The sequence below is a fragment of the Arachis stenosperma genome, chromosome 2 (assembly GCF_014773155.1).
Source record: "Arachis stenosperma cultivar V10309 chromosome 2, arast.V10309.gnm1.PFL2, whole genome shotgun sequence".
NCBI classification, from domain to species: domain Eukaryota; kingdom Viridiplantae; phylum Streptophyta; class Magnoliopsida; order Fabales; family Fabaceae; genus Arachis; species Arachis stenosperma.
Window position 1 is genome coordinate 101,672,061 of NC_080378.1, and position 144,179 is coordinate 101,816,239.

Consider the following 144,179-nt stretch of genomic DNA (forward strand, 5'->3'; position numbering starts at 1 on the left):
TTTTGTCCAATATAATCATACTTCTTTTTTTCTTTTTTTGATGATAAAATGGGGTTTAAAGACTATAAAAAAAAGGAACAAAGATTACAAAATAGTTACTAAATGAGTAAGATGGCCCTTTTACCGGTAACATCTAATATACTTCTCAACTCAACTGGTGGATTATCTACAAATTGGTATCCAGAGTTCTTTTTTAAACTCTTTTTTGTCAACCAATCAAGTGCAATGTTACCTTCTCTGTATGAATATTTAAGTTTGATAACTCATTGTTTTTCAGCTGTTAAACGAATTTTTTGTAATTCAAATTTAGAGACAATTTTAAATAGAAATTTTTTGGGTTGGTTCGGTATCTAATATTCTTGAAGCGATACTTATTTTTTTTTAGTATCAGTTTTATCATGCATCAAAGTCTTTTATTTTTATCATAATTTTTTTTATGTTTCTTTTATATTTTTTTTAAATGATGAGCTAAAAGATTAAAATAAAATTAATCTTACAAATTGAAATACTTCAAAAGTAAATGAACTTGACTGAATCATAAAGTATATTACAAAATAAATAACAGAGAATAAAAAACAAACTTTGAATATAAAAGGACTAAATTTAAACTTGCTGAAAGCAATAAACTACAATGAAAAGAATAGAATTAGGGAAAAAAAGAATGGAAAAAATTTACAGAATCGGACATGAATCTCAAACAGTAATTGAGATATGAGAATTTGTGTGTGTTACCGGAAAGAATTTTCAACCTCTTTTACTCCATACTTGCTTCTCTGTCTATAGGCTTCTTCCATCAATCCAATGTTACCACTTGACAATATGTTTCTCAACTTAAAAATAATTGTTCTTGTCAAAACGTTTCGTAATAACTGGTCTCTTTTGGTCACATTTTTTTTAGACTTTGTTTGGATATAAGAAAGAAAATGAAAAGAAAGAAAATAAGAGAAAAAAAATGAGAAGAAAAAAATAGAAAAACAGTGAAATTATTTGTGTATTATTTCGATGAAGAGAAAATGGATAGAAAGAAAATAAAGAGAAAATTTTCTTTTGTTTGAATGAAAAGAAAAGTGAAAAGAAGGAAAATTATAATAATATAAAATTATATTAATATTCTTAAATATTTTGTTTTCTTTATTAATCAAAAGATAAATTTATAATTTGACTAACTTTTATCCATTTTCCTTCTATTTTCATTTCATCCATAGAGAAAATTTTTTATGGACCTACCTTATATTTTTTTTTCCATCCAATTTTTCTTTCCTATCCAAACAACAAAAAATTCACTTTTCCACTATTTTTTTTATTTTTATTTTCTTTCTCTTTATTTTCTATAAATTCAAACAACCTATTAGGAAAAGTATAAAAAACCAATAGAATATTTATACAATGTATACAATGAAGATTTAGGAAGTATTAAAAATATAACTATTTGTATTATTTTTTTGGAAAAACTACCAAAAGTACCCATGAAATTTACGAACGCTGACAAAAGTACCCATAAACTAAGGAAATTAACGCTGTACCCATAAAAGATGGATTTCGTCTGACAAAAGTATCCAAATCCTAAATTTTTATTGATTTTTTAATAAAATTCCTAAACTACCCTACACTCAACCTCAACTCACTTTTTCAACCTTTCATAACCCAATCTGCTCCAACCCTTACCATGGAGTCCGAAACTACTCCTACAACAAACCAGACCGAAATCAATGGTAGTGGTGGTGGTGGTGGAGGATCCGACCTCAACCGATTCACTCATAAGTTACAATCCATACCCAAACCAAATCAATCAAACACCAAAAAATACTCAACATATAAAAATTTTCAAATTCATTCATCTAATTTCAATTCACTTTAACAATACTAGAAGTAGAAACAGCCATCAACCATAAAAAACCAACAAATCCATTCATCAAATTTAAAATTTATTTCAGCAAAAATCAGAAGTAGAAGTAGCCATAAACCTTATTTTCTGTAAATCAATCTCAGTCTTCATACAAAATAGAAGCAGATTAAAAAAAATAGAACAATATCATTTTAGTAGTAACTAAATCAATTTCTGAAAAGAAGAAAAATGAAATAAAAATGTTTTAAAAAAAAAGAAATACCTTTTCTTCACCGGCTGTAACATCATCAATGGCAGAACCTCTATCCACAAGGCCACCTCCCTTTCTTCTTTGATTTCTCTTTACCGAACCCTCTTCCTGCATGCAAGAGCACCACGACCCCTCTCTCTTCTCAGGCGTGCGACGATGGTATTCTCCTCTGCTGGGTCATGCGCGCCACGATGAAGTTCTCCTCAACTGCAACAGGTGCGCCACGGCGATATTCTCCTCAGGTTTGGTCACAGGCGCGCGATGAAGGTGTTGTATTCACTTTAAGAGTGAAAGGGAGAAGACTCTGTGAGGGTTTTTGAGAGAGGGATAAGTGAGGAGAGAGGAAGAAGTGAGAAGAGAGGGAGTGACGGTAGAATAGGATAAGGGTGGGGTAGTTTGGAAATTTTATTAAAAAATCAATAAAAAATTAGGATTTGGATACTTTTGTCATACGGAATTCATCTTTCATGGGCACAGTGTTAATTTCCTTAGTTTATGGATACTTTTGTCAGCGTTCGTAAACTTTATGGGTACTTTTGGTAGTTTTTCCTATTTTTTTCTATCAACTAAAACTTTTAGAATGAGTGGTATCTGATTAACTTTATTTTAAAATAAATTCCTTAAACTTTCTTCAACTGAAATAATCGAATCCATTCATTGAAACTTAATAAAGCAAAATTCGATTTCTCGACTTTACGCATATCGATTGAGTAATACTAGGTCATATTTTTTTCTTTTTTGTGTGGGATAAATTGAACAACCTCTAATTTTAATTAATATATCACATACATTATATATTCACACGCACATTTAAAAATTTTATCTACTATTTAATCATCATCAAGATTTGAATCCTAGTACAACATATACTTATATAATGGTATTTAAATGTTCCTTAACGAGTCTTAACGAAACTTTATCTGAATAAGGCCTAGAAAAAATTTTTGGACTTATATGGAACAGTATTGAGGAGCTTCTTCGCGATCACCTTGCTGTAAAATTAGTTATTTCCTTTTCCATGACAAAAAAAATTATTTCCTTTTCTATTTTATTAGTTAAATTTTTTTTCATTTCATAATAATTGTACAAAAAAGACACTACCTTGATTGTATTGTAAAACTATGTGAATGAATAGAATTAAAAATAATTTTCAATTTATACCGTTAATACTGTACCTGTTTTCTTTATTAGAACTACATCATTATTAGAGATAAAATATTCTAAAATTAAAAAAAATGTAAATAGAATAATTATTATGAAAGAGTATATCTTTTTCTATTTTTTTTTTATTTTGCACAATGAGTATATCTTTTGTAGTTTTTTCTCTATTTTTTTTTATCATAAATAGGAGTGACAATATAAAGGATAAGGTAGGATTTGAAGCCAACTCTAATTCTACTCACAAGTTGAAATTTTTAAATAAACTCAACCCTTTTCTATATGTGGGTTGAAAGTGGGTTGAAAATATTCCAATTCTAACTTTATCCGTTCTTAATCTACGGGTACCCAACCTTATTCGCAGGTTGTAAAAAAGATGCAATATTATTATATAATTTGATGATAATTTAAAATGAAACCGACTTTTATGTAAATAAAAAATATTAAATTATCAATTAATGATATTTTTTTAGTGGCTAAGGATCTTTTACATTTAGTGAGAGGTATTTGGTTCAACATTTACTTGAAACATATTTTTATATAAACATGGACGGACATAACGGGGGGAGGGGGGAGTGGAGACCTCGGCTCCCAGCTTTTTTTAGAAAAATTAATAGTAATAAGTTATTAAGTATAATTTAATTTTTTAAAAAAATATTTAATATTTAGTCTATTATAAATAAAAGTCTAGTCCAACCTAAATATTAATGATTTCTAATATCTAAAAAATAAGTAACAATATTAAAAAAATCTGAAAAAGATATTATTACTAATATTTTTTAATTAAATAAAATTTTTCAAATTCCATCAAATAGATTTTTTTTTTCTTGTGACCGTCTTTCTTGATTCATTTGGTATTAATTCTCTCTGTTTCAACTTTCAACTGCTACAACTGAAAGATTTTTTTCAACTATAAATATTATGAAGAATGACTCAGAAATAAAATGAATGATGAATTTCTTGTTAATTGTCTTTTAATTATATTGAAAAGAAAATTGCTGAAAATTTTGACACAGATTCTATTATCGATAAATTTTAAGATACGAAAAATCGACCGCTTCGTTAATAAAAAGTATACACATACATTGGCCCCATAATAATATTTCTAGATCCGTTCCTGTATATAAGTAATTAAGTATATAACATATACATATATAGAGTACAGGTTGATTGGATAGAGTTGAGACTCAATCTATACCTTATTCTGACTTGTACGAAAATTTTATCCACACTCTATTTTATCTATTATAGATCGAATTGACAATCCTACTCGATAAGATCAAATTAGATATCCGTAAATAAAGTGCATGTTGCTACCTAATCAAAAACTTGATCCTAATTCTTTTTTATGCTTCGGGTCTAAGATTCTCATGCTTGTAATGGGTTTGCAAAAGATAAGCACAACGATGGGTTTATGCCCATAAGAACATAGACAGAAAAAAAAAAACCAACCCGGTCCGTATCAAAATTCTTTTAAAGTTATTTATGATTAATGATTCTGAGTATTAATTTATTTTCTAATATTTAAATAAATAAAAATTTAAACATATATGTTATTTTTTTAAAATAAAAAGATAACAAATTTACAATTTTTATTTAAAAATTAAAAAAATTATTAGAAAAATAAATTAAAATTTCTCATTATTTTCGTTATTTATGTACTATATGGTATTGATCACAGACGTACTTATTTATTTTTCACGTTTTGGAAAATTTTATTATTTTTTATAATTTTTTTAACAGAATATCAACGATAAATTCTTCTACATTCGAAATAAATCAATAAAAGAAATGGTACCAATCGTAAATGTGTAGGCGAATGAGGGTGAATCATATATATTGTTAGAGTCTAAGTCGATTTGTTGGTTAATTTCTCACATAGGCATTTATATGAGAAAATTCTACTATTTTTTTTAGAAATGTTAAAATGATTTTTTTAATATATATTTTTTATAATTAAAAAAAAAACCACCTTTCTAACTCATTTTTAAATTTTTTATTAACTCTAATTAGTTAACAATAACTTTGCCGTTTTTATAATAAAAAATAAATAATATTTTACAAAGATATCTTTTTGTAAAAATTTTATTTTGTTAAGGACTATTACGATAAAATCACAATTTAATAAATAAAAAATTATTGATAGATATTTTAGTAGAAAAATAATTTATTTACTAAAAGTTTTTTGAAAGTTATTTTAGTAAAAGTACAATTTAATCACACAAAAAATTGTTATAGGAGATTTTGGTAAAAACAATTAAAAAAAAACTATTTTACTATAAGAAAAGTGTTGAGTACCATCAAATTTAGCGCTGTGTGTTTCCATCGGATTTACAAGCTGAAATGGAAACTATTTTGTCGTGTCAAATTTTTACCATCGAATTCGTTATTCTGATAGTAAAGTCACTGGTTATAATTGGAGGGAAAATAGGAATTTTGGTGCGGATTAGTAACCATCGGATTTACTAACGGATAAATCTGACAGTAACTTAATTTAGTGTGACGCAGCGTTTTGGTCACCCACAAAACGTTATCATCGAATTTATCCACCGGTAAATATGACGGTAACAAGCCCTAAAATTCAAAGTGCGAACCCTCTCCCTCTTCATTTCGAATCCCCCTCTCTCTACCCTCTCTTCTCCCACTCTCTCTCTCTAACCCTCTTCCTGCCGCTCCGTCGGCCCCGTCGCCGGTGGCAGCCCCTCTGCAACCCCCTTTCGCCGCCTCTTCTCCCCTCACTGAAACCAACCCCTTCTTTCATCTCTCCCTTTCGCAACCCAGCGTCAGCCGCGAAACCTTCTCCCCCTCTATGTTCGTCTCGCCGTTAGCAACCTCAACACCGATGGTGACTACTTGTGCAACAGCGCTCTTCCTATAGCTCGCTCCTGCCACTCTTCCACACTGAACCTTCAGCGCAGCAGAATAGAGTGTTTTCCCAATTTTTCGGTGACTTTTGACGACTCTCAGTGTCGTTAGATCCTCCTCCAGCACTGCCGCGGCACTCCACCAGCAATGGCTGTCACTGCCATTGCATCTCCCTCCCCTGAGTTCTTCTTGCTCTGTTCGAAGTTCAGGTTCCATGATCACTCTTTTATTCTGTTTTAGTTAATTTAGGATTTAGTTATATGTTGATTTCTAGTTAGTAAGTGAAATTGGTTATCATATTTTCTGCGGGTTAGATGATTTAGATTAGGATTAGGATTTTTCTTATTAGAATTGCTGTTAGTTTATACATAGTTCAACATGTTGTTATATTTCTTGAATTTGAATTTGTTTTGGACTGGATTGATTGATTTTCTGCTAAATTTTTGCAATGTGCTGCTGATTGTTGTGTCATTGATGCTGATTTATGTGAATTAATGTTGAAGGAATATCTGGTTGTGCTATTTCTTGTTGTTTGATGCTTTTGCACGCCAAGTGCTCGATTATATGCCTCTCTGTCTAATTTGTGTTTTAGTTAATAATTAGTATTATACTTGAGTTAGATTTAATTTTTAGTTTTAGCTAAAAGATTTAAGTTGTTAAGATAGGTAAAGTATTAGGTTGTACATATTTACTATGTCAATGTAAGTGCATTATTTTTAGGATTATTCTAATTCATATGTATAGTTATTGAAGACATCATTTATTTTAAGGCAATAACTAACACTCATTTTTTAAATCTTGGTTAAATTTAACTTAATTCCCTGTATTTTCAAATAAATTTATAATGATCAACGTTACATATAATAACATTCTTTAACATTTAAATATTAATATATTTTAGAGGAGGTTATGTCAAAATTTGTTTGAAATAATATAAATGTTGAAGGATTTATGTTATATATATGCTTATTAGTGTTAATTGATATTCTCTTTGTAGACATGATGACAGGTAGAAGAGGTGTCACGAGTCGGTCTCACGGTCGTGGTAGAGGTAGATGTGTCCAGCGACAGAGACCGCAGTGGGTGATTCTTCTAATGCGTCTCAATCAGATGTCCTTCCACCACAACCCATCATACGGATGAGGATTTGGCCTGATGGCATGCAAGTATGAGTACTATTTTAATGTCTTTTATCCACAATCTATTTTGAATTTGTTAAGTTTTATGTGTTTTTATGTATTTGCTAATCTTAAGTTTTTTAATTGATAGGTTTGCACCAAATAACAATGTATGTACACAGAAAATCTTCAATGTGATTAAGTCTATGTACAACAACCCATGGCCGAGCTACACGAAGATCCCTGCTGAGACCAGAGAACAATGGTTTCAAAAGTGGGTGGTAATTAAGAACCTAATGTTGAATTAACTGTATGTTAACTGTATTTTATTTCGACTTACTAATGTTGTTGGATTACTTTGTGCAAGAGAAATTTATATTGATAGAGAATATAATATCTTGATCAAGAAGATCTATGACCACTGGATAGCTAGGCAACTTCAGCAGATGATGCAAGACGTTCATGAGGGGCGCAACCACCTCACGACTTGGCTCCATCCAGATATTAAGAAGGAACTGAACTTCCATTTTAATACTGATGAGAGGTTCAAGCATCACCGTCTAACGTAAAAAACTAATAGGGCATCGCCGAGGTCATCAAAGTATACTGGTGGGTTGGTAATTTTCATAAAGACGAAGAGCAGGCTGACATGTAGTTTGCTAATCTTTGTTAATTATTACTTGAATTAATTATTATTTGCTTTATTTTATTAGTTGGTTTTAATATGTGTAGTCTAAGTTATTGGAGGGTGAGCCAACATTGGCAGAGACCTTCAAGTATATCAATACGTTAAAGGCCAACAAAGAGAGATTTGCTGATGAGAGGTCTGTGGTTCATTATATGAGTTTCAATTAATTTTAGGTTTGAAATGTATTCGGTTTAAAGTCAATTAACTGTCATCCTAATCACAACGTATGTTACACATACAGGAGGACTACACACATAGATTGGAGACCGCGACTCAGCAATCTCAGCCTAGTGGGGACGACCTCGACTCCGATGTCTCAAGTCGTACAAGAATAGCGTCTACGGGTTGGGATTGTTTTTCGCCAATGGCCTCCGCACCTCCACATTGTCGATTTGAGGGAAGAGGTGCAGAAGCTCACACAGGAGCTTCACCAACAAGCTCAACAGTCTGAGGAGAGGTACAACGAGCTTCTTACACGCGTGGGAGACAGTGTTGTAATCAGGGCGAAACTAACGGAGAAGTTGGAGCAGCTAGAGCGTTTGTGAGACCAGATGGCAATGTACAACAAGCAGATGTGTGCTGGAGGTAGTAGCGCTGCTAGTATCAGCGGCAGCGTTGTTGGTGGGGCACCAACATCAGCACTTAGTCCACCGCCCCAACAAGGGGATGACGACGACGACGATTATTGGGATCCGTAGGATTTAAGAATTTAATTTATTTTGTCTATTTCATTGTATTTTAGTTCTTTGACTTTTTATTATATTTAGACCCTTAATATTTAATAAAATCGTTAGTTAATTTCTGGTTTTAAAAATTGTGCACTAATTTTGTAAAAAAAAATTAATTTGATTACTAATTGTGTAAAAAAATTTGTATACAAAAAAAATAATCCAATGATAATTGGGAGCCACAAAATATAATATGGGTGCTAGAATTACTGTCGAAAAATTTTGACGGTAACCAACCGCTTATTTTCATCGTATTAATTACAAAATCTGCCAGTAATTAACATTGGACAAAATAATCCGCTGGTAAATATTTTTGGATGTCATTTATATCGTCAAATATATTCTAACGGTAAACAAATTACCAGTGAATTTATTTGATAAATCTATTAATAAATTCAACAGTATTCAATATTTTTTTGTAGTATTTTGCTAAAGAGTATCTTTATAAAACAATTTATTTTTCTTTAAAAAGGTAAGGTTAACATTAACTAATTAGAGTTAAAAAAATTAAATAAATTAAAGAAGATATGTTTTAAAAATTATAAAAATATATATATTTTATAAATAAAAAAATAATTATTTTAACATCTGCCAAAAGAAAAGCGTTAGAATTTTCTCATACTATATTATGCGCGTAAGCTTTCATTTTCATAACTTCGTTCGAAAGCAAAACCTTTTAACATAAAAAGTGTGATCTTTCAATGAACACGTTTTGTATAAGGGCACGTCATAATCCTAATACTAATATAAATTTTTGGTGTTAAATGTATTTTAAATGTTTAAGCATCAAGCGCATTTCGTAATGTAGAGAACCAGGTTGAGAGGCATGTGAGGATTGTTTTAAAAATAAAAGTATGTATTAAAATTATTTTAATTTTTATCGAGTCTCCTTACATTAAATTACTGTAGTTTTTTACATAAATAGCCCTAAATTCAAATAAAAAAAGATTATGTTCAAAATTATAGTTGTAAGGACCGGATCGTATTAACTGGTTCAATTGAAAAGTTGTTGAACCGAATTTTTAAGTGGTCCGATTTAATATTTAAACCGTTTAAGAAATAGAATTGGTTAAAATCGTTGAAAATTGTCTAACACTCTAAAATTGGTGAAAATCGGTTCAACTGAACCATTCAAAATTTTTTTTCAAAATTAATGAAGATGTAGTTCAAACCTAGATCTTCTTTATCCGTGCATACTCTTTTTACCATTAAACTATGTTGTTCTTTATTATTTTAAATACTAATTATTAATTATATAATAAAAATGTACAATAATTTTTTTAGATATTATTTTAATTTTATACTCATTTATATTTAAATTAATTATATTTTTTATTATTGATAATTATTAATATAAATGTAATTAAATATGTATAAAAAATATTAAATATTTTTATTAATTATAATATAATTATTTTTTTATGATTATCTAATATTTATTAATATTATGTTTTAATAAATATATAGTATATAACAATATAATAAATATAAATTAATTATTTAGTTATTAAAATAAATAAAATTAAAAAAATTTTATTATAAAAGAATACTAGAATTTTATATACTTATTTAATAATAACTGGATTATAACTTATTGATTATAATTTGTTGAAATTTAATTATTTTTAAAATATTAATGAAGATATATATATTTTAAATTTTAATTTTAGGTTTTAGATTATTTATATTTTTTATTTATGTAGGATCGGTTCTACCGGTTCAATCAATAACTTATCGGTTGAACTAATAAATAAATAAACTAAAAGTCTGATCGGTTTAATTACCGATTCGGTTCTAACAACTATGTTCGAAGTTTTACCATCAACGTGAAACTCGTCAAATCCTTTCCTTATATATTATTAGTTAGACCATTAAAATATATGTCACATAATATTTTTTATTATAATTAAAATATTTTTTTTTTCAAAAATAAAGAAGTTTCCTCCCTTTCTCAATCTCTCTCTCCATTTTTTTCATTTTTCCTTCGTAACTAAAACATAATATTTTCTTTCTTTTCTTTCGATTTTTCTCTAAAATATATTGCTAAATAAAAAAAACTTAATTTATTCTTCAAATATTAATACAAAAACAAATAAATCCTAATCTTTTAAAATCGTGACAAATAAATCTATCAAAAAAATAATTATAAATCCATAATTATAAACGCAGATGGCTGAGGTGGTACCCAGGTGTTTGTTATAGACCAACATGCCCGTTACAGCGCCAACGTGGCATATATCCAAAATCTTAGAAGACAAATAGGTCATTATGTTAGAAAAACAGTGTCGTTTTGTTGAGCTACTCTTACTCTTCCAATTGATGACAGTCTCCATTACAATGCCATTGTTAGAAATTTTTGGTGGTTAGGGTTGTGTTCCATAGCCTACGAAGGAGCTTTCTCAAACACGCAACGATTCTCATTGTCCTCTAACATTCGTTGTGTGCAAAGTGGAGACGAGAATAATGACATTGTTTCGATGTGCAAATGTGAAGTTTATGCTATATTGTATAAGTTTAGGACGTCAACCAATCCCAGTAGGTTGTTTCTCGGGTGCCCCTTTTTCAAAGTAAGATGGTTATTAATTTTAAAGCTAATTGATTGATGTAGTTCATTGGTTTTTTATTTTCTTTATAAACCTGCAGCTGAAAATTTCAGCCCACTACAAGTTCTTTGTTTGGCTTGATGAATATGTTGTAAAAGTTAGGGATACAGACAAGTCAATTTGTGATAATGAAGTTGATGATGTAGAGAAATACTTGTGCAAGAATAAAATAGAATAGAAATTAGTTAATTTGAAGGAAAAAATAGCCTATATAAAGAGGAAGAAAAAAAATTAATGTGTTGATTGTTCTTGTATGTTTATTTGTAACTTGTGTTGCTGTTGTTGTCATCAATTCTGGAAAAACAGATAATTAAAGAAGGTACATTGTTGTTGTAATGAATGATGCTATTTTGGTAATCTATTATATCATAGATTTAAATGGGCTATATATAATAAATCAATAATGTATTAAAGGTGAACTTCATTGAGTTTTTTGATGCACTAAACATCCAAACATATAGAATGATAACTTAAAAGGGATTACAATTCCAGTAAAATAAGCTAACATGACAAAGTTGGCCTTCCACATTAGTATCTTAGTTTGCCAAAAAAAAGTAATAGTGTATAGCATAAACAAGAAAAAGAAAAGTTTAATATCAAGTTTCACATCTAATACAATTAAGTTTTTAAAATAGTTTAATCAAGACTTTGAATTATTGATTCCTGGAATAGGGATGAATTTGAATATCCTTTTAGCGTCAGTGCTTACTGTAGCCAAAGTCTTTTGAAATGGTCCTCCATTAACCGCCACATTTGGTTGCTGCGATGGTGTTACAATTTATTGTTGTTTGCAAAGAGTCTTTTTTCTTATTGATTGCTTGGGTCTAAAGGGAGCTTAGGTTGGCCTTTTTAAAACTTGAGTTGGAGGTCTAAATGGCTCTTGATCTATTCTTGCAGGTACTGCAAATTGACACAGATGGGCTTGGTGCTACTGTAATGCCTGAGAGCTTATTAGAGGAAGTTGTTGTTGATTGATAGTAGAATTTGTGTTAGCCTGCAAAAAATTATGCACTTTCATAAGATTAACAATAATAAAAAAATTAGTCACAACATTTGAAATTTGTTCACTGCTTGATTTTGATTGGTTGCCTTAGGAGTATTTTGTTTGCCACCTTGAACAATGACAACAGAAGAATGTGTCACACTTGTTATCATAGGGTTCATAAGAAATTAACTTGACAACTATTATCTCACAAAAAATAAAATGTACAAGATAGTCCCTCAGAAAATTAAAAAAAAAAAAACAACTAAATCCTTCACTTTTTATGATTCATATCACAACTTACATATATCTTGTATTTTAAATTTGAATCTTTCGAATTTTATGATTCATATCACAACTTATTTTAAAACAGAATCAGTTAGGATCTCATTAAAACTTAGAATTTAAATTTAGAAATAGAATAACCATTTATTCTCAATTCTCGTTAGTATTCTCAATTATCATATTATTATTTTATTATTATATTCTTGATGTTAATAAAGAATATAATAATATTTTATTTGAATTAATATAATTATTTATTTGATCAAATTAAAATAATAATTAAATGATTCTTTAACAAAAATTAGAATACTCGTTATTGTGTGACCCTATAGGTTTAATACTAAGCAAATTGTAAATTAGTCATACTAAATTTACTAATCAATGTTGGCGTCTAGCTGCACTATTTAAAGACCTGATAGTATGAAATAATATATTTTTACTAAGAACTCGAGAAGAATAAAGTATAATTTCTTCTATCTTTCTAACTGTTAGTTAACTTTTAGAGTATGGTTTAATTGTTAAACTATAACTTATTACTATTATTATAATGAATTGTGAATGTCCTAAAAAACTTATTTGTTCCTTCATTCAATCTCCTTGGCCAAGGTTTTATTTACTCCAATCATTATAATCATAATGCTCAAATTCTTTATCGAGAATTGATAGATTTTTTATTAACTAATAATTAATTCTACAAATATTTAAATCATATCTAATAGCTATTCAACTAGCACCCTAACGTATTAGGTGTTCGAAATCAAAGTATAATAGATATATTGTTAATTATTATGATAGTCGCAGGTCAAATTAAAGGAAACTCTTTACCATATTCATCTTAAAAATGTCTTATTAACAAATATGCAAAAATTATAACTATTAGTAACTAGTCATATCTGTATATGCACTATCTATATATATAATTTAATGAATGAGATCTATTAATTTTCGTTCAATAAAAAAGACCATTATATATATATATATATATATATATATATATATATATATATATATATATATATATATATCCAGTTTATTAATGTCATTTTTAATAATTCTATAATTAAAATTAGTTTATATTAAATTATAAATAATTTATCTCTTAATATTATAATCACTAATATAAGAATAAATCTCTAATTTAATCATAGATTTTATTGTATTAACTCTTTAATTAAATAATATCTAATAACAATAATAAATTATTTAACACATGATAGATCACATTGTGATAACAATACTTATTTCTAACAATTAAGAATTAGAATTTAGGTTTTTTTTATCTCTTTTAAAAAAAATTTAATAAATCTTTATTTAGTAAATATTTTATATATAACATAAAAACATTAAAGATATTAATAAAAATTTAAACAAGTAATATATATATATATATATATATATATATATATATAAAGAGAATTCTTGGTTCATTTCTCTACCTTAACAACAGAAAAAAAGATTGATCAAATTCTATTGAGTCTGATTCACAGTGATCCTTTATCAAATAATAACAATGATTGTCCAAAATATTCACAGTTTTCAGTATCTTATCAATGACTTCTCTTGCATTGCCAGGCATGAGCGGTTTTGTTACAGAATTGATGATTTTTTTTAGAATAAAAAACCAATCAAAAATATCTTTTAATGACAAAAATACTAAATTTTTTAAAACACAATGAAATTATATTAACTCCTATTTATTCATATACTAAGATAAAAAAAAAGGGAAAAAAATTTTTCAGTATCGATATATCGGTTAAAATAGTGAATATATATATATATATATATATATATCAAATTTCTGCTCATCTAAAAATGGGATACAAGAGACAGAAATCCAACATTTTTATCTTGATGTATTTCTCATCTGTGTATACTTTTTAATGTTTGATAGCAATTGAGAAAAAAATTGGTACAATTAAATTTGTTAAAGGTTAAGCAGTTAGAATTCTTACAAGTGCCTATTGATTCTATAAACATGCATTGACATTGGTGATCCACTAACTGTTGAACCCATTTAAATTTTTATCTAATAAAAAATAGCTACATTCCTTTAACAAATTAAAAAAAAAAGGAAGGAAAATCATGAATGATGGATTAGTTGTGTGTATAGTGGCTAACTATTGGCCTATTGGTATTGGAGATGATTAGATGAATGAGAGTATGATGATAGGGTTATGATATATGAATGGTGCAAAATGGCAAAGAGGCAACTAGTCCTTCTTGTGGGACCCATGGTCCCCATACAATTACAATACAATGCACATGTCTGGTTTGGGTCCACCATTTCTAAGCCTGTGATTCTGTGAAGTGTGAACCATACCCTAATGCTCTATATACCCTATTGTCCTTCTGTCGCTACCAACAATCAAAAAGTACCAGTAACTTGATAATGATATAACTTCAATGGAAAAGTCCCCACAGTATGAAAGATATACTTATAGTGACTAATTTCTTTTAAAAAATATATATATTTATACTCTAAAATTCACAGATTCTGAATATCCGTATAAAAATATAATTGTTATAATTAATTATTTATTTAAATTATTTTTTAATTAACAAAATAAAAATTTATGTATTTGATTATTAAAAATATTTATGTCAAAATAATATTTATTATAAAGAACACATATGTAACAAAAGATAAAAAATATATTTATTATAATTTGGATTGGTCGAATGGTCAACTCATTCGTCCGCTTAAATAAGTGTCGGAGGTTCGAATTCCGCCTTGTGCAAGCAGTAACCCATTGGCCAGCGACAAACCCTTAAATGGAGCCCAGATCCGCAACAGATTAGTTCTTGATCTGTCGGGTTGAGAGATACCGTAAAAAACCCAAAAATAAAACCTAAGAATTTTTTCAAAGTAAGATGAGATTTAAATGCTGATCACTTAATTAAGAAATTAGATAAAGATGGATGTTTATGCTGAAAATTATTGACAATAATTGAAGTGTAGTTTTTTTATAGGCAACAATTATTTGGTGTTGTAAAATAAATGATCTTGGTTGGGCCTACCACCCAAAAGGTAAGGAATTGGCACCACTATAATTTAATTTCTCAACCTTAATTGAAGGAACATGCAATATCTAAAGTACAACCTAGAGAGTGATATGATATCAATACATACATAACTTCAATTGTATTCATTTACTATAATAATTAAACTTTGGTGAAGATATATAATCACTTCTTCCATCAAGAATAGACAATTTACAGAATCAATGCTTTAATAATTGCATTAAGTTACAATCCATTCCCATTGAGGAACCAAAAACTCTTCTTAATTATGATTTAGGACTCAATTGAGAGCACAAATCTTTGGAGAAATTCTTCATTGTTAAGGAATTGTGTCATGTGCCTCATAATATGATGATATCAATATATATGTGGGGCCTCTCTTGTGTCTTCAAGAGGAAAAATAAATAAATATATTTTTGTAGCTTCTTAAATTGATGTAGAAGAGCCACCAAGTGTAGGGTCTGTTTGGTAATAAACAACATCACCAGTGTCACTAACATAATGATCTTTCTTCATGCTTCTCATCAAATCTCCAATAAGGTGAAATGGAAGAGGTAGAGATTTCTTTGGCTCTCGGTAATACTTTCCAAGAACTGGCTTTGCTGCTTCAGTCTACAATTACAACCAAAAACACAACAAAATTAAGCAATTCATTTGAAAAAAATTAGGGTTGGTCGGTTTGTGTTTGTATTTTCAGTGTTTTCTATTTTTAAATTTATATGAAAAAAAAAATTGAAAATAATAACACAAACCAAACATACACTTAGGGTGTATTTAGTTTGTATTTTATTTTTTATTTTTATTTTTAATATTTTTTGTTTTTAAAAATTTTAAAATGAAAAAATAAAAAATAGAAAGTAAAAATAAAAAATAATATTTTATTATTTTTACTTTTTTTTACAGAATATTAAAAATAAAAAACACTAAAAATAAAAACAGATAATAAAAAACAAACCAAATAAATCCTTAATTTCTTTGTCCTAAAATATTTTTTTTCAGACAAACCAATACATTAATTTTTTTTGTACTAATTTTTCTGAAAATATAGCTAGTTTGAAATAGAAAAATTACTATAATTTAGAATAATGAAGATTATAAGGGTTGTGTTGTACTAACTGCTTCTATTAAGTGATAATGGGGAATTTGAGGAAAGAGATGATGTATGACATGAGTTCCAATATCATGGTGAATATTATTAATCCAACCATAGTCACGATCGAGAGTTGTAAGCCCACCCCTAAGGTAGCTCCATTCCTGTCCAAACATAAATCAAACAAGCTAAGAGTGATTTTTTTTTAAAATATAAAATAAGAATTTAATTTTGATGTCGTGTACCATGTATTGCACAAATGTCTAATCACATCCGTTTTTAATTATGATCATTCATACAGTCAATATAAAAAGTAATTTTTTTTACTAATATGATGTTATAAAACTATTTTATACTAACTGCGTATCAAAATTAAGTATTTGTTTGGATGTCATTAAATTAATAGAATAAAAATATCTTTCTTTAACATATTTGATAAATTTTTTAATAATAAAAATAAAAACACTGAAAAAATAAATTTTTTTTTTGAAAAATTATAATTTATATATTTTTTTAAATTTTTTATTTAAAAATATATTTTTCACGTAATAAATAAAAAAATATTTTTATATTGTTATATCTAAACATAATTAATAAATAAAAAAAATTATTTTACATAAAATTCTAAACATAAAATTATTTTTACTTTTTTATAAGATGTTTTAAAAAATGATAAATCAAAAAAAATATTTTTTTAAAAATTTACCCGAACAACCTAAATTCATTTAGTGAAAACTCTATGTCCGAAAGTTTTTCATTCAAGTAAAAGTACAATAACCAATTTGAGCAAAAACATCTTACATCATAAGAAAGAAAGAAGAAATGAATACCTCTCCACGGTACCATGGTAATTTGTCTTCATGGCCATGGTGATGCAAATAAGTAACAAAGTCCAACCACATAACAAAAAGCTACAATTCAAAGCAAGTTGGCAAAATTAGTCAAATTAGGACTAAATCAAAATTAATTAAGTGTCTAATTAGAAGTTACAAGGTAGAATTGGAACATACCACGTAAGGAATGCCATAAAGCTTAAGCAATTGGATTGGACCCATCACAAACCCTAACCCAACTAGCAAAGAAGCCATGGCTGCCCAACAAATTGTTGAAGTGATAACATCTTTTCTCTCATTTGAGACAAACAAGTCACTATCTGGATGAAAGTGAGAACCTGTCTTCCCAGGACTTCTGCTCCACTGAATTAAAAGATAATCAAATAAAAAAAAATCAAAGTTTTCAATTTCTTGTAGAAAAGGGGAAAAAAAGCAATAAATGGTCAATTCGGGTAAAAATTGTCAACCCAGAGAAATAATTGCATGTTTTTAAACATATTTAATACGTACTTTAATTAATAGGGTTAAAAGAATAAATTTAATGAGTAACATTAAATTATGGTGTAGTATACTTGTATTTGATTGGTAATTGTTCATGTTGTTTAAAATGATCATTGTTCCCTGGCACTCCCCTTTTCATTTATATGACATTAAAAAGCTATATAAAAATAAAAAATGAGTAATTTATACGTTTCAAGACGCATTAAATATGTTTTAAGAATATGCGACTAAATCATTTTTTTTTTTGTTTTTAAATTGAGCATTATAACTTACAAGGTATATAGGATATGCAAGCATTGGAAAAGGTATTGTGAATCTTAAGGTACGTGTTACATTGTCCAAGCTCTTGAAGATTTTTTCAGGCAGCTGCAAAAAAATTGACATGAAACTTCTTAGTTTAGAAACTTTGATTGATATGTAAAATAAGAAAAAAAAAAGAGCAAAACAGATTCCTTAAAAAAAAACAGAACAGATATTTCTTAATCATGGTCTTACCGGGTGCCATGATTCATCATTTTCAACATGGCCATGGTTTTGATGATGAGTTCTATGACTAATTCTCCTGTTAGATTTCATGAAAATATCAGCATCAAAGATTACACTATAAATATTGCAAATTAAATTAGGAAGAAAACAGAGGAGTTAAGAAAAATTGCATGAACATTATTATTAGCATTAACATACCATCCATGATATGGTACTAGAATTGAAGAATGCAGCAAATGTCCAACAACACTGTTCAGTTTGGGATTGTTTGAGAAGCTTCCATGACCACTAAAAGAAGAAAAAAAAAGATGAAATTTGCAATAAGCATTGCAAGTTATATATTAGTAAACAAATGAGTTTCTTAAGTTTTGAATAGATTGAAAAACATAGCATTCATTAACAAAAGTGTAAAACAAAAAGCAAAAACAAGGGATTGAAGAGAATTACCAATCATGACCAAGAACAAAAAGTGCCCAAAACATGGTTCCTTGAGCAGCCCAATAGAGAGGCCAAACAATCCAATTGTTGAGGTGTGCAGCAGCAGCCGCCAAACCAAGAACAACAACAACATCTCTCACAACATAACTCATTGACCTCCATGGATCCTTCACCCAACAGTGCTTAGGTATTGCTGCTCTTATGTCACTCAATTTGAATGGTGGTGGTGCACCAGGGTCAAATTCACAAACTTCTCTTTTTTCAACAACACCATTGATGATTCCTTCTTCTTCTTCCTCAATGGTGCCAACCCTTAAAGGTACACTAACCTTAATCTCCCAGCTTCTTCTTCTCTCCCTAAAACTACAACATTGGAACCTTGTTTGTTGTTGGAAGCTCTTAAGATCTGAGGATAAGAATGTGGAGTTTATAGAAGAAGATTTGGTGCATGAAATGGATCCAGTTCTTGGTCTAGGGAATATTGGTGGAAGAGGCCTTAACCCACATTCTGATAAGACCCATGTTGCCATTGGAAAACACACACACACACACACCCAAATGGTGGAAGATTTAACCTAAAAGGGTTGGTTTTTTTTATTGGTTCTGTTCCTTCCTAGTCCCTTGGAGGGCACAAAGGTAAAGTTACAAAACTAAGAGAAAATATGAATAACGTTATATATGGTTGTGTGTGTGTGTGAGAGAGATAGAGGAGAGGGTGAATGAAACACGCACAAATATGTGAACCAAAATAAGAGGGTTACAAGTTATAACTTACAAGTTGCAAACTAAGCCAAAGAACAAAATATCTAAAGGACAAACAATAAAAAATTGAGAGGAGTTTAAGGTTGTAACGATGCACTTGTGTTTAAACAAGAGCCAAACGTTGTGTTTCTCTCTCCCCTCTTTCTCTTTATTTTTACTTTCTGACACAACGTGTTCTCTTCCTTCCTTCCTTCACCCCCCACTTGACGATTCTCAAATCTAACAGAAGACCTAAGTATTTATGACAAAAAGGGTATCCAAAAAGGGTTTCAAGATTCAATTTTGAAGAAGAAGAAAGGGTGCGGCTCCAAGAGGGTTATTCTTACCATCTTCTTATATAATAATAATAATAATATGTTGTATGTATTATTATTTTGGTGTGTGATGAGGACGGTGGAGGATGCAATTTGGTCATGTTGATAATGTGTTTGGATATATGAGTGTTAGGAACTGTGCAATGTTCCATACAAATGTTAGCGTTTAGTGGAATTATTATGAATCCACCCAAGTGGGGGGAGGAATGGGTGGAAAATTCTTCATTTTGTGTGTTGTCTTTGTTGTGTGGGTTTTTTTTTTTTTTTTTTTTTGACCCTATGGCGGTGGTGGTGATTCTTTGGAATTGGAAGTGGAGGCTCCTATTCTTTTTATCATTTTTCCTTTCTTGTTTTTGGCTATTAGTATTTGATGGCACTAAGTAAGTGGAACCCTAAATGTGATGATTGATGTATCACTACTAATAACGAACCTAATTTCGTTATGTTGCTTTTAGAAACGTTGATATACATGAGGATTATAGGAGGATATAATTATTAGTTTAAGCTTTTATTTTTTCTTTCAATTTTTAAGCTAGGGAAATTTTGAATTTATCTTTTAAATATTCTCTTGTTTCTAGATATAATAAGAGCATCTTAGGAATATCATTTCTCTTATTATATTAAGCTTTGACATAATGTACAAGGCTTGGTACTATTAATTAATTTAGTATAACTGATTTTAATTATATTATGTATACACATAAAATTAGCTACTGATATAAAATATATTAAAATATATAAATATGTAATGATTGATTTAGTAGTTAATTTTTAATATTTATATAATATTTTTTAATTCATTTTTATTATACATAAATTTTAATGGAAAATAACTTTTGGTTAACAGTTAATTAATGTATTAAGTTTTTCTTATATCTTCTTAAATTTTACACACATGAATATAAACATTTATTAGTATAACTTGTATTCACATTATACAAACTTTGTGCATATAAATTGAAAAAAAAAATAAATGAACAAAAGTACATGTAAAAGGGGTTATAATGAATAAAAATACACTCTAAAATTTATAAAAATTATACTCTAAAAATGGATTTTGATGGATAAAAGTGTCATGTTAGTAGTGAATATGTAAGATATGAGATGTATTTTTGTCCAACAAAATTAATCTTTAGAGTATATTTTGATATTTATAATTTTTGGTATATATTTTTGTTCATTTTAAATTCTTTTGTGTGTATTTTTGTCTATTTATTCAGAAAAAAAAAATCACATATATGAATCATTATTTTTTTTTATTGTTTGCCATGCATTGAACAAAAAGTTATTAATCATCCAATGACATTCTTTATTTTACATCTAATAGAACATAATAATAGTGTTACAATATTATAAAGTTTGATCTATTTCTTACTATAATAAGTACAGTATTCAACTATCATGTCAAAGAAAAAAACTTTATTATATGATATAATATTTTTTTTTGGTTTCCCTATATGATATAATATTTATTATATTAACTTTTATATTACCTAATTTCATATCAACATATAATATTCTCTCTATATATGTGTTTTTTTAAGTATTATAAGCCCAATGCAATTCTCTCTCTCTCTCTCTTATATATTTACTAGTCGTTTTGTATTTTCGTTTCCAAGTTTTTGCTGAATTGCATATGTTTTTAGAGCATTATAATTTTTGTTCAGCGTATTTGTGGACCATTAGTTTTATCAATAATTGCAAAAATTCTATTTTTGGAATAAGGTCATAACGTTTCCCACACATGGCATAAAGCCCTAAATCCATCGTTGAAATACATGTTGAAAGTATCATTTATAGGCCCACAAGGCCTTAATCTAGTAGTAATGATATTTGCCTTGTAATATCTAATATGTGTACCTCAGATCTAGACTTAGTTGAAATTAATAGTAGATAAAAATTCTTAGTGTTGAATGTGAAAGTGTGTAGGGTGCGTCATTATTATTATATGAATAATACACTGAGACGAATTGTAAAAAATAATTCACCCAAACAAATTGTTAGTATATGATATATAGATAAATCACAAAATTACACTTACAATTCACCCACTCTAGCACACCATATGCGAATTAATTTACGCAGGTGGGACCATTCGATTTTGGAAAAGAAAAAGAAAAAAAAAGGATAGAAACTCAGACTTTTTGAGATGTTTTTTAGAAATAAAATAAAAAAAATTCATATTTTTTCAAACGCTGTTTTTAAACTTTAATTCTCCAAATACGATTTTTTTAGAGCAGTTCACCGTGCCCTAACGAACTCTATTATAGAATTCACTTTATCCCCGCAAATTCCTTTCAAATATTTAAAAAACACGTTTTTAATCCATTTTAATTCATTATCATCATCTTCAAATAGTATATAGATCTACAAACAGTATATAGGAGTACACAAAAATACACAGACAACAAACATGATTTTTTCAAAGACGATGATAATGGTGTTCCTATATATTTCTGAAGACGATGATAATAGTTGCTATTGTTAAATATGGCTTATTTCTTTTAATTTATAATTAAAAAAATCTTTGAAAAAATTATATTTGTTGTCTGTGTATTTTTGTGTATTCCTATATACTGTTTGTAGATGTATATACTATTTAGAGATGATGATAATAAATTAAAATGGATTAAAAACATATTTTTAAAATATTTAAAGGGAATTCACCGGGGTAAGGTGAACTCTATAATTTTTATAGAGTTCAACAGGATGCGGCAAACTTGTTCTATAGTCTAAAAAAAATCGTATTTAAAAAATTAAAATTTAAAAATAGTATTTGAAGAAATATAAATTTATTTTATTTTATTTTTGAAAAAAATTCCTTTTTTTAACGTAAAATTAACAATTGAAAATTGAACTATTTTTTAAAGATGAAAAAATATTATGTATAATATCTTGTGAAGATAATTTGAGGTGTTTTTTTAAATATTAATAAATTTGAAGACCAAATTTAAAGAATAGTACAATTATTAGAGAAATTTGATCCTTGGATTTTATGAAAGTTGAAATTTTAAAATTTAATAAACACAAATCGATAGATGGAACGTGTTCATACCCTGACCCAATGCTAAGGGCCCAGGTCCAACCAAAAGGCCTGACCCAATAGATCAAGCCTAGCTAAGCACCGATCTCCACCTAAAGAAGTTGGTGTCAACCACGACTTAGCATAAAGAAGTCGGATATGAGATTAGCTGGCAAATAAACACTCATTTAAATGAGTAACCGCCCCCAAAATCTCTCAAACCGTTTCATAAAGCCATATCTTAACCTCCCCAAGATAATGGGACGGTTAACACCCTAAAAATATGGCACTACTCCAACGGTGGTTATTGGCTCACCACTATAAATACACTGACACCCCTCAGGTATCTCTAAGCCCAATACTCTCTAGACCTGCTCACACTCTTGCTAACTTAGGCATCGGAGTGTCTTTGCAGGTACCACCCCCCATTCCTGCACGCGAGCAAGTCGGACGGAGCCTCCCGAGTTGCAGACACACCCGGAGTTCTCCTCCTTCATACACTTGGGCCATCCAACGTCGTCCATCTTATTAATCTCCGGTTACCCACCGTAACATTGGCGCCATTGCCGGGGACCCGAGAGATCACCCATCGATGGCGGATAGATCCCACGAGGAAGTCCATGCGAAAACGGATTCCGAAGAAGAGAATCTGAACGCAGGCAACGACAATGTGGATTTAACCTTCCACCAGGAAGTTAATGATCAACATAGAGAAGGCACCTCCGGGGTAAAAAACCCGAAGGCAAACCCCTCAGACGAGCGAGAATCGGGAAAAGGTGGACCATCCCACATAACCGAATTAATGGGATTAGTCCACAGTCGCTTAGAACAATTGGAGCAAGAGCGGGAGAAGCAGAAAGAAACTGAAAGGTACCTCAAAGAGGAGATGGAACAGCGAAAGGAGTTAGAGAGAAAACTCTTACAGCTGGAATCCTCCCTCAAGGGTCACAACCCCCGCGACGACCAAGAAGATCAATTCCCGGGTGGAGAGGATCCTTTCAGCGAGGACATAATGAGGGCAAAAGTACCAAGAAACTTTAAAAGCCCCGATATGGACCTCTATGATGGAACCACAGACCCAAAGCATCATCTAAGCAATTTCAAAAGTCGGATGTATCTAGCTGACGCCTCCGACGCTACGAGATGCAAAGCTTTTCCGACCACTTTATCGAAAGCGGCAATGAAGTGGTTCGATAGCCTCCCACCAAGATCAATCACCAGCTTTGAAGACCTCTCAAGGAAGTTTTTGATGAGGTTTTCAATTCAGAAAGATAAGGTAAAACATGCACCGAGCCTCCTGGGGGTAAAACAGGAGGCCGGAGAAACTTTGCGAGCCTATATGGAAAGGTTCAATAAGGCATGTTTAGAGATCCAAGACCTGCCCACAGAGGCAGTCATAATGGGGTTAGTCAATGGGCTCAGAGAAGGTCCCTTCTCACAGTCCATATCTAAAAGGCACCCCGTTTCTCTAAGTGATGTACAAGAAAGGGCCGAAAAGTACATCAACATGGAAGAAAATGCAAAATTAAGAGACCTGAGTTGGCGACCCGGACCCCCTCCCTCATCTAAGGAGAGGGAAAGGGAAGTCAAGAAGAAGGAAGAACTCGGTCTCGAGAGGCCCAGGAAATATCACTCTTATACTCCTCTAAAAACTTCTATAGTGGATGTATACAGAGAGATTTGCCACACTGAAAGGCTGCCACCCCCAAGACCTATTAAAAATAAAAAAGGGGGAAGCCGCAGCGATTACTGCGAGTACCATAAAATATATGGTCACTCCACCAACGACTGTTACGACCTTAAAAATGTGATAGAAAAGCTGGCTAGAGAAGGTCGGCTTGATAGATATCTCATGGAGAGGTCGGACACCCACGGAAAAAGAAAGCGAGATGATATGGATAGAAGAGATCCACCACCGCAGACTCCAGAGAGACATATTCATATGATCTCAGGAGGATTTGCGGGAGGGGGCCTCACTAAATCCTCTCGCAAAAGACATCTCAAAAGAGTCTACCAAGTCGAGGAAGAGACACCCGACTTCCCCACTATCTCATTCACAAAAGAAGATGGGCAAGGGATAATCCCCGGGCATGATGATCCCGTGGTGATAACTATGATCCTAGCCAATGCCCATCTCCACAGAACCCTAGTAGACCAAGGAAGCTCGGCGGACATCCTTTTCAAGCCCGCCTTCAACAAGCTAGGGTTAGATGAAAAAGAATTGAGAGCCTACCCCGACACCCTATACGGATTAGGGGATACGCCAATAAAACCGCTGGGATTCTTACCCCTTCACACCACTTTTGGAAAGGGGGAAAAATCAAGGACTCTGAGCATAGACTTTATAGTCATCGATGAAGGGTCAGCCTACAATGCCTTAATAGGCAGGACTACCCTTAATCGCCTTGGAGCAGTGGTATCTACTCCCCACCTTTGCATGAAATTCCCAACCCCAGGAGGAATAGCAACGGTGAGAGGAGATCAAAAATTGGCAAGAAAGTGCTACAATGAAAGCCTAAACTTAAGAGGAAAGGGTAAAGAAGTCCACACCATAGAGCTCGGCGGCACAAGGGCCAGAGAAGAATTGCGACCGCAACCGGGAGGAAAAACCGAGGAGATACAAGTCGGAGAGGAGGAAGGAAAAAACACTTACATAGGAGCCAACCTAGGGGAAACCCTAAAACAAAGGTTGGGGGAACTCCTAAGAACTAATTCTGACCTCTTCGCATGGAAAGCCTCCGACATGCCCGGGATTGATCCCGAGCTCATGTCCCACAAGCTCTCGGTTTACCCAGGATCCCGACCTGTACAACAAAGAAGGCGCAAGCTCGGCCCAGAACGAGCCCTAATAGTGGAGGAATAAGTGCAGGCCCTCTTGGAAGCCGGCTTTATTAGAGAGGTCAAATACCCAACATGGCTAGCCAATGTAGTACTAGTCAAAAAACAGAATGGTAAATGGAGAATGTGCGTCGACTATACCGACTTGAATAAGGCATGTCCTAAGGACCCTTATCCCCTACCAAGTATTGACACCCTGGTGGACTCCAGCTCGGGGTATCAATACCTATCATTCATGGATGCATACTCGGGATATAACCAAATCCCGATGTATGAACCAGACCAGGAGAAAACATCTTTCATCACGCCAAGAGCCAATTATTGCTACGTGGTCATGCCATTCGGACTAAAGAATGCAGGAGCTACGTATCAAAGGCTGATGAATAAAGTGTTTTCCCCCCATCTAGGGAGCTTAATGGAAGTATACGTCGACGACATGTTAGTAAAAACCAAACAAGAAGTCGACCTCTTATCCGACCTCTCACAAGTCTTCAACACTATAAGGTCGCATGGGATGAGACTAAATCCCGCAAAATGCGCCTTCGCGGTGGAAGCAGGAAAGTTTCTAGGGTTTATGCTAACACAAAGAGGGATTGAGGCCAATCCCGACAAATGCAGAGCCATCCTAGAAATGAGAAGCCCGACTTGTTTGAGAGAGGTTCAACAGCTCAATGGCCGACTTGCAGCCCTCTCCAGATTTTTGGCAGGCTCGGCACTAAAATCCCTTCCGCTATTTTCCTTATTAAGGAAGGGATGCCAGTTCAAATGGACTCCGGAATGTGAGGAGGCGTTCCAAGAGTTTAAAAGGTTCTTAAGCCAACCTCCTATCTTAACCCGACCAATACCGGGAAAAGACCTCGTCCTATACCTATCCGTAGCAAACAGGGCTGTCTCGTCAGCCCTGATAAGAGAAGATGAGGTCAGACAACACCCGGTCTACTTCATCAGTAAGGTCCTACAAGGCCCTGAACTAAGGTACCACAAACTAGAGAAGTTTGCCTACTCCTTAGTGATAGCCTCACGAAGGCTACAACCTTACTTTCAAGCTCACACAATAAAAGTCCGCACAAACCAACCCATGAAGCAAATCCTCCAAAAGACGGATGTTGCAGGAAGAATGGTTCAGTGGGCGATAGAGCTCTCCGAGTTCGATCTGAGATATGAAACTTGGACAGCAATTAAAGCTCAATGCCTCGCCGACTTCGTCGCAGAATACGCAGGAGACCAAGAGGAAAAGCCGACTACATGGGAACTCTATGTAGACGGATCCTCCAACAAAACAGGGAGCGGCACAGGCATAATATTGGTAGATGAAAAAGGAACTCAGATAGAGGTCTCCTTAAAATTTGAATTTCCAGCTTCAAACAATCAGGCAGAATATGAAGCCTTGATTGCCGGATTGAAGTTAGCAGAGAAAATTGGTGCTACAAAGGTGACGATCTACAGCGACTCACAGGTGGTGACCTCCCAAATAAGCGGAGAATATCAGGCAAAAGACCCTAATATGAAAAGGTACTTGGAAAAAACCCTGGAGCATCTTGGACGCTTTGCAGAAACCGAGGTCAAACACATAACTCGGGATCTAAATAGCAGAGCGGATGCCCTATCCAAGTTAGCAAGTACCAAACCAGGAGGAAACAACAGAAGCCTGATTCAAGAAACTCTCCAAGAGCCCTCAGTTACAAAGACAGAAGACAAACAGGAGGTACTTGAGGTAGTCGGTTTAAACCTCGGATGGATGACTCCCTTAGTCGAATACTTGAAATTCGACATCCTCCCTAAAGAGGAAAAAGAAGCTAAGAAGATCCGAAGGGAAGCACAACATTATACTTTGGTGAGAAATGTCCTTTACAGAAGAGGGATATCAACGCCATTATTAAAGTGCGTACCGACCTCAAGGACCACCGAGGTGTTGGAGGAGGTACATAGTGGGATCTGCGGAAACCATCTAGGAGCAAGGTCACTCGCCAGGAAAGTAATCCGAGCAGGATTCTATTGGCCGACCTTGTAAAAAGATGCCACAGACTTTGTGAAAAAGTGCCAGCCATGTCAGATGCATGCAAATTTCCACGTAGCTCCACCAGAAGAGCTCATCAGTATCACTTCTCCCTGGCCCTTCGCAAAATGGGGAATGGATTTGCTAGGCCCTTTTCCCCAAGCACCAGGACAAGTTAAATACTTGATCGTGGGAATAGATTACTTCACGAAGTGGATAGAAGCTGAACCACTAGCCACCATCACCGCTCAAAGAAGTCGCAGGTTCTTCTACAAAAACATCATCACAAGGTATGGAATACCTTATTCCATCACTACAGACAATGGAACTCAATTTACCGATGCCACCTTCAGAAGTCTAGTAGCCAGTCTAAAAATCAAGCACCAATTCACCTCAGTGGAGCACCCACAAGCCAATGGGCAAGCCGAGGCAGCTAACAAGGTCATACTGGCAGGACTCAAGAAGAGACTACAGGAAGCAAAGGGAGCTTGGGCTGAAGAGCTCCCTCAAGTGTTATGGGCTTATAGGACAACTCCTCAATCCGCCACAGGAGAAACACCCTTCCGACTAGTCTATGGTGTGGAAGCTATGATTCCAATAGAAATCAATGAGCAAAGCCCAAGGGTAATTCTCCATGACGAGGTCGGAAACATACAGGGGCACAAAGAGGAGCTCGATCTGCTCCCCGAAGTCCGAGAAAGGGCCCAAATAAAAGAAGCGGCGTTAAAACAAAGGATGACTGCCAGGTACAACAAGAAAGTCATTCGAAGAACATTTGCCCTAGATGACTTGGTCCTAATCAGGAACGACATCGGAGTCAACAAATCAGGAGAAGGAAAGCTCGCCGCAAATTGGAAGGGGCCATACAAAATCAAAGAAGTGTTAGGGAAAGGTTATTATAAAGTAACCGACCTGAATGGCACTGAGCTACCAAGGTCGTGGCATGCTTGTAATTTAAAAAGGTACTATAGTTAAAAGCGAACTCTACTCCCTGATGTACTCTTTTCCCAACTTCACGATTTTTTCCCAAAAGGGTTTTTTTTCTGGAGAAGGGTTTTTAACGAGGCATCATAGTAGAGACTAAGGGAATAAGTTATCAAGACCCTTAGTAGCGAAAGAAGGTACCTCCCCAATTAATAAAGATCTTTTTCATTTATAATATCTCTTACAATATCCTCCTTTATTTTTCTAAGTCTTTCTACGAAACGCGCCGACTTAAGCTCGACAAAACGTGAAAATCCCATGAATCGACCTAGATGGTCGTCAGGATAAAACGACGAGGTACAAGTCGGTGTAAAGAGGTTATATGAGTCGATCGTATAAACTCGGGAAACAACCCGACTCATAAGTCGGAGCGAGATCCCGAGTAGGAAAACTTGGAAACACTTCGATCCACAGATCGGAATGTAAAACCGAGTAGAAGAAAAACGCATCACAAAAATAACCTAAGTCATGAGAACTCGCTAAAACAAAAGTTGAGTATGAAGGAATAACAAAAAAGAGATAGGAAAACCTAAGGAGAAGTTTTCAAGGACGCCTCGAAAGTCCTCAACGAAAAACAAACAATCCAAAAAGAAAAGGTTTTCAAGAAAAAGCTAAGGGGAACTCAGGAAAAGCATCCACTTTTGTTTAAAAGCCCTTATCCAAAAAAGGGCACAGAGCGGAACATTTTGTTTACGGCCTTAAAAGGCCAAAAATTGTTCGCACAAACCAACAACAATAAATGAGTTTAAAAAAGGGGGGACCCACAGGCCGGGCCCCCATATAGCCATAAAAATAAAAAGTCACTTCTTCAAAGGAGTAGAGGAACCACCACCACCAGGACCAGGAGGAGGAGCTGAAGAGGAAGTCGGAGGAACGGAGGACGAACTCGGAGGATCTCGAGGAGGAGACTCAATAATCCTCTGCCCCCGAGTCTTCAAATCTGACTCGGAAACAACCTCGGGGACAAGAGGATAAACGATGGCGCCATCAATAACTACCTTGTCAGGATGTAGAGGAGAAAGATCCAAGTCGGGAGCGATAACTCTGACTTGTTCCAAGAAAATTCTCCAAGACTCCTCGGCACCATCGGCAATAGAGTCCTCCAACTCGGCGTATGCGTTCCGAGAGTTCAGTAAGTCCTTCCTCACGGCCACAATATCCTGAAATAAACTGTGATAGCTGTCTTGTGCCGTTTTCCTCAAGTTCGCCTCCAAAGTACATTGAGCCCGCAGCTTACCCTCCTCCTCCTTAAGGTGATCCCTCTCCTTCTTCAACTTATCTCTCTCCTCCTTCAACTCCTTCTCATGTTTTTCATAAAGAAGAATCCTCCCCTCCAACTCCTCAACCTTCGAGGATGCCCCCAAAGAGCTGAGGGGAGTCTTCTCAAAAATGTCCAAAAGTTTGCCACAAACACCCGCCGTCCTAAAACTTTCCTCGGCCATGGTGGTAAGGTGGTTTCGAACAGAAACATCATCCATATTTATAAAAGGATAGATGTTCTTTCGGACGAATGCCAGGGCATCCGCCTTAACCCCACCATCAAAAGAAGAAGAGCCAGACTCTGAAGTCTTGCGCTTCTTCTTCTCTGGCTCGGAGAGAATTTGGGAAGAAGGGGGTGGTCGAGACAAACTTGAGGAAGAAATAACAATAGGTTGAGAGGGAGTCCCAGTATTTGTAGGAGGAGGAGGAAGAGGAGGAGGAGAGGTGATCGCCCTGGCACCCCCCGACCTAGCCCGGGACTTCGCCTTAGCCTCCTGGACCCTTTGGTAAGCCTCCTGAGCATTCTTTTTTGCCATATCTACAAGAAAAACAACCAACAGTCATAAGTCGGTAATGTTCAAGTCGGTAATGTTCAAAGTCGGTAGAAACAACTCGGAAATCAAGGATGCATGCACTACCTAATTGGGTTTGAACAAAAGTCGGCGTTCCCTGAAGGATTTTCCTGGTATCCAAGTATGGGGACCTCCCCCACGCTTCTCGGAAAAACCCCACAATGGCCGCCTCCACCTCGTCCAGATCATCTGGACCATATTTCTCACAAGGGGAGGCCGGCAACCAATAAAGGGGAAAGCGAGGGGAGGAGTGCTCATCAAGGAAAAAGGGGTGGTGACCCTCTACGGCTTGAACTTTGAAAAAGAAGTTTTTGAAATCATGGAAAGATTCGTCGAAAAGGGTAAAAATCCTCCGACCTTGTATGGCTCGGAAGGATACCCACTGCTGTTTGTTGTTTAGCCCGCTAAAGGGCTTAGTCATATGAAAAAGAAAGAAGAAAATCCTCAGAGAGGTCGGAAAGTCCAGAGCGTGGCTAATAAACTGGTAGATCTTCAAAAAACCCCAAGAATTGGGGTGAAGTTGAGTAGGGGCAACTTTACAGTGGTGCAAAACAGATATCTCGAAATCCGAGAAAGGAAGAAAAACACCCAAGCGGGTGATCATACACTCATACATGAAGAAAAAATGAGGGGCCGCCTCATTAACTCTCCCAAAACAGACCCGGTCTTCAGGACCCGGGGTTATCAGTTCATATTTTGGCTCGTCCTCCTCCGAAGTACAGAGCCGGTGATGAGTACGAAGGTGAGTGATAAACTCAGCATCGACCAACGGCTCCTCCCCAAGGACCGTAACATCAACCCACTGAGAAAGAATGTCTACGGAAGCCATTTTTTATATAAAGAAAAGTGGCAGAAACCTACAAAAAGAAAAAGAAAAAGAAAAATCAAAAAACACGGCCCCTAAAGAGGAGAGACGCGAAGCTAGAATCTACAGGCCAACCTATCCACTCACAAAACAAAACATGCAAATGTAAAGCATGGCATAGAAGAAACAAAACTAACCTTTATCCAAAGAAATGAAGGTTGGAAAGAACGGAAATCTTCGAACACAAGAATGCGGCACGAGCAGGGAAAGGAGAAGTTTGAAAGATTGCAGAAACGGAAAAACGAAAGAGAGGGAAAGAATTTATAAATAGGCTAAGGGGCATAATGGTAAAAACAAAGCAGTCATTAATGAGATTGCACCGTTACCAAAGCCCTCAATCCCTAAATGATCCATCAACGGACACGACGCTTGAATTGACGTAACTGTCAGAAACAAAAGGTCGCGAAAATCACGTCGGTTTCAAAACCCGTGAAAATCGGCTACGAACCCGAGTTGAATACTTGATCCCAAACCTTAGCAGGATCTTGGGCTCAAGTAGGGGCACTGTTCATACCCTGGCCCAATGCTAAGGGCCCAGGTCCAACCAAAAGGCCTGACCCAATAGATCAAGCCTAGCTAAGCACCGATCTCCACCTAAAGAAGTCGGTGTCAACCACGACTTAGCATAAAGAAGTCGGATATGAGATTAGCTGGCAGATAAACACTCATTTAAATGTGTAACCGCCCCCAAAATCTCTCAAACCGTTTCATAAAGCCATATCTTAACCTCCCCAAAATAATGGGACGGTTAACACCCTAAAAATATGGCACTACTCCAACGGTGGTTATTGGCTCACCACTATAAATACACTGACACCCCTCAGGTATCTCTAAGCCCAATACTCTCTAGACCTGCTCACACTCTTGCTAACTTAGGCATCGGAGTGTCTTTGCAGGTACCACCCCCCATTCCTGCACGCGAGCAAGTCGGACGGAGCCTCCCGAGTTGCAGACACACTCGGAGTTCTCCTCCTTCATACACTTGGGCCATCCAACGTCGTCCATCTTATTAATCTCTGGTTACCCACCGTAACAGAACGTAAATCTAAGGGCCAGATTTGCGTATTTAAAATAAATAAATAAAAACTACAAATATGAAGATCAGATTTATGTATTTTAAAATTTGAACATCTAATTTGTTGATATTTAACTTCGCATCATGCTGAAATACATTAAATTTTAGGGTGTATTTAGTTGAATTTTAAAAAAATTATTTTTTTTAAATTATCTTTTTTTAAAAGATTTTATAAAATATTTAATTATTTTTTTTAAATTATCTTTTTTTAATAGTACATTAAATTTTTTAATAATTTTTTTTAAAATTTTTATTTTTTTTACTAGAAATTTACTATAAATAAACACACTAATTTAATGGGACTCAAACATGAGTTTTCAAGAAAAAAGAAAATTAGCCGGCGGTTAAAATCCGCTTCAACAGTGGCAACGTATAAAACTCCGAAAGACAATTTACCTCGTTTGGGCTGCGAGGGTGTTAGCTAACACAATTTCACTTCACTCACAATCTCCCCCAAAAACACCACTTGTTAGATCATCACATTCTGTTTCTCTCTTTCTCTCTCTTCCTCTGTTTGCAATCATGGATCGAACCCAAATTCTCCTTGTTGGGTTACCAATCTTCTTGTTCTTCTCAGATGTTTTCAACCTCTTCTCTCCTCCACCACCTTCTAAACCAACACCACATCACCACCACCACCACCATCCCCCTTCAACTCAACCTAATAACCCTCAAACTACCACCCATATTCAGGAACCCCTCCTCGAATTCCCTACCCAGGTTCTCTTTTTTCATTTTTTATTTTCTTCATTTGCACCCCTCAATTTTCCAGTTCTAAATTTACTATTTTGTTTATATGGGTCATGCAAAGTTTTGTTCTTTTTTGTTTTTATTCTGTAAAAGATTTTTCTGATATGCTGTTTTTTTTTTCGTTTCTTATTCAAAATGCAGAAACAGAGCGGTATTGGCCCAATTGGTGTTGGCAACACTGTAAACATTGACTTCTGCACTTCCTGTTCCTACAAGTTTGTCCAATTTCTAGTAGCTCTTTATTTTATTTGATCTTACTTTTTTAATTTAGTTGATGAATGATGAGTTCTACTTTAATAAAATTGTGTTTTTGGAATAAAATTGTGTGTAGATATCGCTGTTTTTGGCAGCTAAATTAAGGAAAGTCTTGATGAGGTTTAGTGTTAATTATTTATTTATTAGAATCACAACATCTATTGGAAATTACTTGTCCCTAAGTTAGATTTATTTGTTTAGTGGTTATTTGAAAAATTAGACGGAAAACCCTGTTCTCATTTTGACATCTTTGAAGTGTATTAAAATTCTTATTTCTTTTTTTTGTGGCATTAGAATCTCCATGAGAATGTGAAAATCTAACAAATGTTGTAAATTATCACAAAACGGACTAAACTTTGGATGTTGGAACTGATGTTCTTAACCAAGTTTGTTAGGATCTGCATTCATTGATAATTAGTTTAATTTGTGGAATCCACATTTTTTAAAGCATAACAAGTCCTAAACCTTAACCTTTTGGTGTGTAATATTCATGACCTTTTCCCTAGGGGAAATGCAGTAACGGTTAAGAACATGTTGGAGGCAGAATTCCCTGGGATCAATGTTGTTTTGGCTAACTATCCCGCTCCACTTCCGAAGCGACTTCTCAGCAAAGTAGTACCGGTGGTGCAACTCGGACTTATTATAACAATATCTGCAGGAGAGCAGATATTCCCGAGGTTGGGAATAACTCCTCCGGCATGGTACTATTCTTTGCGTGCCAACAGGTTTGGAAGCATGGCAAGCATTTGGCTTCTCGGGAACTTCCTTCAGTCTTTCTTACAGAGTTCTGGTGCTTTTGAAGTATATTGCAATGGTGACTTGGTAAGTCCTTGGTCATGGACTTATGCTTAGTGCTTCAAATTAATTAGTATTAATTTAGTGTAAAAGTCCGCGGTTGGTACCGGAACAAAGCATCACTAGAATGAATTTGTCCACGAGGACTGAAGACCTCCGGCATAGTTCCTTAAAGTAAAAATTGTGGGTCAAATCGGTTCTTTGCTGGAATAGATTAGTCTCTTACAAATACTTCTTATCAGAAAGGACTAATTTGACCCGACATTTTTAGTTCTCAAGGACTATGCTGAAGTTCAAGCGAATCAAACTCGATAACTCATCTAAACTCATAAAACTTAGCAAACTTGATTCGTGAACTCAATTTGGAGACTTATGAGTTAACTAACCAGTTTGATAACCTTGCTAGAGGTTTTCATTTCCCATGGACGAATTTTAAACTGATGATAGTTTTGTTAGGAATCAATAGGGGGATAAAGCGATTGTTAACGATGGTTGCGTGTAATCTGTAGCTGCTAATGCCAACAGGAAACACATCAAGTAATATAGAACTATGAAAGCAGTTAGGCTCATAGCATATTAAACATCTCATACTTTCCATGATGATCTTGTTTCTTTGAACATTTTAGATTTTCTCCAAGCTGCAGCAGAAGAGGTTCCCTGGTGAAATTGAGTTGAGGGACCTTGTTAGCAGAAGAATAGCGAATCCACTATACGTCAACGGTATTTAAGGTTCTGTCCGGCCGTAAGACCGTCAGGTAGCGGATTGCCGGAGGTACCAGAAAAGATGTTAGGTTCAACAAAGTTTCCAGACACGAATTAGAGCATACAAACTGGATGCTAACTGAATGCTACCGAGATCATAATTTTTTTAGTCTTTTTGTAATTTGTGTTATGTACACTGTAAGTCTCTAAGGCAAATAATTGATTCAGAAATCATTGGTTTTAGTTTTTCACGTAGTTTTCAACTTTTTATAATATGTTCTCAGTTTTGAACCCTCCCCGTTACAAAACTTGTTAGTATATGCAGTCAGATATGCACTCTTTGGTGATTGCAACTTCAATTGTTATTTCAGTTAACTTTATAAAAAGCTGTTTTGAACATGAAAGTTTTAACCATAACAAAATTAAGAATTTGTTTGAGTTAGTTTTTTAAAAAAAAAATTAAGTGAATTTTTTAAAAGATTTTATGAAAAAATAAAAGTTATTTGATGTTTGGATATTTTATGTAAAAATATTTTTTTTATTTATTAATTATGTTTGAATACAATATAAAAATACATTTTTATCTTAAGATATTTTTTTAAGTAAAATAATATTTAAAAAAAAACGTAAATGATAATTTTTTTAAAAAATATATTTTTTATTTTTCTAATATTTTTTTTACTATTAAAAATTTTTCAGACACACTAAAAATAAAAAAAAAGATACTTTTCAAACAAGTGCCAAAAAGTTATTTGGAATGAGTTTCTTTAGTTGATATTGAATCACTTGAACGTTTTAAATCTTTCCTAATCTTAAAAATACTATGTGCTCACATGGAATTGATATACACATCCTAATTGAGTTAACAGTTAAAATAGTGTCTCAAATTTAAAATCGGATTCAAATTAGCCCCTAAGATAATACTTTTGAATGGTGTGTAAATTTTACACAATAGTGTATTATCTTACTATACAATACAAGAATGAATACACATTATATTTTTCTTTGCCTAATTATCTTCTTGAACATCTATTGCACAAATAAGACTATTATCTGTAGAAAAAGTTTAGAAAATCAACTATAACATAAGCCAACTCATACCAACTTCTTTTATTTTGAATTTCACTCATACCAACTCCTTTTATTTTTAATTTTGAAATTTAAAAAACTAAGATAATGGATTTTTTTTGTTTATAACAAGCCCGTTTTTCAATTAGTTGGCTCTAATTGACTACACTTTTAGTTGGTTCCTAGCAGAACCATATAAGAGCATCATAGAAAACGTGTAGCAATTTTTCTCATCTAAAGACAAGCCTCTCAGCATTTAGCAACAGGTAAAACTGGAAGCCATAGGCAGAGTTCAATCAACACAAAAAAATTAGAAAGAGTCCTAACTCCTTTAATCTAACAATCCAATAACATATTAAATATTACTGACTAACTGTGAATCAAAAACAATAAATTATGCTAGCACTCTAATATTCTTCAAGAGAATCTGAAACCAGAAGGGAACAAAGTAAATGCTTATTTTAACTTCTCAATTTTAAATATCAATTTTAATAAGTGGCAAAGAAAGTACCAAGACGGGGATGTAGCTCAGATGGTAGAGCGCTCGCTTAGCATGCGAGAGGTACGGGGATCGATACCCCGCATCTCCACTTCTCAATATTTTCTGCTGCTTTTGTTGACACGTTTCTTTTCATGTTTATCCAATCCAATTTGGCCCAAAACTTGATGTGGATTGGACTACCAATTTTTAGTTTTTTACCTTAATCTTGCACTTTCTCTCTTCACTTAAATTGTTCTGAGGTTAAATATTTCTTTTAAAATTTATGTTAACTTATTATTTTGAATGATACATACAAAAATTTATTGACAATAAATATAGAAATTTTACGACGATCAATACAAAATCTTTTAAAGGTAAACAAATAACTTTTTGAAGGGAAATATAAGAAGAAAATACATAAATCTTTTTACGATAAAGCACAAAAGTTTTATGACATGTGCTATTTAAGTTACATTTTTTATGTTATTCAACTAAAATTTTTATATTTTTCAATTGAAATTTTTATGTTCTTTTTTTGTGTTATTCAACTAAAAAATTCGCACCATTTAAAACAACTTATATGTTATTCAGCCAAGTTTTTTTTTTATTAAAATTTATGTATTATTCTTCTATATTATTTAATTAAAAAATTTTTATGGTTTAATATAATTGTATTTTTAACTAAATTTTTTTCATTTTTTCTATGCTATTTTTTATAATGTTATATAATTCAACTTAAAATCTAATTTTTTTGAATAAAATATTTTATTAATGACATATTTAAACAAAACAAATAAAATAAAAAAAATTTTTTGGTATTCAAATAAATGAACAGTTGAAAAGAAAAGAATTTAGAAATAAGAAATAGAAAATAAAATCATCATGAAAAGAAGAAGAGAGAGAGAAAAAAGAAAAGATGAAAAGAGAAGAGAAAAGAAAGGAAAAAAATAATATGAAGAGAATAGAAAGAATAAAAAAAAGAAATAATGTATGAGAAGAGAAAGAAAGGAAAAGGAGAATGAGTCCCTGTCTTCAGAGAAATTTGAGAAAAGTGAGGTCTTAACACGATAAGATTTGAAGTTGCGGATATAAAAGATGATTTGGATCGTATTTATTATTTGGACGGGGTTGTTCATATTGTTGGTAGTATCAATGAAGATAGTAAATAATTTTTTTTCTTTAAGATAGATTAGAAATGTTAGCAATATTAAGTCTTTCAGAGTATTTAATTATAATCGTTAATTAGAATTCTTAAACTTAGGTATAAATGTTAGTTACAATAGTGAATTAGAATTTTGTTAGAATTTTGAAACTACAAATATTAGTTAGAGTAATAATTAAAAAGTTTGTTAGAATTTTAAAACTATAAATATTAGAATGACTAGTAACTACAAGTTTTTTTAAAAGTTACTTTAAGTTAAAAATATCAGCAACAATTGTTTTATATTTTATATTAATTTTTTTCAGTATTGCTTGTGTTTGGTAAATTTAGATTTAGTGAGAATTTAATTTTTATGAATACGATTAATGTATTCTAAGATGATAATTTTGGCTATTGGTATTTATTCCAATAGAACATGCGTAATTTAAAATTCGTTTAACGTATTGTATTGTATTGTTAATTATTATGGTTTTTAAAATTTTTTTTTATCATTATGCAGCTCGTCTAATGTATTACTAGCATGAGAAGACAACATGGTATGTCCTTGGACAATAGGATCATATCGTATTTGTAAATGGTCAAATTATACCATCTTATAAGACTCAACAACCATTAGCTTAGGTTGGATGAGTCACTAGTTAGTGCATTCGTAGAGGATAGCATCCGAAGACGTATACTTTTTATATGTCGTTCGGAGAATGCACAATTACGCTATAGGATGTAGCATACCAGTTAGGCCTCCCGACTGACGGTGACTATGTTAGTGGATGTCGGACGGACTTTGAGAGGTACATTGAAGGTGGCCGACTTGCATGGACTTGGTTCGAGGAGCTACTGAGTGTCTTACCGCCTGGAAACTATATCGACAAGTTTACTATGAGTTGTACTTGGATGTAGGATATATTCAGTGAGCTTCCTCAGGACGCAGACGAGGAAACAGTGAGGAGATATGCAAGGGGCGTACATCATGATGTTATTATCAATTCATCTCGTTGGGAACAAATCTGGTACACATCTTCACATCTAGAGGCTACTGTACATAGCTAGGTTAGAGAACATGGGCAGATACAATTGGAGGCCTGCTGCTCTTGCGTGGTTATATTGATGCATGTGTCGTGTGGCCAACAGAAACATCGTAAAGTTGCTTAGTCCACTGTAGCTCCTTCAGTCATGGATTTTCTGGTGTTTCTTGGGTTTAAAGCCTCATGGGTTTGGCACATTTCATTGGCTGTTGGCATCGAGATACTTATGTGTAAATATGTTATGTTAATTAAATATGTTTTCCATATATTACCATTGTTGAACTAATGTATCGTATGGCAGGTGGTTAGGATATTAGCCAACATTGAGTGAAAGGGCCTAGAGTGGCGCATTGGAGGTTGATGATAGATTTACTGCAGGTCGAGAATGTGAGTATTACTGTAGTTTTATTAAACGTCGGTTAGTCTAGTTTGTAATGTCGAATTATGACCTTTATAAATAATTTCTCGTTAACATTTCACATGGATGCCTTATAGCGCACTAGAGGTTCAAAGTCAGATTCTACACCGGGGAACCCATGCCGTGTCATAGCCTCCAAATCTAAAGTCGAAAAGTATAGGGGGTATTACTGAGTTCCCGAGCTCGATGCTCCATCACTCCCAACTGAAATACTTCTCTCCAGATCATCATTGCTATCCTCATCAATAATGGCAGGCTCCACGTTATCGTCATCTTGCAGCACATCTTTCATGGCATCTGGTTCTCCAACCTCCCGAGAAACTAGATCATAACAAGAATATCTGCCATTACAATAATAATAAATTCATCGAAAGATTGATTATCACCTATTTCTACATTATCATCGCGGTTTAGATCAGATACGAAGGACGAAGATGCCACTAAAATTGCCGCAGGTGCAATTACAAGCACATATGAAGAGGTAATAACAGAGGTTGGACTAGAGGCTACTGTCATTGCTATTGATTGATTATTTCAATTCGATCCTACATTGCTACTGAACTAGAGACCACATCTCCAAACTTGCCCAATAGTTCATGGGTTCTCACCTCGAAAAACTGACGGTAACAGTGAAACAAAGTTTGCAAATCACCGTCATTGTCTATTACAAAAAAGTTGTACTTCACCCCATCTCAAATAACAGAAATCAAAATTCTATAAATAACTTCTCCACTTGTTTCATGTCATGCAATCCTAGTTTTTGAATTATAATATTTTGAAACTCAACAAAACTTGTAGAAGATTTGATAAAGAATTAAAGACACTCAACAGATCCTTATCAGTAAATTTTATTTACTCTTGCATTTTTTTTCTTAATTGTCCCTCTGGAGTGCACAAGAACTAAAAAACTATCTAAAACAGCCATTGTGAATTCCACTCTAATAAATACCTAACATTTTTATCGTATTTATATAGAATATATTCCTTTGTAAATCGAATTAATTTAATTCGATTTATACAATTGCAACCGTATATTAGTAAATTGAATCAATTAGATTCGATTTACTTTGGGTGCATCAAAGGAAGTAAATCAAAACTTGTTTCGAATTATGCTATGAACACTCCTTAATAAATCGAATAAAATGAATTCGATTTATATAAACTTGTTGTAACACTAGCTAAATCAAATAAAATGAATTCGATTTACATAAAATTCTTGTAAATCGAATTAAGTAGCTTCAATTTACATAGTTTTATTACCAAAACAAGACATACATATAAACTGTTTTATTTTAGAACATTAATATAATACTAGAACCCATTTGTTTTATTTATGTCATTTATCCTATTAATTATTTTTTTGTAATGTATTAATAGTGTAATAGCAATATAATAAAAATATGTATAAATCAATAAAATTTTATTGTTTTTGACTATTATTTTTAATTATTAATTTAATTTTTTTATTTAGTAATTCAACAATATATTTTTAATATATACTTTTAAACATTAAAAATTAATTAATGTAAAAAATAATAATTTTTACTGATACCATAACTAAGACAATTTACATAAATAAATTGTTTGTCCTTTAAATTTACGCAATCGCATTCTTTCAAACATGAAGACGCAAATACATTGTTTCATATATCTATAGAAACCGCTGCTGTTAGTAGCAGTTTACGGAAATACATAATTCGCTATAACCAGCCGCGGATTACATGCAAATGGGGGAACACAAAAACCGCTAGAGGCTGTTGCGATTTTTGTTTATTGATGCTTGGCCATAAACCGCTACTGCCAATAGCTGTTTATGTACACTTCCCCGCACACATAAGCTATGTTATGATTTTTCATATCTTGTCTTCATATACATGGGCATGCGGAGTAGTCTTAGCAAGATCGAATTTTGATAATAATCTTATATGGTGTTTTATTTGTATTTCTTGCTTATGAACTAGAGTTTTGGCTTTATTTTGTTTGGTGAGGGAGAATGCATGGCTTTGATTTAGTTTAGTGTGTATCGGAATGTGATTTTAGAAAATCTCTTATATGTTTAGATATTATTTTATTAGCTCAACTTATTTTGTTTTGTTGAGTTTTTTTAATTTTATTCTATGTCTGTGATTGAATTACTTAACTAAAAATTAAAAAAAAAATTTATAGACATTTTTGTCCAAAAATATGGATATGTCTAAAACGAGCTCAACAATTATGTGCTTATTGAATGAGCTATACTTATATAGGCCATTAGATTTTATTAGATGAAAAATAAATGCTAATATAAAAGAAAAGCATTGATGGACTCTAATAAATATAGAATATCCTAGTATATAAATAAATACTTTAAATGACAATACTTTAATACACAATACTTTAAACGGCAGCAGAATCTTTTATTCTTAAATAATTAAATATAAAATATATAAATAAAAAATATATGAGTATTTTTTATTTAATAAAATTAATTATTGTGCAAAACTTTGTTATAATATTAAAAAATTATATTAAAATAATATTTTAAACTATAATAAAAATATAAAATCATTAAAATTTTATTTTATATTACTTAATAAATAATTAGATTATTCTATTCAAAATTTATTAACTAACTAATTTTATTAAAGATATTATTATATAATATAATTTTTCATAAAAATATTTATAAAAATATTAAAGTTATATATAATACATGAAAATATTAATTTTTTATTTAGGTATATATTTAAAATTATATTATTTATTCTGTTTTTTAAAAAAATAAAAAAATAAAAAATTAATATTTTCATGTATTATATATAATATTTTAAATAAATTATATTTTTAAAATATTTTTATAAAAAATTATATTATATAATAATATCTTTAATAAACATAGTTAGTTAATAAATTTTAAATATAATAATTTAATTATTTGTCAAGTAATATACAATAAAATTTTAATTATTTTATATTTTTATGTTAGTTATAGTTTAAAATATTATTTTAATATAATTTTTTAATATTATAAAAAATATTTTCATAATAATTAATTTTAATAAATAAAAAATACTCATATATTTTATATTTAATTATTTAAAAATAAAAGATTCTATTACCGTTTAAAATATTGTGTATTAAATTATTGCCATTTAAAGCATTTATTTATGTACTAGGATATTTTATATTTATTAGAATTCATCAATACTGTTCTTTTATATTAGTCTTTGATTTTCATCTAATAAAATCTAATAGCCTATATAAGTGTGACTCATTCAATAAACACATAATGTTGAGCTCATTTTAGACATACCCAACAAATACTATCCTAAGTTTCTTGAAATTTTTACTTTACTTACAATTTTTTACTTCCTAACGTGAGTTTCTATTTTGTTCTTATATATATATATCCCAAAAAAGTACGTACTTCTTGTACTTTTGTATTTTGTATTGTGAAATTTGAGAATTTTTTATTTTTATTTTTTATATTTTGAATTTTAAGTTCTATATTTTTTTTAATGAAGGAAAATATTTTTTATATCTTTAAAGAAAATATCACAATAAATATGGAACACAAAATTTTAGAATTTTCTTTAAAGATAACAAAAATATTTTTTTTATTAAAAAAATATAGAACTTAGAATTTAAAATATAAAAAATAAAAATATAAAATTCTCAAATTTCACAATACAATATAAGGAGTACATACTTTTTTGGGATGCAAATATATATATAAAAGAATAAAATAGAAACTGATATTAAGAAGTAAAAATTATAAGTAAAGTAAAAATTTTTTGATTTTCACTAACGTGAGCTATTTTGTTAGAAACAAATTCATTGGATATTTTGTGAAAAAAAATCCGTGGATAGTATTTTTGGGCAAAAATGTCTATAATCTTTTTTTTTAGTTTTAGTTAAGTTATTCAATCACAAACACAAAATAAAATTAAAAAAACTCAACAAAACAAAATAAGTTGAGCTAATAAAACAACGCTGCGGAGGCTTGGATCAAGTGGCAATTATATTGCCTCTTAAACAAGCTGCACCAAGTTCGAACCCCAACTAAGACTAGGATGAGATTTGATAAAACCTCAAAAATGTGGGTGCATAATTTTTAGCGGTTTCTGTGTTTTCCAAATAAATCGCTACTGCCAATAATAATTTTTATAAATATATAAAATAATGTATATGCGTCTTCATATTTAAAAGAATATAATAACATAAATTCGAAGGACAAATAATTTATTTATGTAAATTGACTGATAACTAATTACAAGTCTAAACCATTATTAGCATAAAATTAGAGAGTCAAACTTTGGACAAAACCAGATGGCACTTTTTGGTTAACCGACAAAAATCCAAGGTAGGCACTCGGGTGGGTAAAAGATTGTAGAACTAGTAGCCTGATAATAATCCAGACCAGTATTAATGACGTGGAAGGTGGCTAACACATTGAGTTGCGTGCCGTTCCCTCCATTTTTCTCTATTTGTTAATAAACAAAAACAAGTAAACTAATTGCATTTTTATTTTTCTTCTTCCCATCACTCTTGTTCACTTCTTCTACTTCCATTTCCCTTTCACCTTCGCATCTCCACCATGGCAATCCACTCTTCTTCCAATCAAGGTTTGCTTCTTCCTTCAACGTTCCATTTTCTTAATTATATATGTTCCGTGCGCTATTTCACCGAGTTCGGACCACTCTGATTTTCAGCTTCATTCGTGATCTCGTTTTTCAGATCATAATATCTGGATTATTTACATGATTTGATTTTATTATTGTTCTAAGATATTTTTGCTGGTCTTTCTTCGTAATAAATAAAGCTCAGATTTTGATTCTATCAGTAAACATTTTGGGATAACATAATTAAGCTAACCTAAATTCACGTTTACGTTGGTAGAATTCAATTCGTGGTATGGAAAGGTGAATTAAATATTAACGAATAAAAACACTGTCTGGTTTTGGAAGGGATTACCTTGGTATGTATTTTGTCAAATTTTTTAATTTAATTTTCTTGTAGAAGAACAGTATGTTAGTGTGTTCCTTCGCAAGCAATTGAAAATGTATGAATTTTGATTTGATTGGTGTATTTGATATTTACTAAAAATTATGTATACTTTGCTTTGGTTTATGCTGATGACTTGCACCTTATCATATGATTATTCTGATTTTGTTAGATAGTCTGTTCGCTGGTTTACTGCAATTGAATGAACAGTTTTTTATTCTTTCAGATGATTCTAACAAAAGGGCGATGCCGTCCTATTTCAATTTACCGCCACTGGATGTTTCTAATGCATTTCCACAAGCAACACCAGCATCTGTATTTCCTCCCTGTGGTAAGAAATTTATCTGATAGGTTAGGTCATTGTATAAGGAATCAGGTTGCTTTTGAAGCTTTAGCTGGATTAGGTCATTGCATATAGTTTAGTTTTGTTCTGTAACTTAGTTATTCTTTCATATTTCACAACTTGGTAAGATTATATTTTTGTAATTATTTAATTATTGACTGAAATGAGATATGCTTCAGGAACTCACTTCCATTTTTATCTGTCATGTTGTTTGAAAATTACAGCTTCAGATTATTTTCAATTCGATGACTTATTGACACCAGAGGAGCAGGCAGTTAGGAAGAAAGTAAGAGAATGTATGGAAAAAGAAATTGCACCAGTAATGACTGAGGTATGTTTCTGTGATGCTTTTTCTCTTTAGATGGAAATGATTACCATGTGAATTTCTTCTTCTTCCCATTACGTTTTCTCTTTCCTTATCAAAACTCACTATTTTGATTCTGTTAATTTGATTTTTATTTGTTGTTTTGTCTCGTTTTTGTTTTTGTTTCTTCTAGTACTGGGAAAAGGCCAAGTTCCCATTTCAGTGTATACCAAAACTTGCTGCATTGCGTCTCGCTGGTGGAACAATCAAGGTTTTCTTTGTACTTCTCTGTATATGTTTTTGGATACTACACATGGTGAATGGAGTTCTTAGCAAGCTTTTATTCCCAGGGCTATGGTTGTCCTGGCCTTTCTATTCTTGGTAGTGCTGTAGGTACTGCTGAAGTTGCAAGAGTTGATGCAAGCTGTTCAACTTTTATTTTGGTTCATTCATCCTTAGCAATGCTTACTATTGGTAAAGCACTTATCTTTCTTTGACAAGTTTCTAATATTTATTGTTTAATTTATATTGGACTGTTTTCTGCCAATTGTTCCTGTGCTCATATTTTATAATTTTGATCAATTGTCATATTAGCATTGTGTGGATCAGAAGCCCAGAAGCAAAAGTATCTACCTTCTTTGGCACAGTTTCAAACTATAGGATGCTGGGTAAGTTGACTTCCTTGGTATTTCATCTGTTGAATTTGTAGAAAGGAGAAGAGCAAGCATGGCTGTATTGTTTTGGGTGCTTCTTGCACTCAACTTACTGATATATATATATATATATATATATATATATATATATATGGCGAAATAAGTAAGAGTTTTTTTAACAAGAAAAATAATAAAGTCTTTAGCTATTCCCCATGATTCCTATTGTTACAATGCCACGATTTGAATTATTTCCCTTGCTATGTAATTACTGTGGTAATTAAAACATTGTCATTGTGCTGAGTTTACACTTCTGAGATAAGTTATTTTCTTAACATTAGGGTTTGACTGAGCCCGACTATGGAAGTGATGCCAGTGCTTTGAAGACTACAGCAACAAAGGTGTGATACCTGTGTACAACTTGTTTACCAATTGCTTCTCAAGGAAGATGCATTAGCATCTCTTTGATTTTTAATCAATCATATTTCAATTATACTGTAGTTCAATAATGCTGATAGTATAGTGTTGGTTTGTTTTGAAATGATCAGGTTGAAGGAGGTTGGATCCTAGATGGCCAAAAGCGGTGGATAGGAAACAGTACATTTGCTGATATATTGGTTATCTTTGCTAGGAATACCTCTACAAATCAGATAAATGGGTATTTGATATTTATCCTTACCTTCATTGTTTGAAAAATGTGTACATTATATATTTAATATAAAGGCTGCAGAAGACCAAAGAAAAAAAAAAAACGAGAGGGAATCAGTGCAATGATTTAACTTAGAATGTTAACTGAATGCATGCTTGTTGCGACAAATAAAGTTCACACATACACAAAAGGACAATTGAAGAATGTGTCTAGGTCAAGACAGAAGTTTAATTCCTGACAATAACGTGTTCGTAGGCTTAAATGTCACTAATATAGCCTATGAAAGCATTATAGGGAGCATATCAAATGGGAGTAGTTAACCATATGAATGGAGTAAATATTGACTATCAGATTTGACATGAATGATCATACTTATCGAAACATAAAGTTAGTACCCTTTTTAAATTATCATCTTTCTTGTAAATAATGTTTCATCTTAATCATCAATATTATACATGAGCAGAGAAGGATGTCGGTGTCAAAATGAAATTTTAAATCAGTCTCCACTATATGTTAATATACCTGAAAGTCCTACTAATAAATATGCCCTCAGTTATTATTATTATTTTTTTTTAATTTATCCTCATGTATTCTGCGTCACATGACATCTTTTTACATGTTTGTACCTAAAAATTCAGATATATTGTAAAAAAGGATGCACCTGGTTTAACCGTCACCAAAATAGAGAATAAAATTGGACTCAGGATTGTTCAAAATGGAGACATTGTTATGAAGAAAGTTTTTATCCCTGATGAGGACAGATTAACAGGGGTCAACTCTTTTCAAGACACAAACAAGGTGTGATTATGTGGTGTTTCTGGATTGTTCTTTTTTCCATATATAGGTATTGCTGATGAAACTTATATTACTTGAGTGAAGCATTATATATATTTCATTCTTGGTTCCTGTTATCTTTTCAGGCAGCTGCTATACTGTTGTAGTTCTATGCAATTTCATTAGGTGTTACTCCCTCAGTTCTCAAATAAATGTCCACTTAGCAAATTAGTATAATATTACTGTTTTCTTCCCATTCATATCCCCAAATTAATGAATGAGAGAATAAATTAGTAATGTAGTTAAAGAGAGTAATTATTTCTGTCGAGGGAAGTTTGTAACTTGTTAACTTCCATAGCTACAATACATTTATATCATTATCTTAATTCAAGCGAAAATTTAAAAGTTGACACTTATTCATTAATTGAGTCAAAATAATATTTTTAATTTTCTGTTATCCTCCATTAATACTGGATTTATGAAACCAGAAAATTTAAATGGCATAATTATGAGATTGTAGACTGATCAGACATTGGAATTAATTCCATTGTTAATCACAAATAGTTTATTTTTCTTATGCAAGCAAGTTACTTCCCCATGCGTCAGATGAAATCATATATTTGTTTCTTGATGAATACTTTTATCTTGTTGCTTTACATGTACTGGAAATAACAAAGTAAAAGTGATATATAGAGTATCTTTCTCTATGCATACTGAACTATGTGCAGTTGCAACCCCATGAGTTAGACGTTGCTCATTTGTTTTGGCTCCCTTAAAACAGGTACTTGCTGTCTCACGTGTAATGGTTGCTTGGCAACCTATTGGCATATCCATGGGAATCTATGATATATGTCATAGGTATCTAAAGGAGAGGAAACAGTTTGGAGCACCATTAGCAGCTTTCCAGATCAACCAACAGAAACTTGTTCAGATGCTTAGCAATGTTCAAGCCATGTTTCTCGTTGGTTGGCGCCTTTGCAAATTGTACGAGAGTGGTAAAATGACTCCTGGACATGCAAGCTTGGCCAAGGTAATTTCTTATGATTCATTTTGTAACTTCTTTCTGCTCTCCCTAAATTTCAAACCAAGTAAGCATACCACAAAAGTTCGCTATTGTGATTGGAGATACCAAAGCCTGATAAACCCCTACAAGAATCCCGTACTCAAGTTTGGGAGTTGATCTGTATACCTTGCAATCGGATTGATTGAAGCATGTTAATGAATATTGGCATATCTTTTCAGTCATGGATCACCTTGAGAGCAAGAGAAACAGCCGCTCTGGGACGAGAATTACTTGGTGGCAATGGAATATTGGCTGATTTTCTTGTCGCCAAGGTATGCATAGTTCTTGATTCAAGATTTCTTATGTTGAAACTACATTCTAATGTAATGAATGAATTAAAGATGGGAACTTTATAATGATCAAAATGCTCTTTGCTCCATTCTGTAGTGGAAGCTTTATTAAGTTATGTAATTGAGTTAGAATGAATATAGTTGAATTAAAAAAGAGAATAAATAGTATTGTCTAGTAGCACTCTAAGTTCCAACTAAATATTTGACTTGTTTTCATTTTATTGCAGGCATTCTGCGATATAGAACCTATTTATACGTATGAAGGTACATATGACATCAACACTTTGGTTACTGGCAGGGAAGTTACTGGTTTTGCTAGCTTTAAGCCTGTTATTGCCCAAAAGAGAAGCCGATTGTGAAAAATATAAAAGTTGTTGCTTGTTAAACTTTGTCAATGTGTTTGTTCAATGCTTTGTATTTGACAAAACAAGGTTTCAATAATTATGAAAAATGTTCGTATAAGCCACGGCACAGTGAAAAAAAGAAATCCTAGACACTTATTATTGATGTCATTGGATCGTAGATGTGCTCTCTATTGTGGAATTCCGGGTCCGGGGCACTGCCTTACAATATAGGGGAACTGGTTTGGTATTGGCAAATTGTCACATTCATTGACTAATCTCGTAGTTGAAGGCCCTTTCGGCCTCTCCCACACCTTGATTTCTTCATGGTTTTAAGACAAACTAGTGAATGGACCACAAAGGATGTTTACCATGATGTGAACCTAACTGAAGGAAGGGTCCTAAAATTGAAAAAATAAATATTTTGCTGCGGCAACCATCCACCGAGGAGTGGCAATTGGTAGGGTTTAGACCAAATTTTATCTAGGGTTTATAAGTTATAACATACCAGTCCTAACCATATCCGTCTTTAACTCGTGGGTCACGAAAAATACATTATTCAATAATCTAATGAGATTTTGGAATTGTAATTTGGTATTTATGTATCAGTAAATAGATTTGGTTTTTATATAAATAAAAGTGTTGCACTTTCAATTGAAGAGTTTGACTTAGTAATTAAAAGTTTTTTTTTTTTAATGAAGAGTTCTTAGTTCGACACTTACTCTGCCGCTCCTACATCAACCATGTAAAAAAGCACAAAATTGTTACACACCATCCTCTAATATTGAAATTAGCAGAGAAAAGAAAGTAAGATAAATGGATATCGCATTTGGTTTCTGTATTAGAATAAAATATTGGAGATAAGCGAACTTTGAAAGTGTAGAAATTAGTCTAAAAATTGTTCTGTATCCCGTTATTCTATGGATATTTCTTATTTTCCATTTAAATATGTCTTTCTTCTCAATATTTTTGTTTCCTCTCTCATATTATATTAACCAAACACTATTTTATGATGAATTCCAAATTGGCAATAGTCCGTCAAAAAATAAATATAAAGTCATATCTCTAAGACGAAAATGGCAAGAAGCTGTAAAGTACCCTTCCTAGTCCCTACTTCCTAGCTATGAAAGTTGTTTTCTTCCTCAACTCAATGTCAAAGTCTTCTTCCCTAATAAGTCTATGTATTAAAATCTATTGGCGCGAAGAGTGGATTAATGAGCCATGAAATGATTAATTAAGATCAATTTCTTATCTTGTGAAAACACTGATCTCCAACGGATTTTAAATATGACATTCTAATTTTTAACAAATTTTTATTTTCTTGAAATTCTTAAAATAGATTGGTCTTTCATTATTTTGAATCAAAATTTTAATATATTGATTGGACAAATGTCTCTAACAAATTTTATTATAAGACAACTAGAACCTAAAAAAAATTATTATTCTAAGACAAATTAATGTCCTTTTTGAATAAATGACCATTTGTACCGATGAAAGATATATAATCTGACAAATATAACTATAGAAAAAGAAAACTCACCTTGTAACCACGGAAGATGACCTCCGTGTGCCCGTCCTTAACATTTTTTTTTTTTTTTGGTCAGATGGATTAGACAGCCCCTAATCCTAGGCATTACTCATGTATTACACACCCACTCAACACACTCACACACACTACATGAGTTTACTTAAGGGTTCATATTACCTCTACTAGGATTTGAACCCGGATGCAGCTACTTGCGAGGCAACAGATCGTGCCACTAGCCCAAGCCTCGGCTGCCGTCCTTAACATTAATTACACAATTGGTCCGTTAATATCCGAACCTACGTGATAACAAAATCACTCTAAATCTATCTAGACTCTAGAGTGTAGCCCAATCTTTTTTGTTAAGAAATGGAAAAAAAAAACCCTTACACACCCCTCGGTGCCCTCAGAATTTCATTCCACCCAGCATACTGACACATTGTAGTAACCCACAGAAAAAGAAAGGGTTGTTCCATCATTCTTCCTTTCTGGCTGGCGGAGCTACCATAGCTGCCGGAAGATTGGAAGTCGAGAACTTTTGATTAAGATTTAGTTAAAGCATGTTTAGTTTACATCCAAAATTTATTTTGGATGCCAAAGATCAGTTACTTTTCCACCCTCCTTTATTTGTTGCTTTTAGTTTTGGTTCATTTGAAACTTTTTGTCTTATATTTAGGATATGGTGGTTCCTAACAAGTAGTTTTCTGTGGTTCAATGGATACGAGGTTGCTGTTTTGGCATTGCAAACATGATTTTGATGAGTTTCTCTATCCTGTGTAAATAAGACTTGGGTTTTGAAACATATTAAAAATGCAAATAGGCTAGATCATAATGAAATGAGTATAGTTATCAAATTAAGAGTTAAGACTATTGTACTTGAGCAGTGATCATTATGCAATTTGATAAACCTTTACTTCTAGATTTGTTCTGTTCTGCATATGCACGTGTGTGTTGAAACAATGATTTATGTGTTTACAAATATATGCTGGTTAATAGAATGAAAGAAACATTATACTATTCCCTTCTTCTTCAGGTTCTGCTGCAGCATTTAATAACCCCTCATTTATTTGTGTTTTCTCCTAGTGTATGATTTAACTAATTCTACAATACTCTTATTGCAGGATATATCATTTTTTACTCTGAAACAGTTGGTGATTTGATAGATTGTAAACAAGTGTCAAGAGTTGTTGAAAATGATCTTAATTTCATATTGTGCAATTTCTTCAGGGTGAATTAGTTGTGGAAGATCATCCCACATGTTAAAAGACTTAAATTAGTTTTCTCATTTTGTTAGGGACAGGTTTATTAATCTACTTGGTGATTTTGTCTTGGCCACTTAGTTTATGTACATTGATGATATGTACACTGAGGCAACATGTCTAAAAAAGAAGTGTATCTATTAAAACATAATGTTCATGAATGTCATGACTTGCTCTTGATTGATTTACACAATAGAGGCTAATTAATTTTCATTTTAGAGAAGATGTCAATCTGTAAAAGAGTAATATAGGTGCATGTAACGCTAAGAAATTAATTTTTATTAGTTAATATTAGTTCATTTTAAATATTAAATTTTAAATTATAAATCATAAATTTTTATTTTTAAATTTTAAATTTAAAAAAAATGAGAATTTTTATAATTAAAAAAATTGATTAATATTGAGTAACTAAAATTAGTTTCTTATATTTTCTTTGTACTAAATATAAGATTTGTTTGTGAATTGGTGTATAGAAATTAAATGATATCTTAGGATAAGAAGCGTGAATTGATTGTAAACTCATCATAATTCCTAAATGATTTTTTGAAAAGATAATACAAATTTTGGTAGATATTTTCTTATGTATTTATAAAATACTACGTAGAGAATTTTCAAAAGCTTTAAAATGTGAATTTGGTAGACTATTTTTAAGAGATAGGCATTAAGTTCTGCATGAAATTTAAAAGGTATATTAATTAAAAAATATTACTTTTTCGACATCTTTTGTATATTTTTATATGATTAATAGTATATTACGCAAAACTAATTTTTTTTTTAAGAGATTTTCGGCACCCAAAAGATAAAGATCTAATTTTTACAATTAAGTTTTGGAAAAATTTAAAGTATATTGAAGAACACCAATATTCTAATTATTTTAATCGTTAATTTTAATTAATATATATTATATATATTTTTAATAATTTAGATTAACAATTAAAACAACTAAAATATCAGTATTCTTGTTATATTTAAAACTCTTCGGTAAGGTTTTTTGTTAGAATCTAAGGTTAGCCCACACGGCTCAAGCCCATAAAAGCAAAAGCTCCTCACCCAATTATAAAATACTCCCAAACACCCAAACCCTAATCTGCTATCTCTGTCCGCCGAGCCCTACGTTCACTTCACATTCGATTGAAAATGACAACCCGCTTGAAGAAGAATCGCAAGAAGCGCGGTCACGTGAGCGCTGGGCATGGTCGTATCGGAAAGCACCGCAAGCATCCTGGAGGTCGTGGTAACGCCGGTGGCATGCACCACCACCGAATCCTATTTGACAAGTACCATCCCGGATACTTCGGTAAGGTAGGTATGCGCTACTTCAACAAGCATCGCAACAAGTTTTACTGTCCAACCGTTAACATTGACCAACTCTGGTCACTCGTCCCGCAAGAGGTGAAGGATAAGGCTTCCGCGGAGAAGAAGGCTCCGTTGATCGATGTCACGCAGAACGGTTACTTCAAGGTCTTGGGAAAAGGTGTGCTCCCTCAGAACCAGCCTGTTGTCGTCAAGGCTAAGCTTATTTCCAAGCTCGCTGAGAAGAAGATCAAGGACAATGGCGGCGCCGTCCTTCTCACCGCATAAGTTTCTTTTTAATCTTTTTTTCGTTTTCTTGTGATCTGTTCGATCTTTTTATCTGGGATCTGTTTTGAGACTGTTACACTGATTTCTTTGATTTAGATGTTAGTTTTAATTTTACTTACTGTTATGGATATTTTTTAGAATGCACACAGGAAAACCTGCTTGGTTCAATTCAATATAATTTTAGTTACCTTTTCGAAGGGGTTTCTCCTTAATTACACAATACATAAACACTTTGCATCTCTCATCAGTTTTTAGGGTTGGGAGAGCCAAGGACATTCAAGGGTGCTTGGCCAGCAGATCCCCTAGCATGTGCTGCCTCCGCTGCTACCATTGATTTCTTTATCTGTTGAACATATAACAAATAAACGAAATAATAATTGTAATAATAATAATAACAATTATTCATCTAACAGGTAAAAAATATAATTACTAGATTAAAGTGGAAGAAAAAAAAAACACTTACAGCCGGTAAAAAATATAAGAGTTAAATCTCAGAGTAATTTGAACTTACACTCGAGGTTAATCTCTCAAATTAATAATTACTCAAATTCATTTTTGAAATTGTCCTCGACACTAAAACTAGGTCATTTTATATTTATATAGAGAAAAAAAGGAATCCCAGGCTTTCCCTTTCCTTTCCTCTTTCCTTCCCTTCCAAATTGTATCCAATTCACAAAACATTGAAAATTCAAATACAATAATTGAATCAAATTGGCTAAGCTTTGTGATGATCATGAAAAAAAATAACATACAAAATTCAGATGAATAAAACAAAATTCACTTCATCAGAAAAATGGAGTCTGAAAATTAGAAACATTATAAAAGGCTGAAAAGGCAATAGAGCTTCACAAAAGGAAATCATAATTTGTATCTGAAAAGAAGATAGACCATGACTGTAACCTTTCTCTCTTCGGTTATTTCCTCTTAAAAAAGAGTGACAATTCTTTTCATCTTTTATTATTTTTCTGTGATTAACAAATTATTGTTTTGTTTCATTTGAGTTACTCACAAAATCCTGCTTTTTATTGGCACGGATTGCCGAAAAGGAAAGAAAAAGAATAAGAGAAATTGGGAATGGGCCGAAAAGGAAAGAAAAAGGACAGGAGAAATTGGGAATGGGTTGGAGAAGAAAAATGGGAGCGTGAAAGGGAAATTGGGCAACGGTTGAGGAAGGAAAAAAGGACCGGAAAAGAAAAGGAAAATTGGGTTGAGGAAGGAAAAAAGGACCGTGGGAAAATTGGAAATGGAGAAAGGGAAAGAGAAAAAGAAAAAGAGAAATTGGGAATGGGTTGGAGAAGAAAAAGGGGAGCGTGAATGGGAAAAAAAAAGGGAAATTGGGTAAGGGTAGAGGAAGGGAAAAAGGACCGTAGGAAAATTGGAAATGGAGAAAGGGAAGGAGAAGGGAAAGAAGAACTGAGAAAGAATAAAACAACGTTGTTTTGAGTGGTTTCCAATAAATTATTTTAAGGACTATTGTGAGTTTTGGAGAACAATTTTACAGACAAATTTAAATAATTATTAATTTTAAGGATTATTTTAAAATTTGAGTGCTAATTCAAGGATTATTTTGAAATTTAACTCAAAATATAATTACTTACAACTTGCTAAAACATGATAAATACAAGTCTAGAATATGACATTCAAAAGAATATATATATATATATATCTCGGTCTTATGTAGCTTTTAATTTTATCACCACCAAATCTAGAAAGTGTCATATTCCAAGTTTTTTTTACAAAGATGAAGACACAGAGTTAAATGTGAAATGTGCTGAAACCAAACTCGAGCAAGAAGAAATTTTCTAATCATTAACATAGATGTAAAAGTATGTCTTTTGCTTTCAAAGTTGTTGATTTTTGATGCTTAACTAGGGAGTGTACACCTTAACTTTTAGTATTTCATTATCGTACTAAAAGTTTAGGCGTTATTTATCTCTGAACCTTTTTATTTTATACCATCTTTATTTAATATTGATCTTTCGTGAATACGAACCAAAACCTTAATTAAGAAGACGAGAGAAAACTTTATTTTCAATCACTTAATCACAAAAGTATTTATATATTTACATAGTATTAAATACATAGACTTATTTAAATATTCTCAAAACAAATCCTACCCCTCTAAAAACGAAAAACAATAAACGATGAGAGGAAAATAAATTCTAACAACTCAACTCGTGAACAGAATCTTCTGTATTCCTGTAACTCCGCACTAAACCTTCGCACCTGTAGCTGAAAAGGGAGAAAATAGGGGGTAAGAATTGGGGAGTTCTTAGTAGGGTCAGTGTTAGAAGTTAAGTTCGTTTCATTATGTTTCCAGTCAATAACAACAGTCAACAAAGTATAATCCAACTTAGCAATTAGGTTGCGTTTGTTTTTGAGAACAGGATAAGACAAGACACTGAAAATAGAACAGGACAAGACATTGAAGGACAGAGATACAAAATTTTGTGTTATTGTATTCTATTTGGTGATAAATTAGAACAAATATGAAAATACAATTTATTCTCATTTTTTTTAAAAAAAATTGAGATAAAAAATATAATCATGAAAAATTAATAAGAATAATAAAAGAAAAAATAAAGAATAAATTGTGTCCCTTGTTAGTGTCTTCGTGTCTTTCCTGTCAAGATGGACACAAAATACACTAATTCAGTGTTTCTGGACACATTGTCTCTGTCTATGTCTCCTCTACCAAACATGATTCTGTGCTTCTGTGTCACTGTCTCAGTGTCCTATCTTTGTAAACAAACGTAGCCTTACAGAACATAGAATTCAATCACAAGCACACACAATCATAGAAAACACAATCACAAACAAATATGCCTAAAGAAGTATGATGCATGTCTAGTCCTATACAGGCCATGAGCTCATGTGTTGGTTTGTTGTCCGATTTTCGACACTAGTCCTAATATAAGCATTTCGTATCGCCGTCCCTATCTTAGCCAACGTTCCATCCATGAGCGTTACGCATTGCCGTCATCATCGGGGAACCTTCCTTTCGGTCTTTCCAGTGAGCGTTACGCATCGCTATCCCCACTGAGCTGTCCATATAGTATCAAGTGAGCGTTACGCATCGCCGTCCCCACTAGACACTTGGCCCTAAGGCCCAAACAACACTCAACTCTGTTTTAATCTTTGCTCTCTGCTCTACTATGATAGAGATCCCTTTAATTAATACCTTCTTTTCTATCTGCTCACCTGTGGTAGACGTTCATCAAATTCTTTTAATCTTTGTTCTCTACTCTCCTGTGGCAGATATTTCTTTTAGTTTCTTTTATTCTTTAATTCTTTTATTCTCTGTTATTTATTGAATTATATTTCGATTTAACTTAGCAAGCTTTGTTTGAGTTTGGCTTCCAGTGCTATAATCTCTGTAAACAACCTCTGTCTTACAGGTGCGACTCTCTTGAGCCGATGTATACAAACATAACTTCTGTAAGCAACCTCTGTCTTACAGGTGCAACCATCTCCTAGAGTGGCAGATATATCTCTGAAAAGTAAATCTCGGTGGACTCACCACCATATCTCTCCTTATCTCATTTTTTTGTTCTTTCTTTCTTTCTTTTCTATGCTTTGCCCTCCTTTGGCAGGATTCTTTTAAATTCTTTTAATATTTATTCTCTGCTCTCCTGTGGCAGAGGTTCTTTAATATTTTTCTTTTCTTTCTTTTCTTATCATTCTATAATATAATTTATCTCTGCATTATTCCCTCACCTTTTCCTAAGTGTCTTATGAAAAAGAATTATATATTACTTTAATTAAGTCTGCATTCTCTAAAACTTTTAGGACCACTCTGTTTGTTCTTCTCTGACTTATAATAATATTAATAATATCTCTATTAATTAATTTTATAATAAAATATTAACAATAATATAAATAGAGTAATTTAAATGATAAATAAATAATATATATACATATTTTTTTTAAAACTTAGTTTATAAAATCTTATTTTTAAACTTTTATTAATTATTTTTAAATCACAAACTTTTTAATATTCTATTTTTTTAACCTTAATATTTTATAAAATTATATTCGAACCCTCACTTATTTTCATATTTATAAAAATAACCTGAACTTTTATAAAATACCCATTTTTACCCGTGCACTTTATTTATTATCCAAAATGCCCAAAAACTTATATAATTACAAATTGTATCTCGATTTTTATATACAAATACAGTGTTACTTTTCAAAAAAAATTTAAATATTAATCTTTCTCTTATACCAAAACCAAAACCCTTAACCCTTCCCTTTCAAAATATTACTTGTATTTTTAATCCATTTTTGAGTCTTTCGGTTACCGATTTTTTACAACTTTAATTTAATCTCTCTGTCATCACACCGCGCCAATTTATACTTTATCCTTAATAATATTCCAATCTAAAAATCATCAAACACTCCAGCTGGCCGTTCATTCATAGTCGACCCAAAATCTCAAGCAAACAACAATAATTCAACATAAACTCATTTAAATTCAAACGATAATCAATCAAACTAACATTCATTCATCCAATTCACTTTAAATAGTTATAAAATTACCAAACCCTACCTTCGTGTAGAAATCACAACAACGGAAACTCCATAGAAACTTTCTGAGCAAGTTGTTGAAGAGAAAAACGTCAGAAATTATCAGTGCCTCCTAGAACTCCAATTGACCAAACTCAAGGGAAAGGAGAGCTACGTCACCATCAGCTTCCACCAAACAAAAGTAATGCCAACGTGTAGATAAGAAAGATATAAACACTTTTATCGGATTATATTTTTTATTGGAGTTTGACAATCAGATTTTCTATCGGTAAAGAATTTCACAAATATGATCGCATTATAAGTATAGTTTCTAAACCAACAGAGAATCCTTTCGTACAAAAGTTTTGGTTGTCACAAGTAACAAACCCTTGATAAAATTGATAATCGAAGTATTTAAACCTCGAGTCGTCTTCTCAAGGAATTGCAGGGATGTGTTTTTATTATTGGTTATACAAAGGTATATTTTGGAGTTTTTAAAAGGGTTGAACAAGTAATTTAATTGACAAGAAAAATAAATTAATAATTAATAAAACTCTTGGCAAGGTATGAGAGTAAGAAGTGCTATCCTAGTTATCCTTATCAATGGTGATGAGAATTGGGTTTTAATCCAACTTAGTTAACCTTTACTAAACAAAGGAAGGTCAAGTGGACTAATCAATTTGGTCCTTCACGTCCTAGTCAATTCCTAAGAAAAGACTAGAGTCATTGGAATTCAAATCAATTAGCAAAAATAACAATTATCAATCACGATGAGTTTGATAACTCATGAGTCTCCAATTGATCAACCAAAGATAAGAATGTAAAAAGCTGAATAAAAATCACAGATCTGAAATACCTCAAATTGCATTAATAAAAGGAAATCAATCTAAACATAAAGAGTTCATAAACTAAATTGAGAAAATAAATAAAAGGAACATTGAACCTGTGATTTGAAGAAGATGAATTCCTAATTCTAATAGAAATCCTGATCCTAATCCTAATCTTAAGAGAGAGGAGAGAACCTCTCTCTCTAAAAACTACATCTAAAAACCTAAAATTATGAATTATCCGCTTCTGCTCAATATCCATTAAGTCTCTGCATGTTCCCTGGCTTTATTCTGTGTTTTTGGGACGAAAATTGAGTCAAAACGCGGCCTAAAATCGTCCCCAGTGTTTCCTGAATTTCCTCTCCACGCGTGCGCGTCAGGCACGCGCTCGCATCGTTTGCGCGAACTCTAATCCACGCGTACGTGTCAAGCACACATACGCGTCGATGTGATTTTGTCCAATTCGCGTGGTCGCATGAGCCATGCGTCCGCGTCGGTATTCGTTGGTCATCTCTTTGGTTTCTTGTGTTCCATCCATTTTTGCAAGTTTTCTCTCCATTCTCTAAGCCATTCCTCCCTTATGAAACCCGAAACACTTAACATACGGATCACGGAATCGAATGGTATAAAGGAGAATTAAAATACATAATTAAAAGATATCTAGGAAGCAAGTTTTCAATCAGAGAACTAAACTAAGAAAGAATTGTAAAATCATGCAAATCATATGAATAAGTGGGCAAAAATTTGATAAAAATTACTCAATTAAACATAATATAAACTATAAAATAGTGGTTAATCAGAGTTACAGATCTCAAAAAATCAAGCTCAGAAATATTGGTGAGGGTCACGTGTCTATGGAGGTTTCCAATATGGTTTCACGCTCTCCCTCTCTATTTGTTCTTTTTTGGCTTCGGTGGTTTTTAATTGATCATGAAAGAAGTTTGATAATTATCTAACTTAATGATAATGATGTGTCATGCTTTATAATAATAATAATATTTATAAAAATTAATTTAAATTTTGTCTATTAAAATAGTTTTTAATCACAAATCATATTTATTGAATGTACACTTCAACAAATTTTATGGTAGGGACATGTATCAAAAAAATAAAAATATGTGTAGCCTGTTTAACTGTTGAAACCCTTTGAATAAGCATTGAGCTAAGAGTGAGAAATCGAAGAAAGAGTGTAATCAATGTACAACACTTGCCCATCTTTTTGGCGAGGATAAAGAAATTAGAATGAGAAAGTTAAAAGTTGAAAAGGTTCTGAAAATCGGACCGGATCGACTGGTTTGATTGGTTTAATTGCAAACCAACGATACAAGCGGTCTGATTCTCTTCTATTAACCGCTGGAAAAAAATCGTAAAAAAATCGATAAATCGGCTGAAAATCGACCGGTTAGATCGGACCGGTGACTGGCTGGTTCTTCTAAAACAGTAAAATGGCACCATTTTTAATTGTTAAAAAAAAAACCCGACCCGATTACCACTCGTGAATCCCCCTTCTTCCCCATTTATTCATCTCAGTCTCACACTCTCACTAATCATAGCCCTTTGGAAGCATTCCCAAATCCCAGCCCAGTAGCCACTGCCGTCGCCGGGGTTCTCAGGTCGTCAGTGCCACCGTCGTTGCCTGGTCTCTTCCCCCATTCATTCATCTCAGTCTCATACTCTCACTAACCCTAGCCCTCTAAGCATTCTCAAATCCCAGCCAAGTAGCCACCGCTGTCGCCGGGGTTCTCAGGTCGTCAGCGCCACCGCAGTCGCCTGGTCTCTTCCCCCATTCATTCATCTCAGTCTCACACTCTCACTAACCCTAGCCCTCCGAAGCATTCCCAGCCCAGTAGCCCGCGGTCCTCAGGTCTTTAGCGCCACCGCCGTCGCCTGGTCCTCAGCATCGCCGCTTCGTCTTCGCTGGCCACTCACTTCGTCTTCGCTGGTCTTCGCTTCGTCAGCACCCAGGTGAGTGACTCCTCTGTTTCATCTTCTATGTTAGAAATTAGAATGTATGATTCTGATTCCAAAACGCTTAATGTTGATGTTTTTGTGTTTTGCTGTTTTGTAATTGTTAATTTGTTACTCTGTTTTGGTGTTTTGTTAAGGCTGGAAAGTGGAAACTGACTCTTTTGTAATATTGTTGAATGGCTGAATGCTATAGGCAAAATTGTGTTTTGTTGAATGGCTGAATGCTGTAGGCAGAATTGTATTGTGTTGAATGGCTGAATGCTGTAAGCAGATATGGTCTTGTGTTGTAGTTAAGAATATGTTGTTAATTTTCATTGTGTTTGGCTCCTGCTTTAGGTTAAGAACATGGTTAATTTTTATGCTGTTAATTTTCATTGTGTTGTGGCTGTTTTTAATTTCATTGTGTTGTGGCTGTTATTGATTTCAGTTATGGAAAATAGTATTAATCAAAAAGCAACTGCTGATAACAATGTTTCTGTGAATAATAACATGTTTGTCGATCCTCCTATTTCGAATGATGATGCTGCTAATCCTAATTCCTGTAGTGCTAACGATAGTCAGTCACAATGTTCTTCTAATCTACGGGGAAAAACAGATTTAGCTGGAAAATATGTTGCTCTATAAACGGTGAATGAAAAACCACAATATCAATGTTTATTTTGTTTACAAGTTTTCAATGGAGGTGGAATTCACAGGATGAAGAAACATCTAGTAAAGATTACTGGAGACGTGAAAAAATGTCCTAAAGTTCCATATGATGTAAAATAACAGATGGAAAGTTTGTTGAAAGAAATTCAAACCAACAGAAAGAAAAGAAAAGTAAGTTTTGGTGAAGAGGGTGGTGATGAGGTAGAGGATGCAATTGATGAGGCAATAGCTCAAGAAGAACAGAAGCAACAACGTACTTCGAGTCAGTAAGGAGTTGGAGGCGCTCCAAAGAAAAAAGCTAAAGTCATTCCTCCTATGTTTGCACCAAGAACAACTCCAGGAGCTCAATCAAGTATTAAAAGTGTTTTGCAAAACAAAGAGGCGATACACGAGGTTGATAAACGGTTTGCTCGGTGGCTTTTGGATTGTAAAATTTCGTTTAATGTTGTGATGACGCCATTTTTCCAGATATTATCAACTCAAGATGGGACAAGCATTTGAAGAAAGATCTTCATGCGGCAGCTTACTTCTTGAATCCTAAATTCTTTTTTAATGAAAATTATAAAGAAGCACCTGATGTCATGCGAAGTTTGTTTGATCTTGTTACCTTGTATCGCAAGTGTAACAATTTGGATTCAGTTCAGGCAATGAAAGAAATACATTTATATAGAGTTCGGAAGGAAAGTTTTGATAGACAAGAAGCTATTCGAGCTGCATCTGAACTTATGCCTGGTAAGAATATGGCTGAATATTTGTTTAATTAATAATAACTTCTTTTAGGCTCCTATGTTCTTAATTGATATCTTCTAATATGTTATAGTTTTATAATTGGTAGATGAATGATGGAGGTTATTCGGAGGCTTTGCTCAATGTTTACAAAAAATAGCTGTTCGCATTCTTAGCCAAGCATCTGCTTCTTTTGGGTGTGAGAGAAATTGGAGTCTTTTTGACCAAATTCATACAAAAAAAAAGAAATAGATTGGAGCATGATAGTCTGAATGACATTGTTTATGTTACCTATAATTTGCGTCTTAAATCCAGGTAATATATGTTTCATGAAATATCATATTGTTTCATTTGTAATCTTTATCATAACAAATTTGTAAATTATTAAATCTTCATATATTGTATTTAACTTTTTAGGAAGGAAAAAGAAAAAAGAAAGCAAAAGACACAATATGATCCAATTGATTATGAAAGCATCAGTCAAGTTGACTTTTGGGTGACTGAAGAGGTTGTAAAAAAAGTGAATGTCCTAAAGTTCCATATGATGTAAAATAACAGATGGAAAGTTTGTTGAAAGAAATTCAAACCAACAGAAAGAAAAGAAAAGTAAGTTTTGGTGAAGAGGGTGGTGATGAGGTAGAGGATGCAATTGATGAGGCAATAGCTCAAGAAGAACAGAAGCAACAACGTACTTCGAGTCAGTAAGGAGTTGGAGGCGCTCCAAAGAAAAAAGCTAAAGTCATTCCTCCTATGTTTGCACCAAGAACAACTCCAGGAGCTCAATCAAGTATTAAAAGTGTTTTGCAAAACAAAGAGGCGATACACGAGGTTGATAAACGGTTTGCTCGGTGGCTTTTGGATTGTAAAATTTCGTTTAATGTTGTGATGACGCCATTTTTCCAGATATTATCAACTCAAGATGGGACAAGCATTTGAAGAAAGATCTTCATGCGGCAGCTTACTTCTTGAATCCTAAATTCTTTTTTAATGAAAATTATAAAGAAGCACCTGATGTCATGCGAAGTTTGTTTGATCTTGTTACCTTGTATCGCAAGTGTAACAATTTGGATTCAGTTCAGGCAATGAAAGAAATACATTTATATAGAGTTCGGAAGGAAAGTTTTGATAGACAAGAAGCTATTCGAGCTGCATCTGAACTTATGCCTGGTAAGAATATGGCTGAATATTTGTTTAATTAATAATAACTTCTTTTAGGCTCCTATGTTCTTAATTGATATCTTCTAATATGTTATAGTTTTATAATTGGTAGATGAATGATGGAGGTTATTCGGAGGCTTTGCTCAATGTTTACAAAAAATAGCTGTTCGCATTCTTAGCCAAGCATCTGCTTCTTTTGGGTGTGAGAGAAATTGGAGTCTTTTTGACCAAATTCATACAAAAAAAAAGAAATAGATTGGAGCATGATAGTCTGAATGACATTGTTTATGTTACCTATAATTTGCGTCTTAAATCCAGGTAATATATGTTTCATGAAATATCATATTGTTTCATTTGTAATCTTTATCATAACAAATTTGTAAATTATTAAATCTTCATATATTGTATTTAACTTTTTAGGAAGGAAAAAGAAAAAAGAAAGCAAAAGACACAATATGATCCAATTGATTATGAAAGCATCAGTCAAGTTGACTTTTGGGTGACTGAAGAGGTTGTAAAAAAAGTGACTGATCTTCCTAGTAATGTGGATGACTTATTGCGTGAGTATAGTATATTTAATTTCTAATGATTTATTAGAATGTTATTAGTTTACAATATAATGATAACATGTATATTTTATTAGGTGAAATTGATGCTGATTTATATCAAAGTGGCAGTGGTAGTAGTGGTCTTTGTGCTGCATCTCTTGATTCTTCTGCTCAACAAAGTGGGAATGAAGGTGAAGATCATCCCACCTTACGGATTTTGATGATTGATAAACCATGATGTTAGGATTTATATTTAGATATGCTTTTATTACTATTTAACTTGAATTTGGATTTTGATAAGATCATATGTATTTGGTTGATGATATTTTATGTAGTGTTTTAAATTTTGAAGATATTTTAAGATTTATATTAGACTATAATTATATTTTAAAATGTTTATTTATAATTTATTTATTATTCTATTCTAAAACAGTTTATCCAGTTAAACCACCAATTGAATGAGTTAGACTAATAAACCAATAAGCTAATACCCAGAATAGTAACCACCAATTGAATGAGTTAGACTAATAAACCAATAAGCTAATACCCAGAATAGTTTGATGACCGATTCGATTTTCTGAACCTTGGTTGAAAGACATTTTTTATCATTTATTTATTTAAAAAAATAAAAGGGGAGAATTTTCTCTTTTATGTAGATGGGGAATTGGGGATTGAAAGATCTGAAAAATGGATGGAGGAGAAAGGAAAAGAGGAAAATGTCAGAAGTAAAAATGAAAGAGCATATTAAAGACTAGGGTTTCATAATTGAACAAAGTAATTAATGTATTTTTTATTTATACATTTATTTTAAAATTAAATTAAGATAACTCTATTATAATTTAGAATTAAATACTAATGAATAAATATAATGATAATAGAATGAAAATATTAGAACATTTAAAACTTATAATTTTAAATAAATCAAATTATATAGATAATATCAATTAAATTAAATTAAACAGTCTTGCCCTATTTATCAACTATACTACCAATTAATATATTAATATTAAATAATTAATATTATATTAAATTGTCCGAAGGAGTTTCTCCTTAATTGTGTAATTCATAAACACTCTGCATCTCTCGTCAGTTTTTAGGGTTGGGAGAGCCAAGGACATTCAAGGGTGCCTTTGCCTGGCTACCCTTTGCGCCACCGGATGTTTGGCCAGCAGAGCCCCTAGCATGTGCTGACTCCGCTGCTACCATTGATTTCTTTATCTGTTGAACATATAACAAATAAACAAAATATAATTATAATAATAATAATCACAACTATTCATCTAACAGGTAAAAAATATAATTACTAGATTAAAGTGAAAGAAAGAAAAAAACACTTACAGCCGCTAGTCGCTCCTTGTGAATATCACTTGCAACCTGCAAAAGCACGATAAGTACAAGTCTAGAATATGACATTCAAAAGAATATGAATATTATATATATATATATAAGAGAGACTGACAAACTACCGGTCTTTTGTAGCTTTTAATTTCATCACCACCAAATCCAGGAAGTGTCATATTCCAAGTTTTCTCTACAAAGACGAAGATGTGGAGTTAAATGTGAAATGTGCTGAAACCAAACTCCGAGCAAGAAGAAATTTTCTAATCACTAACCTAGATGTAAAAGTATGTCTTTTGCTTCCAAAGTTGTTGATTTCCGATGCTTGGCTAGGGAGCAACCAGATTTTGTTATCTATTGAAAGGATAGAAAATCATTAGTCCAAACCATATAACTAGTATTAAGAAGAGGGAAATGAATCAAGATAAAAGAAACACGAATAAATCAAAGAACAATAAATAAATAAACAAATAAATCAACAATAACAGATAGACTTAACTATTGAAGTTCACTGGACACAATTAAGTTAAAGGTAATTTACTCACAGACTCTAGAAAATTTTCTGCAATATCAACAAGAATGTCTGCGACATCAGGATCCAACTTCTCAGCTGGATCAACCTGCCAATAAAGTAGAAGTGTAAATAGAGGAAACAAAAGTAACACGTTCATGAAACTAGGGATTGAACAGCCAAACAGATTTATAGTAAAATTGTCAAAATTGAAGTGCCTTGTGCCATATTGCATTCCGTAATTCAAATTTTGACTTATCCACTGAACAAAATAGAGAAACATTGCAGACCTGACTGACTAGCTCATGGATGCTTCTTTTGCTGAGAACACTATTACAAGGTTCATCAGTATCCACAGTAGCTAATCTACTTTGAATTCCTGGTTGAGCAGCAGCGAATTGAGCAGACACAAGAGTTGGTTTCTGATTTCCCGGGACTTGTAGCCTTGTAACCTGCTGCTGCTGAGGGACATGTGGAGCCCTTGATGGGGGAACTTGTTGCCCAAAATGCTCCTGTGATTGATTAGATGGCAAAGATGGCTGCGGCTGTGATGCTGTTGGTGTAGACTGCTGCTGCTGAGGAATGTGGGCCCTTTGCTGCAAGGACGCTGGTGGGTTCACTTGCTGCGGGTGCTGCCTATAAGAGGTTGGCAAAGGAGGCTTCCCCTGTGGTCCAGATGACAACCACGGCTGATTAAGTGACTGCATATTTTGAGGTACACTTGGAGATGGTGTTGCAGGTGTTCCCACTGATGAGGTTCTTATAAGTCCATGCCCTTGGAAGCTCTAAAGAAAACAAGACAAATTGCAAAATGACTGACCAACATTATTTTTCTGTATGTTTACATACAAAACTCAAGCATTGCAACAGAAGACATATGAAGTGAGGAATCCTCGTAAATAACATGAGTTGAAACAGCTAAAAGAGATATTCTTATTCTTAATATATAGCTATACGCACACTCACAAATCACGGTAGTACAATATCAATCAGTTGCTTATATTTTGAAACATAGCACACTCCTCAAAACCCATTGCCACTGTCTCTCCAACTAGAAAAAGCAAAAACTACCAAAACAAATAAGCGAAAATCATACAAGCATGCTCAAAGTCATAAAATTCACTTCTACAAAGCTGCAGAGGAATGTAGCGACAAAGCAAAGACTAACTTGCGAAGCAGTAGTTGGACTATTCTGTGCAGGGGGTGGTGGTCTGAGAGATGATTGAACAGGTCTCTGTTGATGTGCAGGTATCCCACCTGGCCGCATTTGTGATCCGGATCCAAGCGAACCCAACATTCCCATTCCTTGCATTGGTGGTCTCACCTAAACATTTCAAACAACTAGTGAAACAAAGAATAGGGCACATTTAGATCAACTTCTGAAATACGGACGGGAAAAAAAATCTTTTAATACAAGTAAAATGCAGGAGCACAAACTCAAGCAACTCTATATGCTCCCAGAAAAGCAAGAGCTCATTGTTTCCTAATTCTACTTTTGTGAAATTTATCCAACTAAACTCCCCAATCTATATCCAGTGACTATTTCCCATTCTAAGTTTGATTGTTTTTCTACAATGAGGTTGAATCAGTCCTTTTGAGCGTTTAACAACCAAATACATTAAACAGGGTTAATATGATACTATCTCTAATTATTGAGGACTATACTTAAGAGTTTTGATCTTGCTGGTGACTAGTGTACTCAAAGTTGTTTTATTCAACTACCAATCAATACTAACTACTAACTACTCAACCAATCCTTTAACTATTCGCTTAATAACTAACAAGCTAACTATAACTAGCTATGTGCCTATAAAATCAATAGACCAACATTCATTTCACAAAGCTTCTACACCAAAATTTCAGTCGGGGGGCGAAATTGGGGCCTATACCTGAGAAGATGCGTTATTGGAGGCAGATTCTCCGACACTAACTCCGGTTCGGCCCAAACCACCGAAATGCTGACCAAAGGAAGAGGAGAATGGCGGAGGGGAAGGGCTCTGGTGGTGTGCGGGTACACCGATCGCCATGCCGCCACGCGGAGCGGCAGAAACGGATGGAGAGGCGGAGGATGGCGAAGGAGGAGGAGCAGCGGCAGAGGAAGGAGGGAGTGACGAGAAGTGAGAGTGAGGCTGATGCTGCTGCGGTGGTTGCGGTTGCGGTGGCGGGTTGCGGCTGAAGGAAGGAGGAGGGTGGCGAGGTTGAAGAGGGGCTGGGGATGGTGCGAGGGGTTTGGAGGTTGTTGTTGGGATTTGTACGGAGGTAGGGTTTGGATTTGGGGGAGCTGAAGAAGAAGATGGAGGGAGAGACGAAGAAGAAGAAGAAGGAGAAGGTGAAGGTTGTGATTGTGGTGGTGGTGGTGATGGTTGAGGAGGTTGTGGTGGCGAGGGTTCGGCAGCGGTGGGGGCGGTGGTTGTTGGTGCTGCAGTGGCCGGAGGTTGAGGATCCATGGCGGTTGATGCAGCTGCAGTTACTCGAAACTGAATTTAAGAAGAGAGACGATTGATACACGACGAAATATGAATTATTAATTAATATTATTAATAAATGATCAAATAAACTAATTTAATTCTATTAATATTTATAAATTAAATTATTTTATTTATAGATATTAATATCTAAACCATAGTTGTCAGAACCGAACCGGTGATCGAACTAGTCAGGTTACTGGATCACTGGGTCACTGGTTCAATCGGTGGGTTACTGGTTGAACCGTTTGACTCGGTCCTATGTAAATAAAAAATAAAAAAAGTCAAAAGTTCAAAATTAAAATTTAAAATACATATTTTTACTAACATTTTAAAAATATAAAGTTATTTTAAAACAATATGGAACATGAATAATAAATATTTTGTTATTTTTACTCTATCACAAATATTTTAATTTTGTTTTTATATTAAAATAACTATTATTTTTAAATTTTAATCATTTATTAATTAGTTTATATCTATTATACTATTATATACTACAAATATTTATTAAAAAATAATATTAATAGATATTATGTAGTTATAAAAAAATAAATGAGTTTATAATTATTGTTAAATAAAAATATAATTAATTTAAAAATGAGTGAGTTTATAATTAAAATTAAAATAAATTAAATAAAAGTAAACTATTTGATAAAAGATATCTATATGTAATATAATTTGCACCTATTTTAATGGAAAGCACGCTAGCCTGGTGGTTGTGAAGTCTTTTAGTTCTCTTGAGGGTAGGGGTTCGAACCCCACCTCAAACATTTTAAAAAATTTTCACTCCCAAACGGTTCGGTCGGACCGGTTTCACCGAGTTTGACCGGTTCGCACCGGTTCTTTCCGAATTTGATCGGTTCACACCGGTTCAACTCCTTGTACGGTCCAAATATCGGACCAAATCGGTATAGGGTCCAGTTCACCGCCGGTTCTGCTAACAATGATCTAAACTATGTTTGACATTATAGCAAGGTTCTAAAAACTGGACCCATTATCGAACCATTTTAATTACTAATTTATTAGTTTATTGATTCAATCGGTTCAATTGTAGTTCAACCGGAAAAATCACCTTATAATAAACACCTGATTCTATAAAAATTCAATGAATAAAGCAACTAGTTTTAAACACTCTCCTACTGCATTTTTTTACTTCAAAAGGGGATGATAAACAACTAATTCTATGAATAAACAAACTACAATGATATGCAATGCCAAAAATAGGCCAATGATAAAATAACGAAGGAAAATTCTTATATACCTCAGAATTTTCTACAAAATAAAAATTGAACACAATACACAGCTTTAAAACAAAAACAAAACAACACTCAAAAATTAATCACCTCTTCCAAACACAGCCTTAAAACAAAACAGAACAACATTCAGAGTATGAGCATTGACCAACAAAAATTGATTTCTGAAACAAAACAAAAACAGCAGAACAACATTCAGAGTTTGAACATTAATCACAAAATATTGATTTATGAAACAAAACAAAAACAGATGAACAACATTCAGAGTTTGAGCATTGATAACAAAAAATTAATTTCTGAAACAAAACAAACACAGCAAAACCAGCAGAACAACATTTAGAGTTTGAGCATTGATCACAACAAATTAATTTCTGAAACAAAACAAACAATCAACAAAACAATGAAAACAGAAAAAAATTTTCCTTCAGAAGAAGAAAGAAATGAAAACATGAAGCATATAATAAATCAATGATCACCAATATCCAGCAAGAATCTCAAAGACAACAATAAATACACAACAACAATTTAGCAAATAAACAAGAACAAGACCTAAATAGAAAATCCAACAAATTAAATCACAGAAACCTAACAATTTAGCAAATTAAAACAACAGCAACCCAAAAATTTATCAGAAGAACACTAATGCAAGTGGAATCATCATCCTAATATGTTTTCTACAAAGATGCTATTTGTGCAGCTAAAATTTCCTAATTACTAAGATCCAATTATTCTAATTTCACATGCAATCAACCTACTAAGTTTCTAAAAGCTAGAAATGATAAAAACCAACCCGAAATATAGTTAAAGCATTTCATCAAACATATTGAGTGCGGTAAACTTAAAATGAAATAAGAGAATTCAAAGCTTAATATCAATGTGATAGATAAGAGAACATAACTATTGTATACTTTAATTCAGTTTATAAAAAAAAAAATCCAACCCACTACCAAATCAAGTAGTTACTTATTGTAATAGAAATAAGAAGTTGCAGAGTTTGAAGCAGAGTATTGGTGTTGTATGAGTGTATTGTCTGGTGGCGGGTTTAGGGAACTCACGGCGGCGACAAAAGAGAGCAGTTCGACGGCTAGGAGGAGCGCGCGGGTTGGTCGCAGAGTTTGAAGCAGAGCAACGTGGCTTCCAGACGAACGCGAATGCGAACCCGAACAGCGAACGGCGAGTGAACGCGAACGGTGAACGCCGAGCAAACTTGAACAGCGAAGAACGCGAACGAAGACGACGGCTGAACGAAGACGCGAACGTGAACGGCAAATAAACGGCGGCGGAAGCGCGGCTGAACAGACAAAGACGACGTACGCCGAACTCGAGGAAGCAGCTGCGATCGGTGACAGCGAACAGGGGTTGAAGACTTGGAGCACGAGGGAAGCTAGATAGACGGACGGACGGCGGTGGTGTAGCCTTACAGTGCTAGGGTTTTTTGGCTGAGTTTCTGTGAATGAAAGAAAGGGAGGGAGAAAGGGCGAAAGAAACGAAGGAGCTTCAGAACCAAGAGTGAAAGTTAACCAAATTTGGCAAAAACGACGCCGTTTCTTTTAAACCGGTCGGTTCGAATAAAACGACGACGTTTTATTGATTAAAAAAAAAATAAAAAACAAAACAGAAGCAGGTTCAGAACTCTCGAGCAAAGGAAAAAGTGGAAAATCCTAGCCCTTCATCGCCGCCGCCGTCCCCAGGTCCTCAGCGCCGCCGCTTCTTCCTCTTCCCCGTGTCCGGAACCCAGTAGCTCGGCACGTCGTCTTCACCTTCGCCTGCTTCTCGGTAAGGAACCCAGGTTAGTGGCTTCTCGTCTTCATCTTCACTGAATGTTCGGTCTTCTTCTTGGTTTGAAGTTCTGAAATTGTTGTTCTATGGTCTGCTTCTTCGGTCTTCTTTTTCAATTTTTGTTCCATTTTTCTTCAATTCTTCTTCGTCGGTCTTGGTTTGAAGTTTGGTTCTGAATGTTTTAATTGTAATTGCCTGTAGCTGATGGATCTGTTGCTGATGGCTGTAAGTTTTTTTTTTTCAAATTTACTGATGGCTTGATGGCTCTGTTAGTTTGTTACTTTGTTTTAGTGTGACTGTTTTCTAATTGCTCAATGGCTCTGATAGTGTTTTACTGGTTTACTAGTTGCTGATGGCTCCTAATTGTTTTGTTCAAATTTGCTAATGGCTTTGTTTTGTAGTTTTTGGTTTTGCTGGGTGAAGATTTAGTGTTATTGCTGGCTTTGTTTGTAATTGCTGGGTGAAGGTTCAGGGTTTTGTGATTATTGGTTAATGTTTTGGTTTGTTTGTTTTGTGATTATTGCTAGGTCTAGTGTGATTACTGATTAGGGATTACTTGCTGCTGTTGCAATTTCAGGTTTAGTGTGATTACTGATTAGGGATTACTTGTTGCTGTTTTGTAATGTAATAATGTTTGTTGCTGAATGATAATGCTAATTTCCCTGCTGGTTGGAGCAAAATTTGTCTGTTGGTGATAATGCTAATTTTTCTGCTGGTTGGAGCAAAATTTGTGAATCGATTAATGGAAAGGAAATCATTATTCAAATGCTGCTACTCATTGATTTTGTGCTGCTGCTGTGTTTTAATTTCTGAAAGTTTTGTTGAAATTTGGTTGTTGCTGCTAAGCATGGAAATCAAATAATGAAAATTTTGTGCTTCTGCTCATTGATTTTGTGCTACTGCTGTTTTTTCAATTTTTAAAATCTTTGTTGAAATTTTCTTGCTGTTGCAAAAAATAGAAATAAAATCATTATTGAAATTTTTTATTCTTCTTGTTCACATAGAAATTAACCCATTTACCTGTTTCCATAGCTCCAATAACCCCACAAGAGTAAAGCACACTAACCATAGTAACCCCATTGGGTTCCACATTAGCGTTTTGCATCTCACTGAACAGAGCAAGCGCATTGCTGCATCGTTTCGCTTGACTATATCCTGAAATCATAGCACTACATGCAACGACATCTCTACATTTCAATTGATCAAACAAGGTTCTTGCCTTGTCAACATGGCCACACTTTGCATACGTGTCAATGAGTGAGTCATCAAAATGCTCTGTTTAGTCTCTTGTTAATGGTGGTTTTGATTGGGTTTATCCTTTGAGAGCTGCTGTTAGGTGGTATGCAATAAGTTCTTGCAGATTTTGATGATTGATAAATCTTTATTTTAGCATTTAATATTTGATATTTCTTTTTACTATTTAATTTGAGTTTGTATTTTGATAAAAACATATGGATTTGACTGAGAACATTTTATGTAGTGTTTTAAAGTTGGAAAATATTTTAATATTTATATTAGACTATAATTATATTTTAGAATGTTTATTTATAATTTATAATTTATTTATTATTATATTCTAAAATTATATTCTAAAATAGTTCTTCCGGTTGAACCATCGGTTAGACCGGTTAGACTAGTAAACCAGTAAACCAGTAACTAGAGCGGTTTGATAATCGGTCCGGTTTTCAGAACCGAATTTCTACCAGTTCAAAAATGAAAATCCATTATTCTACGACCAAAAAACAAAGTTGCATTATGCTCAACGGATTCTGCATCACTTCGCACTTCTCTATTATCTGTTCGCTGCCACCGCCTGAGCCTCTCCGCTTGTAGCTGCCAGCTGCCAATTTAGAGTGCTTCTGTCGGTTTTTTATTGTGTGTGTGGAGTTTTCTCTCCGCCGATGTCTCATTGTCTCCGTCGCAGCCGCCGCTGCCTGATGCTTGTGTTTCTTCAATCTTCAACTTCTGCTCTGGTGCTGTGAGTCTGCGACGACGCCACTCTGCTTCGGCGTCAGCTCTCCTGCTTCCGCTCTCGCCAGTCGCCACCGCTGCTTTCGCCGTTCTGCTTCTGCTGCTTTTTCGGTGCGAATTTGTGAGTATACTCTGTTCTTCTGTGTGAATCTGTGGGCTTGATCTGGTGAAGCTTTAAAGGATGTTGGTAGATTTTGGTAGCTTGCAGCTTTTTATTGTTAATATGTTCTTGCATATTCAGTTAGAAGAAGCTTTAATGCTGTTACCTTGAATGGAGCTGGTTCTGTTGTTTTTCTTTTGTTTCTGGACCTATGAGTCCTGTTATTGTTCCTTGTTCTTGCTTGCTATGCTCCCTTTGCTTTTGATCATAACTTTATATCTATAGGGGGAAACAATGCGGCTTTGTGATTTTTGTGCTAATTCATGTGATGTTCAGCTTGATTGGACTGTTAACATTGCTGAGAAATACAAAAGGAAGAAGTGTGGGATTTTGGAATCTGAAAATCATTTTGGAACTTCATTAGATAATGAATTGTTAATTTTACTCAATATTATGATTGTGAGTCTGGTGTGATTTCATGGACTGGGGCTTCTAACTTCATTTAGATTCTTCTGTTGGCTTATTCCAATGTTCTAGTTATGAAAACAGAAACAAAATCTGAGTAGAGTAATTCTGATGTATATATTTTATAAATGAAAGGGTTCATAACAATATGATTCTGCAATACTTTGTGACTTGCTACCCTTTTTTTCCTAAAAGAAAAAAGTTATCTCTTAAATTTCTTGGACCAGAAAATTGGTTTTAATTTGATTATGATTCGATTTTATTTAATCCAATCCATGCATAGCCTTTTATTGATCATTGCGTTGGTGATCTTGCTGCCTCTGCTATAAATTGAATTTTGCAAATTGTTATTGTGTTTTGGCTGCTAATTTTTGTTGATGCTCAATTCCTATAAACCTGTACTTGCTCTAAACTATTTTTAGTTGAACTGTCGTTGTTCTTCTGCATCACTTTTTATTTGTTTTCTCTTCCTGTTAAATTCTTATTTTCCTTACAGGCTACTATTGTTGGACCTGAAATGAACTGGGGAACCTGTGGAAGATTATTTTGAAGAAGAATTTCAATGATTCGTCACCGCAAATTGCTCTCTTCCACTACAAATCTTTGCAAACTCACCCACAATCTCTTTGTCCCTCGCTCCTCCATTTCCCCGGTACCTTTTAAGCAAAAGTTAATATCTTTTACCTCTATAACCGCATTTACTTCGGTTCGGAGAATCGCAGGTTTCTGCAAAGATTTGAACTTTGTTGAGCAGCTTAGTTCAATCAGATGCTACTGCCATAATGGTGGTGGGCATAAGGAATGGACTGAGGAAATTGAGTACTTGGATGAATCGGGTAGTATTCTTTACAAGGGTAAGGGTATAAGGTCCGTGGAGCCTGGGATCGATGATCATGTGATGGTGGGTGAGGTCAAGAAGCCCTTTGTAAATGCTGCGGCTGTGGCGAAAATAGTTGAAGTTGTGAAGAGGTGGAAATGGGGGCCAGAGTTGGAGACACAATTGGACAAGCTCCAGTTTGTGCCTAACATGACTCACATTGTTCAATCCTTGAAGATCATTAGTGATAGTGATGCATGTTTGAGTTTGTTTAGGTGGGCGAAGCGGGAACCTTGGTATTCATTTAGTGATGAGTGTTATGTTATCTTGTTTGATTCTCTTAACCAGCGTAGGGACTTTGATGGAATACAATCATTGTTTGATGAGATGGTTGGTGATTCTACCAATAATGGAGCTTCCTTGTCTGTTTCATGTAATCGGGTGATTCAATATTTGGCCAATGCTGAGAAGTTGGAGGTCTCATTTTGCTGCTTTAAGAAGATACAGGAGGCTGGTGGTGAGATTGATACCGAAACATACAATTCCCTTATTACTTTGTTTTTGGGTAAAGGTTTGCCTTATAAGGCATTTGAGATATATGAGAGCATGGAAAAGGCCAGTTGTTCGTTGAATAGTTCAACTTATGAATTGATGATCCCAAATTTGGCAAAGTCAGGCCGTCTTGATGCTGCTTTCAAACTCTTCCAAGAAATGAAAGGAAGAGGTTTCCGGCCAGGCCTAAGCATCTTTTTGTCCCTTGTTGATTCAATGGGGAAGGCTGGGAGATTAGACAGTGCAATGAAGGTTTACACAGAGATGCGAGGTTATGGGTACAAGCCACCACCTACTATATTTGTTTCTCTAATTGAATCTTATGTGAAGTCTGGAAAGTTAGAAACTGCTCTTAAGCTTTGGGATGAGATGAAGAAAACAGGGTACAGGCCTAACTTTGGGTTATACACTTTGATCATTGAATCCCATGCGAAATCAGGGAAGCTTGACATTGCTCTGTCTGCATTTTCTGACATGGAGAAAGCGGGCTTTCTGCCGACTCCATCTACATATACTTGTCTATTGGAAATGCATGCTGCGTCTGGACAAATAGATCAGGCCATGAGGCTGTACAACTCAATGACAAATGCTGGTTTGAGGCCTCCTCTGAGCACTTACACTGTTCTTTTGACTCTACTTGCTAATAAGAAGCTGGTGGATGTGGCTGCCAAAATCCTACTTGAAATGAAGGCCATGGGATATTCAGTGGATGTCACAGCTAGTGATGTTTTGATGGTTTATATCAGGGAAGGTTCAGTTGATCTTGCTTTGAGGTGGCTGCGTTTCATGGGCTCATCCGGGATTAGAACCAATAATTTTATAATCAGGCAGTTGTTCGAGTCGTGCATGAAGAATGGATTATATGAATCAGCCAAGCCTCTTCTTGAAACGTATGTAAACTCGGCTGCAAAAGTTGACTTGATACTTTACACTTCCATTCTAGCTTATCTAGTTAGGTGTCAGGAAGAGCAGAATGAGAGACGCTTGATGTCTATCCTTAGTGCTACGAAGCATAAGGCGCACGTTTTTATGTGCGGACTTTTCTGTGGCCCAGACCAGAGGGGACAACCGGTGTTATCTTTTGTCAGGGAATTCTTTCAAAATATTGATTATGAATTGGAGGAAGGCGCAGCAAGGTACTTTGTGAATGTTCTTCTCAATTACCTAGTTCTAATGGGGCAGATAAACCGAGCTCGATGTGTTTGGAAGGTTGCATATGAGAACAAGCTTTTCCCAAAGGCTATAGTTTTCGATCAGCACATCGCCTGGTCCCTTGATGTTAGAAACTTGTCTGTTGGAGCAGCTCTTGTAGCAGTAGTGCACACTCTTCATAGATTTAGGAAGCGAATGCTCTATTACGGTATTGTACCAAGACGGATTAAGTTGGTGACAGGGCCCACTTTAAAGATCGTGATTGCGCAGATGTTGAGCTCTGTAGAGTCTCCATTTGAGGTCAGTAAGGTGGTTCTTAGGGCCACAGGAGATTCAGTCATGGAGTGGTTCAAGAAACCGATAGTTCAGCAGTTTCTTCTGAATGAAATTCCATCTAGGGCTGATATCCTGATGCACAGGCTCAACATACTTTTTCCCAGTTCAGCACCTGAAATTAGGTCTTTATCCCCACCTAAACCTCTCATTTCTGGCAGGGAGTATAAGCAATCTTCGTAGCCATTGGATGGTAACAGGTACTTCATTTTTAATTGTAAGTCAAAGGGTTACTGAGTTGTGCAAATGCTTCATGTGTTTAGAAAGCCAATGCCATGAACAGATAGGTAGGTAATATTAAAGAATTTCGAATAAAATTTTTCCCATGACATGCATATTAGATTATTTCGTTTCAAATTTTCAATTAGTTCCATTGTGATGAGTGGTGCTTGAAGTTAAATGGACAAAAGAGAATGATGACTGCATAGGACGAAAAAAGATTACATGTATTAAGTACATAGAGAAAGTAGGAAATAACGCCTTAAAAGCTAGTTGTTAAGTGGGAAGAACCACTCTTCTTAATACAACATCAAACATTTCATACTACCCGATGTAGGACTTTGGACACTGCATAATACCCAAGTTCCTAACATGTTTTTCCTCCAAAGAGTTGAGGACTTCAATGCAATTTACTACATGGATACAGATTTTGCTGGTGTTAACTGGAGGAGCTATTTTTTGGAAATGTTAAACTAACTATTAATAGCTCTTCTGCTATACATGCTGAACATGTTGTTTGTTATGGTGCTGCTTCACATGCAATGTAGATGAAAAGCTGTTTGTACTCTTAGAAAAGTAGATTTCATTGCAAAACCTCTGATAATTTACTGCTGGAATAGTTCTGCTACAATAGAAGGACTTCTTTTAAGCTTTTTCAAACATATTTAGGCGTCACTCTAGATTCATGGAGCTATTTAGTCATACTTATATATACTTTCTATGACAAATAGCTCCATAAATTTCTTTCTGCAAAATGAAAATCGGAAGAGAGACATATCCTTCATTCTTTCTTCCATTAAGAGACATGATCATAACTTTCTAGGTAACATATAATATATCATCTCATGTTGACTTATTAATTCCATTAATTTACACCATGAATTATGTCACTTTACTATTCTTTGGCAAAGTGCCAAGTTATTACCATAGCACAAATTCGTATCAATTAGATTTTTAACAAGTCCTTATTACATTATTAAATGGCATCATGTAATGAGGAATTCTTTTCAATTTGCATGGCTACCATTGGGTCCATCGTTCTGTTGTTGAGGAAGTTAGAGTACCATACAGAAGAGAGCTTAGGTTGTCTCCTCAAAGTGGGGTCCTTCAAATCAATGTAATAAAGGCCATAAGTGAATTCATATCCACTCAATAATTCGAACACATCCATGAATGACCATACAAAATAGCCTCTTATATCATGTCCATTCCTTTCAACAATCACCAAAAAAAAAAAAAATAGAAATTGAATTAGCAAAAGCTCAATAATTTTTTATGAAAAAACAGAAAATGCTAAAAAAGAAAATGAAAGTACTACCTTTGCATATGAAGTATACTTCCAATGTATTCTTGCAAGTATTTTATCCTTGGCCAGTCTTCCAATGATGAACTTCTGTGTGTTTGTTGGCCTGTGAAGTCCAAAGAATAATGACCATAATCATATCATTCTAGGATTGGTTTGTTTGACAAAAGAATTATTGGAAGCTTTTGAGACGTTAATGTCATCTACTTGACACAATAATCAATAGAAATTTAATCATAATCATATATGTATTGTGTAACTTATTTTCAATGTGTATTTTGTCTATTTTGTATTTCAATACATAATATATACCGATTGATTTGATGGCTGATTTTTTGTATATACGTAACATAGTTGAATTTCAAAAGAAGTCAATGTATTTTGTTATCAAATTATAGTGTTGGAGAGACAAGATAAAGAGAAGCAAACCATTTTCTTGAATGTAAATTGGAAATTTTCCATAAACACTCTTCAATGAGTCAAGCAACCCTTGTAAAGTCCATGGAATGATTGGAATCTAAACCGTACCAACCAACAAGTTAGTGTTAAACATCACCCATGCATAGATTAAATTATTAAAAAAATAAGATTTATTTAAGTTCCAACGTTACTATTACCTCATCAGATAATGTTTCATTTGTGGTATAAGCTACATCCAAAAATAACATAAAATTAGATTTTTTTTTTTACTCAATTAAGTAAATAGATGATACATTAAGTAAATAGAATATGCCATAAACCTACCTGTAAGTTCCACAGCCATATCTGTTACATAATCTCTTATACATAGGCTTTTTGGATTGTCCTTAACATAAAATGAAACATAAAAATTTATTCCTAGGAAGTCAATTGAGCCTTTCACCAAATTTGATTCACTTTTTGAGAATACTGGAAGCCTTGAACCAACCATCTTTTTCATGGTTTCAGGGTAATCCCCAAAAATAAAGGGATTCAAAAACCTACAACCATTAAAAAACACACACAAACCAATTGAATTATATTGTAAAGAGAATGATTATATTATAATTAATATCATACTTACCACCCATGATAGAAGTCTTGAGCCCTCTGAGTAGCAATTATATCTTCACTTGTATTTGTTAGAGGAACAAAACCAAAAGTAAGGAGATTAAACCCAATTAATCCATGTTGCTTGTCCTGCATTAATTATATCTGGTTTTACCGTAAATTACTTAAATTTATAAAGGGAAATACTCATATGATGACATCTTTATATAAAAATAATATTGTGAACTTTTAGATGATTAATTAAATATATTTGGTCAAATATATTAAATCATCTAATAATCTATAATTCTATCTTTACGTGAAGATGTTATTATGTAAGTATCTACTATTTATAAATGTCATCATCAAAGTATATAAATCTATCTTCACAATTAAGCCTAACCCGATCTTGTAATATACACAACCCAAATTTTTTTTTCTTTTTTTTTTTAAATTTGGATTGAAAATTTTAACCTCGTGCACTTTTTGGGTTGAAATAGGTTTTTTTTTTGTAGAATTTTACTAAACTTTATTTTATCTTTAATAATTCTTATTACAAGTAATACACTATCAATTTTAATTAATTTTAATCATATAATACTTAAATGCATGGGTAATTATTATATTTTCATAGATATTAATATGTTATACAAATCTAATATTTAAGTATTATAATGATAAAAAGAGATATCATTAATTTAAAATACTTTAAAAATAATACAAAGTTATCAATTAAAATTATTTTTTAATTTATACACTACTAGAAAAATACTTTTAACTACTATATATTTTATTTTTTGCGGTAATAAAAATAACTGCTAATATATTACCGACAATTAGACATTAATCATCTTATACTTTGTCACTAAAAGGTTTTAGCGACAGTAATACTTTTTTTGATAAAAACCTTTTTAATAGCCGCAAAAAATATATAATTGTCATTATAACAATAGTAATAACAAAAAATATATAATTATCACAAAATATAAATTAAATAAGACATATAGTAATTATTATTTTATTGCCATTAAAAGTAATTTTTGTTGTAATGATAATACTCACATTTTAGATTTTTTTTCATATTATATATTTTATTTATTATAAGAATATTATAATTACCTGTATAATTTGGACAGATAAAATATTCTAATTTAATTCATTTTTTTAAATTATTATTTTATAGAATAGTTAGTGATTATATATAAATGATAGGATTCCATAATTCATTTTTTACATATTTACATACTCTAATGTTATTATTTAATATGTATATGATTTGTTTATATATGTGTATTGTAATATACCTCTTCATTTTTATCTTATTAAATCTTATAATTTTATCACGTATAATATCTAATTTATTATGTGTTATCTAAAAGTCAAATTAACCCAATATATAATCCAATCTGCTAATCAAATTATTTTTGGATCAGGATAGTTTCTAACCATCGCCTTATGTAATATCTTTATAATTATGTTATCAAATTTAGAAAGAAGTCCAAGATAAATGTAATAAAAATGTTAGGTGTATATTAAAATCAGTACTATATATTTGTGTATATATATTGTTACGGTGGGTAATCGGAGATTAATAAAATGGATGGCGCTAGTTGGCCCAATCGTCTGCGGACGGTAGTCTCCGAGCTGGTTTGCACGCTGGAGCCTCCTTCCGACTTGTGTGCGTGAGTGAATGGGGGGTGGTACCTGCAAAGGCACTCCGATGCCTAAGTTAGCAAGAGTGTGAGCAGGTCTAGAGAGTATTGGGTTTAGAGATACCTGAGGGGAGTCAGTGTATTTATAGTGGTGAGCCAATAACCACCGTTGGAGTAGTGCCATATCTTTAGGGTGTTAACCGTCCCATTATCTTAGGGAGGTTAAGATATGGCTCGATGAAGTAGTTAGAGAGATTTTAGGGGCAGTTACTCATTTGAATGAGTGCTTATCTGCCAGCTATTCTCCGTTCCGACTTCTTTAGAGTAAGTCGGGGTTAACACCGACTTCTTAGTGCGAAGGTCGGTTCGAAGTAAGGCTCAATCCTCTGGACTAGGCCTTTTATTTGGACCTGGGCCTTTATTATTGGGCCAGGGTATGAACAGTGCCCCTACTTGAGCCCAAGATCTCTATAAGACTTGGGTTCGAGTATTTTACTCGGGGTCGTAGTCGACTTGTTGGAGGACCGACGTGATTTTCTGAAACTGACGTGACTTTTCCGTGTCTTTTTGGTTCTGACAGTTACGTCTAATCAAGCGCCGTGTCCGTTAGGGATGTGCGTAGACTTTGGTAACGGTGCATTCTCATTAATGACTGCCCCGCTTTTACCATTATGCCCCTTAGCATGTTTATAAATACTTTCCCTCTCTTTCATTTTTTCGTTTCTGCAATTTTTTCAAATTTCTTCTTTCTTTGTTCGTGCTTCGTTCTTGCATTTGGAGACCTCTGCTTCTTTCAACCTTCGCTTTTGGATAAAGGTTAGTGTTTTTCTTTTATGACATGCTTTGTGTTTGCATGCTTTTATTTTCTTTGGAGAGGGAGAAGTGACGTTGTAGGCTTTCGTATCCCCTTAGGGACTCTCGTTTTTTATTCTTTTTCCTTTTTCCTTTGTAGGTTTTCATCGTATTTTTAGAAAAATGTCTTCTGTAGAAGCTCTTTCTCAATGGGTTGATGTCACCGTCCTAGGGGAGGAACCCTTGGTCGATGCTGAGTTTATTACTCATCTTCGTACTCACCACAGGATTTGTGTTTCTGAGGATGACGAGCCAAAGTATGAGTTGGTAGTCCCGGGTCCAGAAGACCGGGTTTGTTTTGGGAGGGCCAATGAGGCGGCTTCTCATTTTTTCTTTATGTATGAATGTATGATCACCCGTTTGGGTGTTTTTCTTCCTTTTTCGGATTTTGAGATGTCTGTTTTGCACCACTGTCGAGTTGCCCCTACCCAACTTCACCCCAATTCTTGGGATTTTCTGAAAATTTATCAATTTATTAGTCACGCTTTGGACTTTCCGACCTCTTTGAGGATTTTCTTTTTTCTTTTCCACATGACTAAGCCCTATAGTGGGCTAAACAACAAGCAGCAATGGGTGTCTTTCCGAGCCATACAAGGTCGGAGAATTTTCACCCTTTTTGACGAATCCTTCCATGACTTCAAAAATTATTTTTTCAAAGTGCAAGTTGTAGAGGGTCACCACCCCTTTTTTCTGGATGATAACTCTTCTCCTCGCTTTCCCTTATACTGGCTGGAGGCCTCCCCTTGTGAGAAATATGGTCTGGATGACCTGGATGAAGTAGAGGCTGCCCTTGTGGGGTTCCTCCGAGAAGTGTGGGGGAGGGCCCCATACTTGGATACTAAAAAGTTTTTCCAAGGGTCTCCGACCTTTATCCAAGCACAGCTAGGTAGCTTTCTCTTGTTTGTTAGATTCCCGACTTGTTAACTGATCATTCCGACTTGTTTGATTCCTTAGCTATTGTTTTCTTTTTCAGAAATGGCAAAGGCGAATGCTCAGGAATCTTACCAGAGAGTCCAGGAGGCCAAAGCCAAGTCTCACGCCCGGACTGGTGGTGCCAGGGTTATCTCTCCTCCTCCTCCTCCTCGGAACGTTGGGACTCTTTCCAAGCCCATTGTGATTTCTTCTTCAGCTCCTTCTCAGCCGCCCCCTGTCGTCCGACCTTCCCCTGATCCAAAGAAGCGCAAGACCTTAGAGTATGGCTCTTCTGGTGAGGTTAAGGCGGATGCTCTTGCGTTCATCCGAAAGAATATCTATCCCCATGCTCGTATAAGCATGGATGATATGTCCGTTCGGAGCCACCTTACCACTATGATCGAGGAGAGTCTCAAAGCGGCAGGGGTCTGTGGCAAACTCTTGGATATTTTTGAGAAGGCTCCTCTCAGCTCTTTAGGGATGACCTCGAGGGTCGAGGAGCTGGAAGGAAGGCTTCGTTCATATCAAGTATTGAGGGAGAGTTGAAGAAGGAAATCGCCAAGCTGAGGGAGGAGAGAGATACCCTCCGGGAGAAAGGGAAGGTTTTGCAGGCCCAATGCAACATGGAGATGGATTTGAGGAAAACAGCGCAGGCCAGCTATCAAAGTTTATTCAATGATCTTGTGTCTGTGAAGAATGATCTGATGAATTCTCGGAAGGCATATGATGAGTTGGAGGACTCTATTGCTGATGGCGCCGAGGAGTCTTGGAGGATCTTTCTGGAGCAAGTCAGAGTTATTGCTCCCGACTTGGATCTTTCTCCTTTACATCCTGACAAGATTGTTATTGATGGTGCCATTGTGGATCCTCCTGCCCCCGTAATCGTTTTCGAGTCAGAATTGAAGACTCGGGGGCAGAGGATTATTGAGTCCCCTCCTCGTTCTAAAGACGCTCCGAGTTCTTCAGTAGATCCTCTTATCTCTTCCTCTCCCATGGATGCCTCTGGTGGCACTCCTCCTGACTCCGGTGGTGGTGATCCGTCTACTCTTCTTCCTAAAAAATGATTTGTGGCTATTTGGGGGTCCGGCCTGTGGGCCCCCGTTTTTAAATTCTTTATTTATTTTTGGTTGGTGGTGTTGGTTGAACAATTTCCCTTTGGCCTTCCCAGGCCGTAAACAAAATATTTAAAAAATACCCTTTTTGATAAGGGTTTTTAAGTTAACAAAATGAATACCCTTTTTTGGATAAGGGTTTAGATTACCTTATGCGTGTATGCTTTTTTGATTTTCCGAAGTCCCCTTGATCTTTTCTTGAAAACCTTTCCCTTTGGCTTGTTTATTTTTCTGAGCCTTTTGTTTAAGGACTTTTGGGACAGCCTTTAAACTTTTTCCTAGGTTTTCCAACCTCTTTTTATTATCCCCTATACTCAACTTTGTTTTAGTGAGTTCTTATGACTTAGGTTATTTTTGCGATGCGTTTTTCTTCTACTCGGTCCTTCACTCCGATTTACGGGTCGAAGTATTTATGAGCTTTTCTACTCGGGTTCTCGTTTCGACTTATGAGTCGGATTGTTCCCGAGTTTTTTACGATCAGCTCATATAACCTCTTTACACCGACTTGTACCTCGTCGTTTTATCCTGACGACCATCTAGATCGGTTCATGGGATTTTCACGTTTTGTCGAGCTTAAGTCGGCGCGTTTCGTAGAAAGACTTAGAAAATAAAAAGGATTTTATAAGAGATATTGTAGATGAAAAAGATCTTTATTAATTGGGGAGGTACCTTCTTGCTACTAAGGGTTTTAATAGCCTATTTTCCCTTAGCCTCTACTATGATGCCTCGTTAAAAACCCTTCTCCAGAAAAAACCCTTTAATTTTGGGAAAAAATCATGAAGTTGGGAAAATAGTACATCAGGGAGTAGAGTTCGCTTTTAACTGTAGTACCTTTTCATATTACAAGCATGCCACGACCTTGGGAACTCAGTGCCGTTCAGGTCGGTTATTTTATAATAACCTTTTCCTAAAACTTCATTGACTTTGTATGGTCCCTTCCAATTAGCGGCAAGTTTTCCTTCTCCTGATTTGTTGACTCCAATGTCGTTTCTGATTAGTACCAAGTCATCCGGGGCAAATGTTCTTCGAATGACTTTTTTGTTGTACCTTGTAGTCATCATTTGCTTCAATGCTGCTTCTCTTATCTGGGCATCTTCTCGGACTTCGGGGAGCAAGTCGAGCTCCTCTTTGTGCCCCCGTATGTTTCCGATCTCGTCATGGAGAATTACCCTTGGGCTTTGCTCATTAATTTCTATTGGTATCATTGCTTCCACGCCATAGACTAGTCGGAAGGGCGTTTCTCCAGTGGCGGATTGGGGCGTTGTCCTGTAAGCCCATAGCACTTGAGGGAGCTCTTCAGCCCAAGCTCCTTTTGCTTCTTGCAATCTTTTCTTGAGCCCTGCCAGTATGACTTTGTTGGCTGCCTTGGCTTGCCCATTGGCTTGTGGGTGCTCCACCGAGGTGAACTGATGTTTAATTTTCATACTGGCTACTAAGCTTCTGAAGGTAGCATCGGTGAATTGGGTTCCATTATCCGTAGTGATGGAATAAGGTATCCCATATCTTGTGATGATATTTTTGTAGAGTAATCTCCGACTTCTTTGAGCGGTGATGGTGACCAATGGTTCTGCTTCTATCCACTTTGTGAAATAATCTATTCCCACGATCAGGTATTTGACTTGTCCTGGCGCTTGGAGAAAAGGACCTAACAAATCCATTCCCCATTTTGCAAAAGGCCATGGAGAAGTGATACTGATAAGCTCTTCTGGTGGAGCCACGTGGAAATTTGCATGTATCTGACATGGTTGACATTTTTTCACAAATTCTGTGGCATCTTTCTGCAAGGTCGGCCAATAGAATCCAGCTCGAATTACTTTCCTGGCTAGTGACCTTGCTCCGAGATGGTTTCCGCAGATTCCACTATGTACTTCCTCCAACACCTCGGCAGTTCTTGAGGTCGGCACACACTTTAATAGTGGTGTTGATATCCCCCTTCTATAGAGAATATTTCTCACCAAGGTGTAGTGTTGTGCTTCCTTTCGGATCTTTTTAGCTTCTTTCTCCTCTTTAGGGAGGATGTCGAATTTCATGTATTCGACTAAGGGGTTCATCCATCCGAGGTTTGAACCGACTACTTCAAGTACTTCTTATTTGTCTTCTATTTTTACTACTGAGGGTTCCTGAAGGGTTTCTTGGATCAGGCTTCTGTTGTTCCCTCCTGGTTTGGTGCTTGCTAGCTTGGATAGGGTGTCCGCTCTGCTGTTTAGATCCCGAGTTATGTGTTTGACCTCGGTTTCTGCAAAGCGCCCAAGGTGCTCCAGAGTTTTCTCCAAGTACCTCTTCATATTTGGGTCTTTTGCCTGATACTCTCCACTTATTTGGGAGGTCACCACTTGTGAGTCGCTGTATATCATCACCTTTGTAGCACCGACTTCTTCTGCAAGCTTTAATCCAGCGATCAAGGCTTCATATTCTGCCTGATTATTTGAAGCTGGAAATTCAAATTTTAAGGAAACCTCTATCTGGGTTCCTCTTTCATCTACCAATATTATGCCTGCACCGCTTCCTGTTTTGTTGGAGGATCCATCTACATAGAGTTCCCATGTAGTTGGTTTTTCCTCCTGTTCCCCTGCGTATTCTGCAACGAAGTCGGCGAGGCATTGGGCTTTAATAGCCATCCGAGTTTCATATCTTAAGTCGAACTCGGAGAGCTCTATTGCCCATTGAACCATTCTCCCTGCAACATCCGTCTTTTGGAGGATTTGCTTCATGGGTTGATTCGTACGGACTCTTATTGTGTGAGCTTGAAAGTAAGGTCGTAGCCTTCGTGAGGCTATTACTAAGGAGTAAGCAAACTTCTCTAGTTTGTGGTACTTTAGCTCAGGGCCTTGTAGAACTTTACTGATGAAGTAGACTGGATGTTGTCCGACCTCGTCTTCTCTTATCAAGGCTGATGAGACAGCCTTGTCCGCTACGGATAAGTACAGGACGAGGTCTTTTCCAGAGACTGGTCAGGTTAGAATAGGAGGTTGGCTTAAAAACTTTTTGAACTCCTGGAATGCTTCCTCGCATTCAGGAGTCCATTCGAACTGGCATCCCTTTCTTAATAAGGAGAATAGTGGAAGGGATTTCAGTGCCGATCCTGCCAAAAATCTGGAGAGGGCTGCAAGTCGGCCATTCAGCTGCTGGACTTCTCTCAAACAAGTCAGACTTTTCATTTCTAGGATGGCTCTACACTTTTCGGGATTGGCTTCGATCCCTCTTTGTGTTAGCATAAATCCTAGAAACTTCCCTGCCTCCACCGCGAAGGCGCACTTTGCGGGATTTAGTCTCATCCCGTGCAGCCTTATGGTGTCAAAGACTTGAGAGAGATCTGACAAGAGGTCGACTTCTTTCTTGGTTTTTACCAGCATGTCGTCGACGTATACTTCCATTAGACTCCCCAGGTGAGGGGAAAACACTTTATTCATCAACCTTTGATATGTGGCTCCTGCATTCTTCAATCCGAATGGCATGACCACGTAGCAGAAATTAGCTCTGGGTGTGATGAATGATGTTTTCTCCTGGTCGGGCTCATACATCGGGATTTGATTATATCCCGAGTAGGCGTCCATAAATGACAAGTATTGGTACCCCGAGTTGGAGTCCACTAGGGTATCAATACTTGGTAGGGGATAAGGGTCCTTGGGACATGCCTTATTTAAGTCGGTATAGTCGACACACATTCTCCATTTGCCATTCTGTTTTTTTACTAGCACTACATTGGCTAGCCATGTTGGGTACTTGACTTCTCTGATGAAGCCAGCTTCCAGGAGTGCCTGCACTTGTTCTTCTACTATTAGGGCTCGTTCTGGGCCGAGCTTGCGTCTTCTTTGCTGTACAGGTCGGGATCCCGAATAAACCGAGAGTTTGTGGGACATGAGCTCGGGGTCTATCCCAAGCATGTCTAAGGCCTTCCAGGCAAAGAGGTCGGAGTTATCTCTTAGGAGCTTAGTCAATCCTTGTTTTAGGGTTTCCCCTAGGTTGGCTCCTATATGAGTATTTTTCCCTTCCTCTTTATCGACCTGTATCTCCTCGGTTTTTCCTCCCGGTTGTGGTCGCAGCTCTTCTCTGGCCCTTGTGCCACTGAGCTCTATCGTGTGAACTTCTCTGCCCTTTCCTCTCAGATTTAGGCTTTCATTGTAGCATTTTCTTGCCAACTTTTGATCTCCCCTTACCGTTGCTATTCCCGCTGAGGTCGGGAATTTCATGCAGAGGTGGGGAGTGGATACCACTGCTCCGAGTCGATTGAGGGTAGCTCTGCCGATTAAAGCATTATATGCTGACCCCACATCAATGACTATGAAGTCTATACTCAGAGTCTTTGATTTTTTCCCTTTTCCAAAAGTGGTGTGAAGGGGTAAAAATCCTAGTGGTTTTATTGGCGTGTCCCCTAATCCGTATAGGGTGTCGGGGTAGGCTCTTAATTCTTTCTCATCTAACCCTAGTTTGTCAAAAGCGGGCTTAAAAAGAATATCTGCCGAGCTTCCTTGGTCTACTAGGGTTCTGTGGAGATGGGCATTTGCTAGGATCATAGTTATTACTACTGGATCATCGTGTCCAGGGATTATTCCTTGCCCATCTTCTTTTGTAAACGAAATGGTAGGGAGGTCGGATGACTCTTCCCCGACCTGGTAGACTCTTTTGAGATGTCTTTTGCGAGAGGATTTGGTAAGTCCCCCTCCCGCGAACCCTCCTGAGATCATATGGATATGTCTCTCTGGTGTCTGCAGTGGTGGGTCTCTTCTATCCATATCGTCTCGCTTTCTCTTTCCATGACCGTCCGACCTTTCTATGAGATATCTATCAAGCCGACCTTCTCTAGCCAGCTTTTCTATCACATTTTTAAGGTCGTAACAGTCGTTTGTGGAGTGACCATATATTTTATGGTACTCGCAGTAATCGTTGCGGCTTCCTCCTTTTTTATTTTTAATGGGTCTAGGGGGTGGCAGTCTTTCAGTATTACAAATCTCTCTGTATACATCCACTATAGAGACTTTCAGGGGAGTATAAGAGTGATATTTTCTTGGCCTCTCGAGACCGAGTTCTTCTTTTTTCTTGGCTTCCCTTTCCCTTTCTTTTGTTGAGGGAGGGGGCCCAGGTCGCCAACTCAGGTCTCTTAATTTGGCGTTTTCCTCCATGTTGATGTACTTTTCAACTCTCTCCTGTACATCACCTAGAGAAACGGGGTGTCTTTTAGATATGGATTGTGAGAAGGGACCTTCTCTGAGTCCATTGACTAACCCCATTATGACTGCCTCTGTGGGCAGGTCCTGAATCTCCAAACATGCTTTGTTGAACCTTTCCATGTAGGCTCGTAAAGGTTCTCCGACCTCCTGTTTTATTCCCAAGAGGCTCGGTGCATGTTTCACTTTGTCTTTCTAGATTGAGAACCTCATCAAAAACTTTCGTGAGAGGTCTTCAAAACTAGTAACCAACCTAGGGGGAGGCTATCGAACCACTTCATCGCCGCCTTTGATAGAGTGGTTGGGAAGGCCTTGCATCGCGTAGCGTCGGAAGCATCAACTAGGTACATCCGACTTTTGAAGTTGCTCAGGTGATGCTTTGGATCCGTGGTTCCGTCATAGAGGTCCATATCAGAGCTTTTAAAGTTCCTCGGAACTTTTGTCCTCATTATGTCCTCGCTGAAAGGGTCCTCCCCTCCTAAGGGTGGCTCTTCTTGTTCGTCGCGGGAGTTGCGACCTTTAAGGGAGGATTCTAACTTTAAGAGTTTTCTTTCTAACTCTTTTCGTCGTTCCATCTCCTCTTTCAGGCTCTTTTCAGTTTTCTTTTGTTGCTCCCGCTCTTGCTCTAACTGTTCTAGGCGGCTGTGGACCAATCCTATGAGTTCAGTCACATGGGATGGTCCTTCTTTTTCTGACTCGCGCCCTTCTGAGGAATTTACCTTCGGGTTCTTTACTCCGGAGGTGCCTTCTCTGTGCTGATTATCAATTTCCTGGTGGAGGGTGAAGTCCACATCATTATTGCCTGTGTCCAGATTCTCTTGCTCAGAATCTGTCTCCACATGACCTTCTTCGTGGGATCTGTCTGCCATCGATGGATGATCTCTCGGGTCCCCGGCAACGGCGCCAATGTTACGGTGGGTAACCGGAGATTAATAGAATGGATGGCGCTAGTTGGCCCAATCGTCTGCGGACGGTAGTCTCCGAGCTGGTTTGCACGCTGGAGCCTCCTTCCGACTTGTGTGCGTGAGTGAATGGGGGGTGGTACCTGCAAAGGCACTCCGATGCCTAAGTTAGCAAGAGTGTGAGCAGGTCTAGAGAGTATTGGGCTTAGAGATACCTGAGGAGAGTCAGTGTATTTATAGTGGTGAGCCAATAACCACCGTTGGAGTAGTGCCATATCTTTAGGGTGTTAACCGTCCCATTATCTTAGAGAGGTTAAGATATGGCTCGATGAAGTAGTTAGAGAGATTTTATGGGCAGTTACTCATTTGAATGAGTGCTTATCTGCCAGCTATTCTCCGTTCCGACTTCTTTAGAGTAAGTCGGGGTTAACACCGTCTTCTTAGTGCGAAGGTCGGTTCGAAGTAAGGCTCAATCCTCTGGACTAGGCCTTTTATTTGGACCTGGGCCTTTATTATTGGGCCAGGGTATGAACATATATATTATTAATTAATTAATTTTTAATATGTAGTTGATATTCTAACACATGTATTTTATACTAGTAATTACTTTTGATAATTGATTGTAGTATATATCTAATATACACATAAATATAATTATCATAAAAATAATTTTAATAATAGTAAACGTTATTTACCTGGTACTTGTTCCTATACAATCTTGCAACTGATGCATGAGCTAACAACATATTATGTGTTGCTAAGTATGGTTCATTTGAAGAATCTCCCTTAGAGCAATTATATATAGAGGGAGGAGAACAATGTTGAGGTGGTAAGTATCCCAAATCATAGCCACCTTTTACAAAAGCATTTCCTTCATTCACCGTTGTCCAATGTTTGACTCTGTCTCCAAATTCTCTAAAACACACATTCGCATATGTTGTGAAGTCTCTTCTACAAAAATATGCACGCACAAAATTATATGTTAATAATATCATCTTTCTTTGTAGCAATATAATTATTTTCTTTAAAATTTGAATTTTAGTTCTTTCATAAATAAATTGTGGCAGTAACCTTTTTTTTCTGAATAATTTTAGTACTTTATTTTCTTATGAAATTTAGATATTTGAAGTATGGGAACAATACACAATTTTTTTGTTAATCCATCCTCCATATTCATCCTCAAGAGCTTGTGGTAGATCTCAGTGATATAATGTAACATGTGCTTGAATTCCTACAAGAGGAAGAGAAACAGACAAAAATAATTGAAATATTTGTTAACCAAAAAAATTTAGCCAAAATTAGGTAGAATTTATCTTATTTAATATTTATTAATTATTATAATAATTAATAAATATTAAATAAAATAAATTTTAATTTTTTTTGTCTTTCTAATATTACCGCAAAAATAAAAAATATATAATAGAAAGACTTCTCTTAGTTATTAATTAAAACATTAGCATAAATTAAAGATATGGTTTGCGCATAAACCTTGACTTATCAGTTCATTGATAAGATTGTTGTAATATTGTAATCCCTTTTGATTGATTGGGCCTCTTCCATCTGGTGGTAATTAAAATTCAGAACTCAGTAATATACCAATAAATAATAATGATTTAGGAAGAGTTTTAAGTGTATCGAAAATAATTAAAACTCTTATAAAAGTTGTTTTGGTCCAATAAGTGTTAATTTTTAGAAAATAGACAATATTAATTAATTTTGTTTACTAATAATCCTATTAAATAAGCGAGAGACAAAAAATAGAAAGAAAAAATGTAAGTGTAGAATAAGAAAAATTAAAGACGGTAATTTTATACAATCAATATAGTTTATTTAAAATCAAAATATTTCTAAATCATTTCTATATATTTTGTGCGTTATTAATTTCGGACTTATGTTAAACTGGAGGAAGTAACATTTTGTTATGAAGTACAAAGATCCATTGTTCATAGCACATCAAAATCAAATTAAGTGAATGTCTAGTACAAAAATCATATTTACTTGACATAAGTTTGAAAAAAATGTCACTACTTCTTCTCTCTAAGAGATATTTAATAATATTTTCATCTTTTCTATTTAAAAAATTTACAATTCCTGTTTCCGTAAAATTAAAATAAGATATTTTAAACTTATTTGACTAAAATATACATTCATAATAATTATATATAGGTACATTTAGTGATAATTGTTTTGTTATTATTAATGTAATAATTTTCATTTATGTTTTTGGTGATTCATTTTTTATTTATGCTTATTTTGATAGTATAGTATAAAATATTTTAACTTGTTAGCAAAATATTTAATTTCAACTTTTGTATTTTTTATTATTATAGATAAAAATTAAAAGTAAATAAAATTTATTACATTAATAAGAACTACATATTTATATTACTATTTTTATTTTAATTTATTTTTATATATAATTATTATTGAAAGGATACTTTGGTTGAACAAACTAAAGAATAATTTATTTTACTCTTGTAGAAGAGAGGAGGAGAAAATGCTTTTTGTACAATAAAAATCAACTTTTATTCAGCTTTTAAATTTAATATTTTATTATTTTAATTTTTTAATTAATCATATTTTTTATTTTTAAGAAACTACTTTTATTTTTAATATTTATCACCATAAAATTTATAACCATTTGCAATATATTAATTTTTTGCAAGCCAAACCATAAAAATAATAAAATTTGTAATAACTTTTCGTGTACTAATTTTAAAAAAATCAGTAAAGTTTTCAAAACCAATTAAACTCACCTCAATTTTTTTTATTCAAAACATTTAAAACTCATATCAAAACACATCTTAAATTAAATAAACAACATAAACACATTTAAAATTATATATTAACACATCTAAATTATTGTCATTGTAGTCCTAAATTACATATTGAACACAGAAAAAATTAAACTCAAATACGGTAAAAATTCAAGTAAAGTCGACTTCACGTGAAGTTGATACCTGAGAGTCGTTGGATGAAAATTTAGTTAAATCAGTCAAATCATCTAACGACTCTCAATTATCAATTTCACGTGAAGTCGATTTCATCTGAATTTTTACTCTTAAATACACATTCAAAATTATAAAAATACACTCTAAATATTTTATCAACACATCCAAAATTCGTGTAAAAAAATTTATATATATACAAAAGAATATAATGAACAACGTAAATATATCCAAAATTAAGTATAAACTTACATATGTATATAAGAACATAATAAACAATATAAATACATCTAAAATTATAAGAATGTATTCTAAAAATGATGAACAAAAAAATAGAACAATAACAGAATAAAGCCTAAAATGATAAAGAAAGAAAATGAAGAAAGAAAAAAATAGAATATAATACCTATGAGAGAAAGAAAAGTAGAAATCACAGTAAACGCAAAAAAAGAGAGGGGGGTTAATGAGAAGTGGAATGAATGAATTGAAACCAAGGGTGCATGCTTCTATTTATAGACCAAGCAACAGCAGTGCCAACACAAGTTTATGGGTATTTCACAACATAGAAAAATAAATTTTGAATTTTAACTAATTTGATTTTTGTATGTATATTTAAATCGTAATATATTAATAATTAAATATATTAAATTTAAAACAAAAATTTAAAATTAAAATTAAAATTTTAAATTTAAATTTTATTTAGTTTGTACTTTGAATGTGTATTTAATTTTAAAAAGATATTAAATTTATTTATAATTTTTAGATGTGCTTGTTGTCTTGTTTTATTTGTTTTTTAAATTATTATAATAAAAGCTAAATATTGTACAAATTTTAAAAGATACCTAATTGAATTATTTTTTATATACTCTAAAAACAAATAAATATTCTTAATTTAAAGTATATATTTTATAAATAGAGTAAAGAAAATGTCATTTAGTTATCTTTAAAAAAAGAAAAGAATAATATATTCTCCATATCCTACACTTCATATTGATTATTCAATACTAGAATATTACACTTCTCTTTTTGTCACCTGGAATAAGTCTTGACCATGATATCGAAAATCTGTAGGCATCTAATCCCATTTTTTTCATGAGCTGGACATCTTCCTGCGCATGAATATTTGGATCAACAAGTATTGGTAATTAATAATTAATTGATCTAAGTATGATATATATGTCAAAGAGGAAAGATTTATTGTTCCTTCGATCATGATATTTATAAAAAAATTTAGGTTCACATAAAAAATCAATTGTCAAATTAAATAATATATATTTTTAATTAAATAATCTGTATTACAATAATCAAATTTGTTTAGTATAATGATTTTGTTATAAAATATCAAATACATAATTCTATATATTAAATAACTGATTAGTGGCTGTTTTTTATAATATGTACTCACCTTATATTTGTGATACTGATCACATGCAATGTCTCCATCACCCTTGTACATATTTGCTGTAAATTTAATTCAAAAGGGGGTAATTCATTATTGTAAGGGTAACTAAGGATTTTGTAACATGAGTTCTAGCAATTTTTGTAACTAAATTATCAACAGCATAATTAGAAAAGTTAATAAGATTACTTTACACTAGTTACTTATGAATATTGTATATATAAGTCCAAACCAATCTACTAATAAAGTAAGTAAAGTCGGTTACTTATGAATATTGTCTAGGTTTTTTAATTTATTTTTTAAAATATAGTTCACGAATACCCCCTACTTAAAAGTGTGTGTTGACCCCCCCCCCCCCCCCCCCAAGAGAAAACTAGACGTATCTATGTGTGTCATTATGTGCATCAGAGCCAGAAAAATAAATGTCAAATGTCACATTTCAAATTAATCCTAACAAATTTTTCATGGGATAAATTTATTTTTAACCAAGAATATTTAGCCGTATAATTTTTTAGATTATTAGATAAATTTGTTTCTAATAAAATTAGTTAATTAATTAATTATCTTTATAAATAATTAATCTCTTAATCCTTTTTTAAAGAAAATTAAAGATTAATTTGTTTTGTTTTAAAATATTAAACAAGTAACCTTATCTCTCGTTAAAATTTAAGAAAAACTCACTTTTCAATTTTTTCTGTCGCTATATGTTTTAATTAAATTTATAGCAAATTATTGATGAAAAAAATCTGTCACAAAAATCGTCACTAATCTAAAAATGTTAATAATTAGACTAATTTATCTAATGTTATTATTTTTTTAAAAAAAGAATAAGTATAAAAAATCAACTTTTAATTAATAAATATTAACTAAAAAAATTAACCCTTATTCTTTTAAGATTTAGAGTTAAGATTTAGAATTTGAATTTTAGGATTTAAAATTTAAGATAAAAATAATTTATAAAAAAAATTATTGATATTAATTGAAAAAAAAGTTAATTCCTAGTTAAACTCTTTGTTTAAAAATACTATTTATCTATTACGAAAATTGCTAATAACGAATTTAAGATATGACTAAAAAGAAAATTGTGAGTCCATAAATGAATGAAGAGATAGAGTAGTACACCATTGCCGGCATGTGCAAAGGTATCCCATATGCTTGGCTTCCTTCCATCTTCATCTGCTGCACCTTCTACCTTCTCTTATTAAATACCATTAATCCAAATACGAAAAGATGTATATATTATCAATAGAGATATATAATTAGAGACGAAAACGAACCTGATAAGCAGATGTTGAAGCACCAAACACAAAGTGAGGCGGGTATTCATCTCTTCTCAAACCATCAACTACTAATATAACTGATGAACCTACCAACACTAATAATAACAATAATTCAACCCCAACAAACCCCTTCTTCCACATCCTCCTTCTTCTCCTTCTTCTTACGCTTTGAGATTGTTAATTCTTTTTCAATCATATAACATGAAGCATGCAACTTGCAAGTATGTAATGTAATAATAAAATAGTAAATATATCGCATGATTAATGTGTTAGTATAATAATAAATTCTTATTCTTGTGGACACAATATATATTCTTAAACTTGCTTACAAGTTAGAGAAAGAGGTAAGTTTTTATTGGTCAATCGGGCCTATATTTATATGGGTGATGCATAGGGAACGCCCCATTTAAGATCTACACACCTTTCAATAATACATCATGTGGTATCTTCTGCCAGGCTTTATATATGACTCCTAAGTATTGCGTTGAATGAATTCAATCGGATTCGGATTTGATTTGAATATTTTTTTTATTTATTTTAAATATATTCAAATTTAATTCTAAATTAATAAGAAATAAATCTAATTAATCTTAATATGTTGTGACTGGGATTCTGGGAGGTTGCTCTTAGTCAGCTTTATGCGTCTAACGGGGCATCTAACTCAGGTACATGTGCTCTAGTTAGTAGTTACTTATTATTGAAATCGAATAAAAAAGATACATTAAAATTGAAATAGAAATAAAAATGATAAATTGAAATTGAGTACAAAGAGAATCATTTTATTTCTATCCAATTTTTTGACGCAACAAAAAAGAACTCATCAACCTAACTTATCAATGACGTAGTTTGAAAATTGAATCGAAGGGACTCCTCAATCTTCTACCTAATTTCCCGATGCAACAAAGAGACTCCTCAACCTCAATTGTCCATGCCATGATTTTATCACAAAATCAGAAAAAAGTTTTGAAATCTCTAAAAATTCTATACTACGACTACCCTAATTTATGAGGTATTTATAACCTCTTATTAGGTTAAAATATAGAAAAAATCCTAAAGCCCATAAACATAAGGCCCAATCTAATAATTAAATAAACAAAATAAAAAATACATTAAATTAATATCTTCTAAATAATATTTGAACTCTTCATATTACGAACATTTGAACCACTTATCATTCTCCTCCTCTTCAAAAAGATTCGTCCTTGAATCTTGTAGGTGGAAAAAATTAATATATGAAAAAGACAATAATTACAAGGAAGATCATTTCTTTTTTTGTTTTTTTTTATTTTATGCTTTTTTTTAAAAAAAATAATGAAACGCAAACGAAAACAAGAATATAAGAACTTAAAGAAAGGCGCAATATATACTGGACTCTTTTTTTATGATAAAAGAAGAACAAATATAGACTAATAAGAATTAATCTAATACCTGAGTTCTAATACCAAATGATAAAGAAATAAACATAAACAAAAAGATAAGGATTTAAACTGAATAAAAAAAGATACATTGAAATTGAAATAAAAATAAAAAAGGATAGATTGAAATTGAGTACAAAGAGAATCACTCTACTTTCTACCCAATTTCTTGACGCAACTTACAAGAGACTCCTCAACCTAACTTGTCAACGCCATAGTTTGGAAGTTGAATCGAAGGGACTCCTCAACCTTTTATCCAATTTCCCGATGTAACAAAAGAAGGACTCCTCAACCTCAATTGTCCACACCATGATTTCATCACGAAACCGAGAAAGGAGGTTTACAAACTTCTAAATCTTTCTCTACTACGACTACCTTAGCTTATGAGGTATTTATAACCTCTTATTAGGTTAAAATATAGAAAAATCCTAAAGCCCATAAACATAAGACCCAATCTAGTAATTAAATAAATAAAATTAAAAATACATTAAATTAAAATATTCTAAAAATGTAAACTAATATCTTCTAAATAATACTTGAACTCTTCATATCACGAACATTTGAAGCACGTATCACTTTGAGTAATGTTCAAAATATTATTGAACAACCTAAGATACAACCTGTAACACAACTTGTTGAGCAAGATATTCAATCCCCTACTTCCAAAATAACAAGGACTGAAATAGATCAAGTTAATATTGATACATTGATGCGTGATCTCGGAAAGCGTCCGTAAATTTGGAATTATCCTATCAATCAACAAGATGAAATCCATAGAGCATATATAAAGTTTGGACCATATCAATTTATTATGGATGAGTACCCTCTTTCTAGCCTTGAAAGTCATCCTCATCGTTTCAAAGATCATTGGTTTAAGAGTTTTTCTTGGCTAGAATATTCGCCAGAAGTGGATGCTGCATTTTGTCTTCCATGTTATTTATTTTCTAGAAAATCAAGTCCATTCACATTAGGAGGATTTCGCAATTTGAAAAAAGTGAATAATGGAAAGGATTGTGCATTTTTATCTCATGTGGGTAAGTCTCTTAATTCTCCTCATAATATTGGTGTTATGTCTTGTAAAGATTTGCTTAACCAATTATGTCACATTGACAAAGTATTGGCTAAGCAAAGCTCACCACAAGTTTTAAGCAATAGATTGCGTCTTAAAGTCTCTATTGATACTGTCAGATGGTTAACGTTTCAAGCTTGTGCTTTTTGGGGATATGACAAGAGTCATGAGTCTTAGAATCGAGGAAATTTTCTTGAAATGTTAAAACTATTAGCTTCTTACAATAAAGAAATGGATGCAGTTGTCTTGGAGAATGCTCCTTAAAATGCAATATACACATCACCTTCTATTCAAAAGAAAATTCTACATGTTTTTGCTAGAAAGGTGCAAAATGAAATTCGCAATGAAATTGATAATGCAAATTTTTGTTTTATTGTTGATAAAGCTAGAGATGAATCTAAAAGAGAACAAATGGCACTTGTTGTTAGATTTATTGATAAGCATGGATTTGTCAAAGAAAGGCTACTAGATGTTGTTCATGTCAAAGATACTACTTCTACTACTCTAAAACAAGAGATTTGTTCTGCATTATCTCATCACAATCTCAACATTCAAAATGTTCGAAGTCAAGGGTATGACGGGGGTAGTAATATACATGGAGAGTGGAAAGGTTACAAGATTTAATTATTCAAGAATGTCCTTATGCATATTATGTTCATTGCTTTGCTCATCAATTACAGCTAGCTCTTGTTGCTGTGGCTAAAGAAGTTGTTGATGTTCATGTTTTTTTTCAAAGTTTGAGTAATATTATCAATGTTGTATGCTCTTCTTGCAAATGCAACAATGAATTATGATCTACTTATGCAACTGAAATTTCTCATTTAGTTGCAACTAATCAAATTGAAACAGGAAGGGGAGCTAATCAAATTGGCACATTAAAAAGATCAGGAGATACTAGGTGGAGCTCTCACTTCAATTCAATTTGTAGCCTTTTACATATGTTTGGAGCAACAACTTCAGTTTTGAAAGATTTGGCCCTTGAATCCCCAAGACTGAGGCAAGCCTAGAGCATACGTGAAACTAGTAAGCAAAGATAAGCATATTGGAGACTCAAGATTTCAGAGAGAGAGAGAGATTTAGAGAGTATCCATGGTGAATATCTTACAATGGTTTATTGAAAGATTAAGTTCTGATTAGGTGCAAACATCTTGAGAAGTTTCTCAAGATTTGTTCCTGAGAAGTTTTTGTCACAGAGGAGTCTGTACATAGCAACTCCAGGAACTATGATGGCGCAATCATACTGAACAGAGAGCGCCCATATGAACCACAGCATTTCTTCAGGAATTTCACCTTTGATGGTGGGGATGATATGATAAGGTGTTTTTGGGTGAAAATGTTGAGGTTTTGCTGTGATTTGGGTAACAAGGAGGAGCCTGTGTAGCCAGTAAAACAGGCATCCTTCAGCTAGGTTCTTGACTTCAGTAGCAGTCCTAGGTCGAAGGGAAAAAGGAAAACTCTTCAGTGCACTGACAGACCATGATGTTTGGAATATTTCTGATAAGCTGAGGCACAGGTTCTACTATGCCTTTGTCTTAAGAAGACTATTTGTTTCCCGTCAAGGGATCCTTTACACCAGAAACAACTTCAACATTGTCGGTTATTCAAAGATATGGCCAACAGATGAGAAGCACTGTCTCAACAATCTGGCCAAACATCTCACCTTCCACAACAACCCTAACGTTGAAGTACTCACAGGAGCTATTGAAGGACTCTCACTTTCATCAGAAGAAGAAGCTTCCTCCTCCAGGACTGTACAGGAAGAATTAAGAGAATTCCAAGCCAATTTTCTTGCTTCATCTGTGATCTATCCTACACCATCACTCTACCAGGATGAACACCCATGGAATTCTCCTGTTGGAGATCAAGCCACCTATGGCTATGGAAATATTGAAGATGAGGAACCAGGATCAAGGGTCTATCCAATACCACCAAGCCCAACACATGTGGATGCTGGAATTGAAGATGATACTGAAGATCAATACACAGAAGGACCACATAACCTTGTGGATGACATTGATGAACATGAGCCCATTATAAAATACAGTCCGTGAAGAATGGGACCCAGCAACAATCATAATGTCCAAAAGTAATTATGATATTTTGTCTTTTATAATCATGTAAAATATGGTGTGACATAAAGTAAGTTTGTCCTTTTATAATTATCAAGAGGAGTGATGTGAGATAAAGTTGTCATAATGTATCCGGAGATAAGATTCCTTCTTATCTCTTAGTAGTGCGGTCCACGTGTCTGTATTTAAGTAGCTTGCTTAAAGTTGTTTGTCCTGTTGTAATGATGGATAAGATTCCTTCTTATCCTCTACTACCCAAGAGCCTCTATATATAGAGGGCTCTCCCATTGTAAAAATCAGAACTTAATCTTTCAATAAACCATTGTAAGATATTCACCATGGATACTCTCTAAATCTCTCTCTCTCTGAAATCTTGAGTCTCCAATATGCTTATCTTTGCTTACTAGTTTCACGTATGCTCTAGGCTTGCCTCAGTCTTGAGGATCCTGCCTATCAGAAATGAAACTGATCCGATCCATGAGAAGTTCCAGTATTGGAAAGGAAGAACATATCGGCATCCATGACGTTCTTGTCATAAGATCCCTTGAATCCCCAATTGAGATGAGTTTAGTGGGAAATCGGGATATAGATGACAAGAGGTATTGGTCCCTTGGTATGTTCTTTCAGAAGTACGTCTGGATGCACCCCGTGGTATATTGGAGATGATAGAGAGTAAGAGAGATTTGAAATATTCATGTCAAACCCTGAATCTAGCCAACCTATCTTTTATAATACAGAACTATCTCTTGATCGTTTACCACCATCTGTTCATAAAACTCTATACAACAAAATAGAAAACCTTGTTGAAATCACCCATGTACCAGAAGACTCAAAGATCCCTGCTACTCAACAACCTCTCATCAATCCATACTCTTTCTACCACCGGAAAAAGCAGTTTAGTATTCGCCAACTCATAAGAAGGGAATCATCACCTCCTGTTAAGGAAGTGATCCAAACTTCCCGTTTACAACAGTGTGGTCTTCAAGCCACCTCTGCAGAACAGTATGTTACGATTGAGATTCCTCAAGAACTCATTCGTGAATACTTGTCACAAGGATATACTCACCTTCACCTTGGAGCCATAAGGTTAATTCTGACCTTACATGGCAGAAAAGGATTGCCTGTCACCGCAAAGATTGCACTTTTAGATACCACCTTCAAGGAATACCAACATGCGCTTATTGGAGCACTTGTATCCACTCTCACTAATGGGAGTGTGATTCTTACAATCTCGCCAGATTTCACTATCAGGCTTACAGATCCGACCCTTTCCCAAAGGATTCGGATACAGATCCAGTTGATTGGTGTTACACAAGATGCCAGTGCTGAACAAGCAACACTCCATCACCAAGTGTTGTACAGAATCCAAGATCACGCCTTAGATCTGAACCTGCCAAACACCACCCATGATGCACTTTTGATGTTCACGGACAAGAATCATGGTCCGGCCATAGTTAGCATCCCAAGGATGATTCCTCCAGACGAGCTTGCTGCCATAGTGCCTTTGGAATGGATTACTAACTATGAGAGAGCCTTCCCACAAAGCACTCCTGACGTCCATACAACAGCACCACCTATGGTCACACGAGAGACTGACGGAACGGTCAGAACAGTCTTTCAAAGGCCAGGAACAGAAGGACGACCATCCTTTTCTAGACAGTCATCTTCCAGGAGGATCTATATGATCTCTCCTCTCACTGTTCAACATACCAGTAATCAAGATGACCCCCCAATCCATTACTATGAAGAAGGAAAGCCAGTCTATGTCTCACACGTCAATGGCCATTTCATATGGGACGTTGATCACAGCATGTGTGACTCAGATTGCGACTGCGATGCTTGGGGAGAATCAGAAGATGAGGACTACTACAAAAAGAAGAAGTCCAAGAAGAACAGGAAGCAGAGCTGTACTGCTCCTCCAAAGTTCTACCCACCAGATGAACCTGAAGAACCACCAAGGTTTTATCTAAGGAAGAAGAAAAAGAAGATCCTTAGGCCTCAATTCTCAGATCCTATTGCTGTACCATGTATAGCAACTCTCAAGCCTTATGAGCAAGAGTTTCCTCCTCTACAGGTTTCCACTGACAGTCAAAGGATTACTCGACGACCATACATAGCCCCAAAAGGAGTAACTCCACAGGGAGTCCAGGCAACTTCACCTCAAGATGAGGTCCTGAATTGGCAAACGGAGAATGCTGTTAGCCAAAACAAAGTCCTGTTGAGAATCGATCACACTTTGGAGACACTCGTCGAAAAGACAGACAACCTGTCCTCACAAGTGTACTCAGTTCAAACCCAAGTTGATGAGCTAAGACACAGACTGACCATACAAGCCCAAAAACTTGACCAAGATCTAAAGACTTACATCCAAACCCATTACTTTGGCCCAGATTTCCAAAAGAAAGACCAAGAGCTTACTCGTATTAAAGCCCAGATCAGACAAATCGAACAAGACCAAGCTAGACAACCCAAGCCACAAGCTTTGGCCACAGACTCTTTATCCTTATATCCACCACAGTATCCCATATACACATCCACTTACATTCCTCCACAGCAGCCAACCATAAATGAACCTGACTATGACAACATCTTCAAGACCCATTACCATCTTGCCCGAAGACTACACACAAAGCCTAAGCCACACCCGGCCCAACCTACAAAACCCTCACAAAAAAGGACACATAATCCACCATGGTCAGAAAGAGAATTTCTCAGAGGAGAAATCTCTGGGGAAAAAGCTGAAATTTCCAAAGGGAAAGAAGAACAGGCACCAGAAAGGAAAACAATCGGAATGATTAATGCAGACGCCACTTCAAGTGACTCGTTTAAAGAAGTAACGTCTGATACATCAGACTTTTCGATTGAAGAATCAGCTGAGGAAGATCAAATTGCAGACCTTTCTGCAATAGCAATGGTTGATCAGGCCAACCCAACCTCAGAAGACGAAGGAGAAGGAATAGTCGTAGAGGAAGAAGATGATCCTCCACAGACTAAGACCACTCAGACGAAGGCAGGCAACCATTATTTCACTTTCGATAACCTTCCTCCTCACAAGTACAGAGAAAGGTTGAATGATTTTGGAGCTTGGATTGATACTAAGATGACCAGCCCTAATGCAGATATCCAGCAAGTACTCTCTGAGTTTGTCACCAGGATGACCGGCAATCTTAGAGAATGGATAAACACACTAAGTGAGTATGAGCGAATGCAGCTCACTAGTGGAAGTGCTACTCAGTTTCTAGGAAGATTGCATAGAGAATTCCTAGGAGATATTGGGATTATCCAGCAGAGAAATTCCCAAGAGTACTATGAGATGAAATGCTGTTCACTCAATAAGAAAGATCTGGAAAAGCATTTCAAAAGAATGCAGGCCAAATACTATCCTCTTGGAGGACAGAGCAATTCAACGCTCAAGGAAGTGTACCTTGCTTCCCTTCCAAAAGAGCTCCTACCAGAGATACGAAGAACAATGGCCATCTACCAGAAGGATATTCCAACAATAACCTTCGGAGAAATCTATCAATTGGCTCTAGCAGCTCTTGATAAACTCTGCAACCAGCAAGACCTGTTCAAACAACTAGCCAAGAATTCTCTCAAACTAAAGGGAGCATGCAACAAGTCTTATCTACAGATCAAGTGCAAGGATAAAGACTCATGTGATTGCCACACAAAAAAGAAGCACCACTCCAGAAGAATCAGACGATCAGATTTCGATCCAAGCAGAAGAAGAAAGTTCAAAGGAAAGAAACGGTTCTTCAGAAAAAAGACTTTCAAGGACAAGCGAACCAACAAATGCTTTCTTTGTGGACAAACTGGGCACTTTGCCAAGAAATGTCCTAATAAGAAGCAGACGAGCAAAAGGGAGATAAAGATGCTTCAATCCTTACAAGACGCTGTCTTAACCCGAGAAGATGAAGATCTTGAATCTATCCTTGAAGAACAATCAGAAGCAGATGAATATACAAAGTATATGCTTCATGATCCTGAAGATACTTCTTCTGATGATGACTACAGACCAATCCACTGTATGGCGACTGCTCCGTCTGAACAACGGATGACAGAAAAGGGATGCCTAGGAAGCATAGGTTCCAAAAGAATTGATGGAATCCAACGACCCCACTTCAAAGTCAAACTTTTGGCGTCCAAATATGATGTGCCAAAAAAGGTCGTAGCCCTACTTGATACTGGATCTTGTGCAACTGTTGTCCGGCCCAATCTGTTACCTGATGAGCTATGGGCTCCTCATGACAAGATCTATACAACAGCCAGCCAAGGAAGATTTACTATTGATCATATCTCCAGAGGAAATATTGGCCTACAAATATTTCCTGAAATGGTGATTTGGCTGAAGGTTCTGGGAAGCTACCTCCCTGAGAAGGATGTACTGTTTGGTTTTGATGCATATTACCAAACAAAGGGAATGTCAATATGGCCTGAAGGACTGAAGTTCAAAAGGAAGTTCTTGCCATTTCTTGAAAACAGAGGCATCTATGAAATTAGCAAGGCTCCTTCAGACTATGAAGCCATCCAGAACAGGTTACTGAAAACTTGTTGTGACAGCCATGACAAGTTTGATCACCCTCTTCCTTTATGGAAGAATGAAGAGTTCTTCATTCAATTGCCCTTCAAAAAGAATGAAGACATCAACCCTACCAAGGCAACCCATTCAGGAATGAACCCTGAAGATCTGAAGTTAGCAAAGGAAGAATGCGCTTCGTTACTGAAGCAAGGACTAATTGAACCCACAACTTCCAACTGGGCATGCCAAGCATTCTATGTGGAAAAGAGGTCTGAACAAATCAGAGGAAAGAAGAGACTGGTGATTGATTACAAACCCTTAAACCTCTTCTTGCAAGATGACAAGTTTCCACTACCAAGGATTGACGCCATAACTCCTCGACTGAGTGAAGCTAAACTTTTCAGTAAGTTTGATCTCAAAGCAGGATTTTGGCAACTGGGTATCCACCCCAAAGAAAGATATAAAACGAGCTTTTGCATACCTGATGCACAATACCAATGGACTGTCATGCCATTTGGACTAAAGGTAGCCCCATCATTATTCCAAAAGACTATGATCAGAATCTTTGAGCCCATACTCCATTCAGCTCTCATCTACATAGATGACATCCTACTGTTCTCAAAGGACGGCCCAACCCATCAGGCCCTTCTGATCCAGTTTACTGAAATTGTGAAAAAATATGGAATAATGCTATCCAAAAAAAAGAGCCTTATTGGTCAGGCCCAAATTGATTTTTTGGGAATGACTTTCAATAATGGTTTCTTCCAGCCTGGAGAGCACATCTCGAAGGAACTGTTAAACTTTCCTGATGACCACCTGACAACAAAGCAGGTCCAACAGTTCTTGGGCATCATCAATTACATCCGAGACTTTCTTCCGGATGTGACGAGACACACAAGCCAGTTGTCAAAGTTACTAAAAAAGCAACCCCCACCTTGGGGCCCTGAACAGACGACAGCTGTCAAGCACTTGAAAGAAGTAGCACAGAAACCCCCACCATTGAAGATTCCTAGCAATGAACAACGCATTTTGCAAACTGATGCTAGTGATAACTACTGGGGAGCTGTTCTCCTTGAAGAGATTGATGGAACAAGACACTACTGTGCGCATGCTAGCGGACAGTTCAAGGAGTCAGAAAAACACTACCATGCTACATACAAGGAGATTCTTGCAGTCAAAAGAGGAATCGAGAAGTTCAGTTTTCACTTGAGTGCATATCATTTCATTGTGGAAATGGACAATACGTCCTTTCCATCCATGCTGGACACCAAAGGGAAGATACTACCAAACTCACAACTTCTAAGATGGAAAGATTGGTTTTCACGCTATAAATTCACAGTAAAACACATCAAAGGAAACCACAACACCATAGCTGACTACCTTTCCAGACCAACCAAAGAACTTCCACCCAAAGTTCTTCACATCCTAGCCATGAATAGAGCTTCACCACCAACCTTCCCTCTTCCAGACTGCCCTCAAGACCACAAGTTCTATAGAAGAGAACCTGGACCATTTCCTTTTTCCCTTCGACCTAGGACTGCTACTGAAGTCAAGAACCTAGCTGAAGGATGCCTGTTTTACTGGCTACACAGGCTCCTCCTTGTTACCCAAATCACAGCAAAACCTCAACATTTTCACCCAAAAACACCTTATCATATCATCCCCACCATCAAAGGTGAAATTCCTGAAGAAATGCTGTGGTTCATATGGGCGCTCTCTGTTCAGTATGATTGCGCCATCATAGTTCCTGGAGTTGCTATGTACAGACTCCTCTGTGACAAAAACTTCTCAGGAACAAATCTTGAGAAACTTCTCAAGATGTTTGCACCTATTCCATTTTGGAGAGGAAAACTCTTCAGTGCACTGACAGACCATGATGTTTGGAATATTTCTGATAAGCTGAGGCACAGGTTCTACTATGCCTTTGTCTTAAGAAGGCAAGCCTAGAGCATACGTGAAACTAGTAAGCAAAGATAATGCCAACAGATGAGAAGCACTGTCTCAACAATCTGGCCAAACATCTCACCTTCCACAACAACCCTAACGTTGAAGTACTCACAGGAGCTATTGAAGGACTCTCACTTTCATCAGAAGAAGAAGCTTCCTCCTCCAGGACTGTACAGAAAGAATTAAGAGAATTCCAAGCCAATTTTCTTGCTTCATCTGTGATCTTCATGATAGTATATTTTTTAATTTCTAAGTTTATGTTTGTCATGGTGTGTGAACTACTTCTCTTCGTTTGAGGTCGAATATTTATTACCAACTATTAAATTTAAAACAATGTGAGTGGATCAGATAGATTCGGAAGAAAACAAAAGTCAAACTTCAAATTAAATTTTGGTTCTCTAAATTTTGAATTTTTTTAAAAAAATAAAGTATAATTTTTTATATTTAAATAGTTTTTTTATATTTTTTTATCTCACCTATAAAATAAATAGTGAGAGATTATATTTTACCTTCTAAAATAAAATTTAAAATTTAGAATAACTTTTTCATAGAATAAATTTATTTTTAATGAAAAAAATTAATTGCATAATCATTTAGAAAATAAGATAAATTATGCGTAAAATAAATAGATAAATTAGTTTTTTATTTTAAAAAAAATTTAAATAATTTAATCTCTCAATCATTTTACTTTTAAAAAATTAAATTAAAGATTGATTTGTCTTGAAACATATTAGCGATTAATATATTAATTTTATTAAAAACTAATTTATCTAATATTCTAAGTAAAAATCAAAGACCTTTTTTTATACTTTATTACACTCTGAACCCCAAAAAGGGAAGAATCACTAGCTACTACAGAATTTTCAGAAACAACTCATCAAAACTCTGGATGGACATTTTTGTTTTGCTATCAAAGACTAATTTACCATTTTTTGAAAACACTAACAAATTGTTAATAACGAATCTAATTAAGATATCACTAGAAAAAAAATTGTGAGTGCATAAGACCAAACTAATTTAGACCAAAGAAAAAGAAAAAAAGAAAAAAGAATACAGCAAGTAATGAAGAGATAGTAGTACCATTGCCGGCATGTGCAAAAGTATCCCATATGCTTGGCTTCCTTCCATCTTCATCTGCTGCACCTTCTACCTTTTCTCATACCATTTATCTTATTTATTAATTACCACTCCATTTATCAAAACTATATCATTAATTAGAGACGAGAAATAATTAAAGAACCTGATAAGCAGATGTTGAAGCACCAAACACAAAGTCAGGCGGGTATTCATCTCTTCTCAATCCATCAACCACTAACAAAACTGATGAACATACCAACAATAACAATAATTCAACCCCAACAAACCCCTGCTTCTTCCACATCCTCCTTCTTTTTGTTATGCTTTGAGATTGTTAGTTCTTTTTCAATAAAGATAACATGAACTTGAACCATGTATGTATATAATATAATAAATAGTACATATAATGCACGGGTAATGTCAAAAGAAGCATATGATATAATATTAAAGTAAACTATTATTTTTATCAGTATAAATATTAGAGAATGAATTTATTTATTATGAATGAACAAAATAAATTGTATTTATAAAAAATAATTATATCTAATACAAGTATCAAATATTAAGTTTATTTATAAATAAATTTATTAGTAATTTAAATTTTTATAACTAAAAATAATAATTTATTAGTGTTTTATAAATACATTTCATGCTAATTAATTTAACGGTTAATTTTTAGAGTTTAAGTCAAAATTATTTTATTCTAATTACAACGATTTAGTTATATTATATTTAAAAATATATTTTAAGAGAATAATACTAAAAATATAAAAAAAATATTTTTAATAAATTTTAATAAAATATTTTTTATGATAATTTTAAAATATATCTTTAAAATACGTGTTAGAAAACCCTAATTACAATTAGTTAGGAAGGTAGAACTTACTGGATGATCATTGATATATACAGAAAGCCCCATTAAAGAGGCACTCTGGTCAACCATTTTTTGAGACCGTTAGATCTTCACACTTTTCAAGATGATGGCATCTTTTGCCAGGCTTCACTGAAACTCACTGTTTTTCTTTTCTTTCTTGGTTTTCCGCATGTTTTTCAGCCGGTGTATGAAGTACAAATTCAAAAGAGACTTATGGGCTTTTCTGTCTTTTTGTTATGGCCACAATCGGCCCAACTCATGAGTTTTTCCGAGTTTTATTGCCTTATTGGGTAAGTTTTTCAAGTTGGAAAATAAAAATTCCCTTCTCGGTAGAGGAGCCCCAATATTTTCTCAAATGAAATTGTATCATATGTTAGTTAGTTAAGGGTCACTTTTGGCATCAAGATTGACGAGTTATACTGATTTAGTCTCTTATTTTTTAATGGCTATAATTTAATTTTTTAGATTAAAAAAAATACATTAATATAGTCTCTCATATATTTTTCGTTACCAAAACTCAACGCCGTTAGTAATGTGACTCAAGTCTTGTCACGCTGAACATATTAAAATGATATCGTACATATTTTAACACTAAAAAAACATTAAATTATGTGATTTGAACAATCTTGTCATAACCTTCGAACGACATTGTTTAATGTCTTGTTTTGTGAATGTCTTGTTTTGTGAATGTCTTGTTTCACTTTTTAAATAATGTCTTGTTTTAAGCATACACATAAACCGTAGCTGGCAGAAAGGATTACATGCAATTCGTGCTCAACGTAAATCGTGGGAGGCAGCCACGGTTTACTCTCAGTGAATGCAACACATAAACCGTGGGAGGCAGTCACGGTTTATGCATGAGCGGCTGTGTGAGTTGGGTGGCTGAGAGAGAATCCGAGGAGATTTGTAGTTTATGGACTCAACAAACTTGTTTACGTTTTAATACGATTTGAATTATATTAGTATATTTTTATTTTTTAATCAATTTAATTTTATATAAATAATTAAAATTTTAAATTATAAAATTTGCATTAGTTTGTAATTTAAAATTTAAATAGATATAATTTAAAATAATAATTTATAAAATTGTATGTATTTGTATTATTGTACTCGTATGATTAATTATATTTATTCGATTTAAAAAAAATAACGGTTGTTAATTTTTAACTAACAAATAAATACACTTATATTATTTTTAAATTAAAATTTTTTAAATAAATTTACTCTTATTATTTTAATTTTTTAATTTAAATAAACATATTCGTATTATTTTAAATAAAATTTAAAATTAATATAAGTAGGTTTATTTAAAATTTAAAACTTTAATATTTTAATATTTTAAATAAACATATTCTTATTAAAATTTTTTAAATTTTAATAAACGTAATCATATTATTTTAAATAAGTATATTCTTTTAATTTAAAAATAATATGAATGTATTTAATTATCATCTAATTTCATCTTTTATTTTTATTTATCCTCAACATTTTAAATTATCATCTGATAATACCATTGAGTGGTATAATTTAATTTTTGAATTATATGTAATAACTTCAGTGACAATCGTTAAATATGCTTATTGATCTTTGACTGAATTTTTGAGATATTAGTACATATATGTGTAAAGTTCACAATGTAATTGTGTTGGATATCTTATATCATGTATTTTGACTTTGGACTACTTCAAATTACATTATAATCATTGAATTATAAATATAGTGGCTGAATGATGTGCAATAATATTAATAGTGGTTGATTATAATAAGTCATGATAATTTTAATAATTTTTTTTTATCTTAATGCGAAATTATAGTGTCCAGATTAAGTATATAAATAATTAACATATTAATTTCAATAAATATCCTTATAAAGTACTTTATTTTACATAATTACAATAACTAACTATAAGTTTACACATATCATTAATTTATATAGTATCATATTTGTAAACTTATAGTTAGTTATAGTTAGTTACAAATATTCATATGAATACAATAATACGAATACATACAATTTTATAAATTATTAATTTAAATTATGTCTATTTAAATTTTAAATTACAAACTAATACAAATTTTATAATTTAAAATTCTAATTATTTATATAAAATTAAATTGATTAAAAAATAAAAATATACTAATACAATTCAAATCATATTAAAACGTAAACAAGTTTGCTGAGTCCATAAACCACAAAGCTCTTCGAATTCTCTCTCAGCCACCCAGCTTCACATAGCCGCTCATGCATAAACCGTAGCTGCCTCCAAGGTTTTATGCACGTAAAATCTTCCTGATAAACTGCCTCCCACGGTTTATGTGTTGCATTCACCGAGGGTAAACCGTGGCTGCCACGGTTTACGTTGAGCACGAATTGCATGTAATCCTTTGCTGCCAATCACGATTTATGTGTAATCTTAAAACCGTGGTTGGCTCCCACGGATTATATAGAAAGTGAAACAAGACATTCACGAAACAAGTTTTTAATTGTTGTAATCAGGTAAAGGTTTCCAAGATTTATTTTATATAGGTAAATTGCCCTATTTTTATAATAATTGTTCATATTCTGTCCTAACACTAAAGACCCAAGTCCGAATAGAATCAAAATGGCTCAGTCCATAGATTGGCCTCCACCTGTAACCGACTTCCTCCAAGAAAGTCGGATTCAACACAAGCTTCACACCGAGGAAGTCGGGATCGAAGATTAGCTGGCAGATAACACTTATTCAAATAAGTAAGTGCCCCTAAAATCTCTCAATCCACTTCCAGGTGACATATCTCAATTTCCTTAAAATAAAGGGAAGGTTATCCTTCTTAAAAGGTGGAACTATTCCACGGTGGTTATTGGTTCACCACTATAAATACACTGACACCCATCAGGTATCTCTAAGTTCCAATATTCTCTAAACCTGCATAGGCTCTTGCTAACTTAAGCATCGGAGTGTTTTAGCAGGTACCACCCTCCATTCCTTCATACTCACAAGTCGGACGGAGACTTCCCAACACAAACCCAACCAGAGGCTTCCTCCTCCAGACGATTGGGCCAACCCAACGAGTCCAGTCCACTAATCTTCGACTACCCATCGTAACAATAATAATACAAAATTTTAAAAAAATTTAAAAGCATTTAAATAATTTTAGTGTTTAATTAATACCAAGTGTTAAAACTACAAATTATTAGGTGTAGACGGATGTATGTCAATATATGTTTTTATATGTTCTCCAACTGTAATAATAATATCACTTGTTACAAAGTTTAAATCGATAGAAAAAAGCACAAAAAATATTATATCTCTTCACACAATATTCTCTTTTTAAGTTTGCATAAATTTTTGCACAAAATTTCTTTTGAAACAAAAAACAATATATATATATATATATATATATATATATATATATAAAAGAGATTCATAGAACTATTATTTTTGTTAGGTATGTATAGACCAGAAAACCTTTAAATTTATACTGGTGGAGTTAAAGTTTGAAGAGAGAAAAGGATGGTGTTAAAGGGTAAAGCTGCATTGGGAGACATATTAATACATAAAAGCTGAAATCTTGGTACTAAATTAAACCAAACCAAACCAATCTTGACTGTGGTATATCATGCACATAAATGTACAAGCTTCAAAACATTCATGATCAATTATTTGCACCATGAATCATGTCACTTTATTATTCTTTGGCATACCATAATACAAACTCATATCACTTAGATTTTAGGTAGTCCTTATTACATTAAATAGCATTGTGTAATAAGGAATTCTTCTCAATTTGCATGGCCACCATTGGGTCCATAGTTCTGTTGTTGAGGAAATTAGAGTACCATTGAGAAGAGAGCTTAGGTTGTCTCCTCAAAGTGGGGTCATTCAAATCAATGTAATAAAGCCCAAAAGTTGATTCATATCCACCCAATAATTCAAACACATCCATGAAAGACCATACAAAATAGCCTCTTATATCATGTCCATTCCTTACAACATCACAAAAATAATATGATTAGAAATTATCATTGTTGATGAAAAATTGAATTAGCAAAGGTTGTATAATTTTTTATGGAAAAAGAAAAATGGATGCTAAAAATGAAAATGGAAGTACCTTAGCATATCAAGTATGCTACCAATGTATTCTTGTAAATACTTTATTCTTGGCCAGTCCTCCAATGATGAATTTCTGTGTGTTTGTAGACCTGTAAAGTCCAAAGTTTTATTATAAATTATATCACTCAAGGATATATAGAAAATTATTGCTTTGGTTTTGTTGACAAAAGAATTGGAAGCTTTTGAGATGTTGATGTCATGAAGACACAATAAACAATGGAAATCAGGGCAAATTACTCTTATTGATCTATTAACGTTTGGTGAAATTCAATTTGACTTGTAAAAAAAAAATTAATAATAATAATAATAATAATAATATACCTATATCCTTATAGTTTATAATTTATATACTAAAGATTCTGATAAACATAACACAATATTTTCTTAAGATCAGAGAAGCCAACGTGATTTGATAAATAGAAGAGTGTCACGGTAAATTTCATAAGATGTCAAAATTAAAGAGGTAATGTAAATTGTCCTTAAAAATTAAACATATTAGATGGGAGTAGATAGAGAAGAGAAAGAGAGACGAACCATTTTCGTGAATATAAATTGGAAAATCTCCATAAATATTCTTCAGTGAGTCAAGCAATCCTTCCAAAGTCCATGGAATAATCTGAGCCTGAACCAAACAATTAGCTAGTTAGTATACAAGTGTAAAACATTGGTATAAGAATTATTGTACTAAGTTCCAACGCTACTATTACCTCATCCTTAGATGTTTCTTCTGAGGTATAAGCTACATCCAAAAATAACATAATTAGATGTTGAGTAAATAAATATTTTTGTCACCCGAAAGATTTTAATTTTGACAAAGTAAAACTTAATTGTTGGTTTTGATAACAAATCAAACTTTTAAATGTCAGTTCATGGTTTAAACGTCCAAAATGACCGGTTAACGATTAGTCTATTTTGTCAAAAACAAAGATTGAAATCCGTTTTGTTAAAATCAAAATCTTTGGAGTGTCAAAATAATTATTTACTCAGATTTTTTTTTCTTAATTAAATAAATAGATGATAACTTAAGGATCAAGTAAATAGAATATAGTATAAACTTACCCGTAAGTTCCACAGCCATATCTGCTGTATAATCTCTATCCTTTATATATAGGCTTCTAGGATTGTCCTTAACAAAATATGAATAGTAAAAATTTATTCCTACGAAGTCAATTGAGCCCTTCACCAAATTTGATTCGCTTTTTGTGAATATTGGAAGCCTTGAACCAACATTCTTTTTCATGGTTTCAGGGTAATCTCCAAAAATAAATGGACTCAAAAACCTACAATCATAAAATACGGACAAAACAAATTAAATTAGGAAATCTAAAGAGAAAAGGCTATGTTTTAGCCTTGGAGGCTTATATGACAATTGACACATTAAAAACAAATATAATTATAATCAGAAGAAAGTTTAAGAGCCAGTAATTTTAATTTATACAGTCGACACTTTTAGTCAATAGCTCAACACTTTTAGTTCAGCAATCCAGAACCATATTTTTGTCAACACTTTTAAATTTTACTGACTAAAAACAATAAATTATAGTAATTCATGAAGCATTGCTCTTATAATAATATCTTACTTACCACCCAAGAAAGAAGTCTTGAGCCCTCTGAGCAGCAATTATATCTTCACTAGTATTTGTTAAAGGAACAAAACCAAAAGCAAGGAGATTAAACCCAATAAATCCATGTTGCTTGTCCTGCATTAATCATAGGAAGTTTGATAGTTAATTTATGTGATGTGAGACTTTCTTGCAACATGTATGGAGCTGATTTATTTAGCTAGCTTAGCTGTAAAGTTAGTTAGTGGTTAGTTGCAGTTGGTTAATGCTTATAGTTAGTTAGTTATTTAACACGTGAGTGCAATTGTGTATAGCTGATATATAAGTGAAGTGAACATGTATAGCGAGTAAGCTAATTAATCCGTCACATGAGTGGCTGCATGCACAAGACGGGATTCAAACCCCCACACTTACTTAAGCAGAATAGTAAATCAACCAATCTAACTTGGTTTATAGAATAGTGGTATTTAAAAGTAAGGTCTTACTTTTAAAATCTTATAACTTTTTGTATAATGCCGAATTTATTATGTGGTGTCACAAAATCAAATTGAACCGATATAATTCAATCACTAAATAAATTGTTCTTGGATGAGGTTCTGGAATTTGATCTAACCATTGCCTTGTGTAGTAATATTTTAAATTGTCACCAAATTTAGAAGGAAGGCCAAGATGAATGAAATAGTAGACACTAGTTACCTGGTACTTGTTCCTATACAATGTTGCAGCTGATGCATGAGCTAACAACATATTATGTGTTACCAAATATGGCTCAGTTGAAGAATTTCCCTTAGAGCAATTAAATATAGAGGAAGGTGAACAATGTTGAGGTGGTAAGAATCCTATATCATAGCCACCTTGTGAAAAAACATTTCCTTCATTAATTGTCGTCCAATGTTTGACTCTGTCTCCAAACTCTCTAAAGCACACATTTGCAAATGCTGTGAAGTCTCTTCTACAAGAATATATATGCAAGTGTACAGAACAATGTGTTAGTAATGTACAAATTACACAAAACATAAATAATTTAAGATTTAAATTTTGGTTCTTTCGTAAATTAAGATGATCATGCAATTATGCAAATTAATTGGATATTTGAAGTTAGGGAACCATACACAATTTTTTTATTAACCCATCCTCCATATTCATCCTCAAGAGTTTGTGGTAAGTCCCAATGATATAATGTAACATGTGCTTGAATTCCTACAAGAACAACAGAAAAGACAATAAATAAAGAGCAATGCTAGAGGGCTAGCAACTTTTGTGATTATTAACCATCAACTAGTCATCAATGATGATTTGATAGTGTGAGATTGGTGTGAGATTTCATCCAATAGTTCACCTTTCTCTGCTGGTGCCAAAATTCAATAGAATTGCTGGCCCCTAGACTTTCCCATAAAGAAATAATGAAAGGACTTGCCTTAGTTATTAATTACTAACGTATGTTTAAAATCCATGTTAACACAATTAATTATAAAACTTTTATAGAAAATATATAAAACATTAAAATTTAAATATAAATATTTAACTATCTTGTGTCATAAAAACATATTTTAATAGTCTAATAATAGATTTTTTTTAATTTTTTATGTATTTAATGTATTGAAAATATAAAAATTATTTTTTTAATGTTGTATAATTTTTAATAAAATATATTTTGTTAGGGTGTTTCTAAAGTATATTCTTATGACATATATTAACAAGATCCTTAATATATTTGGTAAATAAAAAATTTAAATAATAATTATAGCGCTTACTTTTAACTAAATCTTTAAAATATTAGTATAAACTAAAGATATAGTTTGCACACTAACCTTGACTTATCAGTTCGTTGATAAGATTGTTGTAATATTGTAATCCCTTTTGATTGATCGGGCCTTTCCCATCTGGTGGTAATTGAAATTTAGAACTCAGAGCAAAAATAGCCAATAAATAAACAATAATATAATATTCATTTTGGTATAAAGTAATTAAGTTCTATTTATAAAATATGTTTTTGCCCAAAATAAATATTTATTTAAAAAATTAGACAATATTAATCAAATTTGTATACTAATAATCCTATTAAATGAATGAGAAACAATAAATAGGTGAAAAGAAAGTAGATATAAAAAAGATAGTAATTTTTATATCATGAATCTAATTTATTTAAAATCAAAATATTTCTAAATCAATTCCATATTTTTGTGCGTGATTAATTTTGCATTTGTTCTGAGCCGGAGGGGAAGTAACGTCTTTTTTATGAAGTAGAAAGATTCATTCATTATTCATGACACACCATAAATAAAAAAAAATATTTAGTAACCAAAAAAAATTATTCAAGCAAAAATTTATCTTATTTAATATTTATTAATTAAAATAAATTTTGATTTTTTTTGTCATACTAGCATTACCGAAATTAAAATAAGTGAACATTTAATACAAAGAGCACTTGACATAAATTATTTTAGGCATTATATTATTGATTTTGATAATACTAGAAAGAAAAAAAATAACCAAAACTTGTCTTTTTAATATTTATTAATTATTACAATAATTAATAAATACTAAATAAAGTAAGTTTTGACTAATTTTAACTAATTTTTTTTTATTATCAAATATTTTTATATTGATTTTTGTTATAAAATCATTTATCTTAAAAATTTAAATCAATAAAAAGGATAATTTGATAACCTGGAATAAGTCTTGACCAAGATATCGAAAATCTGTAGGCATCTAATCCCATTTTTGCCATGAGTTGGACATCTTCCTGTTTAATTTTTATTGAATATAAAGTATTATTAGTCATTAATAATTTATCAATCTAAACTATATTATATATCAATGATATAATTAATGTTGTCATGGTATAATAATAATAACGCACTCACCTTATATTTGTGATATTGATCGCATGCAATGTCTCCATCACCCTTGTACATATTTGCTGTATGGAAATTTAATTTGAAAAGTGGTAATTTATTATTGCAAGGGTACTAAGACTTTTGCAACATGTTGAGTTCTAGCAAAATTATAAAAGCTTATAAGATTTTACATCGATCTATCACATATGAATGTATATTCAAAACCATATGCATGTATTCTTTCTCAGGCTACATAAACTCCCATAATTTTTTCAAAACGAACGATAACAAGAGACTCTTAACTTGTTTGTTGGGCTATTTTTATTTTTATTTTATTTTTAAGTATTAATATAAATTATTATATTCAAATATTAAAATTATCATGGATATTATAAAATATGTATTGTATGTTGGTTTGTTAGTTGCATTTTTTAGTGAAAGAGAGACACATATGTGACATAATAAATGAAAATAATTATAATTCAATAATTAAAAAATATTAAAAAATAATATAATCTGAAACTATTAAATATATATCACATTAATCGGTTTGTCAAATATAGTCTCTTTATTCAATGTTTTTTCTAATATTTTTCTTTTAATTTATTTAAAAAATATATAATAAAACATTAAACTTTACAAAATAATTGAAAAAAAAATTGATATGATCTTACTCCTATACAAAAGAGTATACTCTTTTTATATATACCGTATATTTTTTCTTTTAAAGTCTGAACTGGAATCCTGCATAAATCTCACAATTGAGTGACACCAAAAAAAAGTTCTCACATTTGAATTATTGAATCTGTGGTCCCAAGGTGTTAATTTGTAATCAGAAGTCATCTGAAGTGTGTGTGTGTTTGATTGTTGACCACAAAGAAAACTAGAAGTATAGATATGTGCGTCATTGAGTACATCACATCAAGAAAACTAGAAGTATATAACATAGTATTGGATCGAATAAATTAATTTTTGATTAAAAAGACTTGATTAATAATTTTTTTAGAGTATTAGATAAATTGGATTTTAAATTTTTTAAAATTTTAAATATTTTAATGTCTCAATTATATTATTCTTTAAAAAAATAAAGATATAAAATAAATAAAGAGATAGTAGTACCATTGCCGGCATGTGCAAAAGTATCCCATATGCTTGGCTTCCTTCCATCTTCATCTGCTGCACCTTCTACCTTTTCTCATACCATTTATCTTATTTATTAATTACCACTCCATTTATCAAAACTATATCATTAATTAGAGACGAGAAATAATTAAAGAACCTGATAAGCAGATGTTGAAGCACCAAACACAAAGTCAGGCGGGTATTCATCTCTTCTCAAACCATCAACTACTAACAAAACTGATGAACATACCAACATTAATAATAATAATTCAACCACAACAAATCCCTTCTTCCACATCCTTCTCCTTCTTGTTATGCTTTGAGATTGTTAGTTCTTTTGGAATAGAATACCTATAACATTTTGAAGCTAGCATGTATATAGTAATAAATATATAATGCATGGTTAATGTCAAAAGAAGCATATAGTATAATATTATTATTCTTGTGGACACAGTGTTATTGTTGACACTTGCTAGGAACATAAAGAAACACCTATGCTTTTATTGGTCAGCCGGCCCTATGCTGGAATATTTGAATAGCATCTCATTCTCTTTTAATTTTCTTTTTTTGTTTTCTCCACTCTCCAGTTCTTTCTATACGACAATTACACTATTAAAGTGTCGAGAGGTGTCATTCATTTGTTTTATTTCTATTTCAAGGGCTCCAGAAGTGGACGTGTATTAAAGTCTCTGGTAATTTTTTCCTATTCAAAGAGACAATAATTTTAAAAAAGTAACCATAGTTCTAGAATTGATTTGAATAAAACTTGTTTTTCTAGGATGATGATGTAAGCATGTTTAGTGAACCTATATAATAATATTGCTTTATTTCATTTAAAAATATTATGTGTCTATATATATGAAGTGTATATATAATATTTTATGAATTCTCTATTTTCTGTTGAATAAAATATAAATTTTATTGAACATTTCAAATTATAAAAAGAGTTTTAGATATATCAAAAATATCGATGTTTCAATTATTTTTAATCGTTGATTTAAATTATAAAAAATATATATAATATATATTAATTAAAATTTCGATTAAAATAATTGGAATACTGCCGATATTTTTAGTATACCTGATAACTTTCCATATATATACACACCACATACACAACTATTTTATTCAAAATGGGCTCTTGGAAATTGGAAACATGACACAGTTTTTGTCAGTGTGCATGTGATGGAATTGTTGAGCAGTTCAACTGCAATTTTAACTCTCCATTTTTCCTTTTCACGGATCTTATATTAATAACTTCACAAAATATATACAAACAATGTAGCGCTATTTCACTACACTACTAAGGACTGAGATAAAATTTATCTATCTTGTTGATTTAGGTGAGTTTTGTAAAAAATAGATTAAATATAAAAAAATAATAATTAAGATGAAAAATTTATGATAAATATACTTATAAAAAAATATTTTTATTAATGATAAATAAATAATACAAAAATTAATAATAAAAAATAAAAGTAAAAAATAAGTGTTGAGATCTCTATTAATGTCACAAGAAGATGAAAAGATGAATTTTTTAATTTCTCTGTTTTCAGAAAAAAAAAAGTCTAGAAGAAGGTCAAAGTGAAAAATGAAGGTAAAGATGAAGTCGAAGGTGAAGGTCCTTTTTATAGTGTAAAATCAAGACAAAGAGGAAATCTATTGTCCAATAGTTTTAGTCGGATATTTGGTTTATTCTTTTTTATCCCAAATATCTTTTGGTATTTTTGTCATTTAAGTCTTTTCAACTGTTTAATGGAGGAAGTTGATTCCCACAAATTAAACTAAAGCTCCTGACATGTGACATTAGTGAAGGAACATCTAGTTTGGTTTTCTTTCAACTAGATGACGCTTTTTACACTCTAAATCTAACCAATCCACCTCCACCAATATAGTTTTCACTGAAGAGAAATTCAACTCCTCAATGTGTTCTTTTGGGTTCTATCCTTTTACCCAATACCTTTAAGAGGAACTTAACTCTTTTTTGACCATGTTTTTAGGTCATTGTAAAAATTATTTATGTACAAAAAAGGTTTATATTTTTAGTAGAGAATCATAAGTCTCATGCAGTCTTTGAGGATACAAAGTATTCTCTCAAGTTGTATTGAACTTTTTGTACTCAACAGAATTATACAATTTTTTTTTTAAAACAAAATATCAACATAATATTTTTTTTTGAAAAAAATAGATTATAACTCTAAAGAATTAAATCTCTGTTAGAAAATTATTTAATTTTCTAACTTATTTGTGGGCAATACATATATCAATTATAATCACAAATGATGCTATTTCAAATTAAATGACTTATATAATGGTGAACTCATTTATTGTTATAAATGCTAATGGAATAAGTCATTATTACTTTTGATTTGGAATTAAATGAGAATAAAATCGGATATTATCTTTTGTTCCTTAGATAATTATCTTTTGGATTTTAGATATATTATCTTTTGGGCTTTAAATACTATTTTATTTGGGCTTAAGGGTTTAATGGGTGCCATGCTCAAATATAAATAGACCTTCAGGGTTTCGGTTCCCAATATACCAAAGCCGCCTTTGTCACTCTTTCCCCATCAAAAGAGTTGCAGTTTAGCCACCTAGGAATACAGAAGGCTTTGGTTGAGGAAGATCGAAAGAATCACAAAATTCAAATTCTTCCGATTCGTATGATTCATGTTTATGAATTCAAGTAAGCTTTCGTATTTAGTATTTCCCTTCTTAATGATTTAACATGGATAATCTTTTGGGTTAAGGAATTTTTAGAAAAATTCCAACAATTGGTATCAGAACCGTCTATGATTAAATCATTAAGAAAATATAAATTTATTTTATTTTAATTTGAATCTTAACCTGAAGTTGTGAAATTAGATTCAAATATATGCTACTTTTAGATTGCGTAGTACATGTTAATAAAACTAAAAGAGTACATAAAAAATGCATAAAGAGTACACAAATAGTACATAAAGAGCACATAAAGAATATAAAAGATATATTTAAAAAAGTGTTACATTCTTTTATATATGTGCATACCATTTTTTGTTTGTGTCTTGATCCCAACAATTAGAACCGTTAATGGGTAAAATTAAAAAAAAAATTAAATAAATTTTTGATTATGGATACTGCACATCAAGAGAATTAGCATATTTTAGTATAAAATTTTTTTGTTGTATGCACTATGGTTTAATCTGTGAATCTGATTTTTTTTTAAATAAAAAAAAAAGAAAAGTTCTTCGTATGTTTATTTTATACCATTCTATATGAATTCATTCTTTAAGGTATGAAAAGATATCATTAAGATTTAATTCCTTTTGGAATTTAAATATTTTGTTTAATTGTTACACAAGGAAACTAGTAACAATTTGGATTATTATACCCACATGTTTTATAAAGATTTGGTTTTAGAATAAATTGATTGAACATTATGCTGCCAAAGTAGCCTCTTTTGTGAAAATTGATTTATTTAAAACATTAGGAATACGGTGACGAATATTGGTCGGCCCAAAGGAAGGCCCATATTTGGCCGAATTACATACACATATTAATGGTAAATAAATATTTGGGTAACTAATTAAGAATAAAGAAATGTTTATTATTTATGCAAACAATAATCGGCCCAAAGGAAGTTTATTGTTTGGCCAAATAATAAGCATTGCATACTTCTGTTTATTTTCTATTAATTATGCGGTTAATAATCGGCCCAAAGGAAGGTTATTGTTTGGCCAATTAATAGAAAATATATGCGGTAATAAATAGGTTGCAAAGTTTAAGTTTCCATGTGCGCATTAAGTCGGTCCAAAGAAAGGCTTAATGTGTGACAGGAATTTTGACAATATTTGATTACTGCAATGAGAGTATCACTTACAGTTAATTTTTCTATCCAAAGATTAAAAATTAATATTGTGCTAGATATCTCAATATGGATTTTTACCCATTAATAACTAATATTTACTGCATGTTCTTTTTGTTCTAATCCAGAAACTATGGCTTTAGCTACCAATGTTTCTGCACAAATAAGCAGTATTCCTATGTTGAATGGTTCAAACTTTAAAGTTTGGAAGGATACCGTGGAGATTGTCCTCGGTTGTATGAACCTAGATATAGCTCTTCGAGAGGAGAAACTCACTTCCACTCCGGAAAACCTCAATGAGGTTAAAATAGAGAAGTGAAAGAGATCCAATCGAATGAGCATTATGATCATGAAACGCTCAATTCCTGAGGCGTTTCGGGGCTCAATTACTGAGGATAAAGATGCCAAACAGTTCCTAAAGGATGTAGAAAAATTCTTTACTAAGAATGAAAAGGCGGAGGCAAGTAGTCTTTTGAGCAAACTTGTCTCCATGAGGTATAAAGGTAACGGAAACATAAGGGAGTACATTATGGAAATGTCTCATCTTGCTTCAAAATTGAAAGCACTAAAGTTAGAGTTGTCTGAAGATTTACTCGTGCATTTCATTTTGATTTTCCTTCCTGCACACTTTGGGCAATTCAAAGTGAGTTATAACACTTTGAAGGACACTTGGTCCTTAAATGAGCTTATATCACACTGTGTGCAAGAAGAAGAGAGGCTACAGCAAGATAAGACTGAAAGTGCTCACATGGCTTCATCTTCTCAGTATAAAAGAAAGCGTGATACTACTGCGGATGTACCTTCTCAGCAGAAAAAGGCTAAGAAACAAGATCAAGTTTCAACTTGTTTCCTTTGTAAGAATGTGGGACACGTGAAGAAGGATTGTACCAAATATGCCACCTGGCGTGTGAAAAAGGGGTTGCCTGTGGAGCCGACCGTCAAGTGATGCTGAAAGATACATCTACGTGGCAGACGGCAATATAGTTGCAGTCGAAGCTATAGGAACCTTTAGATTATGTTCCACGAGTGGATTTTATTTGGATTTATTAGAGACATTTTATGTACCGTCATTTAGACAAAATTTGGTTTCTGTTTCTCGTTTGGACAAATCAGGTTATTTTTGTTCATTCGGAGACAATAAAGTCAGTCTCTTTTATAATTCGAATAATATTTGCTCTGGTCATTTGGTGGATAATCTATACAGGCTTAAATTAAATTCCTATAATAATGAAATACTGCAAACAGGTACAAAACGAAAACTAAATGAGAATTCGGCATCATTATGGCACAAACGCCTAGGTCACATCTCTAAACAGAGAATTCAGAGGCTCGTGTCAGATGGAATTCTTGGACCCCTAAATTTGGTAGACTTTGAAGTCTGCATTGAGTGCATAAAGGGGGAAAAGGACAAATGAAAGGAAATTAGGTGCCGAGAGAGCTAAAGATGTCTTAGAACTAATACATACCGATATATGTGGCCCATTCCCTACTGTCTTTTGGAATGGACAACGGTGCTTTATTACGTTCATAGATGATTACTCTCATTATGGGTATCTATATTTAATTCATGAAAAGTCCCAAGCCTTGGATGCTTTCAAAGTCTTTCAAAGCTGAAGTTGAACTTCAACTTGGAAAGAAAATTAAAGCTGTCAAATCTGATCGTGGTGGTGAATACTACGGAAGATATGACGGTTCAGGTGAGCAACGTCCCGGGCCTTTTGCTCTTTTCTTAGAGGAGTGTGGTATTGTTCCGCAATACACCATGCCAGGCAAACCTAGCATGACTGCTGTTGCAGAGCGAAGGAACCGAACTCTTAAGGACATGGTGAGAAGTATAATTAGTCATTCTTCCTTGCCTGAATCACTCTGGGGAGAAGTCTTAAAGACCGCAGTGTACATCCTTAATAGGGTGCCAAGCAAAGCAATTAACAAAATCCCATATGAAATTTGGATTGGGAAAAGGCCCAGTATAAAACATTTGCATATTTGGGGATGTCCAGCTGAGGCGCGACCTTATAGGCCGCATGAAAGAAAATTGGACTCAAGGACAATTAGTTGCTACTTTGTTGGTTACGCTGAGTGTTCACGGGGGTACAAGTTTTACAATCCTGCATCAAGGTCTAATTTTGAAACAGAAAATGCGAGATTTCTTGAGGATGTTGAGTTTGGGGGGGAAGGGAATATTAGAAATGTTGCTTTTGATGAGGATTCTATAACTGACAATGATCAGGACCTTGTGCCTATTATTGTTCAAGATACAGTTATAGTATAAGAGCACAATGAGAATCCTACTGTAGATCCAGTTACAGTACAAGAGAACAATGAGAATATCGTTGTTGCTCAAGATACTGCTACAGCACAGGAAAATAATGAGAATCCTCCTCAATCCCAATCCATACAGCAAGCTCAACAACCTCAAGAAGTGTCATTAAGGAGATTCAATAGAAAAAGAGAAAATCCATCTATGGTCTCAAATAAGCTTCCCGTTAATGGTATCACAAGTTTAATTAAGTCATTACCTCATGGTTTTGAGGTAAATATTATAGATGAATGTTTATAACGCAAGTTCAGTGGGAGTAAATACATCCTTTTGGTCTTATATGTTGATGACATTCTACTTACTAGTAACGATATAGGCTTGTTGCATGAAACTAAGAAATTTCTATCGGACAAATTCGAAATGAAAGATCTTGGTGATGCCTCTTTTGTATTAGGAATCGAGATACTAAGAGATCGCTCTCAAGGTATTCTTGGATTATCACAAAAGAACTATATCGATAAGATTTTAAGTAGATATGACATGGAAAATTGTAGACCAATGGACACACCCGTAACTAAAGGAGACAAGTTCAGTCTCAAACAATGCCCTGAAAATGATCTTGAGAGGACAGCAATGCATGATAAACCTTATGCATTAGCACTAGGGAATTTAATGTATGCTCAAGTCTACATACATCCCGATATATCATTTATAGTGGGAGAGTTAGGTAGATACTTGAGCAATCCAGATATGGATCATTGGATAGCTGTTAAACGCGTAATGCGTTGTTTAAAGAGAACAAATGATTACATGCTTATTTATCGGAGATCAGAAAATTTGGAGATCATTAGGTACTCTGATTCTGATTTCATGGCATATGGTTGCAAAACTTTGTCACTAAGCTTCATATAGTAGATGACATTGAAAGGCCATTAAAGATATTTTGTGACAATAAGTCAGTAGTACTATACTCCAATAACAATAAGAGCTTGACAAAATCGAACCATACAGACATCAAGTTTCTTAGTTGTCAAGGAGAAAGTTTAAGAAAAATAGATTTCCATAGGACATATGGAAACAGAGTATATGCTAGCAGACCCATTACCAAGGGATTGAACCCTAAAGTTTTTCATGAGCACACTGCTCGGATGGGTGTCAATATTTATGATGCCTTGGTTTAGTGGGAGTTTATGCTATATGTCCTATGACAGATATTGAGTTATTTTCTGCAGAACTAAGTTGATGGTTTATTTCATGTTATGTGAAATGTTCATTTTACAATATTTGTATTGTGTTTGATCTCAATAAAGTTGGACCAGCTGGAAATAGACATGCATGAGATCACTTAGCATGTAATTTCCATATTACTCATCCAAATTTGATCTATGTCGTTAAGTATATTAGGATGGTGATTGGCGTGGTTTAGTCACGGCATTTAATGTGATAAAAGCTGCGGTAGTTCCATATCTAATGTATGAGACGGACCAGATTGTTAAAGTAATGAAAGAAATAGCATTCAGATGCGCGCATAAAGTTTATAAAGATGTGATTATGTCAAGAAATAATATATGTATAGCCAAAGTGGGAGATTGTTAGGAAATTATTTAATTTTCTAACTTATTTGTGGGCAATACATATATCAATTATAATCACAAATGATGCTATTTCAAATTAAATGACTTATATAATGGTGATCTCATTTATTATTATAAATGCTAATTGAATAAGTCATTATTACTTTTGATTTGGAATTAAATGAGAATAAAATCGGATATTATCTTTTGTTCCTTAGATAATTATCTTTTGGATTTTAGATATATTATCTTTTGGGCTTTAGATACTATTTTATTTGGGCTTAAGGGTTTAATGGGTGCCATGCTCAAATATAAATAGACCTTCAGGGTTTCGGTCCCCAATATACCAAAGCCGCCTTTGTCACTCTTTCCCCATTAAAAGAATTGCAGTTTAGCCACCTAGGAATACAGAAGGCTTTGGTTGAGGAAGATCGAAAGAACCACAAGATTCAAATTCTTCCGATTCGTATGATTCATGTTTATGAATTCAGGTACGCTTTCGCATTTAGTATTTCCCTTCTTAATGATTTAACATGAATGATCTTTTGGGTTAAGGAATTCTTAAAAAAATTCCAACAATCTCTCCTTTTTTATTTATTTATTTTGTTATAATATATATATATATATATATATATATATATATTTGTAAATATTATAATATTTAAATATAAATATATCTGTATAATTTGAATATGACTATGTATTCATAAAAAATTAATAAAAGAATGTTATTGTGCAAATATTTTAAATATTAATAAAATAAATAAATAAATAAATAAATAAATAAATATATTCATAATTTATTTGTATGTATGTATTTATTTTTAAAAGTAGTATATATATATAATAATAATATTATTATTATTATTATTATTATTATTATTATTATTATATGTGTTTTAAATGAAGAAAAATGGATGATTTGATTTAATATAATAATTTAATATGTATATATATATATATATATATATATATATATATATATATATATTTTAAGGAAATAAGAAGGGGAGAAACTCTTACCCTTTTAATTGGACACGTTTTAAATTTGAGTACCTGAATTTGAAGAGACACATAAGGAGAGAGAATACCTAGAAGGATAGAGAACCGCGTGTTCCTCATCATTTCTACTAGGGCATTTTTTACACAGCGCAATATCATCACTACTATCACCACCACCATCCAATCTCTCTGTCTTCTTCAACAATTAGGAGTTTTTCTTAGGGTAAAGGACACTCTCACATTCAACTTTAATTCACTCTGTCTTCTTACTTGGTAAGACTCTTTTTCTTCTTTTCTTATTTTTGTTTTCAGCCTTGCTCTTTTTTGTCATATAATGTGTACTCCTATCTCCTTGTACCAGACTCTGGCACTTGAATATCTACTATTGTATATTTGACATTTTTTGTAATATTCTGAACTTTTGTTATTCTGAACTCGTATCATTTTGAATTCTGATGATCATTCTGTACTCTTTGTTACTCTGAATCTTTATTATTATGTTCTTTGCCTTCGTTCTCATGTAACCCCTCTCAGCCCCATGTATATTGGGTTGCTAATTTTGGAATTAGCTATAAGGATTCTTTGATAAAGATCTTTCACCTTACAACTTTAGATGTTATATCCTCATTTGTATATGTTTCCAATGAAATCACAAATAAAAAAGGAAGGTACCCAAAACTTTCTTACCCTATTTATGCTCTCTCTTTTTTAGGAGCTTGGAGGATGGGACACTTCACTTTTTTGAAAATATTTTGTACTACAAATTTCTTAAGATGCATCATTCACACCTTTTGAATGTATGATTGCTAATGCAGTTTTTTCATGCATTGCAGGATGCTTGCAAAATAATATAACATAAACATTGGCTCTTGATAAAGAAGACTTTTGGAATTAAAATTCTAACTACTAAAGTTGAAATTAGGCATAGTACTTCTTAACGTATTTAAAATTGATGGGGATAGTTGTTCCATGCTCCGGATCCAACAGGATGCAGTGTCCGTTGGGGTGTATTTCAGAAATAATGTAAGGACCCTCCCATTTGGGAATCCATTTTGACAAAGACATTTTTCTCATTACTGCGCCTACTGATTTTAGTACCAGATCTCCCTCTAGGAACACCCTGGGCTGAATGTGCTTTGTCATAAGTCAATGCTGGTCTCCGGTAATATTCTTTCATCTTGCTTCCCACAACTTCTTTTTTTCCTTCCAATTCTTACAACTCAGCTTCACGATCTCTTGCATTTTAGAATACGCGCCAACTCCCTACGAGTAACTGGGGTGTTCTCGTCTTCCTCCATATTCTCCGGATTCGCGAATGGAGGTGGTGAGGGGGTTCTATACCTCGTTTGATCTCTAGCCATCACGTCGAAGTGTTCTTCCCCAGTGGAGTCGCCAAGTAATTCGGGTGAGTTTTGTGAAAAATAGATTAAGTGTAAAAAAATGATGGTTAGGATGAGAGATTTAGGGTAAGTATATATACTTGTGAGGAAAACACTTCTATTAATGACGAATAAGCAATAAAAAAAACTAATGATGAGAAATAGAGGTGGAGAACAAGTGTTGAGACCTCTACTAATATCACAATAGGATGAATGAGATTTGTTTAAAGTGGACAAGGGCTGATTAATGGTTGTCGAGTGTTCTGGTGGAACACCCGAATGTCAGTTTTTACTCGTGAATGTGATGAATGAAATGAAGAACAATGAAAAGAATTTTGGGAAGAGAAAAAGATGAGTTTTTTAGCTTCTCTGTTTTCAGAAGAAGAAAGGTCTAGAAGAAGGTCAAAGTGAAAAGTGAAAAGTAAAGGTGAAGGTGAAGGTCCTTTTTATAGTGTAAAACCAAGACGAAGAGGAAATTTATTGTCCAATGGTTTTAGTCTGATATTTGGTTTACTCTTTTTTATCCCAAATATCTTTTGGTATTTTCGTCACTTTAAGTCTTTTCAACTGTTCAATAAAAAAAATTGATTCCTACAAGTTAAACTAAAGCTCCTGAAATGTGACATTAGTGAAGGGACATCTAGTTTGGTTTTCTTTTAACTAGATAACGCTCTTTACACTTCAAATCCAACCAATTCACTTCCATCAATATAGTTTTCACTGAAAAAAAAATTAACTTCTCAAAGTGCTCTTTTGGGTTCCACCTTTTTATCCAATAATTTTAGAAAGAACTTAACTCTTTTTTAACCATATTTTTAAATTATTATAAAAATTATTTATGTATAAAAAAAATTTATATTTTTAATACACAATCACTTGTATATAAAAGGAAGATTTATGCAGTCTAGTCGATGATGCAACAACAATATTCCCTCCAAAAACAGCATAATTACTGACTTGACACGTGGCCAAACTTAAAAATACTGTATCTTGTCAAAACTTAACCAGTGCGCCAAAGCAAAAAATTTTCCTCACAAATCCACTCTCAAGATTAAATTCTCTCTCTTTCTTTTCATTTTTGGTCACTGGAAATTAAAAAATAATAAAAAAATATCCAAATCAGTTTTTACAATTTTTAAAATTGAATATTTTAAATTTTAAAATATATAAAATATTTTTTAATATTTATTTTAGATAAATAATATAATTTTTTTGTTAATCACCAACAATAATAAAAAATATTAACTTAGATACGTAATTATTAAATGTTTATATATTCATAATAAACAAATCAATCTTTAAAATAAAATACAAAATCGACTCTAAACATTTAAAAATCTCAAAGAAAATTTTAAAAAATTCAAACAATCTCTTTGAATATTTTTTTTCAAAAGTCAACATCTTATAATATTTTATTAATTAAAATAATAAAATATTATAAAAAATATATAATAAATAAAAAATACAAAAATAACAAAATATATACTAAAAGATAATTTTATTTTAACACTAAAATATCATAAAAAATATTTTTATTTAATCATTAATTTATGATACTTATATTGATATGATGTAAAAATTATAATAATAACAACTAAATTTAAGAGGTCTTTGCATTACAAAAACCATTATTTATATATTTAACTTTTAAGATATTGACACCAAATAAATATAGAAAAATCTTCATAAGTGAAAAAATATATTTTTCTTGTATAATTACTAAATGTACGTCGTAGCACAAATAAATTTAACCACACACCTATTTTATACAACATTACAATCAGTAAATTTTAAAATTTTATAAAAAAAAAAAACAAAACACTTGGATTTTTTAAAATATTTTTCCTTCAAATATTATAAAATATTAGGAGTTTGACATTGAAATTTTGTAAATCATCTACATTAATCTTGTCATTTACCAAAATTTACAAATTTAACTTGATAGATGACTTTGTTCGCATTACATGCATATTCCAAAGTGTTACCTTTATAAACATTTTGCACAAATATTTTTAATTATTTATATAAAATTTTTTATATTAAATGAAAGTTCTCCTATTTCTTTAAACAACATTAGCATATTCTATTCTTCATCATTGAAAAATTATCATAGAATAACTTGTAAGAACTCATGAAAAACATATTATTGCAAGTGTGTATATTATATAAAATCGTGTATAAATAACTTGTAGATTTTTAAAATTACTTTTACAAAGTATATTGTATTTGTGGTCGATCGAAAACCAAATATATTTTATCTTATTTAATGATCATATTTGTGTAATTATGATCAACTATGTATCTCATTGTGATTTTATACAATGAGTTTTGTTCTAAAAAAAAGGGTGTTGTAAAAATGCTGGAAAAAATTTTAAACGGTATTTAACAATTATCTCAAAAATAATAAAGCCCTCAACAAAAAAAAGTACATTTTTTCGGTTTCTGATTTTTAATTTTATGAAACTGATTAACTCTTTTATTAATATTTTTTCTCTATATTAACGGAATAAACCTATATGACATATTAAACTATTAATTTATCCTTTAACAACCAATTACGATTAACAAATTTTTTTTATTAAAAATCTCATTGTCTTTTAATGATAATTGTCAAAGCCATTTAGTTTTTAGTTTTAAGTTTTATTTTTTTATTATTTTTTTCAAATATATTAGCTGTGTAAAACAAAAAAAAATATTAATAATTTTTAAATTATTTTTATTTATAAAAATTAAATAGAAGATATATTAATATTAACATGTCATATAAGTATGTTTTAAAAAGAAAAAAAAACTCACTAATCTTACAAAATTAAATATCAAAAATTAAAAAAAATATATATTTTTTTATTCGAAAATCTCGTAATCTATCAAAAAAAAAATGATTAGAAGTCAAATTAGTATTTAGTATTTACTCAAAATACTAACAAAAGAGAGAATGCTGTTTACTGAGAAGTATTTAGGAATGTATGACAAAATCTTCAACATCAAATATTTCTTAATTATTATCTCATATACAGATATATCCATTTTTGGCTTAACATCAAGTATTTCTTAATTATTATTCTCATATATAGATACATTCATTTTGTCTTATAATTTTTTTTTTTGTTTTTTTCGTTCACATTGATCTAACTTTATTATCAATCACGGTGTCACGTTTTACTAACATTCTTTCCTGACCCCAAATTTATATCATAGTGTATAAATTTCTTATCAATATTACATATCCGGCAGTAACATCCAGATCTTTAATGTTAAATGCTTCGCATGTTACCACATAAGATATTTTAATATCCCAAAGAATTAATAATTATATTGCTCATTTCAGTAATTCCACTCCAACTATTTATTCATATCCGTATTAAATCAACTTATGTCATTTTTATATGCATTGCACTGTAAAAACTCTTATAATTATTAGTACATACTAGTTATTACTTCACAACTATTATTCCAACACTTAAACTATCATTTCTTATCCCTCTTCATTGTTCATATTTAATACAAATCAAATCTTAATATTACTTCACAACTATTATTCCAACACTTAAACTATCATTTCTTATCCCTCTTCATTGTTCATATTTAATACAAATCAAATCTTAGTCAATCTCAATGATAAAAATAAATGGCAAATATTCCAAACTATAATTTATATCTTCATAATATCACTCATAAAGAACAAAATAACAAAAAACTCCCTGCCTATTCTTCTTTTTCTTAATAAAAATTCTCTGTTTGTTTAAAAATTTACATATAATTTTTCAAATCATAACGATACTCCTTTATTTTCTACACCAAACAATATCACAAATCTTTATCTTTATAGTATACAAATGGGGAGCTCATATGTTGAGTCTGGGAGTTTATTTGCTTAGGTGTCGTCACTAGAAATTTTTAGATTTATATTTATAAATTATAAATTATTATTTGTTTAGGTTGTTATTTTCAAATTTTAAATTATTTGTTTGGATTGTTATATTTAGGTTGTTATTTTTTAAATTTTAAATTATTATTGTTGATTCTTTTTAGCACTATTTTTTTAAAATTTTTGTAGATTTTTTTTCAAAAATTGCAGCTACATACGTAAATTTAATTCAAATTTAAATTAAAGTAAACCAAATTTAAAAAATTTTAGCTATGAGTTAGCTATAAAAGTATAAGTTATGAGATATGTGCAGCACCACAATTCAAAGTACATCAAATCCTTTCTTTACATACATCCAAAATCTAAAATTTTTCTACTTATTCCAATGGCTGGTATTCACAAAATCGCAGAAATCAATCCTATAATCAACAATTTGTGTCTACGTATACGAGTGATATGGTTATGGACACTACCAAGTTACGAAAATTCTTCATTGCTATACTCAATTGAGATGGTTTGGCTCGATGAAGACGTGAGTAGGTGTAATCGTAGTCTTTGACTACACCGATGGTTTGTTTCTAATTTCAAAGGCATTCTCAATCATCGAAGGAGAGAAAGTAGAAAGTGCTAAGGTATTTGTTCAAAAAATAAATTTTTTGTTTGTTTATTTTCTCAAAGTTAGATCTTTATTTTATTCAAAAAAATATTATTGAGATAAAATCAAAGGTGAGAAGAAAGTCTTTAATTTAACGTAGTATTTTGTACATAATTTGTTGCTTGAATTCTCTACTGAAGTTGCGGACAATGATGAATCCGAAGTGTTGAAAAATACTATTACACCAGCTAAGTGACTATCCTCGGAGTCGGAAGATTCGAAGGTGCAAGGAGATATCTCAACTTGCAAGAAGATCAAGATTGAGAATGGAACTTGAGAATTTGGATGCACGTGTTTTGGAATCTCCTTTTAGAGTCTATCTAATAGAATAATGTCAAACATATGTTTGTTTTGGTAGAAACATTATCTTTTCTTGGGTTGTTATTTTTCTTTTGGTTCTTTTTTATCTTTATGTTTGGAATTTAGAATTTTTTTAAATATAAATTGAAGTTATTTAGTTATTGCTTATGGTTTTATTTTTAATTCTATTTACACCGTTGATATTCTGTCAATTTCTAATTTAGTATTTAATGTCATAAAGTTATAAATTTCTATTTTTTTTAATAAGACTATACTAATTACAAAAGATTATATTAAAATTTCCTGATAATTCTATTTTTTTAATTCTATTTTTTAAAATTTTATATAATTTATAAGCCACTATACTAATTACAAAAGATTATATTAAAGTAAATAGAATTATTAGTCTTATTAAAATGTGAGGTTATTTATACTATTTAAAAAAAATTAATTTGACATTCTTCTATACTTAATTCTGTTTCTAATGTTGTTCCGAAAAAATTGAATTAATTTAGAAAATCTTATTTAAAAATTTAAAATTTGTACTAGCTAATTAGGAAACTCTATTTAAAAATTTTAAATTATTTGCTTAGATTGTTTTACTTAGGTTGTTATTTTTTAAATTTTAGGTTGTTATACTTAGGTAGTTATTTTTTAAATTTTAAGTTATTTGTTTAGATTGTTATTTTTTAAATTTTAACTTATATACATATTACTCTTTTAAATCATAAATTATTATTTACTTAAGTTGTTACTTTTTAATTTTAAAATATTTTTTTATAAATTAAAATTTTTGAAAAAATTAATTTAAATTTATTAAACTAAATAAAGATATTATTTAATTATTTAAATTTTGCTAAGATAAATTTTATTTATAAAGTAAGTAACAACTTTTGTCGCATAAGATCTCTACCATGTTTAATATGCCTCAGTTATAGTTAAGAAAATACCTTTTTTAAAATCTGTTAATTTTTTTTATTTGAGCGCTGTGTTTAAAACTTTGAATATTTATGTTTCTTAGGATTTATATTTTAAATATATTTATATATTTATTTTATCTATAAATTTAATTTAAATTTAAATTAAAGCCAATCAAATATAAAGAATCTTTATCTTTATAGTAATACAAATGAAAATTTCATATGATAATTTTGATTGTATTTTTTATTTAACAAACTTATTGATAATAATTTTTTTATTTTAATTCATTCTAGATGTTATTAGATATTATAACAAACTGAATTTTTGAAAATTAAATAATGCGTTATTCATAATTTATTATATTTATTTAGAATTTTAATTAAAGAAAATTATTTTTTAAAAATAATTAAAATTAAATTTGATGATATTTTAAATTTAAAATTTATTAAGATTTTTAAATTATTTTTATTATAATGAAATATTTTAAAGAAAAGATAAAAATATTATTATTATTATTATTATTAATTAATTAATAAGTTTGATAAGGGAAAGAGAATTATTTACTTGGCTTTCGTTCAATGTGAAAAAAAAAGATAAAGGTGGCTAATGGTTATCGGGTACATATATAGTATACACTTTCTTGGGTTTCATCCATTCATTCTACAGAATGGAATTTAAGAAAGAAAGAAAGAAAAGAATTGAGAATGAGAGAGAGACAGAAGCTTGCATGAGAGAATCATCAAGATGTTACTTTTTAAATTTAAGTTATTTATTTAAATTGTTTTGTTTAGGTTGTTATTTTTTAAATTATAAGTTATTTTATTTAGGTGGTTATTTTTTAAATTTTAAATTATTTACAAATTACTCTTTTAAATCATAAATTATTATTATTTGTTCAAATTATTATTTTTTAATTTTAAGTTATTTGTTCATAAATTAAAATTTTCAAAAAAATTTTCTAAAAATACATTCCTCAGTTAAGAGAGTTCCTGTGTCTCTATTCATGAATTTACTAAGAGAAGTCAATGATGGATAATCAATTATTATTTTTTAAATATAAACACTTACACATAATAAATGAATAAAACGAAATCTATAAATTTTAATATTAACTTTATTGTAAGTTTATTTATTTGCATTTATTTCAAGATTTCATTCTATATGTTCGAATTTATTTATTTTAGTATTTTGTATTTAAATTGTTATTTTAACTTTATTTTGTTAAAAAAATTATAATATTAATTTTTTTTGTACTTGAAGAATTTCAATTTGTTAAAAAAATTTGTTTTTGCTGAAAATAAATATTTTTTCTTTTTTATTTAAAATATTATTGATATATTAATATTAAAAATATAAAAAATAAACATACTTTAAAAAATACTTTACGTGATTTTATCTTTATATAATAAAATAATTAATTAATTATTAATTTTTAAATTGTAACTATTTCTTTAATAAAAAATAATTTATAAAGTGTGTTTAAAATTTTATGAATTTGTTAATTTTTACATTTTAAAATATAAAACATATATGAATATAGTTCGGTATAATTTTGTTTGTTGTTATTTTTTAAGTTATAATTAGTTTTTTTTTAATATAAACACTTATACATATTAGATGAGTAAAATAAAATTTAAAAATTTTAATATTGACTTCAATATTAATTTATTTATTTAGATTTATTTTAAGATGTTATTCTATAAATTTAAATTTATTTATTTTAGTATTTTCTATTTAGATTGTTATTTTAATTTTATTTTATTATAAATATTTTTGTTATATTAAATTTTTTTGTGCTTGAAGAATTTTAATTTGTTGAGAAAAAATTATTTTCGATGAATAAATATTTTTTTATTTTTTTATTTAAAATTATTATTGGTATATTAGAATTAAAAATATAAAAGATAAAGTATATTTAAAAAAATCGTATTATGGGATTAAATAATTTTATGATTGTGGGTATTTGTCTACACGGGACTGTATGGAAAACTTTAGCAAATAAATTATTTACCTTTTATTTATCCGGAAAATAAAATATCATCTTTAAATACGATGACAATCTTGAAAAAATCATGGATTAAGAGAAAGGGAAAAGTACGATGTTCTTAGTATGGATGGAGGCCAACAAAATATTTGAAGTAGGTCAAACTTTAATGTATGCTGAGTTTTCAAATCAATTTATTTATAATATAAAAGAAAGGGAATGATATCCATGTAAGAGAGAATATTTTATCGGGAGATTAAACTATATTTCACCGGATACATGTGATATCTACTATATGAGAATTTTGTGATTATTCAAAAGAAGTTGCACAACATATGAGTCTATTAGGACAGTTAATGGGATTACATATCCTAGCTTCCAAGATATTTTTTATTTTATGGGACTATTGCTTGATGATAGAAAATTCATTGCCGCTATTAATGAGGTCTGGTCATCAACTGAAAAAACTGTTTGTGATACTGTTGATATCTAATAGTGTTAACAAACTAAATCGTATTTGGAATGCAACTTATACATTATTGGCTGATGGGGTACTATATATGAGGAGAAAAACATTGAAAACCAAAATATTTTACTATATGATAAATTATTATCGCATATAGGACAGTTATATATGTATGTTCTTATTTTTTCATGTCTCTTTCCTTATAACTCAAGAATATTATAAATTTCAAACTATTTTATTTGCATTTTACTTTAAATAAAGATAAAACAACGTATTAAATACATTTATTATATAAAAATGATGATAGTATTATACTAAACTTGATAAATTTATAATTATAAAATATTATTTTCGATGCACGGGTTTAACACTAGTACACTTTACATTCACACCACTGTAATCTTCATTTCTCTTGTCCGTGCAAAATATCTTGCTAGTTTTGTATAAAGACTAACAAAGTCGCATTTTTCAGATAGAAGATTTAGCTAATCATTTTTAAAAAATTCATAACCAAAAATGCGATAATGTCCATTTAAATCCGTAAAATTAAACGAATAAACCAATTTAATCTCTTATTTTAGCAGCCAGCACTCCAGCAGTCATCATTTTTTTGAGAGCAACGCCTGATAAACATTTTGCAGAGGCTGTAAAGTGTAAATAAAAGACCAAGATACAACAACATATTCAGAAAGCAAACACTTTCTACTTACTACAATGATCAAAATCAAATATACATAACTAATTCTCTCTCTCTCTCTCTCTCTTTTTTCTTCCTTTTATCTAAAGGAGTTATACAACAAAACGTTACATGATCTGTATTGATGTTCCAATCCCCACTCCCAATTCCCTCATTTCAAAAGAATATCTAAATAATGCAGAGTAGTTTGCACATTTATTTTTTGAACAAAGTAGCAAGTTCACCTTTCTCATACATAGAGGTCAATATATCACACCCTCCAACTAGTTCACCATTCACAAAGATCTGAGGAAATGTTGGCCAATTGCTGTACTGCTTCAGTGTCTCCCTCAATCCATAGTTATAGTTTTCATCCAGCACATCTACACTCTCATAATCTACTCCTACATTCTCGAGAATGCCTATCACCCTCTGTGAGAATCCGCACATTGGTGCGCTTCTAGATCCTTTAATGAAAGCAACTACCTTGTTCTCTTTTACTAGCTTGTCAATGAGCTCCTCGAGTGGGACAGTTAATTGCATGTGGCGACCAGGTGTTAATCGAAGATCAGCCTTCTTCTTTGGTTGCTGCCTGACCCAAGTGGCGTTTCCTGACTCGTTACCAGGTGGAACTTTTCCACTGACTTTTATGTGTTCTTCCATCCAAGACTTCCATGCTTCAGTTAAAGTTGATCTATCAGGGTCATCCACAACCCCAAACTAAAACATACAATTTCAAAAAAGAAAAAAAAAATCACAACCAGGAAAGTGATATGACAGGAGATTTGGAGAATGGTGATCTTAATCAGACTAAAACATTCTGTTAATTGGATCATATTATTATGGCATACAAAACAAAACAAGACAACAAATCATGAGACTCTGTCACTTCCAATATTGTTGGTTTGCACTTTGCACCTGTTATCATGCCAACTTTGTTGAACTAAATTAAATCAAAAGCAGGATAAAGACAAAGATTTCAAGTCAGATAATTCATATTGATTATCTACTTAATCCGTGTAAATGAAATGAGCGCGTAAATCTCTTTTCCCAAATCTTCTAACTTTCGGGAAAAACAGTACAATAGAATTTTGGGATGGTCTGGTAAGCAATACAGCTCTTGCAACTCTAGGCATCAAATATGGGTGTGGAGTTGACTGACTCAAATATAGGGGGTCGAAATCAATGCCCATTGCACCATGTTGCTCTCCCCTTTCTAAAAGGAGCCTTAAATATTCTTTACAGCATAGTTGCACAGAGCATCTTTTGGCTGATGACTGCTGTCAGGGGAGTCAACGAACTTCATCCCACAATAAGCCTCAATCAAGTGTTGTTCAGCCATCAACACTAGCATTCTATTGTGCATAACACAACCTTGTATTCACTTCCAAGTCCCACCTATTTTCTTTTACTTCACTCAAATAAACTCTGATAGGTTGATTTCACAGATCATATGTACATGGACTATGTATGCATTTCTTTAACATTGAAACGTAAATGTCGCATGGTTCCTTCCTCATCAAAGTCAGATACTCAAAATTAAACCATTTCCTAGTCATGGTAAGATTTCATTCAACAACAACAAAAGACAACACAAACAAGAAGCAAATGTTCCCTTAATTACCTATAATAACCAATTAACCATGTCCACAAGTCAGAACCTCAAATCTAAATCTTCCTTAATGTTTCAACTACTCCCTTCCTCTATCTATCATACTACCCTCTTACTCTCTTCACTTAAAGCGGATTTTAATTCTACGCACATAACCTGATAAAGCAAACATCTACCACCTTTCTCACAATACATGTTACTCCAACTTCATCTCCAACACTTCAATTACTAGCCATATCGAGTCCAAGTCCGATTCCTCAAAATCTAAAGCCACTTTTATTTTTTTTTTTTTTTCTAAACAAGCAAACTAAAACAATAGAAGCAAACAGAATAAACAATTTCAAAAAATGGAACCAGACACATAACTCAGCATCTTTCTCACACTTCATTTCCGAAACCACAAAATCATCATAGCAAGAAGAAAGCTTCTTTACCTTGACGGAGCCACATAGCTCCGGCACCGATTTCCAATGACTAGAAACGCTCGCCGCAATGTTCCGTGACAAACCGATGAACTGAAGCTCACCGCCCTTGCCGTAAACGGCGTAAACTCCGGCGGAAGATGGCAAATCTCCGGCAATTTCTCCGTTCTCCGGAGACACCGTGATCGGGTCCGTGTCGCTGAGGTTCTTAACGGCGAGGACCACCGGCAGCCATGGACGAGACCTCTTGGATGAGTGGTAGGGCTTGGGAGAAATAGCGCGGAGGTTGAGAGAGGGCTTAGGGTGGGAATTGAAGAAAAGAGTAGGGGTATTTTGGGGAATAGAAGAGAATAAGCGAATGAAAGAGAGGAGTTGGATAGAAGAGACGTTTGTAGAAGCCATTGATGAGGGGGAAGAAATGGTGACTGGTGAGTCGACTGATAAACCTCTGCTCTCTCACCTTCTCTTTTTCTCTTTTTTATTTTATTTATTTTGGGTTGGGCTCTCTAATTTGCTCCTTTTTAACTTCTTTGTCCAAGTTTGTACAAATTCAGGTCCATTAAAGAGGGTAATTCAAAGCCCACTAATAAATGAAGGCTAGACAAAAAAAATAAAAGCAACCAACTTGGGTTGGTCGAGTGGTTAGCTCACTTGTCCACTTAAACAAGTGTCGGAGGTTCGAATTCCGCCTTATATATGCAGCAACCCATAAAAAAAAATGAAGGCTAACAAAAAAGTTAAATTAAGGAAAAAAAAAGGTGAAATTTTTATATTGAACAAACAAATTAGTCTTTAATATTTTTTTTTTACGAATTGACTTCTGGTCTTTTAGAATAGTAGAAAAAGTAGTATTTAATAAATTAAAAGGACAAATTAATTCTTAAATTTTCTAAAAAAGTATAGTTAATAATATATTAAATTATGTAAAATTTTGAAAGATAAGATCTTAGTTTATCTATTCATTTTGTTAGTAAATAATTTTTATAATATTATAAATGATAAAAAACCAATGTGTCAAGTTTTTTAATTAAAAACTAATTTGTCTGATAAAAAAAAGTTATTAACAACCAATTTAGAGGTGTTTTTTTTTTTTCAAGTTGTCAACAATAGTATTACTACTAGCTAGGATGATTTGATGTTGGTGGTGGGCTATCTAGAAGGTTTTGTTTTGAATAATAATGACAATGTTTGCTTCTGATTGGTCTTGTAAATTTCAAGTTTGGTTTAATTAAGAATTGTATTGCTACTTTGATTGTTGTAATCGCAACCACTTCTCATGATTAAGTTGTACTGTTATGTCCAAATCTAAAGTTGTAAAACTCTAATAAACCTTTGAACTGTGGATGGTTTTCACCGATGAAGTAACTACTAAAATTAAATAGCAACGCATTAGGCTTAATTATTCATTGCTACTAGCTAGGTTGGAAGATATATATATATATATATATATATATATATATATATATATATATATATATATATATATATATATACCAAAATTAGCTATTAAAATCAATCATTAATATATTTGTATATAAATACATGTGTGGTTTAATTTATTTTTAATGTGTATTTATATTTCAACATATATTTTTATATTGGTGGCTGACTTTGATAGCTGATTTTAGTATACATATAACATTCCTATATATATTACAATCATGTTATTTCCAAAGTAAACAGCTCAACTTCCCATCCCACTTTTTATTTTCACTTTCTTCATGATAATTATCAGTTTATCACCTGCCGAAAATGAACACGTTAACAAATTTAAACATGATTAAACCCCTATTACAGAATTGTCCAAGTTACTAGTTAATTAGTTAATTAATAACTACTAACGTAATTAGAATTTGATAATTTCTTTTATTTAGGGGGATGTGATGAAGTTGTGAATCATCTTGCAAAATGAAATACTTAGCTTTAGATTACTATATCATCGGCACTAGGAAAATACTCGTTATGCAAATAATTATGAAAAAATAGTTTAAAATGGAGGATTATTATATACAAACCTTTTCTTTAAAGTGATATTAAATTGGGAATTATATATTGATATATTTATTAGGAAAAAAAAATTGGAGTCAAATCCGAAACATCTCAAGTTCAAATAAGATACACGAGAGTAATTATTAAACTATGAATTAATTAATAACTGCCTTACATACACATTATCTGGTTATGTCCCCCTTTTATGTTAAAGAAAATCTCTATATACAAGTGTTTTGCATTTACAAACTTTATAAGTTTGAAAAGAATGAAACCTACTAAACACACTGCTTATGTTATGTGTCTCTTTAACAGACTTTTAAATCAATTTAAATCAATTAACGCGCAAATATATAACTTCCATTTTTCAAAAGATTTCGTTTCTTTTTTCGAGTTTCTTGCTAAATTTGTTGGATCTCCTTCGTGCGTTCTCTCTTTGCTTCGTTTTTTTTTCGATTTTCATGGTTTCTGAAATCAAGTTTTGAAATCGTTTTGAAGATAATGGAATTTTAGAAATACACACAAACGATTACATAAATATACCCAAACGGTTACAGAAATACACCCAAACAGTTACAGAAATACACCTAAAGGGTTACAGAAATACACCCAAAGGATTTAAGAAATGCACCCAAAACAGGGGGAGACAGTATATTTCTTCTTGAAATCTTTTAATGTTTTGCTGGTTAAGGATGAGGCACATGGCAGAGACAATTTAGAAGAAAAACCTAGAAGAACAGTAAAACAGTACCTTAAATAATGTTTCTTCATTTTTTCTGGTGATTTTTTATGGAGATTTGTATCTTTTCTTCTTGATTTCTTCTACTCTTCGCGAGGAGTTGGAACGTTTCTGCAGAATCATAGTTTCTTTCGAATGTCCCTTGAATCTTTGACAGTTTGCGTTTTGATTGAGGAAGAAGAGGAAGAGTGAACGTGTTGTGAAAGGGTGATTAAGGCGCGTGCGTTGGACACTTGATTCTAAAAGAGTGGTGCGCGTATTTTTTTCTTGGACTTAGAGCAACTTGTATAGCTTATAAGCCAAAAAGACTTGTATGTGTATCAGGCATGTTTATGTTAATACACTAATAAATTAAACTAAATATTAAAAACTTAAAATACATTATTGACTATGCCCCCTCTTTTTTTCATGATATTCTTTATTTCGACAAGTTAATGATTAATCTGTCATAAATCAAAACTCTATTTAAAAATTTATCGTTATTTAACAAATTGCAGCATATACAAAACGAGATTTGAATTCTCGACACTTACTTAAGCAGACTAATCAACAAACAATTAGACTAATTTAAATTAGTTACTATGCTCTTCTATTATATTTAAGGATTTTAAGCAATTCTATTATATCAAATAGGAAAATATTTGGTAACCAAAATTTTTCAGCTATAATTAGTCAAAAGTTTTTATAATTTACTTCATTTACATTACTTAATAACAGTTTTATTTTTTATCCCACTCTCTTATTATTCTACTTATCATATTCTCATCAAATCTACTTATTAATGATATTAATTATAAAATTATATCCCTTTTTATTAGGCATTCTGTAATACCCGGTCTAACCGAAATTAATTAAATAATGAGTTAAGTAGGAGCGAATATGGTTGGAAGATTTGGCAATTGGAATTTGATGATTTCAATATGATATTTGGATTCAGTGAATTTTTCTGAGTCGGAAGACATAGTTTTCTGCGTAAAAGCGCGCAGTGGAATTTTGACCGGCAGTACCGCTGAGACCTGTCTGGTACTGCAGCTGAGAAAATTGATTATGAGTAAATAGGATTAAGAAATGATGAATTATAATTAGGGGAGGTAGAAATATTTGAAGTGCGATTTAGAGCGCTAATCTTAAAGGTTTTGGTACAAAATTGGGCCAACGGACAAAAATAAGTGAACTGGGCCTAAGTGGGCCCAAGACCCAACATATATAAACATTAGTTATGAGCATTTCAGCTCATTTTTACCCTAAAAGAGAGGTTGGGGCGCCGAAATTGGGAAGAGAGAAGAGAAGAGAGAAAACCTAACTCTCTTTGATCTTCAAACCACCATAACTTGAGCTACAGAGCTCCGATTGACGAGCCGTTTGCGGCCACGCGTCGCTCTTCTCATCCTCTACAATTCTATTTAAGTTTTGTGGTGAGTATTCCATTCATCTCTGCCCAGTTTTCGAATTTCCCCACTGTTACATGTTTTTGGGAAGTTAGTGTTGAAATCTTGTGATTTTGGGTGTTTAGGGATACTCCAACATGGATTCTAAGTGAGTTCTATCCCTACTTCATATGGGCTGAGGTAAGAAGTGCTCAAACCCTTGTGATTTATCATCTTTATGAGCCCTAGGTTGATGTATGTATGTGATATTGGTTATGTTAGTGTATTTGGTGATTTTGATGCACAATTGGGAGGTTGGTATTGCTTGTGGAGCTTTGGTGAGGCTTGGAGCTAAGGATTGGTGGAGACTTCCAAAGAAGAGGCTCAATTGATTTGGCTACAAGAGGTACGGTTTAAGTTTCATTTAAGTACCGTGTGGTGTGATGAGAATTCCTAGGCTAGATGCCCCTAGGATTAAGTTTGGATTGTGTAAATGGTTGATGCTAATATGCATAGTTGGTATGTAATGTGAATTGATGATTGGGTTGAGAATTGTGTGGCCTTGTATGCTTGGTGTATTGAAAATTTGATGTATTGGGTAATGAGTATTAATTTGTGGTTTATGCATTTAAATTGTGAAATTGGGCCGGAGGCCGTAAATTTTGGGCCGGAGGCCGGAAAGAGGTAAGGGAGGTAAGTTGATGTGTGCATTGTATGATGACACAAGTGATTGGATGAATTTCATATAATGAATATATGAATGATTGGGTTGGTTATTGAATAATGAGGTTTGAGGAGTTGAAGTGTGGAAATTGGTAATTTTGGGTGAAATAGTATAGATGAGGTATGTTCGATTTTGGTTGAGATATATTATGTGGTCATATATGTGAGTATGATTATTGATGCCTTGATGGTATGATAATGCATGAGAGATATGTATGTTGTGATATATGCTTGAGAAATGATTAAGGTTGATTTGGGGGTGAAACCACGTGATAGTGAGTATGATATTGGTTATGTATAATGATGGTTGATTGGAAATAGTATAGTTGGAAATTGGGATGAGGAAGGATGTATGACATGTTGATATGTTTGTAATTTAGCCATTTGTTTGAAATGGGTAAAGATGGTTATATGGCGGTTTTGTGAATCGTGGTAAAGTGTTAATGTATGAGTTGAGGAGGCTTGATGTTAATTTTGATATATTTTGATTGGTTTTAAAAAGGGTTGAAATTGGCATGTTTTGGTTGATTTTGAAAAGAGTTGAAAATGGCTTGTTTTGAAAATGGCACTTTGTGGTTTTGTATGAAAAACATGGTTTTTGGGCATACTTTGACGGGACATAACTTGGACTACGGATCTCTGTTTTGTTCCAAATCTATTTAGAAATGAAATTGGATCCGGGATGTCCATGCCGTTCGAAGAACGGGTGAAAAACGATTTAAAATGAGGAAGTTATGTCCGTCGGAAGATTGGGGGTTGAATCAGTGAATTCTGCAGCTTTTAACTTAGAAAATTTTTAGCAGAATGACCCTCCACGCGTAGGCGCACTTGGCGCGTACGCGTCGTTCTTCAAGAAGGCACCATCCACGCGTGCGCGTGGTGTGCGCGTGCGCGTCGATGCGCTGCACCCATTGCCCAGCCATTTTTCCGAGAGTTG

General features: G+C 32.7%; 9 protein-coding genes, 1 long non-coding RNA gene and 1 other non-coding gene across 15 annotated transcripts; 6 read left to right on the forward strand and 5 right to left on the reverse strand.

Annotated features, from left to right (window-relative positions):
- Positions 1–15,650: 15,650 nt before the first annotated feature.
- On the reverse strand, positions 15,651–20,090 carry LOC130961227 (omega-3 fatty acid desaturase, chloroplastic-like). Its single transcript, XM_057886981.1, has 8 exons — positions 18,902–20,090; positions 18,653–18,742; positions 18,464–18,530; positions 18,242–18,334; positions 17,645–17,830; positions 17,465–17,545; positions 16,661–16,798; positions 15,651–16,156 (listed from the first exon to the last, which is right to left on the reverse strand). Exons 1-8 carry the CDS (start codon positions 19,420–19,422, stop codon positions 15,971–15,973), a joined length of 1,362 nt encoding a protein of 453 aa, XP_057742964.1. The 5' UTR covers positions 19,423–20,090; the 3' UTR covers positions 15,651–15,970.
- Positions 20,091–32,987: 12,897 nt separating this feature from the next.
- Positions 32,988–35,435, forward strand: LOC130960422 (selT-like protein). The gene is made up of 4 exons (XM_057885813.1): positions 32,988–33,300; positions 33,472–33,545; positions 34,092–34,407; positions 35,007–35,435. Exons 1-4 carry the CDS (start codon positions 33,103–33,105, stop codon positions 35,106–35,108), a joined length of 690 nt encoding a protein of 229 aa, XP_057741796.1. The 5' UTR covers positions 32,988–33,102; the 3' UTR covers positions 35,109–35,435.
- A 1,232-nt stretch (positions 35,436–36,667) lies between these two features.
- On the forward strand, positions 36,668–36,740 carry TRNAA-AGC (transfer RNA alanine (anticodon AGC)). The gene has a single exon. It is a non-coding gene; the product is annotated as a tRNA-Ala (tRNA).
- A 6,867-nt stretch (positions 36,741–43,607) lies between these two features.
- Positions 43,608–48,811, forward strand: LOC130961420 (acyl-coenzyme A oxidase 4, peroxisomal). Its single transcript, XM_057887305.1, has 12 exons — positions 43,608–43,837; positions 44,443–44,547; positions 44,784–44,890; positions 45,057–45,134; positions 45,214–45,337; positions 45,458–45,531; positions 45,855–45,914; positions 46,062–46,171; positions 46,801–46,960; positions 47,718–47,966; positions 48,179–48,271; positions 48,517–48,811. The coding sequence occupies exons 1-12, from the start codon at positions 43,810–43,812 to the stop codon at positions 48,646–48,648; spliced, it is 1,320 nt and encodes a 439-aa protein (XP_057743288.1). The 5' UTR covers positions 43,608–43,809; the 3' UTR covers positions 48,649–48,811.
- A 3,660-nt stretch (positions 48,812–52,471) lies between these two features.
- On the forward strand, positions 52,472–53,207 carry LOC130960528 (60S ribosomal protein L27a-3-like). Its single transcript, XM_057885945.1, has one exon. It carries the CDS (start codon positions 52,552–52,554, stop codon positions 52,993–52,995), a length of 444 nt encoding a protein of 147 aa, XP_057741928.1. The 5' UTR covers positions 52,472–52,551; the 3' UTR covers positions 52,996–53,207.
- A 7,621-nt stretch (positions 53,208–60,828) lies between these two features.
- LOC130963707 (uncharacterized) lies at positions 60,829–63,564 on the forward strand. Its single transcript, XR_009079831.1, has 6 exons — positions 60,829–61,679; positions 61,783–61,988; positions 62,091–62,840; positions 62,944–63,149; positions 63,252–63,391; positions 63,475–63,564. It is a non-coding gene; the product is annotated as an uncharacterized LOC130963707 (long non-coding RNA).
- Positions 63,565–64,346: 782 nt separating this feature from the next.
- Positions 64,347–67,720, reverse strand: LOC130961587 (transcription initiation factor TFIID subunit 12-like). Its single transcript, XM_057887543.1, has 8 exons — positions 67,118–67,720; positions 66,397–66,552; positions 65,519–66,013; positions 65,263–65,337; positions 64,993–65,071; positions 64,846–64,910; positions 64,718–64,753; positions 64,347–64,597 (listed from the first exon to the last, which is right to left on the reverse strand). Exons 1-8 carry the CDS (start codon positions 67,673–67,675, stop codon positions 64,466–64,468), a joined length of 1,596 nt encoding a protein of 531 aa, XP_057743526.1. The 5' UTR covers positions 67,676–67,720; the 3' UTR covers positions 64,347–64,465.
- Positions 67,721–70,570: 2,850 nt separating this feature from the next.
- On the forward strand, positions 70,571–77,186 carry LOC130960816 (pentatricopeptide repeat-containing protein At1g79490, mitochondrial-like). Of its 5 annotated transcripts, XM_057886295.1 has the most exons (4): positions 70,571–70,738; positions 71,761–71,985; positions 72,653–72,820; positions 73,761–77,186. In XM_057886295.1, exon 4 carries the CDS (start codon positions 73,827–73,829, stop codon positions 76,299–76,301), a length of 2,475 nt encoding a protein of 824 aa, XP_057742278.1. In that variant the 5' UTR covers positions 70,571–70,738; positions 71,761–71,985; positions 72,653–72,820; positions 73,761–73,826; the 3' UTR covers positions 76,302–77,186. The 5 variants fall into 5 exon arrangements, with proteins under 5 accessions (XP_057742278.1, XP_057742274.1, XP_057742276.1 ...); XM_057886291.1 differs by having other exon boundaries at positions 70,571–71,985; positions 72,352–72,820; XM_057886293.1 differs by having other exon boundaries at positions 70,571–71,985; positions 72,418–72,820.
- Positions 77,167–95,977, reverse strand: LOC130960817 (beta-glucosidase 11-like). Its single transcript, XM_057886296.1, is given in 13 exon segments — positions 77,167–77,548; positions 77,656–77,746; positions 78,070–78,157; positions 78,258–78,289; positions 78,385–78,599; positions 78,683–78,798; positions 89,939–90,194; positions 90,387–90,474; positions 90,732–90,803; positions 93,225–93,300; positions 93,597–93,652; positions 94,713–94,782; positions 94,868–95,977. Coding segments are annotated over 13 exon segments (1,539 nt in total). The 5' UTR covers positions 95,012–95,977; the 3' UTR covers positions 77,167–77,313.
- Positions 95,978–111,380: 15,403 nt separating this feature from the next.
- LOC130962144 (beta-glucosidase 11-like) lies at positions 111,381–117,825 on the reverse strand. Its single transcript, XM_057888246.1, has 13 exons — positions 117,616–117,825; positions 117,456–117,525; positions 116,364–116,419; positions 116,167–116,242; positions 115,308–115,379; positions 114,609–114,696; positions 114,193–114,448; positions 113,519–113,634; positions 112,994–113,214; positions 112,642–112,673; positions 112,469–112,556; positions 111,933–112,023; positions 111,381–111,807 (listed from the first exon to the last, which is right to left on the reverse strand). The coding sequence occupies exons 1-13, from the start codon at positions 117,754–117,756 to the stop codon at positions 111,573–111,575; spliced, it is 1,542 nt and encodes a 513-aa protein (XP_057744229.1). The 5' UTR covers positions 117,757–117,825; the 3' UTR covers positions 111,381–111,572.
- An 18,572-nt stretch (positions 117,826–136,397) lies between these two features.
- On the reverse strand, positions 136,398–138,868 carry LOC130960295 (bifunctional monothiol glutaredoxin-S16, chloroplastic). The gene is made up of 2 exons (XM_057885668.1): positions 138,437–138,868; positions 136,398–137,110 (listed from the first exon to the last, which is right to left on the reverse strand). The coding sequence occupies exons 1-2, from the start codon at positions 138,824–138,826 to the stop codon at positions 136,607–136,609; spliced, it is 894 nt and encodes a 297-aa protein (XP_057741651.1). The 5' UTR covers positions 138,827–138,868; the 3' UTR covers positions 136,398–136,606.
- Positions 138,869–144,179: the final 5,311 nt, after the last annotated feature.

Bases quoted from the DNA above. Each gene is read 5' to 3' on its own strand.
- LOC130961227 (XM_057886981.1), bottom strand. From the start codon at position 19,422: ATGGCAACATGGGTCTTATCAGAATGTGGGTTAAGGCCTCTTCCACCA. The intron at 17,546-17,644 runs GTATGTTCCAAT...TTTGAATTGTAG, and splicing joins TTTATGGCATTCCTTACGTG to CTTTTTGTTATGTGGTTGGA. The intron at 16,157-16,660 runs GTTAGTACAACA...TTGTAATTGTAG, and splicing joins ATTATCACTTAATAGAAGCA to ACTGAAGCAGCAAAGCCAGT.
- LOC130960422 (XM_057885813.1), top strand. From the start codon at position 33,103: ATGGATCGAACCCAAATTCTCCTTGTTGGGTTACCAATCTTCTTGTTC. The intron at 33,546-34,091 runs GTTTGTCCAATT...CCTTTTCCCTAG, and splicing joins TGCACTTCCTGTTCCTACAA to GGGAAATGCAGTAACGGTTA. The intron at 34,408-35,006 runs GTAAGTCCTTGG...TGAACATTTTAG, and splicing joins TATATTGCAATGGTGACTTG to ATTTTCTCCAAGCTGCAGCA.
- LOC130961420 (XM_057887305.1), top strand. From the start codon at position 43,810: ATGGCAATCCACTCTTCTTCCAATCAAG. The intron at 45,532-45,854 runs GTAAGTTGACTT...TCTTAACATTAG, and splicing joins TTCAAACTATAGGATGCTGG to GGTTTGACTGAGCCCGACTA. The intron at 45,915-46,061 runs GTGTGATACCTG...TGAAATGATCAG, and splicing joins TGAAGACTACAGCAACAAAG to GTTGAAGGAGGTTGGATCCT.
- LOC130960528 (XM_057885945.1), top strand. From the start codon at position 52,552: ATGACAACCCGCTTGAAGAAGAATCGCAAGAAGCGCGGTCACGTGAGC.
- LOC130961587 (XM_057887543.1), bottom strand. From the start codon at position 67,675: ATGGATCCTCAACCTCCGGCCACTGCAGCACCAACAACCACCGCCCCC. The intron at 65,338-65,518 runs GTCTGCAATGTT...CTTTATTGGCAG, and splicing joins TCCATGAGCTAGTCAGTCAG to GTTGATCCAGCTGAGAAGTT. The intron at 64,754-64,845 runs GTAGTTTGTCAG...GTGCTTTTGCAG, and splicing joins TTAAAAGCTACAAAAGACCG to GTTGCAAGTGATATTCACAA.
- LOC130960816 (XM_057886291.1), top strand. From the start codon at position 73,827: ATGATTCGTCACCGCAAATTGCTCTCTTCCACTACAAATCTTTGCAAA.
- LOC130962144 (XM_057888246.1), bottom strand. From the start codon at position 117,756: ATGTGGAAGAAGGGATTTGTTGTGGTTGAATTATTATTATTAATGTTG. The intron at 117,526-117,615 runs GTTCTTTAATTA...GTATGAGAAAAG, and splicing joins CTTCAACATCTGCTTATCAG to GTAGAAGGTGCAGCAGATGA. The intron at 116,243-116,363 runs GTGAGTGCGTTA...AAAATTAAACAG, and splicing joins ATCAATATCACAAATATAAG to GAAGATGTCCAACTCATGGC.
- LOC130960295 (XM_057885668.1), bottom strand. From the start codon at position 138,826: ATGGCTTCTACAAACGTCTCTTCTATCCAACTCCTCTCTTTCATTCGC. The intron at 137,111-138,436 runs GTAAAGAAGCTT...TGTATGTTTTAG, and splicing joins AGCTATGTGGCTCCGTCAAG to TTTGGGGTTGTGGATGACCC.